General features: G+C 47.5%; 6 protein-coding genes across 17 annotated transcripts; 4 read left to right on the top strand and 2 right to left on the bottom strand.

The window, feature by feature from the left end:
* The first annotated feature begins 38,836 nt into the window (after positions 1–38,836).
* Positions 38,837–40,882, top strand: LOC109763203 (transcription factor UDT1). The gene is made up of 4 exons (XM_020322057.3): positions 38,837–39,169; positions 39,400–39,570; positions 40,006–40,182; positions 40,285–40,882. Exons 1-4 carry the CDS (start codon positions 38,921–38,923, stop codon positions 40,360–40,362), a joined length of 675 nt encoding a protein of 224 aa, XP_020177646.1. The 5' UTR covers positions 38,837–38,920; the 3' UTR covers positions 40,363–40,882.
* A 9,324-nt stretch (positions 40,883–50,206) lies between these two features.
* LOC109763196 (probable V-type proton ATPase subunit H) lies at positions 50,207–57,032 on the top strand. 2 transcript variants are annotated; one of them, XM_045232843.2, is made up of 12 exons: positions 50,207–50,347; positions 50,541–50,610; positions 51,780–51,905; positions 52,482–52,584; positions 52,667–52,739; positions 53,440–53,505; positions 53,583–53,700; positions 53,807–53,968; positions 54,287–54,412; positions 54,507–54,632; positions 55,533–55,712; positions 56,482–57,032. In XM_045232843.2, exons 2-12 carry the CDS (start codon positions 50,581–50,583, stop codon positions 56,728–56,730), a joined length of 1,359 nt encoding a protein of 452 aa, XP_045088778.1. In that variant the 5' UTR covers positions 50,207–50,347; positions 50,541–50,580; the 3' UTR covers positions 56,731–57,032. The 2 variants fall into 2 exon arrangements, with proteins under 2 accessions (XP_045088778.1, XP_045088779.1); XM_045232844.2 differs by having other exon boundaries at positions 50,257–50,377.
* Positions 57,033–58,055: 1,023 nt separating this feature from the next.
* LOC109763210 (organelle RRM domain-containing protein 2, mitochondrial) lies at positions 58,056–62,649 on the top strand. Its single transcript, XM_020322064.4, has 4 exons — positions 58,056–58,345; positions 61,947–62,015; positions 62,089–62,195; positions 62,284–62,649. Exons 1-4 carry the CDS (start codon positions 58,207–58,209, stop codon positions 62,389–62,391), a joined length of 423 nt encoding a protein of 140 aa, XP_020177653.1. The 5' UTR covers positions 58,056–58,206; the 3' UTR covers positions 62,392–62,649.
* Positions 62,650–62,775: 126 nt separating this feature from the next.
* On the bottom strand, positions 62,776–65,061 carry LOC109763208 (mitochondrial metalloendopeptidase OMA1-like). The gene is made up of 3 exons (XM_020322062.4): positions 64,164–65,061; positions 63,970–64,061; positions 62,776–63,674 (listed from the first exon to the last, which is right to left on the bottom strand). The coding sequence occupies exons 1-3, from the start codon at positions 64,473–64,475 to the stop codon at positions 63,386–63,388; spliced, it is 693 nt and encodes a 230-aa protein (XP_020177651.1). The 5' UTR covers positions 64,476–65,061; the 3' UTR covers positions 62,776–63,385.
* A 7,095-nt stretch (positions 65,062–72,156) lies between these two features.
* LOC120974504 (uncharacterized) lies at positions 72,157–75,199 on the top strand. Its single transcript, XM_040400971.3, has 2 exons — positions 72,157–74,423; positions 74,504–75,199. Exons 1-2 carry the CDS (start codon positions 72,699–72,701, stop codon positions 74,861–74,863), a joined length of 2,085 nt encoding a protein of 694 aa, XP_040256905.2. The 5' UTR covers positions 72,157–72,698; the 3' UTR covers positions 74,864–75,199.
* Positions 75,200–78,875: 3,676 nt separating this feature from the next.
* LOC109763206 (receptor-like serine/threonine-protein kinase SD1-8) lies at positions 78,876–105,361 on the bottom strand. 11 transcript variants are annotated; one of them, XR_012202234.1, is made up of 8 exons: positions 98,568–99,363; positions 98,190–98,302; positions 82,063–83,242; positions 81,851–81,928; positions 80,862–81,019; positions 80,595–80,770; positions 80,332–80,445; positions 78,876–79,005 (listed from the first exon to the last, which is right to left on the bottom strand). XR_012202234.1 is itself a non-coding variant. In XM_073508314.1 (8 exons), the coding sequence occupies exons 1-7, from the start codon at positions 105,256–105,258 to the stop codon at positions 99,700–99,702; spliced, it is 2,559 nt and encodes an 852-aa protein (XP_073364415.1). In that variant the 5' UTR covers positions 105,259–105,361; the 3' UTR covers positions 97,506–98,302; positions 98,568–99,699. The 11 variants fall into 11 exon arrangements, 2 of the variants coding, with proteins under 2 accessions (XP_073364415.1, XP_073364414.1); XM_073508314.1 differs by lacking the exons at positions 78,876–79,005; positions 80,332–80,445; positions 80,595–80,770; ... (1 more) ...; positions 81,851–81,928; positions 82,063–83,242 and adding exons at positions 100,100–100,250; positions 100,342–100,579; positions 100,661–100,871; ... (1 more) ...; positions 101,242–101,364; positions 103,944–105,361 and having other exon boundaries at positions 97,506–98,302; positions 98,568–100,011; XR_012202233.1 differs by lacking the exon at positions 78,876–79,005 and having other exon boundaries at positions 80,230–80,445.
* Between the last annotated feature and the right edge of the window lie 38,017 nt (positions 105,362–143,378).

Raw genomic sequence — 143,378 nt, 5'->3', positions numbered from 1 at the left:
GACGGAGGGCTTCTACATCAACACCATAGCCTCTCCGATGATGTGTGAGTAGTTTACCTCAGACCTTCGGGTCCATAGTTATTAGCTAGATGGCTTCTTCTCTCTTTTTGGATCTCAATACAATGTTCTCCCCCTCTCTTGTGGAGATCTATTCGATGTAATCTTGTTTTGCGGTGTGTTTGTTGAGACGGATGAATTGTGGGTTTATGATCAAGTTTATCTATGAATAATATTTGAATCTTCTCTGAATTCTTTTATGTATGATTGGTTATCTTTGCAAGTCTCTTCGAATTATCAGTTTGGTTTGGCCTACTAGATTGATCTTTCTTGCAATGGGAGAAGTGCTTAGCTTTGGGTTCAATCTTGTGGTGTCCTTTCCCAGTGATAGTAGGGGCAGCAAGGCACGTGTTGTATTGTTGCCATCGAGGATAACAAGATGGGGTTTATATCATATTGCATGAGTTTATCCCTCTACGTCATGTCATCTTACTTAAAGCGTTACTTTGTTCTTGTGAACTTAATACTCTAGATGCATGCTGGATAGCGGTCGATGTGTGGAGTAATAGTAGTAGATGCAGGCAGGAGTCGGTCTACTTGTCTCGGACGTGATGCCTATATACATGATCATACCTAGATATTCTCATAACTATGCTCAATTCTGTCAATTGCTCAACAGTAATTTGTTCACCCACCGTAATACTTATGCTCTTGAGAGAAGCCACTAGTGAAACCTATGGCCCCCGGGTCTATTTTCCATCATATTATTCTTCCAACACTTAGCTATTTTTATTGCCTTCTATTTTACTTTGCATTTTTATCGTAAAAATACCAAAAATATTATCTTATCATATCTATCAGATCTCACTCTCGTAAGTGACCGTGAAGGGATTGACAACCCCTTTATTGCATTGGTTGCGAGGATTTATTTGTTTGTGTAGGTGCGAGGGACTCGTGCGTGGCCTCCTACTGGATTGATACCTTGGTTCTAAAAAACTGAGGGAAATACTTACACTACTTTGCTGCATCACCCTTTCCTCTTCAAGGGAAAACCAACGCAGTGCTCAAGAGGTAGCATCTAACACATCATCACACTCCACCCAATCACTCCAAAGTCTGGGAGGAGCAGAAGCTGTCTCAAACGATCCAAATCTGAGAGTGTTCATAGGCACAGTAGTTGATGGAACAACCCCATTCCTGGGCGTCTGTGAGGCGGAACCCAGAACTCTATTCCTAGATAAAGTACGACCGAATCAATATAAAATGATGAGAAAACCTTTTATAAATCAGGTTAAAAAAATGAGCCTCATCTAAATGCCCATTTTTTCATGTTTCCTTCATCGGCATTCTCCCCCAGTTCAACCTGTAGCGGATGTTGTTCTAGGTAAATCTGAACCATTTAATAAATAAGAGGGACATCTGCACTGGCGGAGCTTAGTGTAGTGTTGGGGCTGTGGCCCCGGCTCCACAATTCTATGAAGGAAAAAATAGAGTTCTTAGCTGGGAGGAAAATTAGTATTTTGCCACTTCAAATGATAACATTTTGTGCCCCCCTCCTTCCCCGAAATTTTGGTGTAGCTCCGCCACTGGACATCTGTGACGGCAGCATCTTATATGTCCATGGAGATCAGATGAAGGAGAAGGTGGGCATCCATATGGATTTTCTCGATTACACCCTTCAAGAATTCATGAAGGACTGCCAGGCACCTTGGTTCTGCATCGCTAATGTGTCACTATGCTTGCCAGAGTTCACTCTAGTGCCTCCGAAGCCGAGACCTTGATAGAGCGACATGCTAGAGACGAAAACTCTCATGGATATATCCCCCTCTTCGATGAAATTGTTCTATTGTAGGTGGAAGAGGATTGATAGTATATCTTGTCCTAAAGGCCTTTCTGCATCGTCGGATCCAACCCATGAGGACCCGGACCGGCTACATGGCATAATACACTCCAGGATTAAGGGCTTCCTAGACATCCCAAAGGAAGATCGCCGCTACCTCTACAACCCTGGAGAAGGCTTCCCTGGGTTCAACGCAACTCACCCACCATCGCGGGTAAGCCTCTGACTTAGTAGATTTTCTTTGGTGTTTTTTTCTTCTGTCAGAACTCATTTCTAACTCTGGATCCTACTTTTCTTCTCTAGTCTTTGAAGGTATGCCTTTGATACCCCTCTTTCGGAGGATCAGCTGGAGAACCATTCGCGTTATGCCAAGCTGAGTTATGTCGAGGCTGGGAAGAAACCTTCAAACAAGGTTGCTCCTAGTAACGCGGTTTCGAAGATGAGGGGGTGGGGGACACTGCCAACACAAGGAAGCTGAAGACGAAGAATGGGATCTGCATCGAGGGTCCAATCAATGCCTCACATATCCATCAAGCGCCCCTGTAGAGCTAGTCTGGGCGGTGAGCGGCGGTTCTACAAGATCTGTCAAGGCAGCATAGCCCTCTGCTAAGGCGACAGATGCATCCTCTTCTGCATCAGAGAGGAAGAAGAGAAGCATCAACCCACCGAAGGCGTCATCATAAGTACCTTATCCATTTCTGTGATCTTCATAATGCTTAGTTATTTTCTTAACTTAACACTTTTGTGTGTTTTGTTCTGATAGCCAAGAGGCTATCACAGACCAAACACCTCTTGATGAAATTTGGCATATGAATCTACCTATATACCGTTGGACAGGGGCTACTTGGTAAGTCATTTCTCCCTGGGGAGAAGATTATATTTTCAGTTGTGTTGTCTTTGTCGCTGATTATTGTCTTTGTTTCAGAATATTGCCCTGATGTTGAGGGTGAGGTTGCACGCCTGGCGGACCGTGTGGCGGCGATTCCTCATGCTAAGAAGACCAACAAGAGTTTGGTCATATTGGAGGGCCGACTAGGGCAGACCATTGGCCTGCTCGAGAGACTGAAAACAATCTGACGACTAGGGTAACTCACAACTCGAGTGTGAAATCAATCCTTCGCCCCCTCCCCCTCTCGCGACCACGCCGCCCCCGTGGGCGGGCGGCCGCACCCCGATCTCTCCCCCCTCCAGCCCCCCTCTTCCCCTCCTCCCCGCCGCCGTCGCTGGCGCCCGTGGCCGGCCTGGCCCCGGGGTCGCTGGTGGCGGCGGCCCCGTGCCTTTCCCCTCCCGGTGGCTCTCCGTGTCAGGACCCCGATTCCAAGTCACATCGATCTAGCCGGTAACACCTCATATCACTTTGCGGCCTCACGCACGGTATTCCCACGGGTGTCGCCTTACCATGGCCCGGGACCGTTTGCGCCTTTTGGCTCACGTATATGATAGTGTCGCTAGCATCCATATGACAGAGAACCCGGGCCGACATGACTAGTCGTGAACCCAAAGTGGCACTAACTTACGGGGACAGGCATACATGAATCAACATCGAGCATGTCGGTCAGCAGCGTGCGAATTCGGGTTGTAGCACTGTGCTAGCAGGACTCCGGTGAACCGGGCTGTAGCAGGCTAGGCAGGACTCCGGATGTCACCGCGTGACATTTCCCCGAAGGGACAGACACAGGAACGAAGTGAATCACACGCCGGCCAGTCAAGTGTTCCGGAGCAGTAGTGCTGGGCTAGCAGGACTCCGGTGAACCGGGCTGTAGCGGACTACTATGGCTCATGGAAGCACAAGACTACATTTCCCCATAAGAGATGCTACCAAGGACAAACAACTAGGTTGTCGGATCCCACACATACCAAGCATTTCAATCATACACACAATATGCTCGATATGTGCAAATACAACATGGCATCACAACAAGACTCTATGACTCAGAGTATTTATTCATTAGGCTCCGAGGAGCGAGATATTACAAACATGGGTCTCATGACCCAACATTCAAAGCATACAAGTCAAAGCACATGCAGAAGCTTAACATGTCTGAGTACAGACATCTACAAATGAAAAAGGCTGCGAAGCCTGACTATCTACCAGATCCTGCCGAGGGCACAAGATCGTAGCTGAGGTATCAAGCTAAACGTCGAAGTCCACACAGAACTACTAGCGAGACTGATGTCTCTCTGCAAAACATAAAATAGGCAAACGTGAGTACAATTGTACCCAGCAAGACTTACATCAGAACTATCTACATATGCATCAGTATCAAAAGGGGGTGGTGGAGTTTAACTGCAGCAAGCCAGCTTTGACTCGGTGGCTATCCTAAACTACAACTGCCAGTAACTCTTTTGAGGTGGCGCACACGAGTCCACATATTCACCATATCAATACACCACTATGGATCCGCTCCGTCTCCCTACGAGAACGCCATCCATAGCACTCACGCTTATCTTGCGCATTTTAGAGTATCCACTTTCACTTGTCTATGAACTATACAGGCAACCCAGAAGTCCTTTTCCGCGGACACGGCTATTCGAATAGATGATGTTAACCCTGCAGGGGTGTACTTATTCACACACGCTCTCGCCACTTACCACCATGTACACATCGTGTATCTCGGCAACCTTCAAGCAGAAGCCTGGCTAGGGAGTCGGCCACGACCTGACTAACCACACAAGTCTCTCGTCCAGGTTTATCGCCTATTCGGGTTCCATCCGCAAGGAGATCCAGCCGGGGTGTCGCTCACGGCCCCAAACGATGTGTGCAGGGTTCCCAAGCCCACCATCCGGGTGCCACTTGGTACACCGGGCCACTGTGCCTAGTCTGTCCCAAGCCCACCTGTACCGGGTGCCACTTAGTAGACTACTAGCACTACCTACAAACACCAGAAACTAGTTGCAACTCCTGGACAGAGATCATGTTGATTAATAAGTCGAGAGGGGTCGAGTTACCAGAACCCAATGTGTGGTAGTAACTGTTCATGGATCACAAACACAGAACTCAGTTCCTGAGGACGGCTGCAACGAGACAACCCACCATGTACTCCTACATGGCCTCTCACCGCTACCTTTACCAAATCGTGTTCACACACTTAGCTCTCACACAGTAGGACATGTTCACCACATTCCAATTCATCCCCGATGAATCAGACCTGACTCAACTCTAAGCAGTAGCAGGCATGACAAACAAGCATGAATGAGTAAGCACATCAAGGCTCAAACAATTCCTACTCATGCTAGTGGATTTCATCTATTTACTGTGGCAATGACAGGTCATGCAGAGGAAAGGGGTTCAACTACCGCAGCATGTAATAGTTGAATCGTTGTTGTCCTAATGCAGTAAAAGAGAGCAGGAGCGAGAGAGTGGGATTGTATCAGAATGAACAAGGGGGTTTTGCTTGCCTGACACTTCTGAAGATAGCATTGAGTCTTCATTAGTGTCAACGATCACAACGTCGGAACATCGCCTACCGAGATGGGACAAATACCGGCAACAGAGAAGAAATACAATCAATGCAATGCAGAACATGATGCATGATCATGACATGGCAATATGAATGTGTTTTGGGCTAATGCAAGCTAGAACAGATTGAGATGAGTCCATTTGAACCAAAGATTCAAATGCAAACCCATTTTATAGAGTCATATAAGTGCATTATCTTGTTTCATCTAAACAGCAAGGTTAGGTTGCTCTAACATGCATGAAACCAGTACAGATGGATAGATTGGATTTTTCTGATCATTTTTCATATATAAATGTTTTCATTCTGAGCTATAGATTATTTTCTATGATTTTTAGAAGTTTATAGGATTTTCTGGAATTTCCTATATAAGAATAAATCCAGAAAAAGGTTAACTGCGTCAGCATGACGTCGTGGTGACGTCAGCAGGTTAAAGACGCCAGCCCAGGTCAAACCTGATGGCTGGGACCCACATGTTAGTGTAACAACTAACTAACAGAGTTAGTTAGTGTTACGTTAGCACTAATCTAGGTTAATTAGGGCCTAGGCCCACATGTCAGTGAGTCAAAACTAAGTTAATTTACGCTAACTAAGCTAACACCTAAACTAAACAGGGGCATGGCCCACACGTCAGTGACCCTGGGGGGTCAAATCCCTGGTCAACCGGGGCTAACCCACCGGCGACTCGACGCCAGCGAGGCCAGACGCGGCGGCGAGGTGCGGGATTCCTCCTCCGGTGACCAAATGGCTGGCGGAGGGCATCTACGTGATGCGGACGAACTCGCGCATCGAGTGGTGGTGGCGGTTGGGCTCGGGGTGGCCGGGGTTGTCGCCGGCGTCGTCCTTGGCGGTCGCCGGAGCTCGGGTGAGCTCGGGGTCGACACTACGGTGGCCGGGGAGGCTCGTGCGGGGCATCTACGTGCTCTACGTGGCGCGGGAAGGAAGTTGAGCACAACGGCCGGACCGCTAGGTGGCCGGAGGCTCGTCGGCGGCGGTCACAGGCGGCGGCGCGTGCGGGCGAGCAAGGTGCGGCGGCTACGGCGCACGAGAGCGAGAACGGAGAGGGGGAAACGGTTCGGTGGCTCACGGCGGTTGCAGCAGGCGTCGAAGCGGGCTCGGGGAAGGCCGGACAGCGACGATTCGACGATGGGGATCCGCGGCGGCCGACGATGAAGAAGAGGTCGGGGACGGCGTTTTGAGGCATCTGGCGTCGAGTGGGTCGACGGGGAGGATGAGGGCGTCAAGGCGGAGGCCATGGACACGTCGGCGAGGCGAGGGAGGGCCTGTGGCCGTGGCTACGGCGAGCGGTGGTGACGGCGGCGCTCGGGGGTGTTCGGGAGAGAGCCAGGGAAGGGGATGGGTCGAGGAGGTGAGCGAGGGGGTTCCGGGGGGGCGTGGCGTCTCCAGCCAGCTGCAAGCGGTCGGCGGCAAGCAGGAGGAGGCGTGGCGAGCTCGGCGGTGTCGCGGTGTCCCTCCTCTGCCTACTGGCAGAGGTAGGCGATGACTGGCACCAGGCCAGTGGGTTGGGCCGTGCTGGGCCAGGCCAGGTAAGCGCAAGGTAAGTGCTTTCTCCGCCCTGTCTTCTAGTTTTGTTCTGTTTTCTATTTATGCAATTTTGTTTTAATTTGGTTTTTCAAACCAAATTGCTTTTAAAAATTCTAAAAAATAGTTATGGGCACTAAATGAATTATTCCAGAGCCCCTCAACTAAATCCAAAATTGTTGGAGCATTTAAAATATTTATAGTATTTAAATGCCCGAATTCAAATACAATATGAGTTAATTCAAATAACCGGAATGGCCTAAAAATATGTGCATCATTTTTGGCAGAGGTTTTCACCTTTAGCAAAAATCATGAACTTTTCTAAAGGGCATTCTGGGTTTATTGAAAAGATTTAAACTTGAACCTAGTTGAATTGATTTAGTGCCAGGGCTTGGTCATCCCTAATTCAAATTTCCTTTGAATTTAAACATGATTCATGCTCACTGATGCAACTATTTACAGTCATGAATCTAGGGCTGTGACAACTCACCCCCACTAAACAAGAATCTCGTCCCGAGATTCAAGCGTAGGGTAAGAGGAAGAGGGGACACAAAAGCTAACACAATCTTCTCGATCCAAATTCCCTCATCGAAGATGTTGATTCATTGCTTCAAATTGATCTTGTCGTCTTTGCTTCCGGGATCTTCATCCAACACGATGACGATAGAAGAAACTCTATAGGAACTGATCTTCTTAAAGATCGAGCAACTTACGATCAACTCACGGAATGAGATGTCGAACATCTCTCGAGCTACGACACGAAGCATACATCCAGAGGGATGGAGTGAAACAGAGAACGAGGATCCAAGTTGATAAGCACAATTCCATGCTGAATAAGATGGTGCATGGTTTCAAGATAACGAGGAGTTATCTGCCATGATTCCATAATGGCACCTTAGGGAAGGTGACTTGTAGAAATATTCCCTTAAGTGGCAAAAAGAATTACTTTTGATTCAGAGATCATTGAAACTCTTTATACCAGCCTAAGGCAAATCACAACAATCGTTTGGCGGAGTTCGGAAGAACGACACACTCGGGCTAGAATGGACGATGTGGACTACCTTGTTGAGACGACGAAATGGATGATTTTTGCATATCATTGGAAATGAATGGGACTCATGGTAAGTCCACCTTTGAAGATGGACCTGGACAGCAACTACTGAGAAGGGCAGCCCATGGAAAATTGGCACGATGGGGTGCAAGCTGGGAACAAAATGCAAATGTTGGGAATGTTCCAACCATCATATCTGCCTGAGATTCAGATCTGGTTGGTGTCAGGATATTCCAGACTCATCAAGTCTAGAAAGAAAAATGAAAGTTTGCAACACAAATCGACGAGATGACGTTGCGAGATTCTCGGGGAGTGAACTACGATAGCAAGCTCCAAAACATGAGCTGGTTCTGCTACACACCTGCGAACGCGCTGTCCAAGACAAGCATGACCACGTAGTAGTCTTACAACAAAACGCTACCGAGTTCTGGTAGGGAACCATCATTGAGGATAACAAAATCTTGTGCATGAACTAGTATTAGCACAACAAACTCATTTTCCTTGAACAAATCAATCAGTGGCTTGGTGTGCTAGGGAATACATATGGAGTGGAGGTAATTAATCTACCAAACCATAGAATACATTCGCACATGCATAACTGACTTGGGATGGTACCAGAGGAAACAAAAACAATCTTTCTCGAACTCACGGCGGCAACTTGCACCAATTGCACATGAATTCGAGGAACTCACTTCTTCCATTCAAGCATAAGCTTCATGAACGGAACACGAAGGCATTGCTTACAAAGTTTTCAACACTAGGTTGATGTTCAACATAAATCCTGGGGGAGACAAAATGCTGCTGTTGGGCTCAACAACAACTCATCGGAATTCCCATATCACTGGACTTCCACCATCATGTGAACACAGTGATAACATTGGTCAGACCCAAGGATGTAATGGTGTATGCTCGAGGGATCAGCCACGAGTAGGACAACATTACGAACATCGTTGGTTCTGATTTGACTTGACGATAGCCCACGGTCAAATCAAAGATTGGATAGGACAATAGCGCCAACAATTGATCACGAGGATCAATCGATGAAGATATCATCTTTCTTCAACATACACACCCAGGGATAACCCTTTGGAATGAACTAAGTTAGACAAGCTTTTATCTTCCAACTCTCCAAGTTGTTGTTTAGCTTAACCAACTAGCTCAGGGATATCCAACACGGATTCTTGGAGAAGGGGTGGTTTACAAGAAACCAACTTGATCACGAACTTAACATAGCGGTCAGGTGACAACCTGGTAGCACTCCCGAGAAGATATTCGGAAAGTCACGAGCCATCGATATGTTATTAAGCTCGGGAGCAATCTTGCTTTCGAGGCAAGATGATGTGATCAATTAAGCAAGGGATAGAATAATCCTAACTCATTGATCGAAGAGTGCACCGGAAATAAGGACTAGGTAGCACGATCAACCCTAGGGTGATGATTCAATAACCAACACGCTAAGAATGATATTAATGTCCATTAACTACCAAGCAAAGGGTTGCTAGGCGTATTGATTTCACACATCACGATTCACTTGTCGGTATTCCAGTTACAATAACACAGAGACCGAGCAATGAACGATGATGGCGAGAAGTATCACTATATCAAGAGTTCATACGAGGTGGTGCAATTCCCATGACAACCCTGACATCAAGGCGGTAATACTTCAGGGAAGAACAGAATCAAAAATTGGATTGGCATTTTGATCTGCGGAATACAACTACTTGACCCAATCCTGGATATGGATGAGGTACTGGAGTTTGTTTCTCCTAGTCATTTCGGAATAGAATGGCTTGACGGACCACAAGAATAATAGGCATCGATAACACGGATGCACAACTAGTCCTGACTATCAATTGATAGACAGAGGTCAGAATACAACTAAAGAGAGACAACTCAAAGGAACATATGGTTTTCTGAGTTGCGGATGCATAAATTTAGTATGTCAAACAAGTTCAACATATTTCTTCCAGATAATCCATGCAGAAAGGTAGGACTGGCATATTCACAATGCAGAATGGAGGACTCATCAAGAGCACTCTTATTGTGATCTTTTGGTTCAAGAACTTTTGCCATAAGCAGTTCATGGTATTTGGAAGAAGGATATACCACAGACCTCGAGGACTATCGCAAAGGTTACTAATATCCTAAAGGTACGAGCAACACTATCAACACGAGGTAAGTAGAGTGAATCTCGGGTCAAGAACCCAGGAGTAGAATACCTACTACTAAATGGCATCACGGGATGCTTTCAAGAATAATGGCCAGAATCATCACACTGGGGACACAAAGCATTGCTAAATTACTGAGTGGCTCCCTAAAACACCTAGGGTCATAATAATAGCTCCAACATATATGTCGAGGCAACAGAGTAACTCAACTCACCGATTAGTGTGCTTAATCCGGCCCAAAAGGACATCAGGTACGGGAGGAAGGGATTTGCAATGCATCAGACTGTTTAGAAACCTGGGATGACTCGAATAGCATAACGACTGTAAAATGCTCAAAAATACTTGAGACATCCTGCAAAATAGTGGCATGACCACTCAACATCACAATATCAAGGTTCTGAGGCCAGCTATGAACATACGGAAGTAGTAGAAACTGAACTGAGACTTGAAACTATCAATTCTATAAGTCTATGGATTAGTAACACGTCATCCTGATAGATAGATGAGAAGGCCTAGTTCTTAATCCCCGTAGGAAAGAAAAGGTTGACTCATATCAGAAGGCATAAGGTAAAGGAGTAAAAAGAGCCTTACGTCCCCTTCCACAATCAATTCCCTTACATAACTAAAGCATTTCTAGACTCAACTTCGACCAGTTTGGCTTGGTAATCCTACAGGCAGTCAGGCTCTGATACCAAAGCTGTCAGGACCCCGATTCCAAGTCACATCGATCTAGCCGGTAACACCTCATATCACTTTGCGGCCTCACGCACGGTATTCCCACGGGTGTCGCCTTACCATGGCCCGGGATCGTTTGCGCCTTTTGGCTCACGTATATGATAGTGTCGCTGGCATCCATATGACAGAGAACCCGGGCCGACATGACTAGTCGTGAACCCAAAATGGCACTAACTTACGGGGACAGGCATACATGAATCAACATCGAGCATGTCGGTCAGCAGCATGCGAATCCGGGCTGTAGCACTGGGCTAGCAGGACTCCGATGAACCGGGCTGTAGCAGGCTAGGCAGGACTCAGGATGTCACCGCGTGACATTTCCCCGAAGGGACAGACACAGGAACGAAGTGAATCACATGCCGGCCAGTCAAGTGTTCCGGAGCAGTAGTGCTGGGCTAGCAGGACTCCGGTGAACCGGGCTGTAGCGGACTACTATGGCTCATGGAAGCACAAGACTACACTCTGGCGCGGGGCGGAGCTGCGCTGGGGGGTACTCCTCGGCGGCGACGGTGTTGCTGGCGGCGGGGTGCCTCGTCGCAGGGCAAGCGAGCGGCTGGACGGCGGCGGCGTCGTTGGTAGCGGGGTGGCGCTGCGGCACGTCCTGGCGGCGGAGCTCGGCCCAGATCTAGGCCCTACGGGGCCCATCTGGTCTTGGCCAGGCCGGTGGCGGGGCGGGTCGGCGACGTGATTCCCGGGAGGTGGGGGAGCGGCGTTGCGCGACGGGGGCTGGCGGTGCCGACGCCAGCCTGGTGCAGCACGACTGGCGGGGCTTAGCGGGCCCGTTTCAGGCATGGCCGGGCCAGGGGTGGCTTGGTATGCCCCACTGCCGTTTCCGGTCGGCTACCGCGACGGTGCCGGAGGCAAGGGCTTCTCGCACAACGGCGGTGGAGGTGGTTCCCTCCCGCTCGGTCTTGGTGCTGCTGCTCTTGTCGTGTGGCGCTTCTCTTCGGTCTTCTCGGCCTTGTGTTGGTGCTCGTAGTGAGACGGCGTGGGTGGCGGCGCAACCGCGATGGCGCATTGGGTGGTGGTTTGGTTAGTAGGCTCCGGATGGGCGGTGGTGTTTGGCGTGCGGGAGAAATCCTTGCCGGCTCGTCCGGCTCCGATGTGGTGACACCGGCGGGTGCCACCATTCCTTCTTGAAGGGTGTCGGTGGTAGCCATTCTCCACTTCCCTCCGCGTACCGGGGGAAACCCTAGGACTCGTCCGGGCAGCAGCATCGTCGACGTCGCATACCTTCTTGGAGGTGCTGCTTGGTACGCGCCACTCGGAACCTCGGGCTATGGTGTAGTGTCTCTGGAGGGCACAGCAGTGGCGGGCCTTCCGCGCTTAGTCGAGCTGCCGTTGTTGGCATTTGTTTCTTCTTCCTTTCTTCTTTGGGCTTGTTGTGCTGCTCGCCCCAGCATCACGTTTGTACTGTTGGTTGGTGCTTTGGAATACAAAGCGGGGGGAAACCCTTTTTCGGTAAAACAATCTGACAAGGAGTATGCACATCCTTGCGGCTGGATGAACTTGCTCTAGTCGAAGTCCCCGATTTGGTCAGCCGACTGCTGCAACCTCCAGTTCCTATCACCCAATGGAAGGAATCGCCTGCACGGGCCGAAGAAGGAACATCATTGGCTCTAGTGCAAGGTTGTTTTCCTCGCGCCAAGGGCCTCACCTCTGCCAAGAAGGTCATGCCTCTCGATGATGAAGGCGAACATGTTAACCTTGACGAGCACCTCCTGAAGTTCCAGTATGTTGCCAACCGAGCGGCCACATTTACAGAGCTGGACAACTTCGTGGAGGAGACCATCGATGATGCTGAAGTTGAAGAGGAGGAAGACTAGTCCGATGAGTTGTGACCCAAAAAACAATGCCTTAAATTAGCCTCAGAATGTCGAGTGATGGCGTGAGACTTTAAGTTCGACTAGTGGTGGTGCTACTTCAAGTTTTATCACGCTAGGTGCTTTTTCTAAACCCGACTTAATTTTCTTTGCTAATTTTCTAACTCACTCACCTTTGGTTCTTTTGCAGTCAATCATTTAGCCATTCAGTTTTTTCTTTGGCTTTTGCTCTTGCCAACCAGGCAGACGAAATATAGTCAGGTTGAAGATAAGGAGTGGGCCTTAGGGACCCAACCAACTTACTTTTATGTTTTTACTAAGAAAGCAAGGAAAACAAGTCAGTGACATACCGACTGGCAATGCACCCGGAGGGTGGAACTTATGAAGAAAATCACCAAAGGAAAATTAAATGCAATTCCAACTGAGTTATATGGCTCAGAGGCGGTGCAGGCCCCGGGTGTGGTGAAGCCCCTGACTGTGGTGCAACCCCCATGGCACAAACCCCAAGCGTGTTGTAACTCTTAAAGGTAAATCAGTCGAAAGATAAAACAGTAAGTAAAGAACTTGCAAAATTTATTTCATCGTGTAGCACCCGGAATTGAAAGACAATAGTTCAATAATCTTAAACAAAAGTGAAAAAATCATGTGTAGAATCGTCGAAGGAGGTCCGCATTCCATGTTCGCTTTGTCTCCTCATTTTTCTTGAGGTCGTACAGTCGGTTCATGCTATCACTCAGAGCTTGGGAGATAACAAATGATCCTTCGCAATGTAAGGCTAACTTGTGTTGCTTCTTCTTAGTTTGGCGTAGTCGGAGCACCGAATCACCGACTATGAATGCTCGTCCACACACTTGTCAACTATGGTATCTTCACAAGGTCTGTTGGTAGATGACAAAGAGAGGAAGTGCAAGTTAGTGGGCTTCTTCAAGGAGGTCGACTCCATCTTGGCGTGCATCTTCAGCTTCAGCCTATGTGTACGCCAACACTCGAAGAGAGTCATGACGTACATCAGCCGACATGATTGCCTCCACTCCATACATCATAAATAAGGGTGTGAATTGAATGGAGCGATTAGGAGTCATCCGCGGCCCCAGCGGACTGATGGTAGTTCTTCGACCCAAGCTCCGACAGCTCTCTTCAATGGGTCAGTAAGCGTGGTTTTAGTCCCTGGAGGATTAGACTGTTTGGTCACTCAACCTAGACATTGGATTGGGGTGTGCTACGGAAGCAAAATGCAGCTAGGTGCCTTGACTATGTGTAGCCATCCAAGTTTTTTACTAGTTTTGCTTCGATCCATTTTGTGAATTTGTCGACTGCGATAAGAAGATGAGTGAAACCACCCAAAGATATTTTGAATGGGCCAATCATATCCAAACACCAGACCACAAAGGGACATACGAGTGGAATGGTTTTCAGCCCAAAAACTGACAAGTGTGGTTGTCTTGCATACATCTGGCAGCCCAGGCACTTTTCGTCAAGATCAATCGTGTCAGCATGCGCACTTGTTCTGAAAAAACCGGCTTGAGAAGCTTTAGCGATCAATGCCCAGGAGGACGCGTGGTGGCCAATGCTACTTCTTGAGCTTGCATTGTTATTTCCCTTGAAGAGGAAAGGGTGATGCAGCAAAGTAGAGATAAATATTTCCCTCAGTTAAGAACCAAGGTATCAATCCAGTAGGAGGAACAAGCAAGTCTCCAATAGATGCACCTGCACAAACTAACAAACACTTGTGCACAACGCGATAAAGGGGTTGTCAATCCCTTCACGGTCACTTGCAAGAGTGAGGTCTAATAGAGATAGATATAAAAGATAAATAAAAGGCAAAATAAAGTAAAGGTAAATAAATTTCAGCAAGGTATTTTTGGGGTTTTTGGTTTTATAGATCTGAAAATAATATGACGGAAAATAGACCCGGGGGCCATAGGTTTCACTAGAGGCTTCTCTCTTGAAAGAAAACATATGGTGGGTGAATAAATTACTGTTGAGCAACTGATAGAAAAGTGCATAGTTATGATAACATCCAAGGCAATGATCATGAATATAGGCATCACGTCCGTGACAAGTAGACTGAAACGATTCTGCATCTACTACTATTACTCCACACATCGAACGACTCCTGCCTGCATCTAGAGTATTAAGTTCAAAAGAACAGAGTAACACATTAAGCAAGATGCATGATGTAGAGGGATAAACTCAAGCAATATGATATAAACCCCATCTTTTTATCCTTAATGGCAACAATACAATACGTGCCTCGCTACCCCTACTGTCGCTGGGTGAGGACACCGTAAGATTGAACCCATCACAAAGTACCTCTCCCATGGCAAGATAGATCAATCTAGTTGGCCAAACCAAATCAATAGATCAGAGAGAAATACAAAGCTATTTTAATCATGCATAAAAGAGTCCAGAGAAGACCATAATATTCATAGATAATCTGACCATAAACCCACAATTCATCGGATCTCAACAAACACACCGCAAAAGAAGATTACATCGGATAGAACTCCAAGAACATCGAGGAGAACATTGTATTGAAGATCAAAGAGGGAGAAGAAGCCATCTAGCTACTAGCTATGGACCCGTAGGTCTGTGGTAAGCTACTCACACATCATCGGAAGGGCATCAAGGTTGCTGTAGAGGCCCTCCATGATCGAATCCCCCTCTGGCAGGGTGCTAGAAAAGGCCCCAAGATGGGATCTCATGAGAACAGAAGCATGCAGCGGCGGAAAAGTATTTTTGCGGACGCTTCTGATGTAGAGGGAATATTTGGGTATTTATGAAGGAAGAATTAGGGTTAGGGAGTCCCGAGGGGCCCACAAGCCTGGGGTGCGCCCCCCTAGGGCGCGCCCTCAGGGCTTGCGGCCCTCTCATGGCTCCTCTGGCCTCCTCTCCAAGTCTCCTGGGTTTCTTCTGGTCCAAGAAAAATCATCGTAAAGTTTTATTCCGTTTGGACTCCATTTGATATTGATTTTCTGTAGAAGACAAAAACAAGGAAAAACAACAACTGGCACTGGGCACTAGGTTAATGGGTTAGTCCCGTAAAATGATATAAAATAGTACCAAAATGCATATAAAACATCCAAGATGGATAATATAATAGCATGGAACAATAAAAAATTATAGATATGTTGGAGACGTATCAGCCACAAGTGTGTGAGTGAATTTCAGTCCAGATTTTTCCAGCTTATAGATTTTCACCATTTACCGATTGTGGGACCACTGGTGGCTCGACAAAAGAATTCCCCACAACAGTCAGCTCGTCAAGTGCTCAAGAAAAATGCCGGGTGGAATTTTCATCCGAGCGGAACTAAGTTTGGCCAAAGCACCAACAACTTCAATTTAGCTCTCGGGATGTGGACGTCCACTTCCAAATTTTCAAATTTTCGTACTGCGAGTAGTAAGCAATCATTGATTCACTCCTGGTAATCCACTCTTTCGTCACTTGCTAGACGACGAGATATGAGTCGCCACAGACCAGCATGCAGGTAATGCTGAGTGAAATTGCCATTCAGAGCCCATAGAGTAAGGTTGTGACATTGTTAGATGTCATGAAGTTGATCTACAAGAAAGTTAGCATATCACCCTTAGGCGGTATTGGGACTACACCAACCCCCACACCAACCAACATTTTAGAGACATCAAAATACATGGTCCAAATATCCGACTACAACTATGTGAGAGTGTTGGGAAATGTAGTAGAAAACAAAAAAATCACACCTACGCACACCCAAGATCAATATGAAGATGCATTACAGGTTGGGACCACGATCATTACCATCACTGAGTTGTAGTGGAAGAAGAACATGTCGGTGTAGATCGCACTTGGAGTCCCTGATGAACGACCCACGAATGAGCCCTGGGAGCCAGGAATCCTTCATGATCATCTTCAATCTTTATTGAAGCGTCATCGTGACGGCCAATATTTCGTTGTCGTGGCAACCTGATACATCTCTAATGTATCTATAATTTTTTATTGTTCCATGCTATTATAGTATCAATCTTGGATGTTTTATATGCAACTTTATGCAATTATATATCATTTTTTGGGACTAACCTATTTACTTAGTGCCCACTGCCAGTTGCTGTTTTTTGCTTGTTTTTTGGATTTTCATGAAATCAATATCAAACAGGGTCCAAACGGAGAAAAGGCTTTGGATTAATTTTTTATGGACTGGAAAAGACCCTAGAAGGTTCGGGAGAAGACTTGGAGAGTCACGAGGGAGCGACAAGCTCGGGAGGCGCGCCCCCCCAGGCTTGTGGACCCCTCGTGGCACTCTTGACCTAATTCCGCCTCTATAAACTCTCAAATATTCCCCTGACATCAGAGAGCCATCCGAAATACTTTTTCCGCCACCGCAAGTTTCTGTTCTCGTGAGATCCCATCTGGAGGCCTTCTCCGGTACTCTGCCGGAGGGGGAATCGATCACGGAGGGGCTCTATATCAACTTTGCTGCCCTTTCGGTGATGTGTGACTAGTTTACCTTAGACCTACGGGTCCATAGCTAGTAGCTAGACGGCTTCTTCTCTCTCTTTGATCTTCAATACAATGTTCTACTTGATTTTTTTGGAGATCTATTCGATGTAATACATTTTGCGGTGTGTTTGTTGGGATTCGATGAATTGTGAATTTATGATTAGATTATCCATGAATATTATTTGAGTTTTCTCTGAACTCTTTTATGTCTGATTATTATAGCTTCATATTTCTCTCCGATCTATTGATTTGGTTTGGCCAACTAGATTGATTTTTGCAATGGGAGAGGTGCTTTGTAATGGGTCCGATCTTGCGGTGCTCAATCCCAGTGATAGAAAAGGACATGACATGTATTGTATCGTTGCTATTAAGGATAAAAAAGATGGGGTTTATTCATGTGTGAGCAGGGACGGATGAAGAGGGGGCGAGGGGGGCGAGACCCCCCAATGATCGTGCAGTCCCTTGAAAAGATGACATGTTCGCTACGTTTTTTTACCTGTGTGCTTGGCTCCAGCCTGCTTCGCCCCCTATTCCCATAATCCCATCGGCCTTTATATATAGCCCATGTACAACCAGTGCAGCCCATTGAAGATTTATAGGCTAAAAGCACAAGGCTGAGCCGAGTAGGCCATCAGGCCCTGTTAGTTGACTCTTGCTTGACTAGATAGGCACGCACCACGACGCGCCCATGAGGCCATGACTACGCACCCTTCACGCAGCCGATGCACATATCGCCAATCTCTTCGTCTGTTCATTTGATTGTTCGTCTCCAAAAAAATAGTGATCGGATCTCTGACTGCCTCCACGCCGGCGCGCTGCCAACGCCCGTCGAGAATCCAGGATGGGAAGGGGACGCCGCAACGCACGGACATGCGCTGATCCACAGACATGTTGCCGGCAACCCGAAGGCCGGAATCCCAGACACAATGATGGCAGACAACGGGATAAGTGGTACCAATACAAGGGGAAAAGGTAATTTACTTTCAAATGGATTAGTAGTTCATGCCTTAAAAATTGTAGAAGTATAATCATACAAACTATAGGCCTTAATGATTAATCATCAATATAATTTTTTAAATTATTTTGTGCTTGTGTAGGCATGACGAGGAAGAGAGAATCAATTCATAATTTTTTCAAACCCGTTGGTTCAAGCTCTCGGCCATCGAACATGATGCTACTGCAGACAATGTTCAACCTAGTGAACAGAACCAGCCTAATTGTACCGATGGTGATGCTCAAATTGATCATGATGTTTCATGCCAGAAGCTACGGAAGAAGCTAGAATTATAACCACAAGTTATGACCGAGAGCCCGGGCGACGTCTTCAAATTTGGGAACTTCCTCCTGACGAGTATGATGCTGTTAGGCATTTTTATATATCTAAAGGGGCTTATCAACCAATCTTAAAGCCAGATGAGTATGAATTTACTGGGACAGGGGCTGGCCGTAGGCGATTCCAAAGTGATTGGTTCACAAATCATTTCTGGTTGGAGTATTCACCTCTAAAAAATCGTGCCTATTGTTTGCCTTGTTTTCTCTTCTCAAAGAAGCCAATTGGGAAGTGTGGTTCAGACACAATCACAGTCACCGGATTTGATAAGTGGAAGAAAGTTAACAATGGAAAAGAATGTGCTTTTCTTAAACATATGGTCACTACTCCTAGTTCGGCTCGCAATTTTGCAGTTCGGTGTTATGAAAACTTGAGAAACATAATTAATCATGTTGATGAGGTGATGAAAAAGCAAACTAAGAAGCAGGTTCTTGATGCAAGACTAAGGCTAAAGACTTCCATTGATGCCATGAGGTAAGCAAGAATTATTTAATTTCAAACATTTATAATTTCTTAATACTGGACATCTAATAATTAATCTATGTTGATTGCATCAGGTGGCTAATGTTCCAAGCATGCCCCTTTAGAGGAAATGATGAGTCTGAGGATTCCAAGAACCAAGGTAATTTCAAGGAAATGATTAAGCTTTTGGCTTCTTATAACAAGGATGTACATGAAGTTGTACAGAATGCTCCAAAAAATGCAAAGTACACCTCACCAACTATTCAAAAGGAAATTGCTAGCATATTTGCTGAAAAAGTGAAGACCTCAATTAAGAATAACTTGGTAATAGCAAATTTTCTATCTTGGTTGATGAATGTAGAGATGAGTCTAAAAAAGAGCAGATGGCAGTAGTTCTTCGATTTGCAAACATAGAAGGGGTGATAAGATAACATTTTCTTGATCTTGTTCATGTTAGAGACACTAGTGCTAGCTTTGACTCTCAAGAACACAATTATTGCCGTCCTAGTTGATAATGGGTTGAATGTGCAAGATATTAGAGGCCAGGGATATGATGGGGCAAGCAACATGAGGGGGAGTGGAATGGGCTGAAAGCTCTAATTCTCAAAGAGTGCCCTTATGCATACTATATCCATTGTCTTGCACATCAACTCCAATTGGCTCTTATTGCTACTTCAAGGGAGGTACATGAGGTCCATAAAATTTTTTCAGCATGCAAATTTCATTGTTAATACAGTTAGTGCATCTCCCAAACGCAATGATGAGCTATTAGAAAATCAGGCTGCTAAAATTGCTAGAGAGATTGAATTGGGAGAGCTTGACACAAGAAGAGGGTCCAATCAAATAGGATCTTTACAAAGGGTCAGAGACACGAGATGGAGTTCCCACTACAAATCTATCAAAAGTTTGTTAAAGATGTTTGCCACGACTGTTACAGTGCTAAGAAGTGTAGGAGCTGATCATTCACCTACAAGGAACTCAAGTGGTGATGCTGGAGGTGCCCTAAAAATCCTACTCACATTTGATTTTGTGTTCATTCTACACTTAATGGAAATAATCATGAAAATCACGGATGTCTCATGTCTCAAACTTCAACATAAATCTTTGGACATTGCAAATGCATTAGATTGTGTTTATAACACAAAGGTGTTGCTTGATGAACTAAGAGAAGATGGATGGGACATCCTTTTTGAAGATGTGAAATCCTTTTGTGTGAAACATGAGATTGACATCCCGTACATGGATCAAAAGTATGCATCTTTTCCTATCTCTATGATTATTTAAATTGGAATGTAGAGATTTGGCCACTTACATACTTATCTCATCAATGTTTAGATCATGCAACTAATTCATATTATATATATATATATATATTAATTTTAGGTATGTTGATGTGACAAAATCTTGAAATAAGCATGACAACACCATAGTTATCCATCATTACAAAGTAGATGTGTTTAATGTTGCAGTAGATCAACAAGTGACAGAGTTGACCGATCAATTCAGTTCTCAAGTTACTGAGCTTCTAGATCTTTGTTCATCATTGCACCCCGAGGCATGATGCCTTCAACAAGTCAAAGATATGCAGACTAGTGGAGAAATTCTATCTTGCAGATTTTTCTAGTCAAGAAATAGATCGGTTGGAGTGCGCTACCACATTTCCAGCTTGATACATTCAACCATCCAGAGATCAAGAACCGCAAATCACTTGCTGACCTAACAAAAGGAATAGTTAAGACTGGCAAGTCTTCTGACTATCCAATGGTTGATATGTTGTTACGATTGGTGATAACTCTCCCGGTGTCAACTGCAATAGCAGAGCGAGCCTTTTCTGCAATGAAACTAGTCAAGACGCGGGTTCGAAGCAAAATGGGAGATGATTTTCTTTGCCATTGCACGCTAGTTTACATTGAGAAGGAACTTGCAGCCAAGTTTAGCTCTGAAGAAATAATCAATATCTTCGATACTGGTGCTCGTAAAGCATAATTCAAATTGATAGAAATGTAATTTATTCTTAATATTGAATAAAAGACATATACTTACTATCTATATGTCCTAAATCCTATTATTTACTATGGTATCTTTTCATATATCCTATGACTCTTTTGTGGCAAATATATATATCCTATGATTTTGAAGGTTTTGGTTCTTGCCCCCCATCTCAATTTTTTGGCTTCGTCCTTGTGTGTGAGTTTACTTTGTCTACATCATGTCATCTTGCTTAAGGCGTTACTCCATTCTTTATGAACTTAATACTCTAGATGCATGCTGGATAGCGGTCGATGTGTGGAGTAATAGTAGTAGATGCAGGCAGGAGTCGGTCGACTTATCTCGGACGTGATGCATATATACATGATCATCGTCTTGGATATCGTCATGATTATTCACTTTTCTATCAATTGCCCAACAGTAATTTGTTTACCCACCGTATGTTATTTTTAAGAGAGAAACCTCTGGTAAAAACTATGGCCCCGGGGTCTATTTTCATCATATATCAAAAACCAAAAATACCTTGCTGCAATTTTCTTTACTTTATTTTATTTTGTGTTTTATTTATCTATCTACCTATACAAGATTTGATCCTTGCAATTAACCACCGAGGGATTGACAACCCCTTGTTCGCGTTAGGTGCAAGTATTTGTTATTTTGTGTGCAGGTGCTGTTAACGAGGTGTTGCGTGGTTCTCCTACTAGATTGATAACCTTGGTTCTTAACCGAGGGAAATACTTATCTCTACTGTAGTGCATCATCCTCTCCTTCGAGGAAATCCCAACGCAGCTCACAAGTAGCAGGAAGAATTTCTAGCGCCGTTGCCGGGGAGACATCATCAACATCTATCAAGTACCTATGCATAAACTTTCATCTCCTTGCATTTACATTATTTGCCATTTGCCTCTTGTTTTTATCTCCCCCACTTCTAAAACCTTTTTACAAAAATATGAAAACATTTTTTGTTTGCTTTTTTCGTGTTTGCTTCTTTGCTTGCTTGTTATCTTGTTTGCCTAGTCACGATGTCTCAAGAAAATACAAAATTGTGCGATTTTTCCAACACTACTAACAATGATTTTATTAGTACTCCGATTGCTCCTCCCGCCACTAGTGTGGAGTCTTGTGATATTAATGCCGCTTTGCTAAATCTTGTTATGAAAGAACAATTTTCTGGTAGTCCTAATGAAGATGCCGCATCCCATCTTAACACTTTCGTTAAATTGTGTGATATGCAAAAGAAAAAAGATGTGGATAATGATATTGTCAAATTAAAATTATTTCCATTCTCACTACGAGATCGCGCTAAAAATTGGTTTTCGTCTTTGTCACGAAATAGTATTGATTCTTGGGATAGGTGTAAAGATGTTTTTATTGACAAGTATTTTTCTCCCACGAAATTTTTTCCCCTTGGAAATCAAACTATGAATTTTAAGCAACTTGATCATGAATATGTTGCCCAATCTTGGGAGAGGATGAAATTAATGATAAAAATTGCCCAACTCATGGTTTAAGTTTGTGGATGATCATACAATTTTTTTATGCGGGATTGAACTTTGTCTCAAGAAATCTTTTAGATTCCGCCGCGGGAGGTACTTTTATGGAAATCACATTAGGAGAAGCTACTAAATTGCTTGATAATATTATGAAAAATTATTCACAATGGCATACCGAAAGAACTCCTACTAGTAAAAAAAGTGAATTATGTTGAAGAAATTAGTACTTTGAGTCATAAAGTAGATGCGCTTATCAAAATGGTTGCTAGTAAAAGTGCTAATATTGATCCTACTAAAAAAGTGCAGGTGCTGCTAATGAGGTTGTGTGATTTTCCTACTGGATTGATAACCTTGGTTCTTAATTGAGGGAAATACTTATCTCTATTGTACTGCATCTCCTCTCATCTTCGAGGAAATCCCAATGCAGCTCACAAGTAGCACCTCCACTCTTGCGTGATGTTGCACTAGCACCATTGTCGGCGTCGTTCCTCTCAACCTCCTCTCCCGTGTCCTACCACCCTCGCGCATTCGTTGTTTCTCTCCGCATTCTCTCCCATGTCGTGCTACACTAAAGCCATCGCCGGCATCGTTCCTCTCGGCCTCCTCGCTCACATCCTACTACACTGGGGTCTTCGTCATCACCGTTCTCTCCTTCATGTTGTTGCACTAGCGCCACTGCCGGCATCGTTCCTCTCAACCTCCTCTCCCATGTCCTATTACACTTGTGCAGTCTTCGTTTCTCTCGGTCTCCTCTCCCATGTCCTACTACACCGAAGCCATTGTCGGTGTCGTTCCTCTCGGCCTCCTCACTCGTGTCCTACTCAGTGTTCAAAATATCATCCCATTCACTGATTTATCGCTTATCGACGAGTGGCCATTAAATTTATGCCTTATCTTTGCTATTTATCCTTTGGGCCAATGTATTGCTCTGACAAGCGGTTAATTGGGAATCTAGCGATTAATTGGGCCGATTCCCTGTGTGTGAGGGGATGGATAATGTCTCTTGATCTAGCACGACATAGCCATGGATTCGATTACAACTGGATTACAAGCTAGGGTTCATCCAAATTGGGGAACAGAGTAGGTGGAAGAGAGAGCCGGTTTCATGCCGTTCTGATCCTCTGGATACCGAGCCCTTGGTCATAGGAGGGATAAGTAAGGTGCCACTGGGCTGACCTGCTACACCCACTTCGGCTCAGCCACACTGGGATTGTCCATGCGAGCCGCGCCGGTCTTTTGTGCGCTGGCGAGCTGCTGTTGGCTTGGACCCGCATGACAAGCATTTCGGGTGCGTTGACATCCCCCCTTCCATGAGCCGAGGTTTGACCCCAAGCCTTTGCAGCCGGGGAGCAAGCTTGGAGAGCGTTTCGATCTTCCCATGAGTCCGCCATGGCTGTCAGGTTTGACCAACGAACCAGCACTTGCTCCACCATGGCGCCGATGTGTTTGCTCAACGTTGATCGAGGATTTCCATAGGCACTACAGGTATGTCAAAGTGAATAGGTGGTGTGAGACGTGGAAGACCAGATGCACTTGCGACTGCTCTGGGAACTAAAGCTTGTAGGCCACCGCATTGACACGGCTGATGATCTTGTAAGGCCCAAAGAAACGGAACGCCAGCTTGTGACAAACACGGGTCGCCATTGGTGTTTGGATGTAAGGCTGTAGCTTCAAGTAAACGAGGTCGCCAACCTCAGATTCTCGAAAGGATCTTTTTTGTTGGCCTATAGCTTCATGCACTGACGAGCGTGGTTGAGGTGCTACTGCAGCAAATCTTGCACTACGGCCCTTTCATCCAACCAGGAGCGTAGAGCAAGAACAGAGCAAGCATTTGTCGCCGTGATGCCCCACTGGCGAGGCTCATGCCCATACATTTGAAAGGTGACATGCTAATGGACGAGCGGTAAGAGGAGTTGTACCAAAACTGTGCGAGAGGAATCCAGAAGCTCCAACAACGTGGGTAGGACTGAGTGAAGCAGCGAAGGAAAGTTTCTAGGCATTGGTTCACCCGTTCCATCTGTCTGTACATCTGCAGATGGTTGGCTGAACTCATGCGTAGCCCGGTGCCCGCATACTTGAACAGTTCCTGCCAAAAGTGGCTGGTTAAAATTGGATCACGGTCGGACACAATCGAACCTGGGAATCCATGGAGACAGTAGACTTGATTCATGTACACTAGAGCGACCTTAGAGGCCGTGTACGGGTGAGTTAGGGGCAAGAAGTGGGCAAACTTGGTGAACTTGTCGACAATGATGAGGATGCAATTGACCCCTCACGAGTGAGGCAGGCCATCGATGAAATCCATAGTAATCATGTCCACGATTCTTTTGGAACTGGCAGAGGCTCGAGCAAATCTGGATATGCAGCTCGATCGGGGCTTTGCTTGTTGGCAAGTTGGGCAACATTTGACATAGTGTTGAATATGAATCTTCATTTTTTGCCACGCAAAGAGGCGACGCACCCGTCACCATGTGACCGGCAAACCTGAATGTCCGCCGAGAGGGGAGTCATGGAAAGCGGCAATCACTTGTTGCTGCATGGCAGTGGTGCCGCCAAGACAAATACGTCCGCAGAATTGAATAAAGTGGCCTTTAGGATCAACACGGATTGCCAGTTGCTCAAGAAGCTTATGTGCATGAAGATTGGAGTTATAGCTGTCAATGACATCCTCCATCCAACTTGGCTTGCAGGAAGAGATGGTTTGGAGCTGATTCGAGTGTGTGGCGCACGACATAGTGTCGGCATCGCCGTTCTCAGTCCCTTTTCTATACTTGATGATGTACCGGAGCCCAAGCAGCTTGGCAAAGGCCTTCTTCTACCACGTGATTGTGAGTCGCTACTTTTCAAGGTGGATTAGACTATGCTGGTCCGTTTGAACCACAAACTCACTATACTAGAGATAGGATCGCCATTGGTCAATTGCTACCACAACTGCAAGATACTCTTTGTCGTAAGTTGACAAGCCTCTTTGGGCACAACGCCTTGCTCATGTACGCAATTGGGTGTCCTTGTTGCTGCAGAATAGCTCCCACGCCCGCATCGCATACATCTGTCTCTACCATGAAAGGCTTGGAGAAGTCGGGCAGTGCTAACATAGGCGCTGAGATCAACCCTTGCTTCAACAACTGAAAAGCCTCCTTTGTTGACTTAGTCCACACAAAGGGGGCTCCTTTCTTTAATAGGTTAAGCAAGGGTCGGGCCACCATCCCAAAGTGGCGCACGAAGCGACGATAATACCCAGCCAGACCAAGGAAATGGCGCACCTCCTTTGCATCCATTGGTGTGGACCATTGGGCCACAAATTGGATCTTTCTAGGCTCCATAGCAACCCCCTCTGAACTAATGACATGCCCTAAATATGAGAGCCGCCTCTATCCAAAACAACACTTCAATTCCTTAATCTTCCAATGGTCTTTTTGCAGCAGCTGAAAGACTTGGGCCAGGTGAGCTATGTGATCTTGTAATGTACGGCTGAACACGAGGATGTCATCAAAGAACAAGAGGACACACTTGCGTAGAAGAGGATGGAGTGTCTCAGTCATCGCCCCATTGAATGTGGATGGTCCTCCCACCAGACCAAATGACAACACCAAAAACTCGAAGTGCCCGGAGTGCATCTGAAACGCTGTTTTGTACTCATCTCCTTCTGCAATCCTGATTTGATCGTATCCAGCTTGAAGATTGAGCTTAGAGAACCAAACTTCTCCATGGATCTCATCAAACAGCTCCTCAATTACTGGAATTGGGAACTTTGCGACAGACGTCATGTCATTTAGATGGCAGTAATCGATGCAGAGGCGCCATGTTCCATCCTTCTTTTTTACACGGATAAACAAGTGAAGCGAATGGACAGGTGCTTCGTCGGATGATCCCTTGCTTGAGCAGCTCAGCGACTTGCTCCTCGATTCTGTTTTGTGCCCGGGCCTGTGGCGATACGGGCGAATGTTGACTGGCTGAGCACTGGGAATCAGCGGTATGTGGTGATCACAGCTGCGCCGAGGTGGCAACCCTTCAGGCTCACCAAAAACTTCTGGGTACCGCTGAAGGAAATATGCCCTAGAGGCAATAATAAAGTATTATTTATTTCCTTATATCATGATAAATGTTTATTATTCATGCTAGAATTGTATTAACCGGAAACATAATACATGTGTGAATACATAGACAAACAGTGTGTCACTAGTATGCCTCTACTTGACTAGCTCATTAATCAAAGATGGTTATGTTTCCTAGCCATAGACATGAGTTGTCATTTGATTAACGGGATCACCTCATTAGGAGAATGACGTGATTGACTTGACCCATTCCGTTAGCTTAGCACCCGATCGTTTAGTATGTTGCTATTGCTTTCTTCATGACTTATACATGTTCCTATGACTATGAGATTATGCAACTCCCGTTTACCAGAGGAACACTTTGTGTGCTACCAAACGTCACAACGTAAATGGGTGATTATAAAGGTGCTCTACAGGTGTCTCCAAAGGTACTTGTTGGGTTGGCGTATTTCGAGATTAGGATTTGTCACTCCGATTGTCGGAGAGGTATCTCAGGGCCCACTCGGTAATGCACATCACTATAAGCCTTGCAAGCATTGTGACTAATGAGTTAGTTGCGGGATGATGTATTACGGAACGAGTAAAGAGACTTGCCGATAACGAGATTGAACTAGGTATCGAGATACCGACGATCGAATCTCGGGCAAGTAACATACCGATGACAAAGGGAACAACGTATGTTGTTATGCGGTTTGACCGATAAAGATCTTCGTAGAATATGTAGGAACCAATATGAGCATCCAGGTTCCGCTATTGGTTATTGACCGGAGAGGTGTCTCGGTCATGTCTACATAGTTCTCGAACCCATAGGGTCCGCACGCTTAACGTTACGATGACAGTTACATTATGAGTTTATATGTTTTGATGTACCGAAGGTTGTTCGGAGTCCCGGATGTGATCACGGACATGATGAGGAGTCTCGAAATGGTCGAGACATAAAGATTGATATATTGGACGACTATATTCGGACACCAGAAGTGTTCCGGAGAAGTTTCGGATAAAACCGGAGTGCCAGAGGGGTTACCGGAACCCCCCGTGGAAGTATTGGGCCTTAGTGGGCCTTGAGGGGAGAGAGAGGGCAGCAGCCAGGAGGTGGCGCGCCCCCTCCCATGAGGAGTCCTAATAGGACTAGGAGAGGGGGGGCGCAGCCCCTCTTTCCCTCTCCCTCTCCCTCTCTTTCCTTCCCCCCCTCTCTTCCTAGTTGGACTAGGAAAGGGGAGTCCTACTCCTACTAGGAGGAGGACTCCCCCCCTCTCCTTGGCGCGCCCAAGACAGCCAGCCTCCCCCTTGCTCCTTTATATACGGGGGCAGGGGCACCTCTACACACAAGTTGATATACGATATTTTAGCCGTGTGCGGTGCCCCCCTCCACCATATTACACCTCGATAATATCGTTGCGGAGCTTAGGCGAAGCCCTGCGTCGGTAGAACATCATCATCATCACCACGCCGTCGTGCTGACGAAACTCTCCCTCAACACTCGGCTGGATCGGAGTTCGAGGGACGTCATCGAGCTGAACGTGTGCTGAACTCGGAGGTGCCGTGCGTTCGGTACTTGATCGGTCGGATCGTGAAGACGTACGACTACATCAACCGCGTTGTGATAACGCTTCCGCTGTCGGTCTACGAGGGTACGTGGACAACACTCTCCCCTCTCGTTGCTATGCATCACCATGATCTTGCGTGTGCGTAGGAATTTTTTTGAAATTACTACGTTCCCCTACAGTGGCATCCGAGCCTGGTTTTATGCGTTGATGCTATGCACGAGTAGAACACAAGTGAGTTGTGGGCGATATAAGTCATACTGCTTACCAGCATGTCATACTTTGGTTCAGCGGTATTGTGAGATGAAGCGGCCCGGACCGACATTACGCGTACGCTTACGCGAGACTGGTTTCACCGTTGCGAGCACTCGTTGCTTAAAGGTGACTGGCGGGTGTCTATCTCTCTCACTTTAGTTGAACCGAGTGTGGCTGCGCCCGGTCCTTGCGAAGGTTAAAACAGCACCAACTTGACAAACTATCGTTGTGGTTTTGATGCGTAGGTAAGAACGGTTCTTGCTAAAGCCCGTAGCAGCCACGTAAAACTTGCAACAACAAAGTAGAGGACGTCTAACTTGTTTTTGCAGGGCATGATGTGATGTGATATGGTCAAGACATGATCCTATATTTTATTGTATGAGATGATCATGTTTTGTAACCGAGTTATCGGCAACTGGCAGGAGCCATATGGTTGTCGCTTTATTGTATGAAATGCAATCGCCATGTAATTGTTTTACTTTATCACTAAGCGGTAGCGATAGTCGTAAAAGCAATAGTTGGCGAGACGACAACGATGCTACGATGGAGATCAAGGTGTCGCGCTGGTGACGATGGTGATCATGACGGTGCTTCGGAGATGGAGATCACGAGCACGGTGCTTCGGAGATGGAGATCACAAGCACAAGATGATGATGGCCATATCATATCACTTATATTGATTGCATGTGATGTTAATCCTTTATGCATCTTATCTTGCTTTGATTGACTGTAGCATTATAAGATGATCTCTCACTAAAATTTCAAGATAAAAGTGTTCTCCCTGAGTATGCACCGTTGCGAAAGTTCTTCGTGCTGAGACACCACGTGATGATCGGGTGTGATAGGCTCTACGTTCAAATACAACGGGTGCAAAACAGTTGCACACGCGGAATACTCAGGTTAAACTTGACGAGCCTAGCATATGCAGATATGGCCTCGGAACACGGAGACCGAAAGGTCGAGCGTGAATCATATAGTAGATATGATCAACATAGTGATGTTCACCATTGAAACTACTCCATCTCACGTGATGATCGGACATGGTTTTGTTGATTTGGATCACGTCATCACTTAGATGATTAGAGGGATATCTATCTAAGTGGGAGTTCTTAAGTAATATGATTAATTGAACTTAAATTTATCATGAACTTAGTACCTGATAGTATCTTGCTTGTCTATGTTAATTGTAGATAAATGGCCCGTGTTGTTGTTCCGTTGAATTTTAATGCGTTCCTTGAGAAAGCTAAGTTGAAAGATGATGGTAGCAATTACACGGACTGGGTCCGTAACTTGAGGATTATCCTCATTGCTGCATAGAAGAATTACGTCCAAGAAGCACCGCTAGGTGCCAGGCCTCCTGCAAGGGCAACGCCAGAAGTTATGAACGTCTGGCAGAGCAAAGCTGATGACTACTCAATAGTTCAGTGTGCGATGCTTTACGGCTTAGAACCGGGTCTTCAACGACGTTTTGAACGTCATGGAGCATATGAGATGTTCCAGGAGTTGAAGTTAATATTTCAAGCAAATGCACGGATTGAGAGATATGAAGTCTCCAATAAGTTCTACAGCTGCAAGATGGAAGAGAATAGTTCTGTCAGTGAGCATATACTCAAAATGCCTGGGTATAATAATCATTTGATTCAACTGGGAGTTAATCTTCTGAATGATAGCGTCATTGACAGAATTCTTCAATCACTGCCACCAAGCTACAAGAGCTTCGTGATGAACTATAACATGCAAGGGATGAATAAGACAATTCCCGAGCTCTTCGCAATGCTAAAGGCAGCGGAGGTAGAAATCAAAAAGGAGCATCAAGTGTTGATGGTCAGTAAAACCACTAGTTTCAAGAAAAAGGGCAAAGGGAAGAAGAAGGGGAACTTCAAGAAGAACAGTAAGCAAGTTGTTGTTCAGGAGAAGAAACCCAAGTCTGGACCTAAGCCTGAAACTGAGTGCTTCTACTGCAAGCAGACTGGTCACTGGAAGCGGAACTGCCCCAAGTATTTGGCGGATAAGAAGGATGGCAAGGTTAACAAAGGTATATGTGATATACATGTTATTGATGTGTACCTTACTAATACTCGCAGTAGCACTTGGGTATTTGATACTGGTTCTGTTGCTAATATTTGCAACTCAAAACAGGGGCTACGGATTAAGCGCAGATTGGCTAACGACGAGGTGACGATGCGCGTGGGAAATGGTTCCAAAGTCGATGTAATCGCCGTCGGCACGCTACCTCTACATCTACCTTCGGGATTAGTATTAGACCTAAATAATTGTTATTTGGTGCCAACGTTGAGCATGAACATTATATCTGGATCTTGTTTGATGCGAGACGGTTATTCATTTAAATCAGAGAATAATGGTTGTTCTACTTACATGAATAATATCTTTTATGGTCATGCACCCTTGAAGAGTGGTCTATTTTTAATGAATCTCGATAGTAGTGATACACATATTCATAATGTCGAAGCCAAAAGATGCAGAGTTGATAATGACAGTGCAACTTATTTGTGGCACTGCGGTTTAGGTCATATCGGTGTAAAGCGCATGAAGAAACTCCATACTGATGGACTTTTGGAATCACTTGATTATGAATCACTTGGTACTTGCGAACCGTGCCTCATGGGCAAGATGACTAAAACACCGTTCTCCGGAACTATGGAGAGAGCAACAGAATTATTGGAAATCATACATACAGATGTATGTGGTCCGATGAATATTGAGGCTCGTGGCGGATATCGTTATTTTCTCACCTTCACAGATGATTTGAGCAGATATGGGTATATCTACTTAATGAAACATAAGTCTGAAACATTTGAAAGGTTCAAAGAATTTCAGAGTGAAGTTGAAAATCATCGTAACAAGAAAATAAAATTCCTACGATCTGATCGTGGAGGAGAATATTTGAGTTACGAGTTTGGCCTACATTTGAAACAATGCGGAATAGTTTCGCAACTCACGCCACCCGGAACACCATAGCGTAATGGACTGTCCGAACGTCGTAATCATACTTTATTAGATATGGTGCGATCTATGATGTCTCTTACTGATTTACCGCTATCGTTTTGGGGTTACGCTTTAGAGACGGCTGCATTCACTCTAAATAGGACACCATCGAAATCCGTTGAGACAACGCCTTATGAACTATGGTTTGGCAAGAAACCAAAGTTGTCGTATCTTAAAGTTTGGGGTTGTGATGCTTATGTGAAGAAACTTCAACCTGATAAGCTCGAACCTAAATCGGAGAAATGTGTCTTCATAGGATACCCAAAGGAGACTGTTGGGTACACCTTCTATCACAGATCCGAAGGCAAGATATTCGTTGCTAAGAATGGATCCTTTCTAGAGAAGGAGTTTCTCTCAAAAGAAGTGAGTGGGAGGAAAGTAGAACTTGATGAGGTAACTGTACCTGCTCCCTTATTGGAAAGTAGATCATCACAGAAATCAGTTTCTGCGACACCTACACCAATTAGTGAGGAAGTTAATGATAATGATCATGAAACTTCAGATCAAGTTATTACTTAACCTCGTAGTTCAACTAGATCAAGATCCGCACCAGAGTGGTACGGTAATCCTGTTCTAGAGGTTATGTTACTAGACCATGACGAACCTACGAACTATGAAGAAGCGATGGTGAGCCCAGATTCCGCAAAATGGCTTGAAGCCATGAAATCCGAGATGGGATCCATGTATGAGAACAAAGTATGGACTTTGGTTGACTTGCCCGATGGTCGGCAAGCCATCGAAAATAAATGGATTTTCATGAAGAAGACTGACGCTGATGGTAATGTTACTGTCTATAAACCTCGACTTCTTGCGAAAGGTTTTCGACAAGTTCAAGGGATTGACTACGATGAGACCTTCTCACCCGTAGCGATGCTTAAGTCTGTCCAAATCATGTTAGCAATTGCCGCATTTTATGATTATGAAATTTGGCAAATGGATGTCAAAACTGCATTCCTGAGTGGATTTCTGGAAGAAGAGTTGTATATGATGCAATCGGAAGGTTTTTTCGATCCAAAAGGAGCTAACAAAGTGTGCAAGCTCCAGCGATCCATTTATGGACTGGTGCAAGCCTCTCAGAGTTGGAATAAACGCTTTGATAGTGTGATCAAAGCATTTGGTTTTATACAGACTTTTGGAAAAGCCTGTATTTACAAGAAAGTGAGTGGGAGCTCAGTAGCATTTCTGATATTATATGTGGATGACATATTGCTGATTGGAAATGATATAGAATTTCTGGATAGCATAAAGGGATACTTGAATAGAGTTTTTCAATGAAAGACCTCGGTGAAGCTGCATATATATTAGGCATTTAAATCTATAGAGATAGATCAAGACGCTTAATAGGACTTTCACAAAGCACATACCTTGACAAAGTTTTGAAGAAGTTCAAAATGGATCAAGCAAAGAAAGGGTTCTTGCCTGTACTACAAGGTGTGAGATTGAGTAAGACTCAATGCCCGACCACTGCAGAAGATAGAGAGAAAATGAAAGATGTTCCCTATGCTTTAGCCATAGGCTCTATCATGTATGCAATGCTGTGTACCAGACCTGATGTGTGCCTTGCTATAAGTTTAGCAGGGAGGTACCAAAGTAATCCAGGAGTGGATCATTGGACAGCGGTCAAGAACATCCTGAAATACCTGAAAAGGACTAAGGATATGTTTCTCGTTTATGGAGGTGACAAAGAGCTCATCGTAATTGGTTACGTTGATGCAGGCTTTGACACTGATCCGGACGATTCTAAATCGCAAACCGAATACGTATTTACATTGAACGGTGGAGCTGTCAGTTGGTGCAGTTCTAAGCAAAGTGTCGTGGCGGGATCTACGTGTGAAGCGGAGTACATAGCTGCTTCGGAAGCAGCAAATGAAGGAGTCTGGATGAAGGAGTTCATATCCGATCTAGGTGTCATACCTAGTGCATCGGGACCAATGAAAATCTTTTGTGACAATACTGGTGCAATTGCCTTAGCAAAGGAATCCAGATTTCAGAAGAGAACCAAGCACATCAAAAGACGCTTCAATTCCATCTCGGAGTTAGTCCAGGTGGGAGACATAGAAATTTGCAAGATACATACGGATCTGAATGTTGCAGACCCGTTGACTAAGCCTCTTCCACGAGCAAAACATGATCAGCACCAAGACTCCATGGGTGTAAGAATCATTACTGTGTAATCTAGATTATTGACTCTAGTGCAAGTGGGAGACTGAAGGAAATATGCCCTAGAGGCAATAATAAAGTATTATTTATTTCCTTATATCATGATAAATGTTTATTATTCATGCTAGAATTGTATTAACCGGAAACATAATACATGTGTGAATACATAGACAAACAGTGTGTCACTAGTATGCCTCTACTTGACTAGCTCGTTAATCAAAGATGGTTATGTTTCCTAGCCATAGACATGAGTTGTCATTTGATTAACGGGATCACCTCATTAGGAGAATGACGTGATTGACTTGACCCATTCCGTTAGCTTAGCACCCGATCGTTTAGTATGTTGCTATTGCTTTCTTCATGACTTATACATGTTCCTATGACTATGAGATTATGCAACTCCCGTTTACCAGAGGAACACTTTGTGTGCTACCAAACGTCACAACGTAAATGGGTGATTATAAAGGTGCTCTACAGGTGTCTCCAAAGGTACTTGTTGGGTTGGCGTATTTCGAGATTAGGATTTGTCACTCCGATTGTCGGAGAGGTATCTCAGGGCCCACTCGGTAATGCACATCACTATAAGCCTTGCAAGCATTGTGACTAATGAGTTAGTTGCGGGATGATGTATTACGGAACGAGTAAAGAGACTTGCCGATAACGAGATTGAACTAGGTATCGAGATACCGACGATCGAATCTCGGGCAAGTAACATACCGATGACAAAGGGAACAACGTATGTTGTTATGCGGTTTGACCGATAAAGATCTTCGTAGAATATGTAGGAACCAATATGAGCATCCAGGTTCCGCTATTGGTTATTGACCGGAGAGGTGTCTCGGTCATGTCTACATAGTTCTCGAACCCGTAGGGTCCGCATGCTTAACGTTACGATGACAGTTACATTATGAGTTTATATGTTTTGATGTACAGAAGGTTGTTCGGATTCCCGGATGTGATCACGGACATGACGAGGAGTCTCGAAATGGTCGAGACATAAAGATTGATATATTGGACGACTATATTCGGACACCGGAAGTGTTCCGGAGAAGTTTCGGATAAAACCGGAGTGCCGGAGGGGTTACCGGAACCCCCCGGGGAAGTATTGGGCCTTAGTGGGCCTTGAGGGGAGAGAGAGGGCAGCAGCCAGGAGGTGGTGCGCCCCCTCCCATGAGGATTCCTAATAGGACTAGGAGAGGGGGGCGCAGCCCCTCTTTCCCTCTCCCTCTCCCTCTCTTTCCTTCCCCCCCTCTCTTCCTAGTTGGACTAGGAAAGGGGAGTCCTACTCCTACTAGGAGGAGGACTCCCCCCCTCTCCTTGGCGCGCCCAAGGCAGCCGGCCTCCCCCTTGCTCCTTTATATACGGGGGCAGGGGGGCACCTCTACACACAAGTTGATATACGATATTTTAGCCGTGTGCGGTGCCCCCCTCCACCATATTACACCTCGATAATATCGTTGCGGAGCTTAGGCGAAGCCCTGCGTCGGTAGAACATCATCATCGTCACCACGCCTTCGTGCTGACGAAACTCTCCCTCAACACTCGGCTGGATCGGAGTTCGAGGGACGTCATCGAGCTGAACGTGTGCTGAACTCGGAGGTGTCGTGCGTTCGGTACTTGATCGGTCGGATCGTGAAGACGTACGACTACATCAACCGCGTTGTGATAACGCTTCCGCTGTCGGTCTACGAGGGTACGTGGACAACACTCTCCCCTCTCGTTGTTATGCATCACCATGATCTTGCGTGTGCGTAGGAATTTTTTTGAAATTACTACGTTCCCCAACAACCGCTCCACTATAGCACGCACACATTCAGGGGTGACCTCTTGCGCCTCTCTCGTACCCAAAGTGACTTGATACAGCTGCACTATATGTGAGACAGCGCCCTGGCGACACAAGCTACTGAGCTGCATACTGTTGATTACCTCACAAGAAGTTGTCGACGGCTGCCCGTGTAAGTGTATTGTTCCTCGAGCATCTGGAATGGTGATGTGCTTGCCTTTCCAATCCAGTGTCATGGGGCTATGCTCCTCAAGCCAATCCATACCGAGAATCACATCATAAATTCCCAGAGAGAGAACCTTCATGTCTGTGGTGAAATAGTGCCCTTGCGACGATCATTTGCACCTGGGAATTAACGCCAAGCACTACAACTCCCCGCCACCCGCGACCTTGACATGACCAGCGCGAGCCAATGGGGTAACACCCACCAATTTGGTGGCGAGCTGCATGTCGGCGAAAGACTAGAGTTGTCGGAGTCCACCAGCATGAGAATCTCGTAACCTTGGAGCCACGCATGGAGCTAAAATGCCTTGGGAAATTTGTTGCCCGTGAGAGCGTGCTTAGAGATGGCCATCACAGTCTCTGTTTGAATAGACTGGTTATCGTTAAACATGGCATCGGTGCCGAAGAGCTCCAGTAGTTCCTCCACCACATGGAGTTGCACAGTGGTGGGACACGTGTGATCGTGGCCCCAACATTCGCCACGCTTGAAGCAGAGTCCATGAGCACGGTACTCGTTGAGAGCCTTGACCTTGGAGCTGTCAGCGCGAGCACCATTGAGCCCGCGCTGATCTGCTGTTGTTGGTGCAAACGCCAGAATGACAGACCATGGTGGGGGCGGTGGTTGTGGGAACGCTCCACCTGAGCACCCCCAGCATCCTGGGCGCGTGGCGACGACAGCTGGTGTGACCGCGGAGCAGCACAGCCCGCTACGTCCTCCTGGAGCCGCGCCAGCGAACATGTCGTGTCGAGATCCGGTGGTCTCTATACAAGCACCACCGCGCGGATGTCGGCTCGAAGTCCCTCCACAAAATGAGCGAGGTAGTAGTAAGGATGAATCGCATCAGAATAATAAGCTAAGTGATTAATAATGAGCTGGAATTGTTCTGTGTAATCCGCCACTGATGTAGTTTGTTTGATAGTGTAAAATTGACGAATTGGTAACTGATGGCGATCTCTACCAAATTGAGTACACAACAAGGTAGAGAACGACTCCCAATCAAATCCAATGAGTTTTTTCTGAATTGATCGCAGCCAAATAGCTGCTGAACTCGAGAAGTTCAGAGAGGCCATCGGCACCCAGAAGGAAGTATGTATTTCAAACATGGAGAAATACTACTCACACAAGGTTTTCCAGAGTTTAGGATTCTCCCCAGTGAATTTGGGAAAGGAAATGGAGGGATGGGTCGGTCCCAATCCCGCGAGCAGCTGATTGACATGTGAAAGCGGGGAGGAAATGGGAATCGCCGAGGGGGATGAAGGTAACTGACCTATACCCTGGAGAGGCACCGGCGTCGCCACCGACCCCTGCTCCCAGTGGAGGAATGCGCCGCCGTGGTCCTCAGACCCGTGGGGCAGCTCCTGCAAGCTGGTGCCGGTGCCGAGGAGGCTGCCGGCCGCTGCGAGGAGTGGATCAGGGGCCGTGGGCCCGATCACTGCCGCACTAGGCGCCGTCATCGTAGATGCGCGCCCATGTTGCAGATCGGCCACCGTCGTGCCTAGATCCGCCACGCGACGCTCCATGTCTGGCCGCCACACGAGCAGGTCGTCGAGCCTGACGGTGCTGGCGCGCACCACCGCGGTGTTGTTGCGCAACTCGGGGTGGAATTCGTCTATGGATGATGTGATCTTCTCCATGTACTCCTTCATGGTAGAATCCATGGCCTCAATTTGAACTCGAGCGTGGCGAAGACGGTGTGTTTCGATGAACTACGCTAGAGCGAGGGCATGGAAGAGGTGGTTGGTCTCTGATACCAGGTGTGAGGGGATGAATAATGTCTCTCGATCTAGAATGGCGTAGCCATGGATTTGATTACAACTGGATTACAAGCTGGTTATAGGCTAGGGTTCATACAAATTGGGGAACAGAGTAGGTGGAAGAGAGAGCCGGTGCCGTTCTGATCCTCTGGATACCGAGCCCTTGGTCGTAGGAGGGATAAGTAGGGTGCCACTAGGCTGACCCGCTACACCCACTCCCGCCCAGCCACTCTGGGGTTGGCCTTGCAAGCCCGCACCGGTCTTGTGCGCGCTGGCGAGCTGCTGTTGGCTGGGGCCCGCATGCCACGCGTGTCAGGTGCGTCGACACTGTGGTTATAAACACCAAAAGAAGGGCCTCCGTAGACTTCCACACATCACACTTTATCCCCCCTTCGATAGACCATGTGTTGTAGTGTTGTCCTATTTTATTTTTCATTGACACATTGTTTGACATGCAATATGTAATTATGTATTGATATAGTGTTCCTATTTAAATGCCGACAACACACTTATGATCGTTGCTATGTTTACCTTATTAGTGCTTGAAACCTGGAAATTACAGGCAAAAACTGGCTGATTAATAGTCGACCTATAAAATCATTGCCGATTTCGATTAATCTCTAATCCTCAGTCGATCAAAACATTAACGATAAGCAATATCCTTAACATTGGTCCTACTACACTAGCGCCGTCGCCATCGTCATTCTTTTTTGTTTTTTTCGGCCTCCTCCTCCACGTCCTACTACTTTGACGCTGCCATGGCGCGTACTGTGCAATTTTTTCTCCATCATCCTCTAACGATAAGCATCAGCTCAGAGTGTCCGGCGTACTCGTTGAGGTTGAGATGCAATGCAGCTAGTGTGCCAGAAAGAAATCGGGACGAGATGGAAGATATAAAGTTTCAGAGATCTCGCCGTATCATTCGTGTAGTACACGAGATATATCTGCACGTACCTCTCTTCCTTTTGAGAATTCCCATGATCCTGCACAAATGTACACACACTGGTCCATGCACATCCATCCATCGATGCAGCGACATCTCCAGCGTACGTTGCATTACGTCTTTTCTGTTACCAGATTGCCCAAAAGCTGCAGAGAGAGACTGAAGAACCCCCTCCGATCAAATAACGCACTGCTCGATCTTGCGCCGCAGCATCTTGTACCGGAAAGAAAGAAATCATAGGATGTGCTTCAGAGATCTCGCTGTACCATCGTCTGCTGCACCTGTACCGCCCATTTTCGAAATCATAATGCCGATGAGCGCCATGACCATATGGCTATGGCCTATGGCTGGACGCAAAATGACCCAATCACACCTGAAACTTTACCACCTTTTCCATTGGTAACCGTGAAGAGGGGATGACAGTCAACAGCGCAACCAACCGCATCAGATCAGGTGCCGCCGCAACTAACTCGGCTCTCTCACCACCCCGGACACGAGGAGGGAGGGAGGGAGTCTCATCTCACTTGCGTTTGCGTTGGAGCCCTTCCTTGGCGGTTGCTTTCCCCGCGAGATTCCTCTCCTCAGCCCCGTCCCGTCCTTATAAGCTACCACCACCCGAGGCGCAAGATACCCACAAGGCACCGCACCGCCACCGGCACCAGCACCAACACCAGAGGGAGGGAGGGAGGGAGGGTGAGTGAGAGTGAGTGACACTGCACTGCACTGCACGGCGCTGCCCTCTCCTCTCGTTGGGTGGGTGGGCGACCGGGAGGCACGCAGCCAGCCAGATTGATCTTTTTCCTCGATCGACCCTCCTAGCGGCCAGCGAGCAATGCCGCGCCGCCCGAGGGCTTCCCGCGGCGGCAGCGGCGGCGAGGAGGTGAAGATGGAGGACTTCGTTGAGTCGATGCTGAACCTGGGCGGCGGCGGCGAGGGCGAGGAGAGCGAGGAGGGGGAGCAGCTGCCGGCGGCGGACGCCACGCAGTACAAGTCCAAGAACCTGGACGCCGAGCGCCGGAGGAGGGGCAGGCTCAACACCAACATCCTCAAGCTCAGGGCCGTCGTGCCCAACATCACAAAGGTGCTTCCTTCCTTCATCCTCTCTTCCAGCAGCGATTAACTGCACTGATCACACACCCACCCCACCCAACAATTGGGCGGGACAGAGCAAGTTGCCTGTTGCCTCTGCTTCTCCGGACATATCTGATAATAATAATAGTCTTGAAAAACAACTGCTTCTTCCTGGGAGAAAAATGAAAACTCGGTTGACATTCCTGACACTCATCGACCTTGTTGTTGTGTTGTTTTCAGATGAGCAAGGAGTCCACCCTGGCGGACGCCATCGGTCACATCAAGAAGCTCCAGAACCAGGTCCTCGAGCTGCAGAGCCAGCTCGCCGACTCGCCCGGCGAGGCCTGGGAGAAGCAAGGCAGCGCCTCCTGCTCCGAATCCTTCGCCCCCAACGACAACATCCATTATCAGGTACGTACGTAATAACCCCTGCTATGAGGCATGAATACCTATATATACCAGAGTAAAAAGACATAACCAAACGAGAACCAGAAATTCAGATCAACCAATGCCACAATCTGCAGAACACGATCGCTCAACCTCACCACACTGGCCAAATACTTCTCACCAATTGATGGCCGCCTTTTTGGTTGCAATATAACCACTTCTAAACACAGCCAAAGCAAGGCGAGAAATTCACACTTTTATTTGCTCTAGTATAAAGTAGTCATGCATTTTTCCCCCTAATAAAAACCCGAGTATTTCTAGGAGGCCAAGTTTTACAAAAGAGAACAGATTTTTGTACAAGGTACAAAGCTATAACGTATTGTTGCTTCATCGCTTCCAAAGTTAGTTGTGATATCGAGCCGATTTCTCGCACGCTAACCGAGCTGTTCATGTTCACAGGGTCAGGTGGAGCTGATACCTCTAGGGAGTTGTAAGTACAACCTCAAGATCTTCTGGACCAAAAGGGCAGGCCTCTTCACCAAGGTGCTGGAGGCACTCTGCAACTACAATGTGCAAGTGCTTAGCCTCAACACCATCACCTACTATGGCTATGCAGAGAGTTTCTTCTGCATCGAGGTAAATCCCCCTCACAATTTTGGGCTGCAGCAGAATTTGGTAGATTATACTGCTTAACTTCTGATAAGGCAGCCGGCTTCTTCTGCATGTCTCCATTTGCAGGTTAAGGGTGAGCAGGATGTTGTGATGGTGGAGCTAAGGGACCTCCTGTCCAGTATTGTGGAGGTTCCAAGCATTTGACCATTCGAGGCCCTTGCAAACAATAATAACTCACAGAATTCATACGAAAGAAACCATATATGATTCTGTGGAAATGCATCCTCTTTTTTAGAAAGAAAGAACTCTAGCGTGGCGTGGTCTGTGTAGGGACTAGGGAGAGCATACAGAGATACAATGTTGAACTGACAAAACTGACGGGAAGAAGTCTGAATTTTGTGTTGAACTTGGGAATCATTTCATAATTCACCTTTGTATTTTCTACTAATGGTGTGGGTGGTAATAAATCATGCATACAGCAGTCCAGCTCAAACTTTAACGGATGGGATTGCCTCAAGCCATTTAGTTACCAGTGACAGTGTGCCTCCCGAAATTGCAATGCGTGCAAGGACTAGATGCAAAACATCTTTCAACCGGATGTATTTGGTGTTTACTAGCTGAATGTTTCTTTCAAGAGACACCAAGGGTGTCTGATATTTATTAAGGAAAATCATAGTCAATAAAATGGAAAAACAACTGGATGCTGACCAGACAGTAAATAAAATTACATTGCAAAACATACTAGCTTTTTTCTCCCTTCGATTGTAAGCTGTCGGCTGAAGATTGAAAATTGCACTGAACCAACAGAAAAAAAGAAAGGGATACCTGCAAATGTCTTCGCCATACCAGGCTTTAAAGACCGCAATAACCACTTGCCGCTTGAGACGAGATTTAGAAATCGCTGAAAAATCATCGGTTGGAGCATTGCCCTGTAAAACATAGGGTTTGGGAAACTGGCTCGACACCCTAAAACGGGGTGTGGCTATCTCATTATATAGACATACCAAGAGGTGACGTACCAAGAGGCCGGGGTGATCCCCCTTTTCGAAAAAAAAGAGGTACAATACAAGGCCTATACAAGACTACGTATATACAGTCTAACACCCTCCCTCAATCTTAACTATAGCCTGAAGTACAAAGTAAGTTAAGATTGCGCCTACAGCCTACACACTGTGGTTGTGGAAGAGGCTTCGTGAAGATGTCAGCAAGTTGATCCTTTGAGGAGATGAACTTGATACAAAGTAGTCTCTGTGCAACACGTTCCCGAACAAAGTGATAGTCAACCTCAATGTGTTTCGTCCTAGCATGAAACACCGGATTAGATGAAAGGTATGTAACACCGATGTTGTCACACCACAGAACTGGAGGATGACCTGGAGAGATTCTCAACTCCCGCAATAAGGACTGTACCCATATGATCTCAGCGGTGGCATCAGCAACTGCTTTATACTCAGCTTCAGTACTGCTACGAGACACGGTGGCTTGCTTGCGAGCATTCCAGACGATCAAGTTAGGACCAAAGAACACTGCATATCCCCCCGTGGATCGCCGATCATCAGGACTTCCAGCCCAATCCGCATCAGAGAAAGCCGAAAGTTCACAAGACGATGCAGACTGAAGGAGCAGACCATACGAGGCAGTGGAAGAGACATGCCGCAGAATGCGCTTAACTGCCGAGAAATGAGTGGTACGAGGTGCATGAAGGTACTGGCACACACGGTTGACTGCATAAGAGACATCAGGCCTGGTGATAGTGAGATATTGCAGACCGCCAACAAGACTGCGATACTCAGTGGCGTCATCAGTAGAAAGAAGATCTCCATCAAGAGCAGACAACCGATCAGTCGCATACATGGGAGTGATAGCATGTTTGCATTTGAGCATCCCAGCACGACGCAACAAATCCAAAGAATACTTCTTCTGAGTCAGAGTCAACCCAGCAGAAGACCGTGACACCTCCAAACCAAGGAAGTAATGCAGGGCACCCAAATCCTTGACAGCAAACTCCTCACTCAATGCAGACACAAGGCGATCAGCAGCAGCATCAGAGGAACTGACAAGGATGATATCATCAACATAAACCAATAGATACATCGTCACCTCAGGACGCTGAAGGAGGAACAGTGATGTGTCAGCAGTGGAGGGAATAAACCCAAGAGTCCGGAGAACAGAACCAAGGCGCGCATGCCACGCACGAGGCGCCTGTTTAAGTCCATACAACGCCTTGACCAGACGACAGAGATGATGCGGACGTGTAGGATCAACAAAGCCTGGTGGTTGACGCATATAAACCTCTTCCTCAAGAACTCCATGGAGGAAGGCGTTCTGCACGTCAAGCTGACGAAGAGACCAACCACGAGTAACAGCAAGAGGCAACAGTATACGAATAGTAGTAGGCTTGATAACTGGACGGAACATGTCTTCATAATCAAGACCATACCTCTGCTTGAAACCCTTGGCAACCAGCCGTGCCTTGTAGCGCTCAATAGAACCATCTGCATGTCGTTTTACCTTAAACACCCATTTGGAGTCAATGATGTTGCTGCCAGAGACCGGAGGAACAAATTGCCAAGTGCCATTTTTCAGCAAAGCCTGAAATTCCTGTTCCATCGCAGCACGCCAGTGAGGAATACCCAATGCGGCCTGAAAATGACGCGGCTCAGCCATCGGATCCGTAGCAGCATGAGCCACACATGCGGCAAGCCACGCCACAGTGCCGTCTGTGCGTTCCTTGGGCCGAAAAACACCAGACCGGCTGCGTGTGTGTGGACGATGAGCGACCACAGCAGGCGGCGCCGGCAACACGGGGCTTGCCACAGGAGACGAAGGCGAGACCGATCCTGAGCTGGAGGAGCCAGGTTCATCAGGCTCAGCACCGGACGACGGGGCCGAGACGGGGTTGCCGAGCCCAGCCGACGACAAGGCCGGCTCGCGAGGAGCCGAGGGGGCCGAGGCGGGGCTGGCCGGTGCAGCTGACGTGGCCGCTGGGCCAGTGGCTGCTGGGCCAGACAAGGGCGACGCTGGCGGCGTTGACTCGTTAGCAGGCCCAGGTGACGCGGCCAGGCAAGCCGGGCGAGCCGGGCGCAGCTGCGGGCGCTGCCGACGCCCGCGGGGCGGCTGTGGATGCATCGGGCTGGCGGGCACGACCCGCCATGCATGGGCCATGCACCGGACCGACGTGACCATCGTGAGTGTTGTCCATAGCCTCATCATCCAGGAGTTCAAGACGGGCACCACATCCAATACCTGCAACATGGTTAGGAAGCAACACAGGAGCACTTGCAACATCCACAAATTGATCAGGCGAAGGTGTAGCTGAGTGCACAGGTGGTAAACTAATGGTAGAGTGGTTCGAAAGAGCACGAAACGGGAACACATTCTCATCAAACATGACGTCACGGGAAATGTAGACACGATTGGTGGGAACATGAAGACACTTGTACCCTTTGTGGAGAGAACTGTACCCAAGAAAGACACACTTCTTAGACCGAAACTCTAACTTACGCTTGTTGTACGGCCGCAAGTGCGGCCAACATGCACACCCAAATACTTTGAGAAACGTGTAGTCTGGGATATCATTGAGCAAGAGTTCAAGAGGGGTTTTCATTTTCAGTAGTCGCGAGGGAAGCCTATTTATCAAGAAACAGGCGGTGGAGAAAGCATCACTCCAGAACCGAAGCGGGACGGAGGCATGAGCTAGTAAAGTAAGTCCAGTCTCTACAAGATGACGATGCTTACGTTCAGCGGTGCCGTTTTGCTGATGTGTATGAGGACAAGATACGCGATGCGAGATCCCAAGCTTGTTAAAAAACGAGTTGAGGTTGTGATATTCACCCCCCCCCCCAGTCGGATTGAACATGAATAATTTTGTGCTTAAGGAGACGCTCAACGTGTGCTTGGAACTGAACAAAAACATCAAACACATCAGATTTACGCTTGATAAGATATAGCCAAGTAAACCGACTGTAAGCATCAATGAAACTGACATAATAGTTGTGACCACTAACAGACGTTTGGGCATGACCCCATACATCAGAAAACACAAGCTCAAGAGGATGTTTCACAACACGACTAGACTCTGAAAAAGGTAGTTGGTGACTCTTGCCCTGCTGACAGGCATTACAGATAGTTTCAGCACTTTTATTTGACACAACTGGTAGTTCATGGCGATGCAGCACATGACTAACTATAGGAGCAGCAGGATGACCAAGGCGCGCATTCCAGTGCGTAGGCGACACATGAACACCACTGAACACCTGAGGAGAAGACGGCGTAGGAGATGCAGGCGGTGCGTCAAGTGCATACAAGCCATGGCGAAGACGACCACTAAGCAGAATGGCCTTCGTGTCCCGATCCTTGATAAAGAAACGAAAAGGGTGAAACTCAGCAAGGACATTATTATCACGAGTAAGTTGAGGAATAGACAACAAACTACGTGTAGCAGAGGGAACTCGAAGGACACTAGAAAGATGCAGTTTGCGAAAATTGTGTGCAAGAAGTGATGCCTGACCAACATGGGAGATGCGCATACCTGCTCCGTTGGCGGTGTGCACCTGATCATGTCCACGATATGGTTCCTGAGTGGAGAGCTTGCCCGTCTCACTAGTGAGATGATTCGTCGCTCCTGTATCCATATACCACGCCGGATCAAGAGAGTAGGACTGGGTGCGTCCGTGCTCGTGCCCCGTCACAGCAGCTGCTGCCTGCTTATCATTGTTGGAAATATGCCCTAGAGGCAATAATAAATGGTTATTATTATATTTCTTTGTTCATGGTATTGTCTATTGTTCATGCTATAATTGTGTTATCCGGAAATCGTAATACATGTGTGAATACATAGACCACAACGTGTCCCTAGTAAGCCTCTAGTTGACTAGCTCGTTGATCAACAGATAGTCATGGTTTCCTGACTATGGACATTGGATGTCATTGATAACGGGATCACATCATTAGGAGAATGATGTGATGGACAAGACCCAATCCTAAGCATAGCTCAAAGATCGTGTAGTTCGTTTGCTAGAGCTTTTCCAATGTCAAGTATCTTCTCCTTAGACCATGAGATCGTGCAACTCCCGGATACCGTAGGAGTACTTTGGGTGTGCCAAACGTCACAACGTAACTGGGTGACTATAAAGGTACACTGCGGGTATCTCCGAAAGTGTCTGTTGGGTTGGCACGGATCGAGACTGGGATTTGTCACTCCGTATGACGGAGAGGTATCTCTGGGCCCACTCGGTAATGCATCATCATAATGAGCTCAATGTGACTAAGGCGTTAGTCACGGGATCATGCATTGCGGTACGAGTAAAGAGACTTGCCGGTAACGAGATTGAACAAGGTATTGGGATACCGACGATCGAATCTCGGGCAAGTAACATACCGATTGACAAAGGGAATTGTATACGGGATTGATTGAATCCTCGACATCGTAGTTCATCCGATGAGATCATCGTGGAACATGTGGGAGCCAACATGGGTATCCAGATCCCGCTGTTGGTTATTGACCGAGAGGCGTCTCGGTCATGTCTGCATGTCTCCCGAACCCGTAGGGTCTACACACTTAAGGTTCGGTGACGCTAGGGTTGTAGAGATATGAGTATGCGAAAACCCGAAAGTTGTTCGGAGTCCCGGATGAGATCCCGGACGTCACGAGGAGGTCCGGAATGGTCCGGAGGTGAAGAATTATATATAGGAAGTCCAGTTTCGGCCACCGGGAAAGTTTCGAGGGTTATCGGTATTGTACCGGGACCACCGGAAGGGTCCCGGGGGTCCACCGGGTGGGGCCACCTATCCCGGAGGGCCCCATGGGCTGAAGTAGGAAGGGAACCAGCCCTTAGTGGGCTGGGGCGCCCCCCATGGGCCTCCCCCTGCGCCTAGGGTTGGAAACCCTAGGGTGGGGGGGCGCCCCACTTGACTTGGGGGGTAAGTTACCCCCCTTGGCCGCCGCCCCCCTATCTAGATGGGTCTTGGCCGGCGCCCCCTCCCAGGGGGGCCTATATAAAGGGGGGGGAGGGCAGTAGTATTACAGCCTTGGGCGCCTCCCTCCTCCCCTGCAACACCTCTCCCTCTCGCAGAAGCTCGGCGAAGCCCTGCCGAGATCCCGCTACATCCACCACCACGCCGTCGTGCTGCTGGATCTCCATCAACCTCTCCTTCCCCCTTGATGGATCAAGAAGGAGGAGACGTCGTTGCACCGTACGTGTGTTGAACGCGGAGGTGCCGTCCGTTCGGCACTCGGTCATCAGTGATTTGGATCACGGCGAGTACGACTCCATCAACCACGTTCATTGGAACGCTTTCGCTCGCGGTCTACAAGGGTATGTAGATGCACTCCTTTCCCCTCGTTGCTAGTATACTCCATAGATGGATCTTGGTGAGCGTAGGAAAATTTTAAAATTCTGCTACGATCCCCAACAATCATTCCCTTTTCCATTGTTACCAAGGCCAAGGAAGTCTTGCTTGTAGCGTCTGTGGCAGGGAGAGGCGAGGTGACGATCTATGCCACAAAGCTGACAAGCCTGAGGAGCACCGCAACTAGAACAGCAAGCAACTGGGCGACTCCCGCCAGTGATGGTCGGCGCGTTGCCCCGCGCGGCCTGCGACGAGGAAGCTGGTGGTTTGCCACCTGATGGGGCTGGCTTCTGAGGTTTGCCGCGTGTGGCGGCGTTGGCGGAGACGAAGCTGGGGGAAACACGGCGCGCCTTGATGCGCTGCTCACGCCCAAGGAGGCGCGCATAGAGCTCATGACGCGGGAGCGTATCCTCTCGACCATGGACGTTCTCAATTAGATTGTCATAATCATCATCGAGCCCGTTAAGCACAAAGGTGGTGAAGTCCTCGTCCTGAAGCGGCTGACCAACAGAGGCCAAGGTGTCGGCGAGGCTCGTCATCTTGTTGAAGTACTCCGTGATGCTGAGATCTCCAAGCTTGGTCTCACCCAGCTCGGTGCGTATAGAGTATGCACGCGCCTGAGACTGAGAGGCGAAACTAGTGTGGAGGGCCGCCCAGGCCTCCCTGGACGTAGCGGCGAAGATGACCATCGACAAAATACTCGGCGTGAGCGAAGACTGGATGGCGGAGAGAATGGCCTGATCCTGCGCCACCCATGTGTGATATGCCGGCTGGTGAGGGGGTGGGCACGGGATGGACCTGTCGACATAGCCCTCCAAGTAGCGGCTGCGGAGTAGAGGCAAGACCTGAGCACGCCATGACAGGTAGTTGTCCGGCGCGAGCTTCACCGGCAGCAGGTGCGAGAAATAAAACGGCGGAGGCGCCGCGGTTTGAGCAGTGTACGCCTGCACCAGTGGTGCATAGGGATCCATGGACAGGGCCATCTCTGGACGAGGGACCATCGCGTAGGCGCCAGGCGGGGAGTAGGATCCGGGAGAGGCGCCTGCCAAAGCGCCGTGGCCGGGCGCTGCAGGAGGACCGTAGGTGCCGGGCGCGGCGTAGGGGCCAGCACCCGCAGCAGCCGAAGCACCTTGGCCGGGCGCTGCAGGGGCGCCATACGGCGAGGTGGCCGCGCCCCCATAGGACGGCTGCGGCGGCGCCAGGTAGTAGTGGTGCGGTGGCGGCGGATGCAGCACCACCGTGTAGGGTTGCGGCGGCGGCGCAGCATAGGCCGACCCCGGCCATAAGGACGACGGCGGAGGGGGCGCACCATAGGATGGCGCGGGGGCGCCGTACCATGGCACCCCAGCACCAGGGTGCGAACTCGGCGGAGGAGGGCCGCCATGGGCCGGCAGCGCCGCGGGCTCGGGCGGGGCGATCAGATCGTCCGGAGCCCCCAAGGCCTGCGGGGAAGCGGGCGGCGGCGGCAAGGCACCGTACGTCGCCGCGAGGGGCCGGGAGGCCAGGAAGGGCGACATCGGGGCGAGGGCCGGCACGGCGGCGGCGGTCGAGATCGGCGCGGCGGCGGCGGGAGGTGGTGCAGCGGAAGACATCGTAACCTAAACTGATACCATGTAAAACATAGGGTTTGGGAAACTGTCTCGACACCCTAAAACGGGGTGTGGCTATCTCATTATATAGACGTACCAAGAGGTACAATACAAGGCCTATACAAGACTACGTATATACAGTCTAACATGCCCCATGCCAAACAGGCTTGCAATCTATATCTACTGGTCCAGAGGGTTGGAGAAACCGGACCATGCTGCAAAACAACGCAGAAGAAGATGTTGAAGTCGTCGCACCAATGGTCAGCCAAATGCTTTCCTTGAAAGACACACCAACTAACAAGATTTGAAGAGAGCCAACAGTTCCGGGGCACAAACTCTCATAGGCCCTTTGTCGACGCCAAATCTAACGTCATCGAGGTAGAGGGAGAGATCGAGACCTTATTCCAACACACTATAGCCGCCACTACCAGCTGGTCGATAGCGCCGGGAAGACAAAATCTATAAGGAGAAAAAAAGGGACCGGATAGACGGGTCCCCACTCCTCTTGCTGTCGGCGAGGCCGCCTGACGAGGAAGAGGATCGATGCGATGTCTAGGGTTTCGAGACTTCAACGAGAGAGACGCTTAGCCGAATGATTTCTAGGGTCCTTTGTATCCCCAAGGAAGCAACGGAATGTTAGCGCATACAAACGGTAAATAACCATTACAAGATTTTGTTAACCTCTTGTTTACGCAAATATGGTTGCTATTTCTCGATCGATTGAGAAATAGTTATAGCTCAACTGATGCTATAGCCGTCGAATTTTACACGAAGAATCATGTTGATTTTTTTAATTATTGATTGTTATTTTATTGTCTTTCATAGAAGACAATCAAGAAATAGTTTTTCTAGGCTCTCCTAGGCAGAAGTAGGCAGGAGATCCTACCTTGGAAAACCCATAGATGATCTTGTCTCGGCCTACCTTGGAAAACCTAAAGAGGATCTTGTCTCAACCATCGCAACACTAGGACACCCAGGAAAAAAAATCCACTTTAGTTCATGAGTATTTAGTTGAATACCCATTATTTTTTTACAAAAAAGCCATATATAGAGAAAGTTACAAAGTAACAGGCTACTCAAGCATTCGACCCATGAGGAGTAATTCAACTTGCGACTCTTCCTCCGCATACTCCATCTTGGTTTAGTACCCTAGTATTCACTCTCCAAGCTCCAATTGTCAAATTCCATGATAACATCATCACACACACAAAGACCACGAGTTAGTTCTGAAATCCCCGACGACCACGGGCAGCGCACGAGAGCACACACCACGAAGGAAGTGGCATTGCGCGCAGGCATCCCACAGTCTCTGCGTGACTTCATCCATCCCTCAGTTTTGCCCCTCTACACTCCAGCTTGGCGGCATGCCGTGCTTGGAGGCGTCCGCAACCATAGATTGCAACAACATACGAGCAACATCGTAGTCACTGAACATCTCGTAACATGAAGGGTTGACAAATTATGCCATGAGATGCAAGCTTTCTTGTCATTCAATATTCTTGATTCTCTATATATTTTAGATATCGTCACTTTGATATCTTGAAGAAGTAGTACTTCTAGCCTCGCAAAAAAAGTTAGCACTTCTATATGTTGGACAACTTCAAATTATGATCTGTTTTATCGGGTGGTGCTGCTCCAGGAGGAGAGGAAGTTACTCGTAAACAAAGAAAAAGGAGGAGAGGAAGTTTTTTTTTCCTGAGTGACATGGCGAGAAGTTCTTTTTATAGATGGCAGGGCGACAGAGTTTCAGGTGATTTCGAGTCTTATATGTTACCATGATACGGGCTCTAGCAGTTGGATCTTCGATCCAATGCATCTGAGGAGCTTCTGTACATGCGCACAATTTTGAGACTCTTGAGTGTTTTTTGACAAAATGTTCAAGAGCTCCTAGGAGCTGTTGGATCTGAGATCCAACGGTTCTCGAAAGCCCATAGCATGGTATCATCAAAGCCTCTGAAGCACCTGATATTTCCCCAAGTTTTTTTAGGGGTGATATTTCCCCAAGTTACTAAACCACCGTTGAGCGCTTGGAGATTCGCGCCAAGGGATGCAGGTGAAGCCGACCACGACACCTCCTCCACGTGGCCAAGTATGCAACGTGGGTCCCACCTCCTTAAGGACTCGGCCACTCGTCTCCCTCCCTAATCTTCTCTCCCTCCCTCCTGTCTCTCTCAGATCTCTTCCCCCCATCGTCCCCAACCTACCTCCTCCCCGTCCTGATCCCTCCTCCGCTCGCCCATCGGCGCCAGGTGAGCCAGAAATCCGCGATCCCGCCCTAGGTTATTTTGCTCCGTCCGCCCGAATCGCCTGCCCTCGCCGGTTGATCCGCGCGGGGCCTTTTGTCTTCGTAGCTGCGGTGGTGGTTCCGTCGCTTCGATCGGATCCTGTGCCGCGGGGGCGATTCCGATCTGATCCGTGACTCGGATGTTTCTGATTTTGCAGGCGTGGGCGCTCTCAGGTGGGTGGAGCTTGACCTGCCGGGATGGATCGCGCCGAGCTCACCACCGAGCAGGTCAGTTGATGCATTGGGATATGACTGCCCTCCTGATTTAGTTTTGCCGGTCCGGAGTGTGCATTGAAACTTGTGCTGCTAGCTTTGGGGTATCGAGATTTTAAGATGTGCTGCTGGCGCACATTACCTAGGTGCGACGTCTCAAGGAAATAGGATTCAACAGTGTTCAAGCGAAAATAGATGTTTTTGTAATGTTGTTTGGAAGTGAGCAATGTTTCATGGGCCTTCTTCATTTTTGGAATTGTGCGGAGCAAGCGGTTAGAGAATTTAAATAGAACTAGATTCTGCGGTTTGCTGCTCTGAAGTAGTTAAAGGCAGATTCTGTTGTATTGGTAGTTCGTAGTAGTGTAGATTTTTCATCTCCATGCAAGATTTTTGTGTTGCAACGATGGTTGGCATTTGTGTGGTCATTTCATTGTGCTACTCTAGGATGCAGTCACTTGACCTGGTACTGTCCAGACTGCAGCTATCACGGAGGGTTTCTTGTTAGTTAGGCCTCCTTTGGTTCATAGGATAGACATTTTATAGGAATAGAAAAATCATAGGAAGTGAGATGACATGCATCTCAATTCCTGTAGAGGAAGAGATGTCATTTGGTGCATAGGATAGGAATTTTTCCATTGAGTCTAGGCTAATGTTTTTTCCCCTCCAAAATGTGAAGGATTGATTCCTATCCTACATAGGAATAGGAATCCATTCCTACAAACCAAAGGGCTTCAAAGGAATTTTTCCTTTGCAAATCCTATCCTATAGAATTCCTATAAAATTCCTACAAACCAAAGGAGGCCTTAGAAGATGCCCTGTTTCTGTGTGATAATTTAAGGTATAATCATCTATTGTTCTCTCAAAAGCATGGAAAACTGATTGTATGAGGGGCACAATTTCCGGGCAGACCCATAATACTTGCCATCTGCTCCTTGTTAACTAGGATTTTTTTTTCATGAATTATCTGCAAGCGTTAGTGTTCTTTGAGTTGGATCACGTCTGTTAAGTGTATGTGAGGATGGTACCTGAATGCATGACGATGTCACCCTCTGTAAGTGTAGATACCTAGAAATAGGAGTGTAGTGCGCAAATAGAATGCATGATTTGCTTCTGTCTGAACTTGACAACATCAAGGGGAGATTTTTAAGCTGCATTATTTATCTGATTCTTGTTTGTATTTCAAGGTTCTCAAGCGGGACATTCCATGGGAGACATATATGTCAACTAAGCTGATCACTTCGACATGCCTTCAGCTTTTAAGGCGTTATGATCACAAACCAGAAAGTCAGAGAGGTCCGTTGCTTGATGAGGTTAGTAGTAGCATTATCATCTTAAATTATTTTTTCCTGTGGGTAAATAGCTTATGAAAACACAATTGCATAACTGTATTTTGTTTGCCATCTTAGGGCCTCTTTGAGTCGCAGTATTTCTAAAATGCAAGAATAGGAAAAATGTAGGATTGGAATGTCATGCCATCTTGAGTACTACAGGATTTGATAGTTATTTGATTGTGTATAGGAAAAACAATTGGATTCTTTCCAAGAGGTTGGAATGGATGCAAATTTTCTTATGAAACCTGGTACAAATGAATCATATCATATGGAAAAATTTCTATGGTTTAAAATTCTATGAATCAGACAACCTATATAGGAAGATTTCCTCATTGTAGGATTTAGTCTGCTAAGTGAGGTAGGTTCACTTTTAAACAGACTTGTATTTTTTTTCTCCTTCAAGAGAATCCCGAGCCATAACTGTCTACAAATACATCCTATTTGTCTTTGCACTGATCCTTGCCAACTTTTCACTTCTATTTGACTAAATCCATATAATTTATTTTTTTATTAATTTTCTAATAAAGGTTTTCGGGAAATTTCTATGTTTTATAGGATGGGCCATCGTATGTTCGTGTTTTTTTGAATATTTTGCGAAGCATCTCCAAGGAAGAGACTGTGGAATATGTGCTTGCCCTCATTGATGAGATGCTTGCAGGTGCTCAACGACTCATCTACTAGAATAAACCTTTTGTGTTAGTATTATAGACATAGTGTTAAACCATTGCCTTTGTTTTCAGCGAATCCTAAACGAGCAGCACTGTTCTACGACAACTCTCTCTCTGGTGAAGACATTTACGATCCTTTCCTAAGGCAAGTATTAATTGATTTGATACTTTTTTAGTCTGTGTGCCTTTTTGTCATCTTAAAATCCGCACATCTCATTCACTGCGCAAATAGATCAACATAGGCTGCAATAGGTTGATTGTGCACGAATTCCTGTTCGAAAGCCATTTGGTGGATGGCCAACCCATATGGGGACAGGACACCTTTTGCCTCTCATGGTCTGTGAGTGGAATAGTGTTATAAAAGCCAATTTTTCCTTCCACATCCTACCAATGTCAACCAGTTTTGGAATCAATTGGTCTTAGGATGGTTATAATCCATTCTACTAGGTTGCTTTCCACTCAGGCTGATAAGGGTATTCTGTAAACCAAAGGGGTCTTTAGTTCTCACTGTCATTATCAACATTTGATGTATATACTGGGAGGCTGCAAATATATTTTCATGGATGCCATCCAAAATGGTGTGACTTAATAATTGGTCTTTAAGCCAAACTGTTTTCCCCTTCGAGACTTCATAGCTCTTAACTTCTTATTATTCAGTATCCCACCATCCAATCCCTTCAACTAAACTTGATAATAAGCCAGCCCATGGGCCAGCCACTCTACCTTGCACCATCTCAACTGGGATGAGCTGAGCACATACTACCTTTTGTTGCCAGTTTTTTTCCTTTGTGTTAGTCCCTTCTCTGGCTGTCATATTTAACTCACAAAAAAATACCATTTTCCAGGTTGCTCTTGAAAGGTAACTGGTTCGTACAGGAGAAGAGCTGTAAGATATTGACTCACTTAATAAGGTACATTCTCTTTAATTTCAAATGATTGTATTGTGGTTCTCCTTGTTCTGGACAATCTAACTTCACTATGATTGTAGTGCGAGACCTAAGCTTCAGAACGGCATGGTTCCAAATGGAGAGGCTTCAAATTCAAAGAGCAAGCTTACATCAATTCATGATGTGTTAAAGGGCTTAGTTGATTGGCTCTGTTCTCAGGTTAGAACTTGTGAAATGGCCTTTTAGTTTATTATTGCTTTGTATCTATTGTGCTGTGAAGCTAGTGTTCAGGAGCTCTAAACTTTGAGAATGGTGTTCTTTGCAGCTCAGGAGCCCCACCCATCCGAACTGTTCTATTCCTACTGCTACCCATTGTCTTGCCACTTTGCTGAGGGAGACATATGTTCGAACCTTATTTGTTCAGGCAGATGGTGTAAAACTGCTCATTCCTTTGATATCTCCAGCCTCAACACAACAGTCAATTCAGGTATTGCCGAGTCCCTTAATTATATAGAAGATTAAAAATATGCAAATTGTTCTATTTAAAGAACATAATTTCAACTTTCTGTACTCAAATTGCTTATGCGGTTCCCTTTAGATTTATTGGATGCATGCATGTCACTGTTCCACGTTTTAACATCAATTGACTAATTTACTTAACGTGGCAATCATCATTAGGATGAGATGAGCATTTATCAATTTACTCTAAGCAGCTCAGTTTTATGTAATTATAACCTTTTCATCTTCTCTAAATTGTGAACTAATTTGCTAATCTACTCTTCGCCCCTTGTTGCATCTTATGCAGCTCCTCTACGAAACTTGCCTTTGTATCTGGCTTTTATCCTTCTATGATGCAGCCGTTGATTATTTGTCCACTACAAGGGTTATGCCAAGACTTGTAGATGTTGTCAAAGGCTCTACTAAAGAGAAGGTGAGCTTTGAACTTTTCATGTTTTAATATGCTATAAATTTCTTTCATATCAGAAATACTAACATAATGTTATTTTATTTTCTGTTTTTTCAAGGTTGTCAGAGTTGTTGTCATGTCCTTCCGCAATTTGTTGGCAAAGGGTGCATTTGCGGCCCAAATGATTGATCTTGGGTTGCCGCATATAGTACAGAATTTGAAAGCTCAAGCATGGAGTGATGAGGTGAGGATACTAAAAAACCTTTACATTTTCAAGCATTCACTAGAAGATTGAAAGGCTGAAACCTCGTTTAAAGCATTTTTTTTCTGTTGCTGGTATATAAGTTCGTAAGAATGAATGATCTAAGATAGATTCCCTTCTAAAAGTCCAGTGAAGTAAATGATATATCTCTTTTTGGTTCCCTAAATGTTTTCAGGAGCAGCCTTGTACTCCCTCCGTCCCAAAATGTAAGACGCTTTTTTGTGTAGTGCCAAAAAGCGTCTTACATTTTGGGACGGAGGGAGTATTTATTACTGTTTACTCGAAATAAACACTGTCATTCTAGAAGAAGAGCACTATCTTTAGTTTATTTATTTTTGTTCAGTTAAAATTTCTGTGTTCTTGTCCAAACTCCTCATGACAACTATGTTAATTTGATGTATTCATTTGCCCTTTAGCTCACATTGACAATTCCAAGTTCAAACACATCCATTTACGGGGCATGAAAATAATAATTCAGCAATGAATAGCGACGAACAGTGATTCATTGCTGGATTTGTTTTCTTCATACCTCCTAACGAATTTGTGTCTGAACTTGGAATTTCACATGCTAATAGAACATCACCCTTAACATACTGTATTGTTTTGAGAATTTTTGAAAACTGTCAAACATGGTTTCCTTGTAACTTGGTTTCCACTGAATATTCTCTCTGCCTGTAGTATAGACATACCCTAATACTCCCTCCATCCCATATTAGTTGTCGCTCAAACGGACGTATAGTATGATATGGTGCGATGTACCATGATTGTAGGATCAGAGTTTTGTTCTATCTGCAAAAATGGTGTGGAATTCTTTAGTTGTGTATTCAGTTGAGTCTGTGTTATTACCTCTTTGAACTGACATTTTCCTACCTGTGCAACCAGGATTTGTTAGATGCATTGAATCAACTGGAAGTGGGTCTCAAAGAGAACCTAAAGAGGTTGAGCTCATTTGATAAGTACAAACAGCAAGTGCTTCTTGGCCATCTTGATTGGTCTCCAATGCACAAAGACCCAAATTTCTGGCGAGAAAATATCACCAACTTTGAGGAAAATGATTTCCAGGTATGTCATGTCCTTTTTTGAATGAAAATATAAAGAAGAATATCTCGTGGAACCACATGCAAAACTGCCGCCCCCCCCCCCCCCCCCCCCCCGATTGCATTTCAGGAGCTAATTGCTTGTATAATCCTTTTTTGTGAGTGGAAAATGTTCGTATAATCCAAAGTGGCCTATTTTAAATTTGGTCCGGTTCTCCTACACTGAGGCTAATTTTGCAGTTGCTCAACTGTGCGGCGCTGAATTTATCTGTTGTGGAAAAATAGGCTCAAAAGCAGCAAACAGTTGGTTAGCCAAATGAAAAAGGAGGCCTGCTGAAAAACCTGGAATATATCATAATCCACCTTAATGCCGCAGCCTGAGTCTCTTGGATTGCTTTTATCAGTTCCAGTGCAGCATGTTAAGATACTAGTGCATGAAACACTCTAGGTCGTGTCTACACACCTGGTTGCACCCATTGTGTTCTAGTACCCTTCCATGTGGTTAATTAGTTCTATTAACTTTTTGTCAGGCAAAATACCTTAGAACGATTGTTCAACGGTTCCAGGGTCAAAAAACTTTTTGTCGGGCATGCATATTGCAAAGATAATTAAGTATAAATATGCTAGATTAGTATCTAGATCCAACCCAGCTGTGTTAATGACATCCAATATGACTCTATTTTTTATGTTTGAGTTAGTGCCGATCAGGCGATCAAGATTTGCCTAATATATTATTCAAAGTGAAATGTTATTTTTCTGTACCTTTTTGTGGAGTGACACCTTCAATGTTGCAGATCCTACGTGTCCTTATGACAGTCATCGACACATCAACCGACACCACTGCTCTTGCGGTTGCCTGCTATGACCTCTCACAGTTCCTTCAGTACCACCCTTCTGGCCGCTTAGTGGTGGCAGACCTCAAGGCGAAGGACCGAGTCATGAAACTCATGAACCACGACAATGCCGAAGTTAGGAAGAACTCCCTGCTCTGCGTGCAGAGGCTCTTCCTTGGTGCCAAGTATGCTAGCTTCCTGCAGGTTTAAGACCAAGAAGTTTTGTATTTATATGAAGTGTTAGATCCACCGAACCCCATGCCATTTTTTCAGAATGGCGAAACAGTGATTGAGAATGTAAGACCTCTGAAATTTCCTGTCCGGTATATCTTGCTGTTATTTGATTTAATTAATGGACTGGTGTATAATAAATAATCTCAGCTATGGCTTGCTCGATGTAATAAAATGTCCATGGGCAGTATTTCTCTCCTCTGAACAGTGTTGTCCGAGGAAAGAAAGTAAACACGATTTATGTAAATGTATACGTTTTTTATGGGGACTGATTGGCAGCTTGTCTTTGGTCTTTCTTGTGATTTTCCTGTTATCCTTCATGAGAAGAAGTGAATTCGTGATCATGCAATGTAAGAACTTGACCTCCAATATTCAGCATGGAACTGTCAGTACGTAATATTACTACGTAGTAAAACTTGCACAAAGTAGTCCTCGTGTCAAAGAGGTAAATTTTATGTCATTAACTTTTGAGTGAACATAGATGATTTGCCACTTACTCTGACTCTTATGTTTCACAAATTACCCTAACAGCATCTCCAATAGCAGACCTAAATTTTGGCTACCCAAATCCACTATAGGTAGAGGAGACAGAAAATTTGGGTAGACACATTTCCCCCCTCCTTACAACGAGTCCTTCCAAAGGTACTACTCCACTCAGACGTGATGGAAGGCTCAGCTGACTCAGTCATCGTGCTCAATAGTGTGGTGCGTGTTGCACTGTTCTGGAATGCAACATGGAACTTCCTTGGGAGTTCAGTCTTGGTGATTAGGGGAATAACAGATGTGGTGACGTTGGAAGCTATCACATGTAGAGAGGGCTTGGCATTGGGGGAGGATCTTGGGCTACAAAATGTTGTCATTGCCTCTGATTCGAAGCAAGTTATAAATGATATCGACAAAGGTAGTAGGGGAGGCTATGGAGCTGTCGTCAGTGAGATCAAACTGAGAGCATTATCCTTTAATTGTAATTTTCTTTTTGAAGGTAGAGCGTCGAATATCGACGCAGATAGACTAGCCAAGTTTTCACATTCCTTGGACATTTTTTTTTTGAGACAATCACATTCCTTGGACATGGGGAGGCATGTTTGGATGTCGGTACCCCATGATCTGTTTTGTATCCCACAAACTGTGGAATTTGAGTACTAAAGCTTGGTTAAACCCCTCATTTTTTTTTGAGGAATCCCCTCATTTTTTTTAACAAACTGTTTTGAGAAAAGATCTAATGTTATTTGGGCCGGCCCGCGCTGGACCGGCCCAGGGGCAGCAGTCGGCGGCGAAGAACATGGCTTTGCTGGGCCAGGATTCCGCCTAATTCGGTCCACCCACCAGATTGGCCTTGCACTCTTCGGCAATCGGCACAAGCGGAAACCCTTCCGCCGCAAGCACGCGAAGCCTCCATTCGCCTCCGCCCCTTCGCAGCGCCGCTTTCGCCACCGACTCATCGAGACATCATACATGGCGGCGGTCGCAGCAGCTCGCGCAGGTGCAGCACGGGCCGGGTTCCGGCGGATGTTCTCCGTCTCCGCCTTCGCTCCCCCGCCTCCCCCCACCGCTCGCCCCGCGGCGGAGCCCTGCAACAACCTCTTCGTCTCAGGCAACTCCTCTTCCCGCGCCTCTTCACTCCCCCTATATTTTTCTGCTGTAAAATCCACTGTATTGTTGCTTCTTCTGTGTCCTGGATTCGAGGCTCGTGCCAAAGTTAGCTACCTGTGGTACGATGCGTGGGAAGCTATTATTACCTGTTGGGTTAAGAGCCGATTGTCACTGTATTTTTGCTACAGTGCCGTGTGGATGTACCCACAACTTTCCCTTTTGCTAATGTTTAGATTTAGAGACTTCGGGTAAACTAAATTATATTGCAGGAAATTCCATCTTATGTTTTACTACGAGATAATAAAATCTACTTATCATGTATGGAAACATCAGCGTACAACAGAGAACATACATTAAGGATATAGCAGACAGATAACACACCACAAGGTTACCCAAATGATAAGCGCCACACGCCTGGCACGAAGCACTCCGGCCCTGATGTTTTTACAACTAAAGTTGCCATCCGAAAAGAAAAAAAAAACAAACTAATAAAAACTGAAACTTGTCATCTGAAAAGAAAGTTGCCATGCTTGACAACTAAAGTTGCCATCCTTGCGTCATTAACTTGCCATAAAAAATGTTCGGTCTTGCCATGTGTTCGTGCCACACGTGTGACACTTATCATGGTCCCAAGCCTGAAGGACATAGACACGGTAGTCAACATTATAAACTGTAGCAGATTGGCTGGGTTAAGTATCAGATTTGCCGAGTCTAGTGCACAGCTAGGGGCATGTTCTCATGTACTCAGTTCATATCATCGTCGCATGTTCTTCTGTATCTGTTGGATTGAATATTTTCCATCTTATTTTGCATGTTTTGAGTTCCTGTTAATGTAATGTGCTGTCTGGAATAAAAATTTAAATTTTGTTTTTGGTTAAATCTACAAGTCAAAACAGACAGTTAGCCCATGAAAGTATGATTTTTAGATAATGTGCAAACATGCGCTTGCATATTTTTGCATTATTAAGAAGTAAAGCATGATAGGCACAAGAGTTTGGCAGATAGTGCTAAAGATCAAGGTCAATACTAGACTGCAGATGAGGCAACTTTTACATCACAGGAAGGCAACATGCACACACTAGGTACTCCTCATGATGGTTTACACAACCGAAAGTTGAATTCCACCTTGATGTTGTATACCACAGCCAGAAGATTCGTCTTGTGCTTCAGAGTACTTCTATGCATAGACAACCTTAGCTGTCAAGGGGATTGCATCGCCATGGCCTGCGCGTCAAGGATAAGATCCAGTAGCTGCTGCCTCTACCACGGGCAGCAGATGAAAAGATGCTCTGCTGACTTCGTCTCTTGCAGCACATGGGGCAGTTTCATGGCTAGGGAGGCCATGTCGCTCCTGCAATGCTAGCCAAAGGAAACATTGGCGCTTCAGGGGTGCACGGCCTTTTAGAGATTGGCAGGGGAAGGTGGTACGGCCAACCGGCCAAGGAAGAACACTTTATGAGCTGATTGCGCCAAGTATTGCAAATCTGAGGACTGACGCCAAAGGACCACACTCTCTTGGCAAGCAATGAGGGTGGTGCCAGAACCACTGCTCCACAGGGAGTGACTAAACTAGGCTAGATCAGTGACCGTGAGCACGCCAGTGATATTGTGGACTTGGTCTAATCCATCCATTGCCTGACCGACCTTCCTCGATTCTTAAATCTCGACAGTCGTGGATCAAAGGGCCCGGTGATGGATTTGACTGATTCTCCATCAATCCAGAACAGCGTGACCTGGCTGTCCCCAAACACAAACTCTGCTGTCGCGCGGAATATCTGCTGGACCTTGTGCTGCATAGTGAGACCGGCCCAGGTGCGCGCGGCGGTGGTGCGGTGCAGGCACATCCACCTAACATGGAGTGTGTAACCAAGAAGTTTAAGATAGGAGACAGCACTCCAAGCGACAAGACAGTGCCTGCCTGCCACATCTTTGGTGCCCTTCCAGAGGAGGGCACAATGGCAATGCTCAATTGCCTTAAGCTGCCAGACTGGCAATGGAAACCACATCATGTGATACACTGAGAGAGCGGAGAAGCATTGCCGTGATGAGCACCAACTGGTTGCCCCTGGTCACCATGCTTGTCTTACAGGTTTGGAGCTTAGCTAGTACTCCTTCTGTAAATTAATATAAGAGTGTTTAGATCACTGATCTAAACGCTCTTATATTTCTTTACAGAGGGAGTACTTTATTTATTGAGTTTCTGGAGCCGGGAGGTCCTGCTTTCGCCACTTCGTAATTGACAAAGGCTGGAGGGCTAGCTGGTTATTCTCCTCAGACCACTCTATGGATTTGATGGTGCCCTTGCTCAGATTAGTTCTGAGGCCGGAAGCAGCAGCATCAAGGTCTAGTGGGTGTGATGGCGCACTTGCTCCAGCAATGCATTCACCGCATCAAGGCCTGACTCGATGGGTGTGAAGAAAACCACCACATCATCAGCATACACCGACACCTGATGACGGATGCCCATATGACCCAAAAGATTGGAACATGTTGGATGGTCCAGCTGTCTGGGAGAAGGCACTTGGGACTTCCATAGCCAGGTAAAGGGTACAGATGGGTCCCCTTTCTGCAGAACCCGACCTGTCTTACTCCCAGGAATCCATTGAGGATGTGGGAGCTTTGAACTGGCAAGAAGGATGGCTACCCAGTTCCTCCAATGCCGCCCAGAACTGAGGCGTGGCAGCACGTTGAACACAAAGATAGGAGGCGAGTTTTTAGCAGGAAAAGCTTTGGCAGCAAGGTGTAGCCATGCACTTCTGAGTCGCACCACAATTCCTTAGGCATTTGTTGCATTGCCACATGAGAAATGTTTGGGAGAACAGGGGGAATGGGGCTCCACCCGTAATACCCGAAATAGACTCAAACTTCAGTTGCCAAACTTTGCCACACTTGTGGTCATTTTGTTTGCCACAGTTTTTGTAGCAGCCACATTTTACCTTGGGTTACTCAACCAAGCATGCCCTTTTTTGAGTAGTTAATATAGTGCAGAACACGAATTGTATGTATTTGGTCCAGGCATATACTATTTTAACGGGAACTAAGTTAATAGTTTAACTGATGAGACTTGGTACTGTCCAAAAGGCATGATTGTCCTTTTTCAATGCTGTTCGAGTGTTCGGAAATACTCTTTTGGGGATATATGGGAAATATTATGGTCAAAAGCCTTTAACTGATGAGCTGCCAGGTCTTCTGGTTGCCCCTTTTCACTATTACTCTTTCTATAAGAAAGCTAAACCAGAAAGAAACATATATTATCTCAGACATATTCACTGTCTTATTGATTATAACTAAGGATAAGATCTTTTAAAACGGTAAGCTTAGCTAAAGTTTTGCACTGTGTTTGGTTCTCTTCACTACAGTTTCCTTTCATGTGTACAGAGTAACTACTGAACTTTTGCTGTGGAAAAGCTAAACTTGGTATATTTTCTTAAGGGTTCTTTGATTTTCTGTAGTCCCAACTTTTGGGATGCCAGTAGTTCATGTGGTTTGAATGCCAATAGTTCATTTCGTTTATAGAAGAAAATGGTAATGACAACGATACACAAATTCCCTCTGGAGTTTCACTTGTGTTTGTTTTTAAATTTGTTCTTGTACCTATGCAGGTTTGAATAAGCGCACGACATCTGACGGACTGAGGGAAGCCTTCTCGAAATTTGGCCAGGTTACTGACGGTAAGTGGTTCTCAGCTCTGTAATTAATTCCTATCTGTACCACTACTAAATCCATTTGTCACTGTATTTGCAGCAAGAGTCATCACTGATAGAATATCTGGATACTCTAGAGGGTTTGGCTTTGTGAGATATGCAACCGTGGAAGAAGCTGGTGAGGGCATAAAAGGCATGGATGGAAAGGTGAGTCGTTATATTGATCAGATAATGCACTACCTGGATGGTTCATGGACTTAATCTACTCTGATACTAGCCCCTTTTTTTGGTGTAGTTCCTGGATGGTTGGGTGATATTCGCGGAGTACGCCAAGCAGAGAGAAGCCCAGCAGCCGCCACAATCAGCCGGGACACAGTCATCTGGCTACCAATACCCTAGCTAGTTAGTTCTCTCGATCAGAAATGGCTTGTTCTCAATTTATATGCTACCAATTGGAAGTCGATTTCCAATAAATTGTTGGGGAAGGGATAAAATCTAGTGTTGGTCGCTTGAACTATTCCCAGTACGGTTATGGACTTGATTATAGTTTCACTTGTGTGCTTGGCTGTTGCCTGCTGGCTAATGCTACTTTGTGTACGTGTGTGTGTGTAACTGTAACATACGCCAGCAGCTATAATTTAGAACTTCGTTACATATACAATCAGTGTGTACTAGCAGTCAGGCTCTGTACAGAAAGCCTTGCGTGTGTTTGTGTCTATGCAGTCTTCTGCTGCCTGCATTGGTGTACCATACCAGCCGGAAGATCAGCTGCATTGCAACAGCAAACTGCCAACGGTAAAACTGATGATATATGCAGGTATGCATGATGTTTATCTATACTAATACTAAAAAAATAGATTGGTGTTAATAAAAATGCATCCAGAATGTAGATGATATACATCTAACTATCAGCTATTCAGGGAGAAATAAAACTAGTAACTTTATACTCCCCTCCGTCCGAAAAAGCTTCCTCAAATGGATGTATCTAGCACTTAGGAACAAACTTGGGACAAATTTTTTCGGACGGAGGGAGTATATATATAAATATATAAAAATATTGTTTTAAGTCAGCAGTAGAGAATGAGTATCCAACACAAAAGCTTGAAAACCAAACTTAGAGGAACCTTGTGGAGCCTCAGATCCAGCAAGTCAAGATGGGAGAAATAGTACTACCTCCGTCTAGGTGAATAAGTCATTCGCGTAGTTCTAGGTCATCGATTTGATGAATTAAATATGTGTTATATATCATGAAAAGTATATCACTAGATTTGTACACGGATGTAGTTTTTAAATATATATATTTTATCACATATAATACATATTTAGATAGTTAAATCATCAACCTAGAACTACGCGAATGACTTATTCACCGAGACGGAGGTAGTACACAAAGTGGTTCACTCCCCAAGCAAAAATCTACCAAACTCAGGACTGGCCGCCATGGATCTGAGCGTCAAGCAAAGCGAGTAGTTGGCTTTAACCTCTCTATAAAGTTCGAGTGCCTCCTCCATGACCTTGTGTTGCGACAAGAGCTGCAATCTTGTCTCAGTGGAAGGATGAGTGGCGCATGCTTTCCTTGATCCTAGCTTTTCCTTGACTGTTTCAATGGTTGCCGGGGCTATGCGCGGATCGTAACCAGCAGCGCCTAGTAGTAGGATTCCAATGTGATCTGCCTCTAGCTCCTGCCTATATGAACATCATTAGGAAGGCCTCTAGACATATATTATGCTTGCATATACTCCCTCCGTTCCTAAATATAAGTCTTTTTAGACATTCCAACAAGTGACTACATACGAAACAAAATGAGTGAATATATATTCTAAAATATGTCTACATACATCCGTATGTTGTAGTCCATTTGAAATGTCTAAAAAGACTTATATTTAGAAATGGAGGGAGTACAAGAGACAGTAAATTTGTGAATGCATCACATAATGCGAGATGACCATGGAATGCGAGGTATTGAATTCCATATATATACCTCTGTAGCAAGTAGTGCCTAAGGCAGGACGGAAACCAGCTCCTCCTGTAAAGGTTCCGCTCCACTGAATGCCTCGCAACAATGTGCCCAATCTATAAATATACAGAAAAATAAAGGTTCAGAAGTACCATTACTAGATTGGATCCTCCCAAAATTAAGCACAAATGAGGACATTATAGGTTAACTGACTTAACCTCGTGTGCAATAATAGAGGCTATCTCCTCATCGGTCTTGAGAAGGTCGAAGCACCCGGTGTGCAGGATAATCTTGCCACTAGGCGTGCTGCGAGCTCTGAACTCCTTATCTCGGACAAGGATGACGTCCCAGTCGAGGCCGTCGAGATGCGCCGTGTGCCGACGTGCCGCCTCTGGATCATCCCCTTGCTTGAGGCTCTTGATGGCGAGGCCTCGGTGGACGGCCCGGACGAGCTCGGAGGTGATGAGGTAGACCCGGACGCTCTCGGGGTGGAGCCGGTCGACGATGTTGGAGGCGCCGTACCCTGACATAGCGGAACAAGAGGTCACCCAGCCGGCGCTCGTACTCGATAGAGCGGACGATCAGGTGCTTGCGGTCGGTGTAGGGCACGGTCTCGAGGTATAAGCTGCAGACCGCGGTCGCCGCCGCCGCGCTGCTAGAGACGAGAGTCGCGGCCGCGGCCGCCGCGGCCACCTTCCACCACCGGGAGTGCCTTCCTGCGATGTGGGTCGCCGGTCTCTGCGAAGAAGTGCCGCACTTGTGCCGACGGAGCGGCAGCGCAATCTGCTTGAGTAAGGCTTGCCCATTAGAGCCCACGACTTGTGGTCGCCTCACGGCGGCGTGGTAGAGCTGGTGCGAGGGCGGGGGACGGAAGGAGCGGAGGAGACGGGAGACGGCGGAGCTCATCATGTTCGAGCCGGGGGAGCGTTTGACGTGTGTCGGTGTTATTGGCGCAGGCCGATAGTGGCTCCGCGCGTACACGCGATACGTACCTGTGGCAATCCGTCCCGGAGAAAAAATCAGCCTGCCACGGCGTGTGCTAGCTGTGTTGCTGAGTTCGGTACGAACCTGTTTTGTTCAACTTGGAGAGTAATAATCAATGTGCGGAGGTAATAAGGGCATCTCCAACATGTATACTATCACCAAACGGACACCATCGAAGTCCACCGGATGTGTCCATGGATGCGCAGGTAATAAGGGCATCTCCAATGCATGCACTTTTGTCAGCGAGCAGGAGAAGCGCGAAGATGAATTTCAAGCCGTGGGCCGGACAGCCTCGCTTACCCGCTCGGCTGGCTGGGCCGGAGTGGGCCAAGTAGAGTGTGGTACTTATTTTGTGGGTGTTAGGCGAGAGAGATAGGAAGGCAAAAACGGCTAGGTGTGAGGTGTATGTTGCGTGTGTGCTTCTCTTCCTGAGGAAGACGGCTCTCTCCTCCTTTGTAATCCTCCCTTGTAGCTTGAGATTTGAAATCAATGGCAGAATTCGAACCCTAGCCCTCACAATCTGGTATCAGAGCCCCAAATCCTGGAGTTCCCAACCCACTTTCGCCATACTCGCCTAGCAGTTCGTCGACGGGCGGAAGCCATGGACAAAATTCCGACGGAAACTCGCGCGATCTATGAGCTCCTTCGCGCGGATTTCGATGCCGCCCTCGCCAAATCCTCGTCAGATCGCAACGAGGAGTTAGTCACCGCCTTCACCAAGTTGGACCAGCTGTCGGGGCGCATCGACGACGTCAAGCTCGCCATCGGCGTCGACCTCGACGAGCTTCGCGGTGAGATTGGAGCCAATTCGTCTTCTCCTTCGGCTCCGGTGTCTCCGAGAGAGCCGTAACCAGGGCCCCATCCAGCAACGACCGGCGGGGGTTCGAACGGGATGGAAGGATTTCGATCAGATCTGGAGTAGAGGAATTCGGGCTCGGGGTATGTTCCACCCCCAGCCAGAGGTGTACAATCAGAGGCAGTTCAATCGAGTCAATTGATTCCAGCCCCTGAAAATTTGCGTTCCCTGTTGCCTGATGCTCTGAATTTTGGCCCTCGTATGGAGTTATCACGTTTTGATGGCTCTAATCCGAAGCTATGGCGGTCACGCTGTGAAGATTACTTTAAGTTGTGGGGTATTCCATCGAGTCAATGGATATCGTTTGCTTCCGCCCAATTTGAAGGTCCTGTAGCACATTGGCTTGAATCTGTACAGCGTCGTGCCCCCAATGTCAATTGGTCTGAGTTTTGCTCATTACTGCAGTCCCGTTTTGGACGGAACAAGCATCAGAATCTGGTTTGTCAGATGTTCCACATTCGTCAGACCAGCTCTGTCGAAGATTATGTCGAGCGTTTCTCTGAACTGTATGATCAACTGACATCATATGGACCGAATCCTAGTATTGTTCATTATGTTACAAGGTTTATGGAAGGGTTGGTACCATCAGTTCGCTTATTGGTTGGGATTCAACAACCCACTGACTTGGACTCAGCATATGCCCTTGCACTTTTGTCTGAAGAATTGGGTGACTCCTCTCTGATTCAGAATACTGTTTCTGCTAGTACCAAACATTCTGCGGCACCGAATTTTTCTCGTGTGTCTAATACCAGTTCTGGTTCCAAAACACCTGATGATAGGAAGAGTAATGATGTGATTCGGACAATTGTTCCTACTGATGATCGCTAGGCAGCATTGCCTGCTTACAGGAAATCCAAAGGGCTTTGTTTCATCTGTGCTGAACGCTGGGCTAGGGAACATAAGTGCAAACAGGAAGTGCAGCTGCATGTAGTCCAAGAGATGTTGGATTATGTTTAGAACATGCCATCCGAGTTCAGTGATACTGAAGAGGAAATAATTGGTGAAGCTAATGATATCTGTTTGTCAGCTGCAGCAATGGGAGACACATCAGTTCCAGCAGTCTCTACAATGAAATTGAAAGTTAAGATGCAGGGTCTTTCTTTGGTCTTCTTAGTTGACTCTGGCAGTACTCACTCTTTTGTAGATTGTGTTGTTGCTTCTAAACTCCAAGGAATCTCTCAAATCCCAATTCGCATGGTTAAGGTGGCTAATGGAGGTTTAATTCCTTATACACAACAATTACAGAAGGGCTGCTCGAGTTATGCTGAGCATACTTTTATGACCAGCTTCAAAGTCTTTCCCCTAGGATCTTATGATGGCATTTTAGGGCTTGATTGGTTGGCTGCTCACAGCCCTATGCAGGTTGATTGGGCAAAACATTGGCTATATATCTTTCCAGTTGAATGATACTATTGTCACTTTGTTGGGACAAGATGCTGCTCCTCAACTTTGTGCTGTGATAGAGGTTTCTGCATTATCAGTATCTGAAGTTTCAGAACAGCCTGACCTTCCTGATGAGATTAGAGAAATATTGACTCAGTTTGCTCCTGTGTTTGAAGCTCCAAAAGGTCTGCCCCCAAGAAGGAAATATGATCGTACTATCCCTCTCATTCCTGGTGCACAACCAATGTCTATTCGACCATACAGACTTGCCCCAGCTTTGAAGGATGAAATGGAGAAGCAAGTAACTGAAATGTTGCAATCTGGTATCATCAGACACAACAACAGTGCCTTTTCTTCTCCCATGCTTTTAGTCCAGAAGAAAGATAAAACATGGAGACCAGTGTTTGATTACAGGCACTTGAATGCAATTACTGTCAAAAGCAAGTTTCCTATCCCAGTTATTGATGAGCTCTTGGATGAACTTGCAGGCTCTTGTTGGTTTTCCAAACTTGACCTGAGGTCTGGATATCATCAAATCAGGTTAGCTCCCGGAGAAGAACATAAAACTGCATTTCAGACTCATTTTGGACATTTTGAGTTTTTGGTCCTCTCACAAGGATTAACTGTTGGACCTAACACCTTCCAGTTTGCTATGAATGACACCTTGTCACCCTGTTTGAGGAAAAATGCAGTTGTTTTCTTTGATGACATATTGGTCTTTAGTGCTTCCTATGCTTTGCATCTACAACACTTGGCAGAAGTATTGAAGTTGTTGATGCAACATCAGTGGCAAGTTAAATTGTCTAAATGCTCTTTTGCTCAGACGCAAATTTCTTATTTGGGGCACATCATTAATGGACAGGGTGTCTCTACTGACCCAGCAAAAATTTCTGCTATTCAGGATTGGCCTGCTCCTGAATCTGCTAAAGAAGTTAGGTTTTTTTGGGTCTGGCTGGCTATTACAGGAAGTTTATTCGTCATTATGGCATTGTGAGCAAACCCTTGACCAATTTATTGAAAAAAGGGGTGCCATTTCACTGGACAGCAAATGAACAACAAGCTTTTGCATTGCTTAAACAGGCTTTAGTGACAGCTCCTGTTTTGGCTCTTCCTGATTTCTCTTCCACCTTTGTGATAAAGACAGATGCTTGTGATGTGGGTATTGGGGCAGTACTCATGCAAAATGGGCATCCACTGGCTTATGTTAGCAAGGCTTTGGACCCCAGGAATCAGACTCTTTCTGTGTATGAAAAGGAATACTTAGCAATACTGTTGGCTGTTGACCACTGGAGGCAGTATTTGCAGGTTTCAGAATTTGTAGTCCGAACTGACCAATGAAGCTTGGCTGGTTTATCTGAACAACGGTTGCACACTAAATGGCAACAGAAAGCTCTCACAAAGTTGTTGGGCCTTCAGTACAGCATTTGTTACAAAAAGGGGTTGAAAACAGTGCTGCTGACTCTCTGTCCAGGAAACCACACAAATCTTCTGATATGCTACCTGAAATACACCTTGTCTCTTCAGCTCAACCTGCTTGGCTTGAAGATATTATGCAGAGCTATGTGGGTGATAAATTCTGCACTGAGTTACTCCAGAAATTGGCCACCAGTCCCTCTGCTGATAGTAATTTTAATTTGACAGCTGGCATTCTCCGTACTGATAATTGTGTTTGGGTGGGTGATACTCCTGAGTTGCACAAGAAGATTGTATCTGCTTTCCATGATAGTCCCATTGGAGGACACTCGGGCTTTCCGGTTACTTATCGTTGTATCAGGCGGCTGTTTCGTTGGAAACACATGAGGGGGTTTATCAAACACTATGTGTAGCATTGTCTCATTTGTCAGCAAGCAAAACCAGAACGTGTGCCCTATCCTGGTCTGCTGCAACCACTACCTGTTCCTAAACTCCCTTGGGACATGGTGACAATGGATTTTGTCGAAGGGTTGCCATCATCTGGTCAGTACAACTGCCTGTTTGTGGTCATTGATAAATTTTCTAAATATGGTCACTTTGTCCCCATGCACCATCCATTCACTGCAGAAATAGTTGCTGAAACCTTCCTCAACTCGGTGTATCGTTTGCATGGGATGCCTTAGTCTATTGTTTCGGATAGAGAACGTATCTTCACCAATGTTTTTTGGCAAGAACTGTTCTCTAAGTCCGGTACTATGCTTCGAATAGGCCCTGCTCGACATCCACAGTCTGATGGGCAGACTGAACGAGTTAATCAACAAGTGGAGTGCTTCTTGCGATGTTTTGTCAGTGCTCATCCTACTAAGTGGGCTAAGTGGGTTCCCCTCTGTGAGTTTTGGTACAATACCAACTGGCATTCTGCCACAGGTACTACTCCCTTTGAGATCATATATGGGCATGCGCCCCGTCACTTTGGTATCTCTCCTGATGCAGTGATTCAGTCAGTGGATGCAACAATGGCTAGATGATCGCAAGGTGGTGTTTGCCTCTGTTCGACATCATTTATTGAGGGCTCAACAACGCATGAAAACCGAGGCTGATAAACACCGTACTGTATGTGTGTTTAATGTGGGCGATGTAGTTTTTCTGAAACTTCAACCATACCTACAGTCTTCAGTAGCGCCGCGTGCCAACCACAAGCTTGCTTTCAAATTTTATGGCCCCTTTGAAGTGGTGGAACGTGTGGGTGAAGTGGCTTACAGACTAGCTCTTCCTCCTACCAGCCGTGTGCATCTAGTCTTCCATGTTTCACTATTGCGTAAGGTCCTCGCTCCGGGATGTCAAGTGCTTCCTTTACTTCCTGCTCCTGATGATCAGTTTCAGTATCCAGAGCAAATTCTTCAGCAACGAGTTGTTCGCCAGGGTGCTGATTCATTGATCCAAGTCCTGGTCAAATGGAGTGATGCGCCTGGAGAAATGGCCACTTGGGAAGATAAAGTGACATTACGCCAGAAGTTCCCATGTGCGTCGGCTTGGGGTCAAGCCGCTTCTAAGGCGGGAGGGATTGTCAGTGAGCAGGAGAAGCGCGAAGATGAATTTCAAGTTGTGGGCTGGCTCAAGCGACATCCTCGCTTACCCGCTCGGCTGGCTGGGCCGGAGTGGGCAAGTAGAGTGTGGTACTTATATGTGTGGCTGTTAGGTGAGAGAGGTAGGAAGGCAGAAACGGCTAGGTGTGGGGTGTATGTTGCGTGTGTGCTTCTCTTCCTGAGGAAGACGACTCTCTCCTCCCTTGTAGCTCGAGATTTGAAATCAATGGCAGAATTCGAACCCTAGCCCTCACAACTTTCCACGGATGCGAGCACTGCTCTGTTGACATCGACGACGTCCGAGTCCACTTGAACGATGGCCGTGACGGTAGCGTCAGAGGCATGGTCGACCTCCAGCTACGTCTCCACCGCGAGTTGCTCTTTCAGGAGTGCCAAGTAGTTGACAGGTTGTATATCTGCTCCACCTGCATCAGAGTAAACTGGACGTGGTGTCGACGACCATCTCCTCTTCTGTGAGCGCCTCCTTCTCCTCCTCCTCTGCCATGGCCATCCAACTTTTCTCCTTCTCCATCTCCTCCCCAAGCTTCGACGAGCTCGGAGGATAGCCCGCCTCAATGTGGGCCTGGTGTCGGGCGTCCGTGCCGATTTCATCGCGGCGCTCGTGGGGTCCTGCGAGACGACGACAACAGAAGTTGCCTAGCACCGCGCCAATGTTTGTGTCAAGATCTTGGACTAAATTGCCAAAAACCACCACAACTGAGACAACCAGTGCCGAAAACCACCAAAACCACCTCGGCGCCGGGAATCCGCCGCTGACCTCGACTCTTTTTCATGGCACCAGCCGAGCAGTCCCGGCCGCTGCCATCGCCATCGCTGTGCGTCGCCATGAGCGGGAGAGCGGGAAGACAAAAAGGGGAGAGCACGGGATAACCGGTCGGTTAGATCCGACCGATCACTAGGTATACGATGCGCCGTCTAACGGCCATTTGCACGGTGCCGTCCACCCACGCCACATGGGCACTGACAGTGGGACCGGCTTGTCGGGTATCCCGTCGAAACGTGGTCAATCGCCCATTTAGTGTTTTCTGCAAACTTTTAACGAAAAACAATGGTTCTTGCAAACTTTTAGTGTTTTGGTAGTTTTCAACATTTTTTTGGCTCAATTGTGATGGTTTTTGGCAATTTAGTCCAAGACCTTGCCTCACAGGATGTTTTGGTTCTCTATTTGTGATGGTGGATGTGGTGTGGCCCAGACGAGGTGCAGGGCTGTTTCGGCGGAACATTGCCCTTCGGCACGATCTGCGGCTATCTGTGTCGTGACGTGGCTAGGCAGTAGGAAGCCCTTCGACGGCGGTTGCGAGTCTCCTAGTTCTTCAAGGTGCAGAGGAGTAAATTGCATAAAACCACCACTTTGAGGGCTAGGTTTGCGAAAAACACTAGGTTACAGAATCGTTGCAGAAAGCACCACGTCTATCGTAATTGTTTTGCAAAAACCACTGATCGGCAGATCGGGCCGTGTTAAGTGAGTTTATGACAGGTCGGGCCCGTTTTTCGCCTACATGGCACTCCAGGCCGTCCCGACAGCCGGCAGTCGGCGTTAGACGGCGCCGTTAGGGCTCGTCTTTAGTCATCCACTCCCGCATCCGTCTCTTTCCCCCTCCTCGCTCCCGCCGCCGTCGCCGTCCCCCATTCTTCTCCCCCCTCCTCCTCGCTCTCGCCGCCGTCGCCCTCCCCCATTCTTCTTCCCCCTCCTCCTCGCTCCCGCTGCCGTCGCCCTCCCCCATTGGTGCCGTCGCCATTCCATAGAAACACAGAGATGTGCAGTCTGGCGAAAGGTGGAGATGCTGGTGGCGGCTCTCCGCCCGGCGGCGCCGCACGCATCATACGTAGTGGAGGAGGACCCGCAGTGGATCTAGGCGAGCTGTGCGCGAGCTCGAACCCTAGCAAGCCATCGGAGGAAGAGGAGGAGGAGGACCCGCAGTATTCGATGGAATACAGGGCGGCCAGAGCATTCGCCGAGGCGGTGAAGGCCAATCCGACGGGAAGCCAGCACATCACGTCATCCTTCGGTGGCGTATAGTGAGATCCACTTTTCTTTGCTCTTCCCTTCCCGTTCTCCATTCAATTGCGTTGCCAGGGTACTCCTAGGGTTAGTGTTCATATTGTTCTATCCTATCAGATGCAGTACAAGTGTCAAATGTTGTGATTTTGTTGTCATGTGCCCTAGGACATTATTTAGATTAGTTCAGATTATGTGCTTTGTTTGTCCTGTGCCTAGGGTTGACATTTTTAGATTAGTTCTGATGTTGTGCTTTGTTTGTCCTGTGCCCTAGGGTTTACATTTGGTTATTAGTTTTATTAGTGTTTCATTAGTGCTTTATATTATTTGCAGTCTGGATGATGAGGTTTGGGAATTGAGGATGCATTTCCATGACAGAGACAACATTGAGAGATCTATGATGGTGTCAGACATAACATTTTACAACCTAGTAGCACTGATAGAAACAGAAGGTTATGGATTTAAAGATTACATGTACTATGTCAGGGATCCTGGGCTAGGGATATAAGGAATGGAAGAAATAGATGATGATGACAAGCTTGAGGAAATTCTAGACAACATAGCATTGCAAAATCAGAAGATATTGAATGTGACAGTTGTTAGGGCCAGTTCTCCCAATGCTGCAAGTATAAACACCAGCTCCAATGTTATTGAGCAGCAAATCCCTCTAGAAGAAATTGGAGAGCCCAAACTATATCAGATAGATGAAGAAGGAGTGCTGTTCAGTGCACCAGATGTGCATGTAGCAGCAGCAAGTTCAGAAGCAGCAGAAGTGGAGCCAATGCCCATACAGTTTCAAACACAGCATAGCACCAATTTGGAGGAGCAACTTGCTTTAGGTTATGTACAAGTGGAAGAAAATCATGTATACAATTCAGAGGAGCAAATGGAAATTGAAAAGGTTATGGAGAAGACAAGGAGGAAGGAAATTGAAATGTTTAGAAAGAATACGAAAAATAAAGAGAAGGTCACTTCTGTGAAGAGAAAAGCTGCAGTGATGGATAATCAGGAGGACAGTGATGATGATGATTTGGAAGAATATGGTGATATCCTTGCTAGGCTTGAGGAGATGAAAAGACAGAGGGAAGATCCACTCCTTCATTTTGAAGGGGACACAGATGTTGAGGAAATGTATGAGATAGAGGAGGAGGATGCACTATATGAGCCTGAAAGTGAAGAAGAGGAGGAAGAGGATGAAGAGAGTACTCTGGAGGAAGAGAGTAATCTGGAGCAAGAGCAAGATGGACAGAAGAAGAAAAAGGAGAAGAAACACAGAAAAGGCCCAACAAGCAGATCACATGCAAGTGTAGAGGAGTTGTTTGAGGAGGACTGGATACCATCTTCTGATGAAGACAAGAAACCAATGGACTTGGGTGTGGAAGATGATGATGGTGCAGAGGCATTGGCATATGTTTTGGCCAATGGCAGGAAAAGCAGAGCTAAGAAGATGAAGAAAAGGTTATGGTATGATGAGAAGAGAGCTCACCTAGGTGAGCAATTTGTGAAGCATCTTTGCTTCATTGATGTGTACCAGTTCAGGAATGCACTTCAAACAATGCACATTGCACAGAACAGGAACCATGAGTACCATAGAAATTGCAGTGACAGGGTTATAGCACAATGCATAGATGAGACATGCCCTTTTTATATAGCAGCTTCTCAGATTGCAAATGAGAAGACTTTTACCATAAGGAAGCAGTATGTGGTGCACACTTGTCCTTCTGTGTCAGAGAACACAAAAGTTACTGCTAAGTGGGTTGCAAAGTTTTGTGAGGAAGCAATCAGAAATGACCCATGCACAACAATCACTACTATAATTAACACTGCAAAGAGCAAGTATGGAGTGGAAATATCAACCCACATGGCATACAGGGCTAAGAAGGCAGCAAAGAATGTTGTGTTAGGAGATCAGAAGGCCCAGTACACCAGGATTAGGGATTATTTGCAGCAAAGAATGTTGTCTTTGGCAGCTTACAGTCCTATAATATATCCTGTACCTGGCCCTGACATGTGGCCAAGGACAGATAGTTTGGACATTGAGGCTCCTGTTTTCAAAGAACACAAGGGCAGAGCACAGACTAAGAGGAGAAAGGGCCAATTTGAGAAGCCAGCTCCCAAAGACACTTCAAGAATGGCCTCAATTACCTGCTCCAACTGTAAAAAGGTGGGCCATAGGTACACCAATTGCCATGATGCTCTAAAGCCTGCACTTGCTATGAGAAAGAACAAACATCAGGTAACCACTCTGCTATGAGAAAGACTAAATTTGTTGTTACTTTGTTGCTTACTAATATTAAACTACTTGTTTCATTGCAGCCAAGCACCAGCTCTTACCCACCTGATAGTAGAAGCACACCAGCTCCAGCAAGGACTGTAGCCTCTGCTGCTGCCACTGCTGGTGGATCATCAAGGAGGGCAACATCTGCTGCTAGTCCAGCTCCAGCAAGGACTGCAGCCTCTGCTGCTGCCACTGCTGGTGGATCATCAAGGAGGGCAACATCTGCTGATAGTCCAGCTCCAGCAAGGAGGGCAACATCTGCTGCTAGTCCAGCTCCAGCAAGGAGGGCAACATCTGCTGCTGCTCCAGCTAGGAGGCAGCCAGCTGCTCCAGCTGCTCCCAAGGGTAAGGCAGCAGCCAGTAAATCTTCATCATATGCTCCCAAGAGTAAGGAATAGTTGCTCCCAAGGGTAAGGCACCAGCAACCAGATCTTCATCAGCTGCTGCAAAGGGACCAAGGTTAGCTTTCATGCCTCCAAGACCAAGTGATGGTTCCCAGAGAGCCAGGAAGCCCAGCAACAGAATGAAGGATTACTTGACTGCCTCTAGTGCAAAATGGTGATGATGGTGATTTGGTTGTGTTGATGTTGTATCAAACTATGGCATTTTGGTTGTGTTGTGAAACTATGTTGTGTTGTTCTGCTACTCCAGTTATGCTACTCTGGAATTCTATTAGTCCTGTGATGATCAACTGTTATGATCAATTTGTGTCAAACTATGGCATTCTAGTAGTACTGGTGATGCTGTGATACTCTTGATGCTGTGATAGTCATGATGCTGTGATATTCTTGATGCCTCGGCGTCGACAAAAAGCCAAAAACCCTAACTTGGCCTACTTGATGCCTCAAAATCGACAAAAAGCCAAAAACAACCCTAATTGACCCTACTTGATGCCTCGACATCGACAAAAAGCCAAAAACCCATCACTTGACCCTACTTGATGCCTCAGTGTCGATAAAAAGCCAAAAACCCTAACTTCGCCTACTTGATGCCTCGACATCGATAAAAAGCCAAAAACCCATCACTTGACCCTACTTGATGCCTCGGCATCGATAAGCCAAAAACCCTAACTTGGCCTACTTGATGCCTCGGAGTCGATAAAAAGCCAAAAACCCTAACTTGGCCTACTTGATGCCTCGATGTCGATAAAAAGCCAAAAACCCTAACTTGGCCTACTTGATGCCTCGACATCCACAAAAAGCCAAAAACAACCCTAATTGACCCTACTTGAAGCCTCGGTGTCGATAAAAAGCCAAAAACCCTAACTTGGCCTACTTGATGCCTCGGCGTCGACAAAAAGCCAAAAACCCTTACTTGGCCTACTTGATGCCCCGGCGTCGATAAAAAGCCAAAAACAACCCTAATTGACCCTACTTAACTCAGAATCATCAGTTGAACAGGAACATACTAAAGCAAAAATCATCAATTGCAAACAGATTACTTAAGATAACATTAACCAGCTCTAAATACCACCAAATTCAGCACTAGTTCAACTCCATACATCATCATAGTTTGACATTCAGCACTAGTTCAAATAGCACCACATTCAGCACTAGTTCAAATGCAAACATCTTACTTAAGATTACATATCCATAGTTCAGGAGTACTCATAGTTAATAGAATTTAAACTACTATCATTACAACAAATGCCAAACCACACCCTGCAAAAGGTCAGCAAATGCCAAATGATATTGCCCATTCTTCTCTTGCACTGCTTATCCATTTATGATGGCCTTGATCCCCTCCAGCTTCACATTGCTCTCTTCAACTGTCTTCTTGAGCTCATCAATGTGGATCTGCAAATTCTTCTTCTCTTTAGCTAGCTTCAACTTCATGTTCCTAATGACAGTACCTTGAGCAGCTGCTATGTTCTTCAACGTGTCATACTTCTCCTGCAACTTGGTTGTTTCAGCATCTTTCCTTTCTATCACCGCCCTCTGCTCCTGGGCATCCATAAGTGCATTGACATCTTCAACCAACTTCTCATAGCTGGCCTGGAGTTTCTTCTTCTCTTGTGTCAGGTCATGAACAGTAAATGAATGCATCAGACATTCCTCATTCCTGTCCATCTTACTCTGTTCATACATAGACCACAACTTGGACAGTGCATTCTCAAGGGTAGTGGGCCAAGATGGATCAATCCATTCTACTAGTCCACAGTTTTTACCTTCCTGAAAAAAGAGTATTAACAAAATGAATTACATAACAGTGACTTGCTTACAATGATAGGCTAGATTACTTTATACTAAAATTCAGATCATGCTCTAAAGTAAATAACTACTAAGTAAACAATGCTGGGGTGCTAACCCATGAATATTCTGTCCTAAAATAAGCTAACATGGCAGAGTTAAAAAATGACCTAACTAAACAATATTGCCAGATCCAAACTAAACAATGCCGGTCTGCCAACCCATGCATTTTCGCTCTTAAAATATGCTAACCTGACAGAGTTAACAAAATGACCTAACTAAACAATGTTGCCAGAACCAGACTAAACAATGCTGGCAGAGTAAACAATTAATGAATCCACTGTCCGAACTTCACATTATAATACAATGCCTGCTGGAGTGCCACATTACATGCCCATGGCAAACAAATGACAGATCTGTGAAGTTAATCAACAACTTCCAATTAGTTAAGTTGGAACCATACCTTCTCTGCACAACAAAGAAACCTCCTGCCAGTGTGAATCCCTTCGAAAGCAACACGCCTTTCTGCTGCCTTCCCGTGTCCACGGCACAAAACATACATATCTGTCTCAGGGCCCTCGAAATCTGAGTCTTCGGTGCTAGCAGGAACCTGGAGTGCGAAGGAATGACAGAGATTTGGTCCAATGTTTGAAAAGAAGCTCATTCCAAAAATCCCCAAATATCAAACCCTAACCCTAACTTTGAGAACTGACCTTAATGGTGCCGTCGTCGGAATCTGAGCTCATGTACTGCCTGGTGTGCTCGCTGCTATCCGACCCATCACTCCACGACACCATGGCGTTGCGGCGGCGACGGGTGCGGTGACCAAGAACAGAGCGAGAGCGAGAGCAAGAAGAGAGCGAGCGAGCAGAGTGGAGAAGGAGTAACGGTTCGCGCTTTTAACTGCTAGGACCGAACGGCGCCGTCTAACGGCTGTCGGGACGGCCTGGAGTGCCATGTACGCGAAAAACGGGCCCCACATGTCATAAACTCACTTAACTCAGCCCGATCCGCCGATCAGTGGTTTTTGCAAAACAATTACGCAAGACGTGGTGCTTTCTGCAGAGAATCTGTATCCTAGTGTTTTTCGCAAACCTAGCCCTCAAAGTGGTGGGTTTTATGCAATTTACTCAGGCGCAGAGTGATCGCAAGGCAGCAGGGGACTTCTTCTCTACGTCTTCTCGGTGTTGGTTCTCCTTTCAACTGATCCAACAATGCTAGTTTCCCGCTCTTCTCGGTCTGCCTAGTGGTGCTGGGTGCTAAGTTCTCGGTGTTGGCTACTTGTCATAGCTTGTTTCTGGCTCTTCTTGTTGTCCCTTGTTCCTTCTTGTGCCTGTCGGGTGCTACTTGTGGTAGCCGTTGTGTTGTATTTCAGCCTCACTTATTTGATAATGAAAATGGTTCAGACCGGCGTAAGCCCGCCATAGCACCGTAAAAAAAAACCTTGCCAGCACCACTCCCTTGCCCGCAGGGAAGCTTCAAACACGCACGGCGAAGCGGCTTCCTCCTCCTGTGGCTATCCATCTGCCCTCAGTCTTCGTCGAGAACGGGGTTTAGTTAGGGGATAGGCGACTTCTATGGCGGCCACCGTCAAGGAGGAGGAGGAGCCACCTGCAACCCGAGTTCTGGACGAGGACTGAGGCTGCTCCCGCGGCATCGTGTTTAACGAACGCCAAGAGGGACTGAGGGAGTGCGCCATCTTGGAACCCCTGAAGTCTGAGTTTGCACGTAAGCACGGTAGCCTCCAAACAATTTTGAAATGCAACCCAAGATGATTTTGGAGGTTGCTGATTGGAGGAATCTGCTATAGTTGCTCTCAGTTATCAAATGTAGAAACAAAAGTAAAATATTATCACCTAGTTAAGTTTGGTCAATATGGTATACTAGTAGACTGCCCGTGCGTTGCCACGGGCTTTGTAAAATTTGTACATAGATTGAAAAGATAGCCAATAATAATAAAATAATAATTAAACTTCACTTCACTTGCAATATATTTTGACGAAAAATAGAAACATTGAACTCTTTATTTTGCACTTCATTACAAATGATAATAACACTTGAACGACTTTATTATTTATGCTTAAGATTCGATCATCTCACATGTGTAGGTTATTATCCATTAGAGAGAGGGAGAGGGAGAGAGAGAGAGGGGGGGGGGGGGAGAGGTTCTGATAGCACATCAGCCCACTTTCAACTCTCATCGTGAGGCAATATAAAATGTCCGGGAATAATATAGCTCTCTGAAATACTGCAAGGCAGCCCCAAGATATTGAGGTTCTAAATTGCTAAGATTTGAGCCAGTCCAGCTAACGTGGACTACTTCATTAATACCTACCATCATTCCAGATAACCTGCAAAACAAGAGGCAAAAGACAGTAAATACTGTACATGTAAAAATTTCAGTTGAATTGAAAGGCTCGGATTAAAAACCAACACATATATGCAGGGTTATTTCATACTGCTATTTTATTCAACACCAATAACCTCCTTGTCACCATCATAATATATCATCCAAAATCATATTACCAATTTTGGGGCAACTTTATACTACTTACAAATATAAAGAATAATATTAGTTAAAAAAACCTTGGATTGTAATAGATGTGAAAAATACTTCTATGTTTCAAGGAATCATATGGTGTGAGTATCGTCTGAAAGCTTTTAGGAGAAATAAGGATAGAGAGTTGTTTTGTTCAAGGAAACAGAATGGCTCTCCTTACATCATCTTTCATCATTGTTACATGTATAAATCGGGATAACACACAATTAATAAGAGGAATAAGGATAGAAAGTTGTTAACTTCAACACTGTTCATTTGCTTATACTTGAAGAAATAAGACAACATTGCTTATACTTGAAGAAATAAGACAACATCCCCTGTGACAAATTTACTTTTATTGACAAACGAATTCCCTCCATTTGTTAAAAATATGCCTATTTGGTTCACTTGGAAGGCAAAGGAGAATTTCATAACATGTATATGGTACCTTGCTAGAAGGAAAAAGATAACTGGTATACTTGCCTCAAAATCAGAATGTATGATAGAATTACATAGAGCTATTTGTCCGTTTCAAAGATACAACTTTTGTAAGGAACTGTGTCAACGAATTCCCACGGAAAATATAGCATCTGATTCCAAGAAATGTAATAGCACACTAAATCATATTTATGAATGCGTAGGAATCTGGACTCTTTAGAAGAAATGGATAGAGCAAATGATCATGGTCCAATGCAGGTTCTGCAGGTTCTATTGTACACATTTTTATATAGAAAATTTATCGGAAACACAGGAACAAAATATGTTTGAGTAGGTAACAAAATTTGTTTTACTCCCTCCGTTCCTAAATATATTTCTTTTTAGAGATTTCAAATGGACTACCACATACAGATGTGTATAGACATATTTTAGAGTGTAGATCCACTCATTTTGCTCCGTGTGTAGTCACTTGTTAAAATCTCTAAAAAGACAAATATTTAGGAACGGAGGGAGTAGAAGATAATGACTTCCTAATATTGAAGCACATAACTGAACTCTACTGATTAGTGGGATATGAATCGGAGGTACAAGACAAGAATGAAGTAATAGGTTTTATTTCTGTTACTCACAAACTACATGTACAACATTGAGAAGCTCCTTGTGAATCAAGCTTACAACAGTGAGCATTAAAAAAACATACTCTCTTCTTGCTAGCCGGTGTTGAGAACACCTTGGCGGCAATTAGTATTGAAATGGTCTCCTTGATAGGTTCATGAAGAATGCCAGAAATGAGAATCTCATCCAGTATTTAGACCTGAAAATTTCACCATTGGTACTCATGGGAATTTCTCAGTACTAAAAAGAAGGGTATAGCTCTCGCAAGAAATTTCATATAACTCGATTGCTGGTTCATCAATGTCAAAATTTCAGCATATATGTGAATATTAAATCGACCTCACATACCTAAAGAAATTAGGGAAAACACTAAGGCTGCAGTGTGGCTCCCGTGTCCTTGACAGTTTCGGCGCGCCCACCGCGTCCACGCCGGTTGTGGCGCGACCCCCACATCCTTGGTGGCGGCCATGGTGCCCACATCCACCTGCATCCACGTTTGGGCTGTACTGGAGTATGCGGCGGCACTGGAGCAGCCACACACTTGTAGCCGTCACTACTGCATGTCATTGCAGATTAGAGATATACAGTTTAGGATCCAGAGACAGAAGAAGATACCTGGACCGCCGGCACTGATCCAAAAATACCTAGGAGCAAACCCCAGTAGCAGGCCCTCTCATCCTCTTCAAGGCTGTCTACCGCCTCGCGCTACTCCTTTTCTCACTTATCTCCACCGGCACTCGCCTCCCGCTGGTGCCATCGGTCATGCCCTTCGTCTGACAACAAAAATAATTTGTTGTCAATATATATTGCCAATTAGGCATGAACAATCATTAGAAACTCAAAATTCAATTACTCTAAAAGAACGAGCTCGATATCAGATTACTTGATCTTTCGTAGAGAAAAAAAAATACTAAACCAAGCTTCATTATAAGGTTCAGATTTATTTTAGGGTAGAGAGACTTTAGATGGTTTCTATTTCCCTAAATTCTAAGCCCAATGTGCCTCTATGTCCCTGTTTCTTACCTCCTCACTCACTGACCAGATCAAGAAGAAGCACCCAGATCATGTTTCAAGTATTTTAAATTTAAAGGGCAAAAAAAGTTAACATCAAAATAATCTCGAATAACAATGTCACCGCCAATACCAAAATTGAGAAGTACGCTAGATGGTCTATCCGAATTTGTGAGATTTTGATATATCTATAAGTTATTCAGAGATAGTTTTGTAATTAACAGAATAAGATAAATTATGCTACAACACATTGCATGCGGAACTTAAGCAGTACCTCTTAAAATTATCTTAAAGAAAAATCGACTCTGGTGAGTATAGATACTCGGCATATACTGCTCCGAAATCTAAATGGACTATTTTTTTGTAATGAAGAGATATATTTTACTGCAACACAAGGATGAATGATATTTTCTGACCTTCAGGCCATGTTTCGTGGACAACATTTTCTACATTAGACAAGCACAAACTGAAAATCTAGAGCTAAGATGTACATGTAATAGTTAGTTTACACTCTTTCATACCAAAGTATGTGATTTGATCACTTCCAAGTTCGAACATTACCTTGTCTAGTTCATCAGATAGAAAAATATTACCTTGTCTAAGACCTCACTTCTGATAACGTTTAGGTGCAGACCTTTGCTCATATACACTTTCTGAAGTAGGATTTGGATCTAGAAGGTTATCACATAGAAATTCAATTCAATTAGAAAATATTGATAATACCACAAGGAATAGGCAGGAACCATTAAAAAATATGTGACTGCATCCTAGCTCGTGCTTCTCCAAATTAAACCATGTCACTCACCTGAAAAACTTCTAGATTGCGACCAATGCCACAATTTATGTCGTCATCTACTAAAAACTCTGTGCAAGCTCCTGTCCTTCTCCATGATTAAAGTTTATTAGTTTACCCATGCTAAATGATGTATAAAAACCAAGGTAAGAACTTTTCAAAGGTAAAGAAGTATAGAACAACATGCAGCCTGATCTTCTCAAAACACGCACTGAGTAAAATAGCAATAATAGGGGTGGAGGTAGGAAGGCCATGGAAATAAAAGGTAGATTGGATCGAACCTGCTCTGAACAGGTTATCAGAGTCAGTCCTGCTGCGTGAGGCGGCGAAGCTCGACAGTAGATGGCCATCTTGACCCTGAAGGTGCACAGCGCCTCCACAGGACACACACGCCCAACTCACTACATACAGCACTCAGTACGATACAATCAATGGAGGTAACTACAAAATACACAACAAACCTTGTGTACAGACCTTTTCACTACAAAATAATTCAAAACTAATTATATTCTGCAAGCAAAACAACATCTTTTTAGGAACATCGTGTTGTTTAGCTTTTGAAATGCTGGAATTCTGATATTCTGAGATTTTCAAGCAAAACTTCTAGGACTGTAAAGTGACAACTGACAACATGGCAATCAACACAATGGTTCAGATGCCCTATGGTCAAGAGACACTCGCACCATAAAATTGCAGTACCAGTGAGCTGTGAAAATTAATTCGCTCGGCTTGGTCAAGAGCCCTATGGTCACGCAAGCCACACGATGATGTCCCTTCTTGAACCGCCATTCCAAGAAACTGAGACTGGGGAACAATCAGCACCCACAGCAACTGCAAGCACCACCCTCTGTTATTAAGTTGGTAAAACTCTACTCGCCTCAAACACAAACTTCTCCATTCAAACCACAGAATACACATGGCTAATGTGGAAAATCAACAAAACCCCAATCTGCTACTATTAATTGTTGCCGAGGTGTAGAAACATAGTTACAATGAGATTGTTGATGATTACGGTGGAGAACAACTTCGTCATGACCTTGTGGGAGGGGCAGTGGCAATGTAGACGAAGCTGCGGCCGCTAGTGCGCACGAACTCGGAGCCGGTGACGCGGCCGATGGAGCCGAACACGACCTCCAGATCGACCGCGGACATGCTCTCCGCCAGCCCGACGATGTCCAATGACATGGACTATCTGCAAAAGAATTGAAATGCAACAGTCATATGCAAATATATTAGATAAAAGACGACTGAGTTCCCAATTAACATTTGCACCACATCATATGAAGCATTGTGGTATGATCTAGCACCAAATTTTGGATTTCGAAAAAAGTTCATGAAGAAGAACCTCAAGGACCAAAAGATCGGCATGGGCCCTCCACTGATATGTGCACTCTGTCAGGCGGTGTGTGCAGAGAATGTGTAACCTTAGAGCTGCTGAGGCGGGAGGCACCGCAGTCCATCCGCGTCCACAATATCGGCCTTACTTCTACTCCAGCGCGAGCTCCAGTACGCAAGTGTGAGCATGCCAAAGTAGGCTGAAATTCCCAATCGGAGAGGGCGAGGCCATGGTCGCACTCTAGCGATCCCTCACCACTCTTCCTGCCCCCTCTCTTCTTCTCGTTGCCTCTTCCTCCTCGTTTCCTTCTCCCAATCCTCCTGCACTCTATTGTAGGTGTAGTACTCTCTACTCTATTTCTCGCCTCCTCCCCGTCGTTCTCTACCCTGTTCCCAATCCTCCCGTGCTCTGTTGTAGGTGCAGTACTCTCTACTCTGTTTCTCACCTCCTCCTACCCGTCGTGCTCTACCTGAAGGAAATATGCCCTAGAGGCAATAATAAAGTTATTATTTATTTCCTTATATCATGATAAATGTTTATTATTCATGCTAGAATTGTATTAACCGGAAAACATAATACATGTGTGAATACATAGACAAACAGAGTGTCACTAGTATGCCTCTACTTGACTAGCTCGTTGATCAAAGATGGTTATGTTTGCTAGCCATAGCCATGAGTTGTCATTTGATTAACGAGATCACATCATTAGAAGAATGATGTGATTGACTTGACCCATTCCGTTAGCTTAGCACTCGATCGTTTAGTATGTTGCTATTGCTTTCTTCATGACTTATACATGTTCCTATGACTATGAGATTATGCAACTCCCGTTTACCGGAGGAACGCTTTGTGTGCTACCAAACGTCACAACGTAACTGGGTGATTATAAATGTGCTCTACACGTGTCTCCAAAGGTACTTGTTGGGTTGGCGTATTTCGAGATAAGGATTTGTCACTCCGATTGTCGGAGAGGTATCTCTGGGCCCACTCAGTAATACACATCACATATAAGCCTTGCAAGCATTGTGACTAATGAGTTAGTTGTGGGATGATGTATTACGGAACGAGTAAAGAGACTTGCCGGTAACGAGATTGAACTAGGTATCGAGATACCGACGATCGAATCTCGGGCAAGTAACATACCGATGACAAAGGGAACAACGTATGTTGTTATGCGGTCTGACCGATAAAGATCTTTGTAGAATATGTGGGAACCAATATGAGCATCCAGGTTCCGCTATTGGTTATTGACCGGAGAGGTGTCTCGGTCATGTCTACATAGTTCTCGAACCCATAGGGTCCGCACGCTTAACGTTACGATGACAGTTATATTATGAGTTTATATGTTTTGATGTACCGAAGGTTGTTCGGAGTCCCGGATGTGATCACGGACATGACGAGGAGTCTCGAAATGGTCGAGACATAAAGATTGATATATTGGAAGCCTATGTTTGGACATCGGAAGTGTTCCGGGTGAAATCGGGATTTTTCCGGAGTACCGGGAGGTTACCGGAACCCCCCGGTAACTTAATGGGCCTTAGTGGGCCTAGGTGGAAGAGAGGAGAGGAGGCCAGGGCAGGGCCGCGCGCCCCTCCCCCCCAGTCCGAATAGGACAAGGAGAGGGGGGCGGCGCCCCCCTTCCTTCCTCCCCTCCACCTTTTCCCCCTTCCTCTCCTAGTCCAACATGGAAAGGGGGGGAGTCCTACTCCCGGTAGGAGTAGGACTCCTCCTGGCGCGCCTCTCCCTTAGGCCGGCCGAACCCCCCCTTGCACCTTTATATACGGGGGCAGGGGGGCACCTCTAGACAGACAATTGATTATTGATCTCTTAGCCGTGTGCGGTGCCCCCCTCCACCATATTACACCTCGATAATGCGTCGGTAGAATATCAACATTGTCACCACGCCGTCGTGCTGACGAAACTCTCCCTCAACACTCGGCTGGATCGGAGTTCGAGGGACGTCATCGAGCTGAACGTGTGCTGAACTCGGAGGTGTCGTGCGTTCGGTACTTGATCGGTCGGATCGTGAAGACGTACGACTACATCAACCGCGTTGTGTTAAACGCTTCCGCTATCGGTCTACGAGGGTACGTGGACAACACTCTCCCCTCTCGTTGCTATGCATCACCATGATCTTGCGTGTGCGTAGGAATTTTTTTGAAATTACTACGTTCCCCAACAGTGGCATCCGAGCCTGGTTTTATGCGTTGATGTTATGCACGAGTAGAACACAAGTGAGTTGTGGGCGATATAAGTCATACTGCTCACCAGCATGTCATACTTTGGTTCGGCGGTATTGTGAGATGAAGCGGCCTGGACCGACATTACGCGTACGCTTACGCGAGACTGGTTTCACCGTTGCGAGCACTCGTTGCTTAAAGGTGACTGGCGGGTGTCTGTCTCTCTCACTTTAGTTGAACCGAGTGTGGCTACGCCCGGTCCTTGCGAATGTTAAAACAGCACCAACTTGACAAACTATCGTTGTGGTTTTGATGCGTAGGTAAGAACGGTTCTTGCTAAGCCCGTAGCAGCCACGTAAAACTTGCAACAACAAAGTAGAGGACGTCTAACTTGTTTTTGCAGGGCATGTTGTGATGTGATATGGTCAAGACGTGATGCTATATTTTATTGTATGAGATGATCATGTTTTGTAACCGAGTTATCGACAATTGGCAGGAGCCATATGGTTGTCGCTTTATTGTATGCAATGCAATCGCCATGTAATTGTTTTACTTTATCACTAAGCGGTAGCGATAGTCGTAAAAGCAATAGTTGGCGAGACGACAACGATGCTACGATGGAGATCAAGGTGTCGCGCCGGTGACGATGGTGATCATGACGGTGCTTCGGAGATGGAGATCACAAGCACAAGATGATGATGGCCATATCATATCACTTATATTGATTGCATGTGATGTTTATCTTTTATGCATCTTATCTTGCTTTGATTGACGGTAGCATTATAAGATGATCTCTCACTAAAATTTCAAGATAAAAGTGTTCTCCCTGAGTATGCACCGTTGCGAAAGTTCTTCGTGCTGAGACACCACGTGATGATCGGGTGTGATAGGCTCTACGTTCAAATACAACGGGTGCAAAACAGTTGCACACGCGGAATACTCAGGTTAAACTTGACGAGCCTAGCATATGCAGATATGGCCTCGGAACACTGAGACCGAAAGGTCGAGCGTGAATCATATAGTAGATATGATCAACATAGTGATGTTCACCATTGAAAACTACTCCATTTCACGTGATGATCGGTTATGGTTTAGTTGATTTGGATCACGTAATCACTTAGATGATTAGAGAGATGTCTATCTAAGTGGGAGTTCTTAAGTAATATGATTAATAGAACTTAAATTTATCATGAACTTAGTACCTGATAGTATCTTGCTTGTCTATGTTAATTGTAGATAGATGGCCCGTACTGTTGTTCCGTTGAATTTTAATGCGTTCCTTGAGAAAGCAAAGTTGAAAGATGATGGTAGCAATTACACGGACTGGGTCCATAACTTGAGGATTATCGTCATTGCTGCACAGAAGAATTACGTCCTGGAAGCACCGCTGGGTGCCAGGCCTGCTGCAAGAGCAACACCAGAAGTTATGAACGTCTGGCAGAGCAAAGCTGATGACTACTCGATAGTTCAGTGTGCCATGCTTTACGGCTTAGAACCGGGTCTTCAACGACGTTTTGAACGTCATGGAGCATATGAGATGTTCCAGGAGTTGAAGTTAATATTTCAAGCAAATGCCCGTATTGAGAGATATGAAGTCTCCAATAAGTTCTACAGCTGCAAGATGGAAGAGAATAGTTCTGTCAGTGAGCATATACTCAAAATGTCAGGGTATAATAATCACTTGATTCAACTGGGAGTTAATCTTCCGGATGATAGCGTCATTGACAGAATTCTTCAATCACTGCCACCAAGCTACAAGAGCTTCGTGATGAACTATAACATGCAAGGGATGAATAAGACAATTCCCGAGCTCTTCGCAATGCTAAAGGCAGCGGAGGTAGAAATCAAAAAGGAGCATCAAGTGTTGATGGTCAATAAGACCACTAGTTTCAAGAAAAAGGGCAAAGGGAAGAAGAAGGGGAACTTCAAGAAGAACAGCAAGCAAGTTGTTGTTCAGGAGAAGAAACCCAAGTCTGGACCTAAGCCTGAGACTGAGTGCTTCTACTGCAAGCAGACTGGTCACTGGAAGCGGAACTGCCCCAAGTATTTGGCGGATAAGAAGGATGGCAAGGTGAACAAAGGTATATGTGATATACATGTTATTGATGTGTACCTTACTAATCCTCGTAGTAGCACCTGGGTATTTGATACTGGTTCTGTTGCTAATATTTGCAACTCGAAACAGGGGCTATGGATTAAGCGAAGATTGGTTAAGGACGAGGTGACGATGCGCGTGGGAAATGGTTCCAAAGTCGATGTGATCGCCGTCGGCACGCTACCTCTACATCTACCTTCGGGATTAGTATTAGACCTAAATAATTGTTATTTGGTGCCAGCGTTGAGCATGAACATTATATCTGGATCTTGTTTGATGCGAGACGGTTATTCATTTAAATCAGAGAATAATGGTTGTTTTATTTATATGAGTAATATCTTTTATGGTCATGCACCCTTGAAGAGTGGTCTATTTTTAATGAATCTCGGTAGTAGTGACACACATATTCATAATGTCGAAGCCAAAAGATGCAGAGTTGATAATGATAGTGCAACTTATTTGTGGCACTGCCGTTTAGGTCATATCGCTGTAAAGCGCATGAAGAAACTCCATAATGATGGACTTTTGGAATCACTTGATTATGAATCACTTGGTACTTGCGAACCGTGTCTCATGGGAAAGATGACTAAAACACCGTTCTCCGGAACTATGGAGAGAGCAACTAATTTGTTGGAAATCATACATACAGATGTATGTGGTCCGATGAATATTGAGGCTCGTGGCGGATATCGTTATTTTCTCACCTTCATAGATGATTTGAGCAGATATGGGTATATCTACTTAATGAAACATAAGTCTGAAACATTTGAAAAGTTCAAAGAATTTCAGAGCGAAGTTGAAAATCATCGTAACAAGAAAATAAAGTTTCTGCGATCAGATCGTGGAGGAGAATATTTGAGTTACGAGTTTGGCCTACATTTGAAACAATGCGGAATAGTTTCGCAACTCATGCCACCCGGAACACCACAACGTAATGGTGTGTCCGAACGTCGTAATCGTACTTTACTAGATATGGTGCGATCTATGATGTCTCTTACTGATTTACCGCTATCGTTTTGGGGTTATGCTTCAGAGGCGGCTGCATTCACTCTAAATAGGGCACCATCAAAATCCGTTGAAACGACACCTTATGAACTATGGTTTGGCAAGAAACCAAAGTTGTCGTATCTTAAAGTTTGGGGTTGCGATGCTTATGTGAAGAAACTTCAACCTGATAAGCTCGAACCTAAATCGGAGAAATGTGTCTTCATAGGATACCCAAAGGAGACTGTTGGGTACACCTTCTACCACCGATCCGAAGGCAAGACATTCGTTGCTAAGAATGGATCATTTCTAGAGAAGGAGTTTCTCTCGAAAGAAGTGAGTGGGAGGAAAGTAGAACTTGATGAGGTAACTGTACCTGCTCCCTTATTGGAAAGTAGATCATCACAGAAATCAGTTTCTGCGACACCTACACCAATTAGTGAGGAAGTTAATGATAATGATCATGAAACTTCAGATCAAGTTATTACTGAACCTCGTAGGTCAACCAAATTAAGATCCGCACCAGAGTGGTACGGTAATCCTGTTCTGGAGGTTATGTTACTAGACCATGACGAACCTACGAACTATGAAGAAGCGATGGTGAGCCCAGATTCCGCAAAATGGCTTGAGGCCATGAAATCCGAGATGGGATCCATGTATGAGAACAAAGTATGGACTTTGGTTGACTTGCCCGATGATCGGCAAGCCATTGAAAATAAATGGATCTTCAAGAAGACTGACGCTGACGGTAATGTTACTGTCTATAAAGCTCGACTTGTTGCGAAAGGTTTTCGACAAGTTCAAGGGATTGACTACGATGAGACCTTCTCACCCGTAGCGATGCTTAAGTCTGTCCGAATCATGTTAGCAATTGCCGCATTTTATGATTATGAAATTTGGCAAATGGATGTCAAAACTGCATTCCTGAATGGATTTCTGGAAGAAGAGTTGTATATGATGCAACCGGAAGGTTTTGTCGATCCAAAGGGAGCTAACAAAGTGTGCAAGCTCCAGCGATCCATTTATGGACTGGTGCAAGCCTCTCGGAGTTGGAATAAGCGCTTTGATAGTGTGATCAAAGCATTTGGTTTTATACAGACTTTTGGAAAAGCCTGTATTTACAAGAAAGTGAGTGGGAGCTCAGTAGCATTTCTGATATTATATGTGGATGACATATTGCTGATTGGAAATGATATAGAATTTCTGGATAGCATAAAGGGATACTTGAATAAGAGTTTTTCAATGAAATACCTCGGTGAAGCTGCATATACATTAGGCATCAAGATCTATAGAGATAGATCAAGACGCTTAATTGGACTTTCACAAAACACATACCTTGACAAAGTTTTGAAGAAGTTCAAAATGGATCAGGCAAAGAAAGGGTTCTTGCCTGTACTACAAGGTGTGAGATTGAGTAAGACTCAATGCCCGACCACTGCAGAAGATAGAGAGAAGATGAAAGATGTTCCCTATGCTTCAGCCATAGGCTCTATCATGTATGCAATGTTGTGTACCAGACCTGATGTGTGCCTTGCTATAAGTTTAGCAGGGAGGTACCAAAGTAATCCATGAGTGGATCACTGGACAGCGGTCAAGAACATCCTGAAATACCTGAAAAGGACTAAGGATATATTTCTCGTTTATGGAGGTGACAAAGAGCTCATCGTAAATGGTTACGTTGATGCAAGCTTTGACACTGATCCGGACGATTCTAAATCGCAAACCGGATACGTGTTTACATTGAACGGTGGAGCTGTTAGTTGGTGCAGTTCTAAGCAAAGTGTCGTGGCGGGATCTACGTGTGAAGCAGAGTACATAGCTGCTTCAGAAGCAGCGAATGAAGGAGTCTGGATGAAGGAGTTCATATCCGATCTAGGTGTCATACCTAGTGCATCGGGTCCAATGAAAATCTTTTGTGACAATACTGGTGCAATTGCCTTAGCAAAGGAATCCAGATTTCACAAGAGAACCAAGCACATCAAAAGACACTTCAATTCTATCCGGGATTTAGTCCAGGTGGGAGACATAGAAATTTGCAAGATACATACAGATCTGAATGTTGCAGACCCGTTGACTAAGCCTCTTCCACGAGCAAAACATGATCAGCACCAAGACTCCATGGGTGTAAGAATCATTACTGTGTAATCTAGATTATTGACTCTAGTGCAAGTGGGAGACTGAAGGAAATATGCCCTAGAGGCAATAATAAAGTTATTATTTATTTCCTTATATCATGATAAATGTTTATTATTCATGCTAGAATTGTATTAACCGGAAAACATAATACATGTGTGAATACATAGACAAACAGAGTGTCACTAGTATGCCTCTACTTGACTAGCTCGTTGATCAAAGATGGTTATGTTTGCTAGCCATAGCCATGAGTTGTCATTTGATTAACGGGATCACATCATTAGGAGAATGATGTGATTGACTTGACCCATTCCGTTAGCTTAGCACTTGATCGTTTAGTATGTTGCTATTGCTTTCTTCATGACTTATACATGTTCATATGACTATGAGATTATGCAACACCCGTTTACCGGAGGAACGCTTTGTGTGCTACCAAACGTCACAACGTAACTGGGTGATTATAAAGGTGCTCTACACGTGTCTCCAAAGGTACTTGTTGGGTTGGCGTATTTCGAGATTAGAATTTGTCACTCCGATTGTCGGAGAGGTATCTCTGGGCCCACTCAGTAATACACATCACATATAAGCCTTGCAAGCATTGTGACTAATGAGTTAGTTGCGGGATGATGTATTACGCAACGAGTAAAGAGACTTGCCGGTAACGAGATTGAACTAGGTATCGAGATACCGACGATCGAATCTCGGGCAAGTAACATACCGATGACAAAGGGAACAACGTATGTTGTTATGTGGTCTGACCGATAAAGATCTTCGTAGAATATGTGGGAACCAATATGAGCATCCAGGTTCCGCTATTGGTTATTGACCGGAGAGGTGTCTCGGTCATGTCTACACAGTTCTCGAACCCGTAGGGTCCGCACGCTTAACGTTACGATGACAGTTATATTATGAGTTTATATGTTTTGATGTACCGAAGGTTGTTCGGAGTCCCGGATGTGATCACGGACATGACGAGGAGTCTCGAAATGGTCGAGACATAAAGATTGATATATTGGAAGCCTATGTTTGGACATCGGAAGTGTTCCAGGTGAAATCGGGATTTTTCCGGAGTACCGGGAGGTTACCGGAACCCCCCGGTAACTTAATGGGCCTTAGTGGGCCTAGGTGGAAGAGAGGAGAGGAGGCCAGGGCAGGGCCGCGCGCCCCTCCCCCCCAGTCCGAATAGGACAAGGAGAGGGGGGCGGCGCCCCCCCTTCCTTCCTCCCCTCCACCTTTTCCCCCTTCCTCTCCTAGTCCAACATGGAAAGGGGGGGAGTCCTACTCCCGGTAGGAGTAGGACTCCTCCTGGCGCGCCCTTAGGCCGGCCGAACCCCCCCTTGCACCTTTATATACGGGGGCAGGGGGGCACCTCTAGACAGACAATTGATCATTGATCTCTTAGCCGTGTGCGGTGCCCCCCTCCACCATATTACACCTCGATAATATCGTAGCGGTGCTTAGGCGAAGCCCTGCGTCGGTAGAACATCAACATTGTCACCACGCCGTTGTGACGCCCCCGATTTGACCGTACACTAATCATGCACGCAAATGTGTACGACCAAGATCAGGGACTCACGGGAAGATATCACAACACAACTCTAAAACATAAATAAGTCATACAAGCATCATAATACAAGCCAGGGGCCTCGAGGGCTCGAATACAAGTGCTCGATCACAGACGAGTCAGCGGAAGCATCAATATCTGAGTACAGACATAAGTTAAACAAGTTTGCCTTAAGAAGGCTAGCACAAACTGGGATACAGATCGAACGAGGCGCAGGCCTCCTGCCTGGGATCCTCCTAACTACTCCTGATCGTCGTCAGCGGGCTGCACGTAGTAGTAGGCACCTCCAGTGCCGTAGGTGTCGTCGTCGACGGTGGCGTCTGGCTCCTGGACTCCAGCATCTGGTTGTGACAACCAGATAGAAGGGAAAGGGGGAAAAGAGGGAGAGAAGCAATCGTGAGTACTCATCCAAAGTACTCGCAAGCAAGGAGCTACACTACATATGCATGGGTATATGTGTAAAGGGGCATATCAGTGGACTGAACTGCAGAATGTCAGAATAAAAGGGGGATAGCTAGTCCTGTCGAAGACTACGCTTCTGGCCATCTCCATCTTGCAGCATGTAGAAGAGAGTAGATTGAAGTCCTCCAAGTAGCATCGCATAGCATAATCCTACCCGGCGATCCCCTCCTCGTCGCCCTGTTAGAGAGCGATCACCGGGTTGTATCTGGCACTTGGAAGGGTGTATTTTATTCAGTATCCAGTTCTAGTTGTCATAAGGTCAAGGTACAACTCCGGGTCGTCCTTTTACCGAGGGACACGGCTATTCGAATAGATAAACTTCCCTGCAGGGGTGCACCACATAACCCAACACGCTCGATCCCATTTGGCCGGACACACTTTTCTGGGTCATGCCCGGCCTCGTAAGATCAACACGTCGAAGCCCCACCTAGGCTCAACAGAGAGGTCAGCACGTCGGTCTAACCCTATGCGCGCAGGGGTCTGGGCCCATCGCCCTATGCACACCTGCACGTTGCGTACGCGGCCGGAAGCAGACCTAGCCTAGTGGCGTTCCAGTCCAATCCGGCGCGCGCCACTCAATTGCTGACGTCAAAAGAGCTTCGGCTGATACCACGACGTCGGGATACCCATAACTACTCCCACGTAGATGGTTAGTGCGTATAGACCAAATGGCCAGACTCAGATCAAATACCAAGATCTCGTTAAGCGTGTTAAGTAACCGCGAACGCCGACCAGGGCCAGGCCCACCTCTCACCTAGGCAGTCTCAACCTGCCCTGTCGCTCCGCCACAAAGATCCACTCGCGGGTACTCCTACGAGCCGACCCGACTTTAGTCATCTCATGTGTCATGTATATAGTATATAAGTATATACCCGTGATCACAGCCCAGGTGATCACGGCCCGATAGTATAGCACAGCAGACGAACAAGAATGTAGGGCCACTGATGGAAAACTAGCATCCTATACTAAGCATGTAGGATTGCAGGTATCAGGATAGGATATCGAAAAGCAGTAACATGCTACACTACTCTAATGCAAGCAGTATAGAGAAGCATAGGCGATATCTGGTGATCAAGGGGGGGGGCTTGCCTGGTTGCTCTGGCAAGTAGGAGGGGTCGTCAACTCCGTAGTCGAACTGGTCAGCAGCAGTGTCGGTCTCGTAGTCTACCGAAGAGAAGAGGGGGGTGAAACAGTAAATACAATGCAAACATAAGCATGACGATGCGTGACATGACAATGAGCGGTGCTAGGTGCGCCCTAACGCGACAGTAGGTGGTACCGGCGAAAGGGGGGAACATCCGGGAGGTATTCCCGATGTTCCGCGTTTTCGGACAGACGGACCGGAGGGGGAAAGTTGCTAGTTCGATAGGTTAGGGGGTTGTGGTGGACGAACGGACTGAGTATTCGGATTCGTCTCGTTGTTCTGAGCAACTTTCATATAGAAAACATTTTCATCCGAGTTACGGTTTAAAAGATATGAATTTACAAAGTTTATTTGAATTTCTGGAATTATTTAAATTAAGCAAAAATGAATTATGACATCAGCATGAGGCAATGCTGACGTCAGCAGGTCAACAGGTCGGCTGACCAGTCAAACCAGACAGGTGGGTCCAGTGGGACCCACATGTCAGCCTCTATTAGTTAAATATTAATTTAAACTAAACTAACAGTCTAATTAGAGGGGTGGGCCCCATATGTCAGTGAGTGATTAGTTAATCTAATTATTTTTATTTATAAAACATTTTTCTTTTTCTCTTTTTTTTAATTTTGCGGCGGGGCCCGCATGTCAGTGGCTGGGCCTGCCCAGTCAGCAGTTGACTGGGTCAACCCAGTCAACCAGGACCCACGGGGCCCACTGGCAGTGGCCCTGGGGTGGCCCCAGGCCGGCCACGTCGGCGGCCGGCGCCGGAGCAACTCCGGCGACCAAAACAGCGGCGGCCCCTCGCCGGAGTTGGCCGGAATCGCGCTACGGGGCTCGGGGAGGAGCGGGGCTAGGCCCATTCGAAAGGGCTCGCAGCGCCGCATCCAAGGGTGGCCGGGGCTTCGCCGGACTTGGCCGGAATCGGCGCCGGCGAGCGGCGGAGGCGGCGGCGCGCACGGGTGCCCGACGGAAACGAGGCTACGGCGGGCTATCGAGCAAGCGGAGGGGCTGGGGGGCATCTACGCGAGGTGGGGAGTGCAACGGGCTTGAGCCCGTGACCAACAGGTCACCGGAGCCTCGCCGGCGGCGAGCTCCGCGGCGCGGCGTTCGGGCGCGCGTGGGGAAGCAGCTAGGGGGCGCGCGAGAGAGAAAAGACAGGGGAGGAGGGGGGAGAGGCTCACCGCGTGGCACACGGAGGCCGGTGAGAGGCTTAGGAGCAGCAGGTCGACGCCGGGGAAGAAGGGGGGTCGCCGGCGTCCGAAGTTGAAGACGAGCTCGGTGTGCTCGTTGTAGGGGCTCCGGTCTCCAACGGGCTGCACCAGACGAAGCAGCGGGCGACGGCGGTCCTTGGAGACAACGTGGGGCGGCGAGGTGGGCACGGTGGCCGTGTGAACGACGGGAACGGCGGCGACCGCGTCGGGCGTGGGGAAGGAGAGAGCGGCGCGGATCTGGGGGGGGGGGGGGGAAAGAGAGAGGCGCAGGGGCCGAGAGGTGAGCGGGGGGCGAGTGGGAGAGAGGCCCGAGGAGGCGGGGGGAGCTGGCGTCCTTATCCTCCCCGTCGCCGGCGAGGGGGTGCGGCGGGGACTGCCCCTGTTCCGACCCCGGTCGGGGGAACAGGGAAGGGGGCGAGTGGGAGAGGTGGGCTGGGCCGGGGGTCGGCCCAGTCGGGCCAGGGGTCCGGGGGGTGAGGGTCTCCTCTTTTTTTTTTTTTTTCTTTGTCTGTTCTGTTTTCTGTTGTATTTTCTTTTTATTTATTTATTTTCTTTTCTGTTTTATTTCATTTAAAAGTATTTAGGTATTTTATAAAAAATGTGTTTTCTCCACCATAATTATCAGTGCAATTTCTGGCATGGCCCGAACATTTTTGTTTAAATTTTTGAAAACTTTTATTTTCCACTTTAAATTTAATTGAAGTTTGAATTAGGAGTTTGAAAAGAAACGTGTTCCAAATGTGATCAAGCCCTGTTTAGCAACATGATTAGCTTAATCACAGAGGGTTACTGTAGCATGATCCTCAAGGTGTTACAGCCGTCGTGCTGACGAAACTCTCCCTCAACACTCGGCTGGATCGGAGTTCGAGGGACGTCATCGAGCTGAACATGTGCTGAACTCGGAGGTGCCGTGCGTTCGGTACATGATCGGTCGGATCGTGAAGACGTACGACTACATGAACCGCGTTGTGTTAAACGCTTCCGCTATCGGTCTACGAGGGTACGTGGACAACACTCTCCCCTCTCATTGCTATACATCACCATGATCTTGCGGGTGCGTAGGATTTTTTTTGAAATTACTACGTTCCCCAACACTACCCTGTCGCTAGTACAGCGTTTTGTTTCTCTTCTCAACAAATCTTCTCTGCTCTTTAATGAACATACATGAACCAACTGGTTAAACGTGGTCAATCATGTATTGTCTTAAAAAATAATTGTAGGATCAGAAAATAACACACATGGCTTTGCAGATTTGCGCTCGGCAAGGTTCCAAAGCAGTATACAATAGTCAAGATTGCAATGATTTATCGCTCCAGCACATGAACCCTCGAATATAAACTACATATGGTTCAAATGAAGTGCATGGTGGAAGATTCGTTATGGGGCTGTGTCAGTATGGCTCCAGTGCCCAGAAATCGTATGCACTAAGCTTCAGAAACCAAAGTAGCAAGTTTGCTACAGAGTTGTGTCATACGTATCAAGACTTGGTTCACATCTCATTCATTATGGGGTTGTGTCAGTAACTCAATATGACTTCAGTACCCAGCTTATCTTGGTATTTGTTATTAATAAGGACATGGTGTTGTTGCTCTTGAGTTAATCAATTCATTCTTTTTTGAGAACCGAGTTAATCAATTCAGATTGGCAAATACTTGCATCTCTTATTGTGCACAAAATATATTATTTTCAGCTCTTAATTTCAGTTTCACATCAGACGTGTGCACCTAAACACCTAAACACTTAGCAAGTCAGATATAAAGAAACAGTTGGGTGGTTCAATCACTGAATAATCCTCTATCCTTCGATAACTACCAGAAATTCAGAGCAGTCCGTTGGTAGCTATACATTGATATGCATATGACAAATCGCGTTCCCAATCTCTCTCCCGTAGACATCATCAGCAACAATCAGGAGCAGTACCATCTCCTCTCTCTCAAATTTTGTCATCCCAAAAAGTTCCAATCATCTTCTCCCCGCCCCCGGTCGATGGCCACTACACTTATTACTTCCCCATGATTGTCAGCCCGCACCTCCAGGCAAGATGATAGGTCTGCAGGGGCAAGACGGCACCTCCATGATGGAAGTACCATACATTTCATGAAGAGATACCCTTTGTTCATTGTCCCCGGACAACTATATTGGGGACCATCTATTTCTTTTCTTTTTTTGCATCTTCAATGTATAGCAAAGATTAATAAGTGATGCAGAATTTACCCTCATGGTAGCATAAAGCTTGTACTTGCCATGGTTCCTCGATTGGCACTTGAAACAAAAGCAAAAACTAATCAAAAAGCCACTCTGGTGAACAAACTTGAATCTTGGGACTATCCCTTTTCATTGTACAAGCACTACTGAAAACCATGGTTTTATTATTGATCGAAAATTCTTGTAATACAGTCTTCACTGAATGCAGTTATCATGGCTCTACTTTTGGCAGATTACTGGTTCCTTCTACAAGATAGCTATACAACTTCATAGGTCACCAAATAATACCAATCAGGCTAATTATTGTAGAAAACTACATCAAATTTTCTGAAGAGAACTGGACCCAAGTACACCATATAGGAAATCAAAGGTAAACTCTATATGACCAGCAACAACCGATGGAACAACTGCCATCTAATTCAGCCACACACCACTTGGCAAAGACCTCGAATAAAGGCATGCTAGAAACCTACACATAACTGAAAGTGAAATGCAAATGATTGAAACTATACGTACCAAATTTTATGTACATTTATTATCTAGACATATCTTTCTAGCTTCTACAAGAAATAATAAGTTAGCCTAAGAATACTGCACCATGACCGAATATTCTCGGAATCATTTTTATTTCAAACTATTAAGTTACTTTCCTCTTGCATGGATGAACACAAATATTACCTAGCATGCATAGGCACACGCATGGCCCGCGGCCACAGAGTATCCCTATAGGCGACACGCATCACAACTAACCCAACACAACAAGACAAATCCTGCAATGAGCCGACAATCTAATGGAGAATCAGAGAATATAATACCCCAAGATCTTACCTGACATATTAGAGGCCACTACCGAACCAGCATGATCCAAGGCAACATGAAAACCATCATCCTCAGCGCTCCTTTATTTTGCAGGACAGAATTTGATACATCACCAGGCGTCTCTGAAAACAAAACAAGACCAGATCAATAAATCACAGCACATGCCTGCAAAATTCCGAACAAGCAAATCTAATTCAAACAGAAAAGAATGAGGGCCCACTTATTCTAACAACTCTGAAACAACTCGTCATTTGAAAATAGGCAAACATCTTATTCTTATGGTGCATCATGTCCCATTGATTTTGATCTGAGAATAAACAGGATCATAAAAAAAATTGTGAGGGCAAAGGAGAGAGCTAGGGGGGGATGGGGGAGCTCATCACTGACCATAGCCGAGAGCAGGGGTAAGGTCCCGCTGCTGCATCTAGTACCGTCCATGATGCTGACTGGAGGATGATGGCTCATACGCCCGTCAGAATCGTCTCCCATTCTCGCGACCGTGTGCTCAAACGGCGGCGGCTGGTGGAGGCATGGAATCGAGCGGTGGCGGTGGCCAGGGGAGGCGTGAGATCAAGCGGATGCCCCGACCATGGTCAAGGCCTCCTCCACCACGGAATCAAACCGCCGGCTGCCACACCAGTCCTCGGACACCCAACACCGGTGTCCGCCCCCTCGATCTACCTCTCCCGGTGCGACCCATCTCAACAAGATGTGGCTGTGGCGGATCTGGCCGCCGGCCTGCTGACTTGCTCGACTCAATCTGGGGCCTCCCCGCTTTAAGGAAAGAAGGTGAGTGGAGGGCGAAGCCGGCGGGGGAGAGGGCGGAGCTGATTGGAGGACGTCTCCTCTTCGGATCGAGAAACACCGCCACGGCCGGGAACGCCATGGCCGCCTCCTGCCCCGCGTTGGCCAGTGAACCACATCGTCCCGCTTCGATTCCTTCCGGTGGGCGGTCGGCGACATCTAGGTGGAGCCACCTCCGTCGCCAATTCCTCCTCCCAAGTACCGCAGCACTGGGTTGTCCTCTTCATCTCTGGCAAGCCGACGCCGTCGGACTTCCGTCACCTCCACTACGGCTCGAATCACCATAGGGGTAGTGATATGGGCGCTGAGAAGGGAGGAGGTGGGGAGGGCTCCGGGGGATCCGTCGGTGCGCGAATAGAGGGAGGAGCCGCCGCCGCCGCCGCCGAGATCTAGATCGAGCGGGGTGGCGTTGCATGTCGTGTAGTATCTCTATTGAAAAAAGACCGGTGCTGCGGGGGAAAAGAACCGGACGAAAAAAGAACGACGAAAAAAAACCAAGCGAAGGTGGGAGGTGGGACGAAAATAAACCCGAAACGGAGACTACCAACTGAGACATTAGGAGTAGAGATACATCGGCTCAAAAAAATATGGTATAATCATCCTAAATATTTGCTAGTAGTATATAGCACAGTGGAACCAAATATTTGCTAATTACCGAAGTATCAAAACCGTACTTACGGAACCAGTTTTTAAGCTAACCGAATGCACCGTGGTGTCACCGGCCCTCGACGACGGTGAGGGTGATTTCATTAGCGGTGCAGCTCAACGAGCAGTCGCCGTCGGTGGAGGTTGATCCCCGGTCGCTGCAGTAGCCCGGGTGCCTCGGCTGTGGCATCACCGCGCTCAGGTTGGCCAGCATCAGGAACACCGTGGCCATGTGCGGCCGGTCCTCCGCCCGTTCCTGCACGCACAGCAGCCCGACCTGCACGCACCGCAGCACCTCCTCCGACTCCCGGTCGCCGCCGCCGCTGGCCACCACCTCGTCTAGCAGCGCCAGCGCGTTGCCCTCCCTCCACAGCTTCCATGCCTGCCCATGCACAGCACACTCACGTAGTCACGTTACCACCATCCCCTTGTCATTCAACAGAGGGACCGATTAGTTCTGAATGACTCACGTGGCTGAGCAGGCTCGTCTGCTCGCCGCTGCCGCACATTCCCCGGTTCTTCCTGCCGCTGACGACCTCCAGCACCAGCACGCCGAAGCTGAACACGTCGGACTTGACCGAGAAGACGCCGTCCATGGCGTACTCGGGGGACATGTACCCGCTGCATGCACGCACACGAGCGCATCGGTCAGCTCGCCGTTGTATCCAAAACATAAAAACGCACGGCACCGAATGCGACGACCTTCACTTACTATGTCCCGACGACCCTTCGGGTGTGTGAGTCGGCGTCGTCGCCACCGAAGATCCTGGCTACGCCGAAGTCGGAGATCTTGGGGTTCATGTCGCCGTCGAGGAGGACGTTGCCGGCCTTGAGGTCCCGGTGGATGACCTTGAACCTCGAGTCCTGGTGCAGGTACAGGAGCCCCCGTGCGACGCCCAGTACGATGTGAAACCGCTTCGGCCAGTCCAGTTGCGCCGATCGAGCCTTATCTGCTCAAACACATTATTCCATCTGTAAACTCACCGCAATATGTAGCAACATGGCTACAAACTTATACAAGCACAACGTACCGAAGAGCAGCGTGTCCAGGCTCTTGTTCTCCATGTACTCGTACACCAGGATCCTCTCCTCTCCATGGACGCAGCAACCCAAGAGCCTGACGAGGTTCACGTGCTGGAGCTTGGCGATGAGCACCACCTCGTTCTTGAACTCGTCCAGGCCCTGCGTCGAGTACTTGGACAGCCGTTTCACCGCCACCTTCTGCCCTCCCCCAAGCTCACCCTGCATCCATCCATGATCCAACCGTTTGTTTTCACTTTCTTAACTCATATTGATCGATCAATGCCGTGAAATGTTGCAGTGTCTACCTTGTAGACCGCGCCGAAACCGCCTTCGCCGAGCTTGGCCGACGCCGCGAAGTTGTCGGTGGAAGAGGCAATCGCGGCCATGTCAAAGAGAGTGACATCATGTAGTCCTTTGCTCTGGCTCGACTCGTCTTCCATGCTCCTATCTTGGACTGGAGCGAGAGGGTTGCTCGAGTCGAATGAGGTGAGCCGTCGTGTGCTCTGGTACCTCCCTGCAGGTTTGCAGATGGTAAAATTTCCCTTTCTTGTGTATGAAATATTAGAGACTAATTCGGATTTAGGCGCACCTTTTCTTCTGAAGAACTTGGTCCACATAAAGAATACGCCGAGGCCGAAAAGAAGAAGACCGGATAAGCTGAGGCCAATAGCAAGTGCTGTGTTTCTCCTGCTGGGATTGTCTCCATTGGAAGCTGTCAAGGTCACCTCGGAAAGGTTAGCAAGTCACTAAGTGGTATTCTGCATTTCAGTTTGCTGGATTGAATTTGTGCATCAACGACTAGAGGACCGAACGATGTTGCTCTGAAAGCAAGAAACCCCCCTCAAGTTCTCAGTCTCGGTATTGATCAATGATCATGACCGACTGGAAACAGTATTTTGAGAACTGAGGACTTGCAGTACGTTACTCTGTTCGGATGTAAAATATGAATTGCAAAACTTATAGGTATTGCTGTAACTTTTGATTTATATTTTTGGTATTTCTCTTATATTGCCTAACCTGAGAAGCAATAAAAATGCAGGAGCAGGGGGATACATCCTAATTACTCGCCACTTTGTCAGTGAAAGCAACAACTGACAACCAGTGTTTCATTTGCCAGAGCGCTAGTCACTTCAGTTTCATCAGTCTAATAAAGAACCATTGCAGTCTTGCTGATGGGCACATAGCAGCCATGGGTTAGCAGGGACTGGGATCAAGTGACTTGCCCACTGGCAGTCACGCCGTAACATGCGGCCACCAATCCAGCGTTGGTTTTACATTCAATGGAGGGGATTGATCTAAAGTGAAAGCAAGCCAGCACTTGGCAGTTTTTAGCATTGAGACGCCCATACTTGTAGTTTTATGTACATGCAACAAGCTATGCGCTAAGTGATCTTCACATTGCAAATACATTTAGAATAATTACTAGTAGTAAGTTAAATAAATTTTAATAGCAAAGCTAGACTGAATGTATGAATGCCCTATTTTTAACAAGTTCTATACATTATATTGCAAAGTTCTTTATATTACATTCAAATAGGGGCGATTTTTAACCGGTCCGACATTGCACGTTGCACCGGTCTCCCTGCGCTTGCTCCGCTACCACCCCGTCGACCGCCGCGCTGCGCGACTCGGAGTCGCCGCCGTCACTGCCGAGGTAGTGGAGAAGGCGCTCGTGCGCGTGCTGCACAGCAAGGAGGGCGGCTATTTTTTACAAGTTCTATATGTGACATTCAAATCAGATGATTTTTAAGAAGTTCAACTATTTTTTTTTAAATAAACAAAAAATAAGCAAGGTACCAGATGGATCTCCAACTTTCGTCGCGCAAATTCAAATGAGAAGTACAAAAATATGGGTCTCCAACGACTGTCGCGCATTCATGCCAATCTTCCCGCTCCAGAGCGGATGCCCCTTGACGACATGGATACCAGTCAGACCGACCTGACCGAGAACCCTACTTTGGGTGTTGCGTTGCAGTGAAGCGGTGTTGGTCCGCTTGCCCCTGCTATTTAAGGCATGTGACCGAGAACCCTACTCCGGCCGCCGTCGCCACCTCTCCATCGCGTCAAGCGGGAGTCACTGTTGTTGCCTCTCAACTATGTCAAGCAGGAGTTGGCGTCACCACCGAGCTACTGCGTTGTCAGAATTGGTCGCGTCGAGGAGGTGAAGGCGGAGCCACCTTCCCGGTCGTTCAACATGAACATGAGTGCCAGACCACGTTTGGCACGGCGTCAGACATCGTGCCAGACTGGGTGGTGTCGGACCTGACCTCGCGAGACTGGGTGGTGTCGGACCTGACCTCGCGCTAGCCTGGGCGAGGGCCGGTCCCGGACCACCGCGGAGACATTCGCGCAGTGCCGACGCCGCCCTCCGACAGCGACGGCGACGGCACGAACAACGACCAATGTGCTACCAACTAGGGCGTTTATGTGAACAAGGTCACCGTCCGGTGCCTCGCTTAGTTTTAGTTTAGTTTTTTTAATAATTAAACTTGTTAAAAATCATCTGGTTTAAATGTAATATAAAAAACTTACAATATACTTTCTATGTTCCTAAATATTTGTCTTTCTAGAGATTTCAATAAATGACTACATACGAAGCAAAATGAGTGAATCTACACTCTAAAATATGTCTATATACATCCGTATGTGGTAGTCTTATTGAAGTCTCTAAAAAGACAAATATTTAGGAACGGAGGGAGTAATATATAGAACTTGTTAATCATAGGCATGCGTACGTTCAGTCTAGTTGTTGCTATTAAAATTTATTCTTAATTACTACTAGTAATTATTCTAAATGTATTTGTATTGTGGAGAGCACTTAGTGTATAGCTTGTTGCATGTACACGTAAAACTACAAGTGTGGGCGCCCTAAAAACTGCCAAGTGTTGACTGGTTTTTCATGGATCAATCCCCTTCATTGGATGTTGAATGGACGCTGGATTGATGGCCGCATGTTACGGCGTGACTGCCAGTGGGCAAGTCACCCGATCCCAGTCCGGTTAGCAGACACTATGACTGATCCTTTTCTACAACAAGTCTAAAAGGGCCCTGGACAATCCAAGTAGTTGATTCCTTTTTCAAAAGAATCCAAGCAGCTAACTCTTGAAAGTTTCAATCACGACTAAATGGTCAAAATGTGTGTGTCCTCTAGAAGAGTGCACATTTTTTTTACTTGTGAGATCAAATGGAATGTGCGCTGATCCGATCGATGAACATCCTTTGAATCACAAGAAAATTAACTGCATGATATTATTATCAACAGATTAAAAGGAGAGGAGAGGAGATCCATACGTAAATCGGATGCCGCGAGACGAACAAACAGATTCTGCCCGCCGGATTCAAACTGCCGGACGTCGATCAGCGACGAGCTCCACATGATGCAGCCGCTCTCGCCACCCTTGATGCTCGACGCAGAGTACGCCAGGCAAGAACAGTTCGCCAGGCACCGCTGCCGGCACTGATCGAGGCTGACGCTGGCGTCCGCCGTCGCGTTGGTGGCGTCGGGCAGCTTGACGCCCCGCAGCGGCAGGAAGCCGTCCCCGGTGCAGTTGAGCCGCGTCCTGCGCGCGCACCCGGCCGAGCCGTCCCTCAGCGCCCACTCCCGCGGCGAGGCCGGCGCGAACCCGGCGGGGCAGCCGCACATCGGCGAGGCGCTGGCGTCGCAGACGCCGTAGGCGCCGCACTGCGCGTAGCGGTCGCACTGGTCCCGGGGCAGCGACCAGTAGAGGCTCCACGCCTGCTGCTGCTGCAGCCACACGTAGCGCTGCAGGCTCGACTGGTTCAGCACGAACCTCGAGACCACGTCCCCGCCGCCGCCGCCGTCTACCAGGAACGTGTAGTAAACGTTGGTGCCGTTGGCCACGAACTCGAACCGGAAGTTGCCGTTGTCCGGCGCCATCTCCGGCTCGCCGCTGAACCGCAGGCCGTTCCATGGCCCGTTCCGGTACACCGGCGCCGTGCCGTTGTACCTGATGAACCCCTCCGGCACGCCGCGGATGTCGATCGCGAACGTGTAGCCGCCAAGCGACGGGTCGCCGGGGCTCGCCCAAGTCGTCAGGTACCGGTCGAGCCCCGTGGTGAGGTGCCACCCGAGCTTCATGCCCGGGAGCAGAGTGTCGGACGGGTAGTCGAAGCTCTGCCACAGAACCGGCCCCGTGCCGTTGGAGTCCTGAAGCAAGAAGTTGCCGCTGTCCAGGAGCTGGGCCACCGGGGTGCTGCTGGTTACGTTTGACGGCGCCGACGACCAGAACGCGAGCCCTGACCGGTCGGCAAGAACCAGGCTGCCGGTGCCGTTGATGGCCAAGCTCGCGGTGGTGCCGGTGATGGGAGCTTCCCGGTTGGCCACCCAGACAACAGTAAGAGGAGCGATACCCTTGTACCAGATGCCCAAGAACCTCGCCGTCGAGGCCGGCGGGGTGAAGAACCCAAGCTCGAAGACCCCACCGGGAGAAACGAGCGTCTGGCCATCGGCGACGGGAGAGGTTGCGCTGATACTATCAGCTGCGGGCGCAGGGGAGAAGAGGAGGAACAGGGGGAGAAGAGCTAGTGCTTGCACACGGGTGGCCATGGCCGTTGTTGTGATTGCCCAGCACCAGATGGCACTCATTAGTCACCACGACACCCCGACTGACTATCATGTGCAAGTTTACTCGGCTCGCGCTGCTCGCCTGCTCCCTTTGAATGTTCTTGCGTTCCGTTTGCATGCGTGTAAGAAGAGAGAATACAAGCTTGACCGTAACACTAGTTCACTGTACAGTGAGACAGTGACTACGCAGTCCACGGATGTGTTCGCATGTACGTCCACTCGTCAAAGATGGTTTTTCTGCAAGGGCATGGAAATCCGGAGATGCATGCATGCTTCTTTGTTTTCTCTCACGCTGTGGCGACCCGACCTCCTTCGAGGCTGCTGGCGAGACCTGTCAGTGTTTTTTTAGCACAATACAACCACACTTGCTCACATACACGCACACATAAACTCACTTCTATGAACGCACGACACACACACCTTATTCCTGTATAAGTACATTCGAGATACTCAGCTGGATTAACAAAGTCACTACATACGTCTCGTAGCCGAAACGAACATCAATGAAAAGTATAAAATTAATTCAGAAAAATGCGAGCACAACTAAATTTAGGACTTTAACTCTGATGGGCTGGTTACACCACGAGGAATCTAACTATTAGAGTGACGCTCAGTTCGCTTGACCCAATAAAAATTTGAGGCCTCTTTCATTCATACGGTTCTAAACACACAAGAATAGGAAACATGATTATAATGTTCCCTTTTGAATCCTACGTGACTTTATTTTGCTTGATGGCTTTCGTAGGAGAAATAAAAAATTATTTTCAAAATGTTTGGGTGAATTCTAAAATCCTAAGAAATATAGTACAAAAAAATCCTAAGGGAAAATCTCTATAAGATCCAATCCTACAATCAAACTACCAACATAGAAAAAATTCCTGAGGATTCCAATCCATCAAAATTCGTGTGAAAATCCTTTGAATCAAAGAGGCCCTGAGCGGAGAGTTAATAATTTTTTCTCTACTCCTAATATAGTAAGGGGGAAATCCTAAAAGATATCTTGATCAAATAGACCTCTGGTGAAAAGATGGAGACGCGCTCCTGCGACCCCGATGGCAACGCGCCGCCCGCCGCCTCGGCGCTGCCGCTCGCGCCTCTGACCGGCCTCTCCCTGGCCGCCGGCGCGGCTGCGCTGCCCTCCGCCGCCCCTGCTCCTCTGGTCGGGTCCCCGCGACCTCCGCTTCCCCAGGCCGCCGCCGCCCCCGCCGTGGTTGTGGCGCCGCCGCGCTCGGCCGATTCGGCTGAGGATGATGACGCTGCTACCGGCCGGCCCATAGTCCGGCGAGACCCGCCGAGTCGCAGAGCGGCGCCTCGGCCGGGGATGGTGGCCTCGCCGCGGCACGGTGGTCCTTCCTCCCCTTCGGCTCGCCGCCCCCTCCCTCTTCCCCTTTGCCAACCCCGCGAAAAAGGGACACCCTTGGGTCCAGGACCGCTCGCCGCCGCCGCGCTCCGGTGTGGGGCGTCGCGGGGCAGTCCGACCTGGATCGTGCCCAGCGCTCTTGGCGCCCCGCCGCGGTCGTCGTCCGGCCCGCCGCTCCCTCGCCGTCGGCGGTCTCGTCGGTGGTCGGCCGTCGATCCCCCTTCCGCCCGTTCATCGCAGCGTTTGACTCTTCGTCGCTCCGGTTCTCCCCAGCCAGTCCCTCCGCCGTCCTTGGCTCGCCGTTGCCCCTGCGCTGACGCCGGCGCCAGCCGCGGCGGTGGCCGCAGCTTCGGGGGAAACCCTAGGTGCTGCCGCCCCGCCCCGCTGGCTGGGCCGCGAGGTGCCTGGGCTTGGCGCTGGGCCGCCACCTGGTGCGACTGCGCCTACGGGCCAGCCCACTTTGGCGCGATCATGGGCTGGGCCGGATTGCCCGGCCATTCGGCCTATTTGGGCGCCGGCTGGCTTCCCCCGGCACCCCATCTCGCCCCTCCCGTCTCTGCTCTAACCCTAACCCGCGCCCCCTCCCCTCCCGCCGCCGGCGCCGTCCCCATCCCCCCCCCCCTCCCCGCTTGGACGACCGGCACGACTGGCACGACGAGGCCCCGCGCCCCAAGCGCTGCGCTGATGAGCGCAGGCCCGACGCCCCCCGCTTGGACGCCCGGCACGACTCCTCCCGTCCCTCCCCCGACGCTCTCCGGCACAAGGCCGACCTCCGCCGGCATCTGTCAGGCCGCAGAGATCGCCAGTCACCTCCCCGCGAGGCTCGCCGGTCCCCCTCTCGCCGCTCGCCCGGCCGGTCGGACCTCCGCGGACGGTCCCGGTCGCCTCCTCCGGCCTCTGAGTGGCGCGACCAACGCCGTCGTTCCCCATCCCCGGTTCGCAGGCGGGAGCCCAGCCGTTCTCCGGCGCGCAACGGTCGTCCTCGGTCCTCTGACCGCACCCTGGCCGCCGCCCAGCAAGGCCCTCCGCCCCCCGCTGGCCAGTCTCGCCGTTACCAGCCCCCCGCTGGCCAGTCTCGCCGTTACCAGCCCCCGCGTGGGGAACCGAGCTTCCCTCCCGCGGGCAATGGCGCTGGCCGGGGCCGGCCGGGCGGCAAGCGCAAGAAGAAGCGGGGCTTGGGGCATTCCAATGCCGCGGCCCCGGCCATTGGCTCCACTCATGACCCGGCGACATCCACCACGACCGCGCTTCTCCCTGATGACCGCATCTCCGACCTCGTCAAGTGCTTCAACTGCGGCCTCTCCGGCCACTCCCAGGTGGCAGTACTCGTCCCCAGGGCTGCTACCTCTGCTCGGATCCTGACCACCCGACGATCCTTTGCCCCGACCGCCCGGTGCCGGAGGAGTTGGTGATGTACGGGCATGGGATTGAGAGCCTCGGCTTCTTCCACGTCGACGTGCCTGACATCCCCTCCCCCTCACCATCGCTCCTGGCGATTGTCACCGTGAAGGATGGGGTCGCTTCGCCGGAGATGTTAGAGGCCGAGCTCAACCATCTCTACCACTGCTCCTGGGATTGGCAGGTCACCATGCTGCCTGGAGGCCAGTTCTCGGTCGTGTTCCGCGACGCTGTCAGCCATGGCTACGGCACCCGCAGCGGAGACATCACTCTAGCTCTCCACAACCTAGTGGTGGACATCTCTGTGTCGGTGCGGGACCCCCTGGCAGTGGCTGTTTTGGACACGGCTTGGATCCTCATCGGTGGCCTGCCCGACATCGCTCGATCAGAGCGGGTTATTCGGAGCATGTCCCACATCCTCGGCAAGGTGGTGGTGGTGGACGAGTTGTCCCTCTGCAAGGAGGAGGAGGTCCGCGTCAAGGTCAAATGCCTCGACTCATCCATGCTTCGCGCCACGATCCGGGTGTTCTTCAACGATCAGGGTTTTGATCTCCGCATCTCCCCCGAGCCGCCCAACCACGTTGGCCGCCCCCGCATCCCCGATGACAGCTTCTTGGGGGGGAGGGCCAGACGGGGATGGTGCGGGGGATCGCCGCAGCGACCGCGACCCCCGTCACGGACGGCGCTTCGGTTCGGAGGACGACGACGATGACTCCGAGGACAGTCCTCCTCACGACCAGCCCCCCGCTCCGGCTCCTAGGAGTGGCGGTGGGATCGGACGCGCCCACTCCTCGGCCGCTCCGCCGCCCTCCGACGATGGTCTCGACGCTTCGGACGCCAGCCTTCAGGTCTTCCCCGCTTCATCGCCCCGCTCCCCCGTCAGTCCGCTTCTTGATGTCTTCACCCCCTCTCCGCCGGGGCCGTCCCAGAACCGCCCAGCTCGGCCGCGCCCATGCCTCCCGCTCCCGTGGTGGAGTCCCCGGGGGTGGTCGTGGCCACCCTGGACCCGCCCCCCTCGGACCCTGCAGATGGTGATACCGCGCTGGAGATGGCGCTGCTCTCCCCCCGCTGCCTGCGGCAACCAGGCCGCAGACGGGGGCGGAGGTCCAGCTGCCCGACGCCGACCTGACTCCAGATCCTCCGGCTCCCCCGGCCCCCGAGGGGCCTCTCTGCCCGACGCACCCTGGTCCGCTTCTGGCGCTCCTGGACTCCGCCGCCGTGGGGCTACAGGTGGTGGTGACCACCCCGGTGGCCGCCCCCCTCCACCCCCCGGTTCGCGGCCTACTCCAGGCGGGCCAGGTCGACCTCGTCTCTGTTGACCTCCTCCTGCCGCAGTGCTCGGATCGAGGCGGCCAGGCCGGTGGGTAGCCCTGCTCTGCCTATCCCCGAGCAGGCAGAGCTCAGGGTCGCTGCCCGGAACCTCGAACCAGGTACACCGCTCATTCCTGCCTCTACAGCTACTCGTTCCTTTTCGGCCTTGGAGTCGGCTCCGCTTGGCCACCTCGCGAAGGTGGCAGCGGACTCGACAATTGTGTTTCGGGGAAAGGTAGCTCCCCCGCTAGTTCAGATTGAGGCTATCCATGCACGGGAAATCCTAGATGGTCGCCTCGCCGAGGTCCGTGCATGCGCCTCCTCTTCTTTGGGCGTCCCTTTGTGGACGGCCCCGAACCCTCCGCCTCGCCTGACGGCCGCCCCAGTTGAGATCCGCGGCCGCCCCAGTTGAGATCCGCGGCCGCACTTGCTCTCGCACCGCTGCCCTCCGCGCCCAGAGCGGCTCTCGTGTCTTGGGGTCAAGTAGCACCCCGATGGATGAGTGACGCGGACCCTCTTCTGGAACATCCGTGGTTTCGGTCAAGATGGCCGACGCCGCCAACTAATCGAATACATGCGAACTGAGCGAATCAACATTGTGGCCATTCAAGAAACCATCCGTACGGAATTTTCCTTGTTGGAGCTCGAGCACTTGAGCTCCGAGCTATTTGCTTGGCACTGGCTCCCTTCTAGTGGGAGTGCGGGCCACTCGGGTGGCATCCTCCTAGGGGTGAAGGATGCCACCTTTGAGGTAGGCAGCATGGATCGGGGCGAGTTCTACGTGAGCATGGAGATCTTCGAGCGAGCACTGAACTTCAAATGGGAAATTATTGCGGTCTATGGGCCGGCCGACCACCGCCGTTCGGCGACTTTCCTCGGTGAGCTCAGGAGGAAGGTAGCAGTGGCTCAGCTCCCGGTAGTGGTGGGAGGTGATTTCAACCTCATTAGGTTGGAAGAAGACAAGAGCAATAACTTGGTGAATTTCCCGCGAATGCAGATGTTGAATGACTGCATTGCGGACATGGAGCTTCATGAGCTCGATCGTGTCGGAGCCAGGTTCACTTGGACAAACCGACTCGCTCCGTTCTCGATAGGGTTTTCGCTTCCCCTGAGTGGGACATTCGTTGCCCCCTAGCTTCGCTCTGGGCGATTACGCGGATTGGCTCAGATCACGTCCCCCTTCTCCTCTCTTCGGAAAATGAGCGTCCTCCCCTTCCGCCCCGATTTCGTTTCGAGACCTTCTGGTTGCGCCAGCCTGGGTTCTCTGCCGCGGTGGGCGCGCGATGGCGCGAGGCGCGCGAGGCCCCCCATCGATCCCTTTCGGCCGTGGACAACTGGGACTTCTGCGCCAAGCGGTCACGACAATTCATGAAGGGTTGGGGCGCAAACGTAGGCCGCGACATCCGGGAGCGTAAAAAAGCTCTCCTTCATGACATCCAGGCGCTAGACCTTCGGGCTGACGCCGCTGGCCTCTCGGCTGACGAGTGGATGCTTAGATATGATCTGGAAGATCAGCTCACGGTCATCTACTCAGATGAGGAGGCCTACTGGCGTCTGAGAGGTACTCAGAATTGGGTCCTTAAAGGGGACGCCAATACCGCCTACTTCCAGGCCATTGCGAACGGCCGCCGTCGCCGGAACTCCATCCCCCTTCTTTGGGACGGGGAGCACCTCCTACAGAGCCCCGAGGACATCTGGGCTCATGTTGACGGCTTTTACAGAGACCTATTCTCTGCTTCCCCTCGGGGAGGTCTTGCCCTGGCGCAAGATATTTGGCCTGCCCAAAGTTGCGTTTCGCCTGCGGACAACGAGGCCCTCACGGCGCTGTTTTCCGAGGCGGAAGTCTGGGCGGCTATTAAGAGCATGAACCCATCCTCGGCTCCGGGTCCTGATGGGCTACCTGTGAAGTTCTTCCAGAACTTCTGGGAGGTGATCAAACCTGAGGTGATGGCACTATTTGACGAGTTCTTCGTCGGGTCCATCGACCTCGCCCGGCTCAACTTTGGTGTAATCACCCTCATCCCCAAAGTGGCCGGGGCCTCGGAGATCCGCCAATTCCGCCCGATTACGGTGATTAACGTCATCTTCCGCATCCTCGCAAAGGGGTACGCCATTAGGGTGGCCCCTATTGCCGACCGGATCACTCACCCGGATCAGTCAGCCTTCATCCAGGGTCGTTATATCCTTGACAGAGTCCCGGTGTTTCACGAAGCACTCCATGAGGTTCACTCCAAACACCTCAAGGCTGTCTTCCTGAAACTAGACTTCCACAAGGCATATGACACGGTTAGTTGGTCTTTCCTTCGGGAATGTCTTCTCCGAAAGGGCTTCGATGATCGGTGGGTGACTAGGGTGATGCAGATGGTTTCCTCAGGCCGGACCGTGGTGAACATTAATGGGGAGATTGGCTCCTTCTTCCCCACCTTCTGTGGGGTGCGCCAGGGCGACCCCTTCTCCCCGTTCCTGTTCAACATGGTGGTCGACGCCCTAGCCGCCATCTTGGATAAGGCCAAGGCGGCTGGCCACATTAAGGGGATAGTTCCGCATCTTGTTGGGGAGCACGGGATCTCCCTTCTCCAGTATGCGGATGACACCATCATCATGGTGGAGGGCTCGGAGAGTGATATTTCAAACCTCAAGTTCCTTCTGCTGTGCTTCCAACAGATGTCTGGCCTCAAGGTCAACTTCGACAAGAGCGAGGTGATGGTCTTGGGATACTCCCAAGATGAACGCCAGAGTATAGCGGATCGGCTTAATTGCCAGCTTGGGAGCTTCCCCACGTCTTATTTGGGGATACCCATTAGTGATTCTAGGCTCACGGTGGCTGAACTGCGCCCCACGATGGGGAAGCTTCAGCACCGTATCGAGCCTTGGCAAGGTCGGTGGCTCTCCAAAGCAGCTCGTACGGTGCTCATCAACTCATCCCTCGCCAGCCTGCTCTTGTTCATCATGAGCTTCTACAGCCTTCCGGAGACGCTTCATCACGAGATCGCCACTGTTCAGGGCCGTTTCTTTTGGGCCGGTGAGGGAGACAAGCAGAAGTACCACATTGTTAGGTGGTCTGAAATCTGCAAGCCTCGCGACCAGGACGGCCTCGGGATCATGTCTTCCAAGCGCATGAACATTGCCCTCCTGACTCGGTGGCTTTGGCGGATTGCCAACGGAGATGGTGACCTGTGGCTTCGCATCATTCAGCAGAAATACCTCCGAGGCCAGCCTCTCACCTTCTGCCAGCGGTCTGGGGGGTCCCAGTTCTGGCAATCCGTGATCCAGCTCCTTCCTGTCCTCCGGATTGGGACTTCGATTGAGGTTGGATCAGGCACCGTGACCTTGTTCTGGTTTGACAGATGGACTGGCGACTTACCCCTTGCGGCCCACTTTCCCGACCTATTCTCCATTGCGGTGGCCCCTCAGATATCGGTCGCGGCAGCCCTTATTGACTTAGGGCAGCTAGCGTTCCGGAGGCTCTTTGGTCCGGCTGAAACAGCCGATTGGCAGGAGCTGCTTGACTGCATTGCATTACACGCGCCTGATCTTACGACCGAAGATGACAGCTCCAGATGGCGTCTAGAGCCTTCTGGACAATTCTCCACCAAGTCCCTATACCAGGCCATTGCTCCCTCGCCTGGCCATGAGGCGCTCACCCTCATCTAGGAGATTCGCCTTCCTATGAAGATTAGGATTTTCCTGTGGCAATGGATCCGCGGCCGCCTCCCGTCTGGCGTCGAGGTCCTGAAGCGCAATGGTCCGGGTGATGGGCGATGCCCGCTCTGCGGGCCGGAAGAGAATTCGAATCATATCTTCTTCACCTGCGTGTCCGCGCAGTTCCTATGGAGTTGTTTCCACGAGATAGTGGGTGGAAGCTGGGACCACAACAACTTCCCCGCTCTCTTCGCCGAACTCCAGGCAATCCCACCCGCAGTACGCCACATTAGGTGGCTGGCCGTTGGGGTGCTGGCCTGGACGTTATGGACTGTTAGGAATAAACTTGTGATTCAGCGCATCCCTCTTCGTCGTGCTACTGACGCTTTGTTCAAATGGTCCGGTTACTTGCAGCTTTGGCGGCCGCTTAGCCGCCCCAGGGAGAGAGACGCCATCACCTCCATCATCACCCAGTTTCGTGCGATGGCTCTCCGGATGGCTCCGCCGCTTCCCCCACCACCCCCGGAACCAGATTAGATCGTCGCCGCCATCGCCATCGCCATCGCCACCGCCTTGCCGTTTTGGTTTTTGTCTTCTCGTGTGCTTGTGCTGGGCTTATTGTGTTGTGCCCACAGCAGAACTTGGGTCTCTTTGTCTGTGTGTTTGTGTTTGGGTTGGACCGTGCCTGCGGTGGCTTTGAGTGAGTGTGTATGGTGTGTTGGTGTGACATTGATAACCTTGTGCTTGGTGTTGCTTTATTTATAAAGCGGGGCGAAAGCCTTTTTCGGTAATAGACCTCTGGTCTAACACAACCTTTCAAATACCTAAATGTTAAAAATCTGATGTGCCATGCGAAATCTGATAAATTTGCCATGCTGTTGTATAAGAATTTGCCATGTTCTAAAGTGAGAACTGCCATGTCGTGTAAAAACTTATGAGAAAAATTGTCATGCTGCAGCGAGTAATTGCCATGTGTTTGATCGAGATCCAACGTATCTAAGGGAGTTAGATTTTTAACGCTAAAAACCTTACGTCAGGTGTATATTGAGATCCTTTAAATGCCGTGATAGAATTTTTTTGGAACATTAGAGGTATGGACTGAAATGATAATACACTGTTTTTGTGTGATCTATTTTCTAAGTTTAAACCAGATTTTATCGGTTTTCAAGAAATTAAGAGGGGGGAGATTTATAATAGTTTTCTATCTATCATTAGTAGCTAGATTGGCATATTTTGCCTACATAGAATACTATTGGTAGTATTAGTAGGTTTCAAAGTTGATTTGTTTGAGGTTATTTGGTGCATTAACAGAACTCATCATGGTATACCTACTATTAGAACAGAGAAGATTGTTTTGTTTTGCAACTTGTGACAGTGTATGGCACTGCTTATGCACATAATGGATTTTGAATTTTTATTTTTTGCTAAATTACATGACGTCCTAAGAGCATCTCCAGCCGTTCGCCCCCAAGGGGCTAGAAAAAAGCGCCGCTTAGGGGCGAACCGGCGATATTTTCGGCGTGGGGGCGATCGGCTTCCCGCCCGCCGCCCCCTGGTCGGCCCCAGATGCCCTTTTTAATTTTTTATAAAAAGATAATTGGGCAAATTTTGGCAAACACGACATACATTCGGCGATATTTAGGCGGTTCACAGTTTTTTTACATATAGAAAGATAATAATAAGTCTACTAAAAAGAAGAAGAAAAAACGGCTGCGCCTACACGCCGAAGAAGTCGCTGAACACGCCGAAGTCGCCGCCGTCGTCCTCCTCCTTCACCCGGCCGTCCCTGCTGGACCCCTGCCCGGGGTCCCCCTGGCGCACTAGTTTGGCCCGCGGCGGCACCTCGTCGTCGCTGTCGTCGAGAACGACGACGCCTCCCTCGTCGCGGCCACGACGTCGAGCGGCGATCTCCTCCAGGGCGCGGCGCTGGCGCTCCAGCTCCGGCCACGCCTAGTCCTCCCGCGCCCACTTCATGATGGCCTCGTCGTCGAAGGCGGCCTCATCGTTGGGCTCGCGCTTCACGGGGTCGCCGAGCCCCGGCTCCATCTTCGGCCTGACGAGGCGGGAGGCTGGACCCAAGGAACCGCCGCCGCCCTCGTTGATGACGACGCCGCGGTTGCGCCGACCGAGCGGCGTTTCCAGGGGCTCGACCTTGACGGTTAAGAGCGTCGGTGACCCAGAGAAGTGGGAGGAGGAGTGGAAGGAGGAGGAGGACCCGCCAACCATCCTCCTCGGTAGCCATGGACCGCAACTTCGGCGGGGGACCGGGGTGGCTGGGTACGTCAGCGGCGGATCGTTGCCGCCCTTGAGGTACTCGAGGACGGCGTGCAGCGTGCGGCCGGGGGCGCCTGCTATTTCTTGAGCTTGTGTTGATTTTTCCCTTGAAGAGGAAAGGGTGATGCAACAAAGTAGAGATAAGTATTTCCCTCAAATTGAGAACCAAGGTATCAATCTAGTAGGAGACAATGCACAAATCACCGAATACCTGCATAAAGAATCAAACAACTTGCACCCAACGCGCTAAAGGGGTTGTCAATCCCTTCATGTTACTTGCAAAAGTGTGATCTGATAGAGATAGATAAACGATAAAGTAAATATTTTTGGTATTTTTGTTGATAGATCGGAAAGTAAAAAATCGCAAAATAGTAGATTGGAAACTTATATGATGGAAAATAGAAACTTATATGATGAAAAATAGACCCGGGGGCCATAGGTTTCACTAGAGGCTTCTCTCAAGATAGGAAATAATACGGTGGGTGAACAAATTACTACCGAGCAATTGATAGGAAAGCGCAAAGTTATGACGATATCTAAGGCAATGATCATGAATATAAGCATCATGTCCGTGTCAAGTAGACCAAAACGATTCTGCATCTACTACTATTACTCCACACATCGACCGCTATCCAGCATGCATCTAGAGTATTAAGTTCATAAAGAATGGAGTAACGCATTAAGTAAGATGACATGATGTAGAGGAATTAACTCAAGCAATATGATGAAAACCCCATCTTTTTATTCTCGATGGCAACAATACAATACGTGGCTTGCTGCCCCTACTGTCACGGGGAAAGGACACCGCAAGATTGAACCCAAGCTAAGCACTTCTCCCATTGCAAGAAAAACCAATCTAGTTGGCCAAACCAAACCGATAGTTCGAAGAAAATTACAAAGATATCAAATCATGCATAAAATAATTCAGAGAAGATTCAAATAATATTCATAGATAAGCTGATCATAAATCCATAATTCATCGGATCTCGGCAAACACATCGCAAAAAGTATTACATCGAATAGATCTCCAGGAACATCGGGGAGAACATGGTATTGAGAATCAAAGAGATAAAAGAAGTCATCTAGCTACTAGCTATGGACCCATAGGTCTGTGGTAAACTACTCACGCTTCATTGGAAGGGCAATAGAGTTGATGCAGAAGCCCTCTGTGATCGAATCCCCCTCCGGCAGGGTGCCGGAAAAGGTCCCTAGATGGGATCTCACGGGTACAGAAGGTTGCAGTGATGGAAAAGTGTTTTCGTGGATGCCTCTGGCGGTTTGGGGATATTTGGGAATATATAGGCGAAAGAATTAGGCCAGGAAGTGCACGGGGGGGCCCACAAGGGTGGGGGGGCGCGCCCTACCCCCTGGGCGCACCATTCGGTCTTGTGTCCGCCTCATGGCTTCTCCGACTTCATTTCCAAGTCTCCTGGTTGTCTTCTGGTCCAAGAAAAATCATCGCGGAAGTTTTATTCTGTTTGGACTCCGTTTGGTATTCCTTTTCTGCGAAACTCAAAAACAGGGAAAAACAGGAACTGGCACTGGGCTCTAGGTTAACTAGAGGATACCCCGCGCGTTGCAGCGGGAACCGGTTGCAATATATTTAGATCATATTTGGTTGACTTGATCCTTACCACTCCATATATGAAGAACCAACCTCACCAATGTGAAAGTTACATGTTATCTACAAAAGTTATATATAAAGGGGAGCTATGTTCTGTAAAACTTGGAACCAATACAATTAAAAATCAGAATTAACTTGGAGTTGCACTGACGACAAAATGACTATCTTTAAGTCGCAACTATATATGGCAGAAAATGTGGAATGTACCTAATAACCACAATTATATAGTCCCTCCGTCCCAAAATAAGTGTCGCTGATTTAATAGTACAACTAACTTTATATTAAATCATTTTGAGACGGAGGGAGTATATCCTATGAAGATATTATGACAAAACTAAGGATAACATTTAAGTAGAACTTATAAAAAACTTGTATCGATTGTGAAATATAAGGTATCCTAAAGCAACAAAAAACCTGCACTATACACTAAATAATCACTCTAAAATAATAATTATCACCTTAGTTATGGGGTCTCACAAACAAATGATGGATGAGAACTTTGTCACATTAGGCATGATAATTATCCATGGCCATCAGTTTAAATTGCATTTGAAGTGTTTGGGAAAATGGGAAGTATTCCCTATGCATGGATAGGGGCTAATCTTAAGTTAGTTGTGGAACCAACATGAGATCAAGAAATTATAAGATGCGAACATTAAACAATATATAGTCCTGACAGAAAACAATCACTAAAATTCAAAGATGACCTCTGCTTCGTCAACCAATTCTTCTTGGATGAGCAACAATGTTAAGCCAGTGTATATATTGGTCTCTTTTGCCACATTCTGCAAGGAGTAAATAAGTATAGGAAAAGTTGCCTAAGGGAGAATAGGATTCATATTGCTAATAAATGAACCAAACGAAGAAAACAAAATCACATAGATAATAATTTATTATACCTTTTCACAATGGGTAGGACGTAACAGGCATGAAAAAATGTATACAAATGCCTAATCAAGATCTCTTAGGACAGCAAAAAAAGCAGATATACTACATGCAATGACTTACTTGGTCTCATCGGTGTGACAAAGAAAATGGCAGGTAAAATCCTAACATATTAAAAATATGTAGATATTGAATTATGGTGCGTCTATTCCCAGTCATAAACTTTGAAAGGCATATCAATTGATGGATTGAAGTTGCATCGCTTACATACTAATAACCTTTTGGGAAGAGCACTTGTATACTATCCCGTTCGATGGAGCAATTTAAAAGCTTGTATGCTGTTAGAAACATCATTGTTCTAAATCAGAGAAAAGGACTCCTGTACACCTGGTGTTCTTTCCGGACCAAAAAAGAAATCCAGGCTATGGCTGAGGCCCTGATGCGGCTCGAAGCTACGTCGGTATTTCCCCAAAGAGGAAGGGATGATGCAGCACAGCAGTGGTAGGTATTTCCCTCAGATATGAAACCAAGGTTATCGAACCGGTAGGAGAACCAAGCAACACAGCGTAAACAACCCCTGCACACAGATAACAAATCCTCGCAACCCGACGTGTTAAAGGGGTTGTCAATCCCTTCCGGGTAATGACGCCTCAAGATAGGCAAACATACGTGAGTAAAATTGTAGTAGATTGATAGATCGAATGCCAAATAAAATAAATAAGAAGAAAACGCAGCAAGGTATTTTTGTATTTTTAGTTTAATAGATCTGAAAATAAAGGCAAAGGAAAAGTAGATCGCGAAGGCAAATATATGAGAAAGAGAACCGGGCCATAGGTTTCACTAGTGGCTTCTCTCGAGAAAAATAGCAAACGGTGGGTGAACTAATTACTGTTGGGCAATTGATAGAACTTCAAATAATCATGACGATATCCAGGCAATGATCATTATATAGGCATCACGTCCAAGATTAGTAGACCAACTCCTGCCTGCATCTACTACTATTACTCCACACATCGACCGCTATCCAGCATGCATCTAGTGTATTAAGTTCATGGAGAAACTGAGTAATGCAATAAAAACGATGACATGATGTAGACAAAATCTATCTATGTAGAGATAGACCCCATCGTTTTATCCTTAGTAGCAATGATACATACGTGTCGGTTCCATTTCTGTCACTGGGATCAAGCACCGTAAAATCGAACCCACTACAAAGCACCTCTTCCCATTGCAAGATAAATAGATCAAGTTGGCCAAACAAAATCCAAACATCGGAGAAGAAATAGGAGGCTATAAGCAATCATGCATAAAAGAGATCAAAGAGACTCAAATACTTTCATGGATATAAAAAGATATAACTGATCATAAACTCAAAGTTCATCAAATCCCAACAAACACACCACAAAAAGAGTTACATCACATGGATCTCCAAGAGACCATTGTATTGAGAATTCAGCGAGAGAGAGGAAGCCATCTAGCTACTAACTACGGACCCGAAGGTCTACAAAGAACTACTCACGCATCATCGGAGAGGCACTAATGGAGGTGGTGAACCCCATCCGTGATGGTGTCTAGATTGGATCTGGTGGTTCTAGACTCTGCGGCGGCTGAAATTGATTTTCGTCGACTCCCCTAGGGTTTCTGGAATATTGGGGTATTTATAGAACAAAGAGGCGGTTCGGAGGGCACCCGAGGTGGGCACAACCCACCAGGGCGCGTCTGGGCCTCCTGGCGCGCCCTGGTGGGTTGTGCTCTCCTCGGAGCACCCCCCAGGCGCAGCCTTGGCTCATTAGGTGTCTTCTGGTCCATAAAAAATCTCCGTGAAGTTTCGTTGCATTTGGACTCCATCTGATATTGATTTCCTGTGATGTAAAAAACATGCAGAAAACAACAACTGGCACTTGGCACTATGTCAATAGGTTAGTACCAAAAATGATATAAAATGACTATAAAATGATTATAAAACATTCAAGATTGATAATATAACAGCATGGAACAATCAAAAATTATAGATACGTTGGAGACGTATCAGCATCCCCAAGCTTAACTCCTACTCGTCCTTCGCAGAGGGAAGTACGATCATATTACCTCCTAGTTGGTGCTTTTATAAGAGAAGATTGAGACTCAAGTTCAAAATAAAAATTGCATAAAGTAAAAGAAAGGCCCTTCGCAGAGGGAAGTGGGGATTTGTAGAGGTGCCAGAGCTCAAAGCGAAAAAACTTAGAGATAAAAACATTTTGGGAGGTGTATCCTTCCCACCAACGAAAACGACTTAGAGTTCCCAAAACCGCCCATGTTAGATATATCATAGGAGGTTCCCAAACAAAAAATAAAGTTCATTCCTTTTTCAACCATACTTTCACTTTCCATGGCTAGCCGTATCCATGGTTGCCCTCCATACCAACACTTTCCAAATAATTTATTATTTGACAACATAAAGTAAATTCATTTTTCATTTCGGGACTGGGCATCCCTAATACCTTTGCCTTACTCCCGTGCAATGACAAGTGAATAAACACTCATCGTGAGAATAACACATCTAGCATAGAAAATATTAGCCACCCCTCACCGCTCCGCGAGCGGAACAAACACACAAAAGAAAAGTTTATTTTGAAAATTAGAGATGGCACATACAAATTTTCTTAGAACGGCAAAAGAATACCACATATAGGTAGATATAGTGGACTCATGTGGCAAAACTGGTTTAAAGGTTTTTGGATGCACAAGTAGAGATCATACTTAGTGCAAAATGAAGGCTAGCAAAAGATTGAGAAGCGACCAACCACGAAACGAATAATCTCATAAGCGAGCATTAAGCATAATTAACACCGTATAATGCACCACAAGTAGGATATAATCTCATTGCATAATTATTGACTTTCGTGCTTGCATAGGGAATCACAAACCTTAACACCAATATTCTTATTAAAGCATAATTACTCATCAACATAACTCACATATCACATCATCATATCTCAAAACTAGTACTAAGAATGAAGTTTATTTTGTCCAATGATCTTCATGAAAGTTTTTATTATATCCTTCTTGGATATCTATCACTTTTGAACTAATTTTTATATGTTGCTTTTCATAAGCTCAAACAAATATAAGTGAAGATCATGAGCATAATTCTTTCTTTCTCTCAAAATAATTTAAGTGAAGAAAGAGAGAATTTCTCAAAACATTTACTAACTCTCAAATAAATCTAAGTTAAGCAAGAGAGTATTTCTTCAAAAATAGCTAAGCACACCGTGCTAAAAAAGATATAAGTGAAGCACTAGAGCAAGTCCATAGCTCATAAAAAATTTAAGTGAAGCATAGAGAGCAATTCTAACAAGTCATGACATAATTTTGGCTCTCTCAAATAGGTGTGTCCAACAAGGAATCAAGACTTAAAACACAAAATAAAACAAGCAAGGAATCTTATCATAAAGACGGTCCAAGCAAAACACATAGTATGTGACGAATGAAAATATAGCTTCTTGTAAAATACCGATGGTCGTTAGAAGAAAGAGGGGATGCCACTCGGGGTCATCCCCAGCTTAGTTGCTTTCTCACTTTTGGATAATAGCTTGGGATGCCGGGGCATCCCCAAGCTTAGGCTCTTCTTACTCCTTGTTCCTTCATCCATCGTAAGATAACCCAAAACTTGAAAACTTCAATCACACAAAACTCAACAAAACCTTCGTGAGATCCGTTAGTATAAGAAAGCAAAACACTACTATAAGTACTGTATCAAAGCAATTAATATTTTATTTTTGCATTATATCTACTGTATTCCAACTTTTCTATGGCAAAAACTCATCAAAGAAAACCATAGAGCCATCAAAACAAGCACACAACGCAAAGAAAACAGAATCTGTCAAAACAGAACAGTCTGTAGAAATCTAACTATTTCGAATACTTCTGTAACTCCAAAAATTCTGAAAAATTAGGAAGACCTGGGAAATTTGTATATTAATCTTCTGCAAAAAGAATTGGCATTTTATCATGCTCTGGTGATTTTTAACAATTGTTTTCGTGAGCTCAAATGTTTCTGTTTTTCAGCAAGATCAAACAACTATCACCCAAGAAGATCCTAAAGGCTTTACTTGCCACAAACACTAATTAAAACACAGAAAACACAATCATAACAGTAGCATAATTGTGCAAACACTCAAGAACAGAAAGCAAAAAGCAAAAATAAATTTTATTCATTGGGTTGCCTCCCAACAAGCGCTATAGTTTTACGCCCTTAGCTAGGCATAAAGCAAGGATCTAAGTTTTGTCTTCCGAAGTTTTGGCAACTTTTGTAAGGGTTTTCTCAAACCCGGGAGGCTCTTTACGCTTCCCTAAATTCTCCGGAAAAGAAACCATTTTTAGATCCAAAATATCCAATCGCTTGTTGCAAAGTGTAATCAGGGTATTCATGCGATTGATACTACCATTGAGGTGTTTGAGGGGATCATTATATTTCTGTATTTTAACCATATGTTTATGCAAATCACCAAGTTTGTCCAACATTTGAAATCCCTCAGGGGTGAAAGAAAACCCCTTCTTTTGAGGTGAAACTCCCAAAATTCCTTCTAAAATTTCATAGGCAACATTAGCATCAAGCTCCATAAAATTCCCTTTAGCAGGAGAGTCTAGGAGTTGTCTATGATGCAAAGCCAATCCTATGTAAAAATTATGAAGCAAGATCTTAGCGTCCCCCTTTAAATTGAAAATATGATAAGATTCCATAAGCCTATACCAAGCATCTTTCAAATTTTCTCCTCTTTTTTGTTTGAAGTAAAGAACTTCAAAATCAGGTGACAAAGGAGGAGTAGGAACGCTAGCCATCAAGACTAGAAAGCAAGAGAACGGCAAACGAAAAGAGGGGCGAATAAAACGGCAAATTTTTGTGAAGTCGGGGAGAGGAAAACGAGAGGCAAATGTCAAATAATGTAAATTGCGAGGAGATGAGATTTGTGATTAGGAACCTGGTATATGTGGAAGATCCTCCCCGGCAACGGTGCCAGAAATTCCTTTTGATGCGGCTCGAAGCTACGTCGGTATTTCCCGAAAGAGAAAGGGATGATGCAGCACAGGAGCGGCAGGTATTTCCCTCAGATATGAAACCAAGGTTATCAAACCAGTAGGAGAACCAAGAAACACAACGTAAACAACCCCTACACACCGATAACAAATCCTCGCAGCCCGACGTGTTAAAGGGGTCGTCAACCCCTTCCGGGTAACGGCGCCTCAAGATAGGCAAACGGTCGTGAGTAAAATTGTAGTAGATTGATAGATCGAACGCCAAATAAAATAAATAAGAATAAAATGCACCAAGGTATTTTTGTATTTTTAGTTTAATAGATCTGAAAATAAAGGCAAAGGAAAAGTAGATCGGGAAGGCAAATATATGAGAAAGAGACCCGGGGGCCATAGGTTTCACTAGTGGCTTCTCTCGAGAAAAATAGCAAACGATGGGTGAACAAATTACTGTTGGGCAATTGATAGAACTTCAAATAATCATGACGATATCTAGGCAATGATCATTATATAGGCATCACGTCCAAGATTAGTAGACCGACTCCTGCCTGCACTACTACTATTACTCCACACATCGACCGCTATCCAGCATGCATCTAGTGTATTAAGTTCATGGAGAAACTGAGTAATGCAATAAGAATGATGAAATGATGTAGACAAAATCTATCTATGTAGAGATATACCCCATCGTTTTATCCTTAGTAGCAATGATACATACGTGTCGGTTCCATTTCTGTCACTGGGATCAAGCACCGTAATATCGAACCCACTACAAAGCACCTCTTCCCGTTGCAAGGTAAATAGATCAAGTTGGCCAAACAAAACCCAAATATTGGAGAAGAAATACGAGGCTATAAGAAATCATGCATAAAAGAGATCAAAGAGACTCAAATACTTTCATGGATATAAAAAGATATAACTGATCACAAACTCAAAGTTCATCAGATCCCAACAAACACACCACAAAAAGAGTTACATCATATGGATCTCCAAGAGACCATTGTATTGAGAATTCAGCGAGAGAGAGGAAGCCATCTAGCTACTAACTACAGACCCGAAGGTCTACAAAGAACTACTCACGCATCATCGGAGAGGCACCAATGTTGGTGGTGAACCCCATCTGTGATGGTGTCTAGATTGGATCTGGTGGTTCTGGACTCTACGGTGGCTGGAATTGATTTTCGTCAACTCCCCTAGGGTTTCTGGTATATTGGGGTATTTATAGAGCAAAGAGGCGGTCCGAGGGGCACCCGAGGTGGGCACAACCCACCAGGGCGTGCCTAGGCCTCCTGGCGCGCCCTGGTGGGTTGTGCTCTCCTCGGAGCACCCCCAGGCGCAACCTTGGCCCATTAGGTGTCTTCTGGTCCATAAAAAATCTCCGTCCGCATTTGGACTCCGTCTGATATTGATTTCCTGCGGTGTAAAAAACATGCAGAAAACATCAACTGACACTTGGCACTATGTCAATAGGTTAGTACCAAAAATGATATAAAATGACTATAAAATGATTATAAAACATCCAAGATTGATAATATAACAACATGGAACAATCAAAAATTATAGATACGTTGGAGACGTATCAGGCCCTGCCATGCGTCGCACTAATCCGTTCCTTCCAAGATGGAAAGGAAACCGATTAAAAATTTGATGACATGTTGACCCAGTGGGCTCCTATACATCAGGCGTTCCTTCAAGGCAGGAAATAAACGTCTACCACATGGTTGAGGCCCTGCAGGGCATCGTCCAATGCATTCCTTTCAGGAGGAAAAGAAGTCTAACTTCAGATTGGATACGCACCAGCAGCCAACCCGATTCTACCAGAACAGGCCGTCACCGACTTCCCCAGGATCAAGGGGCACCAGAGCTACCTCAGCCGGAATGGAACAGGCACAAGGCATGGAAGGGGAGGAACAGGGGACATAAGGCACTGAACCGGCAAGGGGAAGATACAGTGGAGAATCCGGGAGAGCCGCGGAGGCGAGAAGCACCGCCTGTCATGCCGGAGGAGCTACCTGACTCACCGATCTGCTCCTAGCCGCTGCACCCTATTGTAGCGAGGAAAACAAAACTCGTGTTCTTTTTTCAGGGAGAGGAGTCCGTGGGAGTGGAAATGTTGTGCCACCGATCGCTTTGTTGCTTTTTAAGGAGAGAGGAGTCTGTGGAAGTGGAAACGGAGAGACGACATGTGTATAGTCAGCATGTACGTTGGTGACAGAACGCCAATGTAGTCACCGATTTGGTCAGACCTGTGGAGGTGGGCGTGAGTGGGACTGCATGAGGTGTGACCTGGCTGGATGTGTTTGGATGCTGAGGTGTCTATGCTGCATGTTGAGATAAATCAAATAGTGGGGTGAACTTCTTAAGTATATAGGATAAGTTAGTCCTAAAAATAATATAAAATAGCATATTAATGTATATAAAACATCCAAAACAGATAATATAATAGCATGGAACAATAAAAAATTATAGATACATTGGAGACGTATCAAGCATCCCCAAGCTTAATTCCTGCTCGTCCTCGAGTAGGTAAATGATAAAAACAAAAAATTTGATGTGGAATGCTACCTAACATATTTATTCATGTAATTTTCTTTATTGTGGCATAAATGTTCAGATTGATAAGATTCAAAACAAAAGTTTAATATTGACATAAAAACAATAATACTTCAAGCATACTAACAAGGCAATTATGTCTGCTCAAAATAACATGGCCAAAGAAAGCTTATCCCTACAAAATCATATAGTCTGGCTATGCTCCATCTTCATCGCACAAAATATTCAAATCATGCACAATCCCGATGACAAGCCAAGCAATTGTTTCATACTTTGATGTTCTCAAACTTTTTCAACTTTCACGCAATAAGTGAGCGTGAGCCATGGACATAGCACTATAGATGGAATAGAAGGTGGTTGTGGAGAAGAAACAAAGAAGGAGATAGTCTCACATCAGTTAGGCATATCATGGGCTATGGAGATGCCCATCAATAGATATCAATGTGAGTGAGTAGGCATTGCCATGCAACAGATGCACTAGAGCTATAAGTTTATGAAAGCTAAAAAAGAAACTAAGTGGGTGTGCATCCAAGTTGCTTGCTCACGAAGACCTAGGGCAATTTGAGGAAGCCCATCATTGGAATATGAAAGTGAAAACATAGGAGACTCTCTATCATGAAGATCATGGTGCTAGTTTGAAGCACAGGTGTGGTAAAAGGATAGTAACATTGTCCCTTCTCTCTTTTCTCTCACTCTTCTTTTATTTGGGCCTTCTCTCATTTTGAGAGTGCGTATAATCCATGGACTCAACACTAGTCATAAAGAACTCACATACTTATTGCAAAAATCTATTAGTTATCGAAACGAAGTACTACGCGCATGCTCCTAGGGGGATAGATTGGTTGGAAAAGATCATCGCTCGTCCCCGACCGCCACTCATAAGGAAGACAATCAATAAATAAGTCATGCTCCGACTTCATCACATAACAGTTCACCATACGTGCATGCTATGGTAATCACAAACTTTTAACACAAGTATTTCTCAAATTCACAATTACTCACTAGCATGACTCTAATATTACCATCTTTATATCTCAAAACAATCATAAGGAATCAAACTTCTCATAGTATTCAACGCACTTTATATGAATGTTTTTATTATATCCCTCTTGGATGCCTACCATATTAGGACTAAATTTATAACCAAAGAAAATTACCATGATGTTTAAAGACTCTCAAAATAATATAAGTGAAGAATGAGAGTTCATCAATTTCTATAAAATAAAACCACGACCGTGCTCTAAAAAGATATACCGAAAAAGGCTTTCGCCCGCTTTATAGATAAAGCAAACCACCACAGCCAAATGGTACAACAAGGTTCACCCACACACACACACACAAAGTCGCACAACATAGAGTACACAAGGTTCTGCTGAGGGCACAGTTCAACAAGCCCTGAAAAGAGACAAATAAGGCGGGTCAACCGCAGCAGCAGTAGTAATAAAGAGACTAATCCGGCTCGGGTGGTGGAGGAGGGAGCGGCGGTGCCAAGCGAATAGCCATCGAGTGAAGGTCGGCGATGATGGAGGTGATGGCGTCTCGGTCCTGGTGACGGCTAAGCGGCCGCCAGAGCTGCAAGTAACCACACATTTTGAACACAGCATCAGTAGCACGTCGAAGAGGGACCCGTTTAATGACAAGCTTATTTCGCACAGTCCACAGCGTCCACGCGAGCACCCCAATGAGTAGCCACCTAATGTGGCGTCCTGTCAAGGGGGAGGCTTGAACCTCAGGGAGGAGATCGGGGAAGTTAGTGTTACACCAGTTGCCACCGATGGTCTCTCGGAGGCAGCCCCATAGAAACTGTGCGGACACGCACGAGAAGAAGATGTGATTCAAGGTTTCTTCCGTCCCACATAGGGGGCAAATACCATCACCTGGACCCTGGCGCTTTACCACCTCCACGCCAGAGGGGAGACGGCCACGGATCCATTACCACATGAAGATTCTAATTTTGAGGGTCACGTGGATGGACCATATAGATTCGAGGACAGCCGGTCCAGGCGAGGGAGCAATGGCTCGGTAAAGGGACTTCATGGAGAAGCGGCCAGAGGGCTCGAGATGCCAGGACAGACGGTCGTCGTGGGGCTGCGCCAAGTCCGGCTCATGGAGAGCCATGGAATCAAGGAGCTCGCGCCAAGCGGCAACCTCCGGTGGCCCAAATGGCCTCCGGAACGCGAGACGCCCTAAGTCAATAAGGGACGACTCGATGGAGATCCTAGGTTCGACCGCAATGGAGAAGAGGTCAGGGAACCTGTTGTTGGAAATATGCCCTAGAGGCAATAATAAAATGGTTATTATTGTATTTCCTTGTTCATGATAATTGTCTGTTGTTCATACTATAATTGTATTAACTGGAAACCGTAATACATGTGTGAACACATAGACCACAACATGTCCCTAGTAAGCCTCTAGTTGACTAGCTCGTTGATCAATAGATGGTTATGGTTTCCTGACCATGGACATTGGATGTCATTGATAACGGGATCACATCATTAGGAGAATGATGTGATGGACAAGACCCAATCCTAAGCATAGCACAAGATCGTGTAGTTCGTTTGCTAGAGCTTTTCTAATGTCAAGTATCATTTCCTTAGACCATGAGATTGTGCAACTCCCGGATACCGTAGGAATGCTTTGGGTGTACCAAACGTCACAACGTAACTGGGTGGCTATAAAGGTGCACTACGGGTATCTCCGAAAGTGTCTGTTGGGTTGACACGAATCGAGACTGGGATTTGTCACTCCGTATGACGGAGAGGTATCTCTGGGCCCACTCGGTAATGCATAATCATAATGAGCTCAATGTGACCAAGTGTTTGGTCACGGGATCATGCGTTACGGTACGAGTAAAGTGACTTGCCGGTAATGAGATTGAACAAGGTACTGGGATACCGATGATCGAATCTCGGGCAAGTAACGTACCGATTGACAAAGGGAATTGTATACGGGATTGATTGAATCCTCGACATCGTGGTTCATCCGATGAGATCATCGTGGAACATGTGGGAGCCAACATGGGTATCCAGATCCCGCTGTTGGTTATTGACCGGAGAGTCGTCTCGGTCATGTCTGCATGTCTCCCGAACCCGTAGGGTCTACACACTTAAGGTTCGGTGACGCTAGGGTTATAGAGATATTAGTATGCGGAAATCCGAAAGTCGTTCGGAGTCCCAGATGAGATCCCGGATGTCACGAGGAGTTCCGGAATGGTCCGGAGGTGAAGAATTGTATATAGGAAGTCCAGTTTCGGCCACCGGGAAAGTTTCGGGGGTCACCGGTATTGTACCGGGACCACCGGAAGGGTCCCGAGGGTCCACCGGGTGGGGCTACCTATCCCAGAGGGCCCCATGGGCTGAAGTGGGAGGGGAACCAGCCCCTGGTGGGCTGGTGCGCCCCCCTTGGGCCTCCCCCTACGCCTAGGGTTGGAAACCCTAGGGGTGGGGGGCGCCCCACTTGGCTTGGGGGGCAAGCCACCCCCTTGGCTGCCGCCCCCCTTGGAGATTGGATCTCCTAGGGCCGGCGCCCCCCAGGGGCCCTATATAAAGTGGGGGGGGAGGGAGGGCAGCCGCACCCCAAGCCCTGGCGCCTCCCTCCCTCCCGTGACACCTCTTCCTCCCCGCTTGCGCTTGGCGAAGCCCTGCCGGGATCCCGCTACTTCCACCACCACGCCGTCGTGCTGCTGGATCTCCATCAACTTCTCCTCCCCCCTTGCTGGATCAAGAAGGAGGAGACGTCCCCGCTCCGTACGTGTTTTGAACGCGGAGGTGCCGTCCGTTCGGCGCTAGGATCATCGGTGATTTGGATCAGGACGAGTACGACTCCATCAACCCCGTTCTCTTGAACGCTTCCGCTTAGCGATCTTCAAGGGTATGAAGATGCACTCCCTCTCTCTCGTTGCTAGCATCTCCTAGATTGATCTTGGTGACACGTAGGAAAATTTTGAATTATTGCTACGTTCCCCAACACCTGTCAGCGAAGGGGAGATCCCTGAGGGAGTCCTGGATTACGCGGTCCTCGGGCGTCTGGGCTATGCGACATGGGCCAGACTCATGGGCCGTGAAGATACAAGGTGGATGGCTTTCCCCCGTGTCCAGATGGGACTCTCCTTGGCGTGGAAGGCAAGCTTGTATTGATGAGAATCCCACAATAAGGGGACACGATCTCTGCCTTGACAAGACGTGTCAGTGGGAGTCGTATATTGAAACGCAAGGCGGGAGGCCCAAAAAAGGTTCGAGATGATAGCAGAGCCGAACGTGACGCTCCGCCGGAAGAGGCTGTCGATGGATATAATTTAAGTATTATGCTTTTATGGTTGGAAGGTTAACCTATTGTACAGAGCCGGATATAGATCCCTTGTTCGGTGAACTGCTTTGAAGTGTTCGGAGGAGGAACCCGCCGTGCAATGCCGAAGATAGTCTGCGTGCCGGATACATCATCATTGAAGCCAGGTTCAGGGGCTACTGAGGGAGTCCTGGATTATGGGGTCCTCGGGCGTCCGGGCTATGCGACATGGGCCGGACTCATGGGCCGTGAAGATACACGGTGGATGGCTTTCCCCCGTGTCCGGATGGGACTCTCCTTGGCGTGGAAGGCAAGCTTGGTGTGCGGATATGAAGATTCCTTTCTCTGTATTCCGACTCTGTACAACCCTAGCCCCCTCCGGTGTCTATGTAAACCGGGGGGTTTAGTCCATAGGGGCAATTATAATCATACATGATAGACATCTAGGGTTTAGCCATTACGATCTCAAGGTAGATCAACTCTTGTAACCCCTATACTCATCAAAGTCAATCAAGCAGGAAGTAGGGTATTACCTCTATCGGGAGGGCCCGAACCTGGGTAAACATTGTGTCCCCCGCCTCCTGTTACCTTCGATCCTTGGACGCATAGTTCGGGACCCGCTACCCTAGATCTGCCAGTTTTGACACCGACATTGGTGCTTTCATTGAGAGTTCCACTGTGCCGTCGTCAAAAGGCTCGATGGCTCCATCAATCATCTACAACAATGCTGCCGGGAACGAGATTTTTCTCCCCGGTCGAATATTTGTGTTCGGCGGTTTCGCACTACGTGCCAACTCGGTTGGCCACCTGGAGCAGATCGATAGCTACGCTCCCGGTCATCAGATCAATTTTGGAAATCTGAACTATGTTGCTGATATCCGAGGAGACTTGATCTTCCAAGGGTTCGCGGCTCCAACCACCGCTCCGGCCTTAGATCCGGAGTGCGTCACCAGATCCGAAGACGGGAGTCTAGAGCCTGCCAGACTCTCTACGGCTATAGAGCCCAACACTGGGGAACCGGAGAGGATAGCGCCACCGGCGGTCGTCGCAAGGCCGGGCTCTTCTCCGGACACTAGCTCCGAACCCTCGAATTCCGCGTCACACGAGTTCGGCCAGGGAACTTCGGCCCCCACCCAAACCTCGCTCCTAAACGAGGCTCTGGACTTAATGCGGTCCCTCGCCATCATAGAGGAACCGCTTCCGAATTGCGCCCAGCCTGGACTAGGGGCTGGAAACAGGGAACTTTACTTCCCACCCACCACCCACTTTATAGCCACTGTCGAGGATCTAACTGACATGCTCGACTATGCCTCTGAAGACATCGACAATATGGATGACGATGCCGGAGAGGAGCAGGCCCAAAGCCCGCCGTTCACTGGACGTTGGACGGCCACTGCCTCGTACGACGTGTACATGATGGGTACACCAAAAGAAGGCGACGGCGATGAGGAGAAGGACCCAGTCGAGGAGGAACCTCCTGAGATACCTCCGAAGCGTCGACGTCAGCGGCGCCGCTCTAAATCGCGTCGCAGAAAAGACAACAATACCAGCACAGGAGACAATGATACTCCGGAGAACGCCAAAGACCAAGAAGACCCCATCGAACCAACATTCGAACAGGATGATTGGGAGGACGGGAAATGGATCCTGACGAGCAAGCAGGGAACGAAGACTCGGAGGATAGCAACTATCTACCACTCTCCGAGGATGACGTGAGCCTTGGTGACGAAGATTTTATCGTGCCAGAGGAACCCCTCGAACAAGAGCCTTTAAGCACTGGCTAATAGCCACAGCGAGAAGCCTGAAAAAGAAGCAGCAGTAGCTTCAAGCTCACCAAGGTCTGCTCAATGACAGATGGACAAATGTCCTGGCAGCGAAGAATACAGACTCGAATGCCCAACAAAGAGTTATCCAAAGCGTAAGCTGCTACCCCAATTCGACGACGAGGCGCTGGAGCCCATACCACCCGCGCGTAACACGGCTGACGGACCTGACCGGCCACCACGTGGCCGGGACAGAACGACAACTCAAGCCGAACACCAGCCCGCGCCACCTCGCCGAAAAAGCAGAGAAACAACAGCTCGGGGATACACATATGACCTACGACAGGACCTGGAAAATAGAGCAGGTTAGACAAGATCAATCTACGAATCCCGGGGGCGTGCCCCAGCGCGTGAGGATGGCTATCAAGCCTGGCGCGACAAGCACAACCACGCCCGGGCCGAATACTGCATACGGACTTCGTCTGAACTGCACCGTGATGTTGCCCGATACAGAGGCGCCGCACACCCCCTATGCTTCACCGATGAGGTAATGGATCACCAGTTCCTCGAGGGATTTAAACCTGTGAACATTGAATCATACGATGGCACAACAGATCCCGTAGTATGGATTGAAGATTTTCTTCTCCACATTCACATGGCACGCGGTGATGATCTACATGCCATCAAGTACCTCCCCCTAAAACTCAAGGGGCCAGCACGGCACTGGCTGAACAGCCTAATAGAAAACTCTATTGGTAGCTGGGAAGACTTGGAGGACGCATTTAGAGACAACTTCCAACGAACCTATGTTCGGCCCCCAGACGCTGATGGCCTTAGTCACATAATCCAGCAACCCGGGGAATCGGCCCGGCAGCTCTGGACCAGGTTCCTCATCAAGAAGAACCAGATTGTGGATTGTCCGGACGCCGAAGCCCTCGCGGCTTTCAAGCATAGCGTCCGAGATGGTGGCTCGCCCAACACCTCGGCCAAGAAAAGCCGAAATCCATGACAGCCCTCACCGCACTTATGACCCACTTTTGCGCGGGAGAGGATAGTTGGCTTGATCGTAGAAGCAATAGCACCAGCGACCCTAGCACCTCCGAACCCAGGGACGGCAATGGCAAGCCACGAGGCAACAAGCACAAGCGTCGAAACAATAACGAAGAAACCCGGGACACGGCGGTCAACGCCGGATTCAGTGGCTCCAAACCCGGTCAACGGAAGAAGCCATTCAAGGCAAACAGAGATGGCCCATCCATCTTAGATAGAATACTCGATCGGCCTTGCCAGATTTATGGTACCCCCGATAAGCCCGCTGATCACACCAACAGAAATTGTTGGGTCTTTAAACAGGCCGGCAAACTCAATGCCGAACAAAAGGGGAAAGGGTCGCCCAGCGACGACGATGATCAAGACCCTCGTCAACCGAAAACAGGGGGACAGAAGCAATTTCCCCCCGAGGTAAAAACAGTGAATATGATATATGTCACACATATCCCTAAAAGGGAACGCAAGCACACACTACGGGACGTCTACGCCTTAGAGCCGGTCGCCCCAAAATTCAACCCATGGTCGGCTTGTCCAATCACCTTTGATCGAAAGGACCACCCAACCAGTATCCGTCATGGAGGTTCGGCAGCTCTCGTCCTCGATCCAATCATCGACGGATTCCACCTCACGCGAGTCCTCATGGATGGAGGCAGTAGCCTCAATCTACTTTATCAAGACACTGTCCGCAAAATGGGCATCGATCAGTCAAGAATCAAGCCCACTAAAACTACCTTTAAAGGAGTAATACCTGGTGTAGAGGCCCGCTGCACGGGCTCAATCACGCTGGAAGTCGTCTTTGGTTCACCAGACAACTTCCGAAGCGAAGACTTGATCTTCGATATCGTCCCATTCCGAAGTGGCTATCATGCACTGCTCGGACGAACTGCTTTCGCCCGCTTTAACGCAGTCCCGCACTACGCCTATCTAAAGCTTAAGATGCCCGGTTCGCGTGGCGTCATTACAATCAACAGAAACATGGAACGCTCCCTCCATACCGAGGAGCATACCGCGGCCATCGTGGATGAAGTACAAAGCGGCCCTGTCAAGCTGCACACCTCATCGGCTATGAAGCCGCCAGACTTTATTACGCAAGGCTGGACAGTTCAGCATGTGGGCAGCCCGGCAATCCCAGGGTCGGATTAGCAGTTTCGCCTCCGTCAATTGCCACGTACATCAGCAAAATTGGTACCGCGCGTGCACAATTACGCACTCAAAGTACCTTGGGCATCAGCGGAGGCAAAATACGGATAGGCCTATAGTACGGTTTGACCCTATAGGGTCTCCCCCTCGGTTTTACTTATTTCTTCTCTTTTACCACAGGTGAATTAAAATCTTCCCATCCTACAGACTCACAAGGACTCTCCCCGAGCCCGGTTCCGTACAAATAGTTGAAGCCCATTCCTCTTAAGGAATCTTTCTCATTCAGGCGAAAGAGGCGCAGACGTGCGACAGGAAGGTGCAAAGGATTTTGTAGACCATAATCTCACTCAAAGAACCTATATAGAGCTTTTCTCTTTAGCCTCAAGACCCCCGGCATGTAAAATAGCCTTGGTGATTAGGGTACCATCTGTAATACTACGTTTTGACGTATCAATCAGATTCTAGTGAAGCAAATTCTTCCTTGGCATCTTCCTCACTTATAGACTTTATTCCGTCTCTTAAAGTTTTCTCACGCACACACCTCGGCAAAAATTGCCAGGGGCTCTATATGGCAACATATGTGTTGCCAACCAAAAAGTCCGAACAGCTTTATCGCACAATTCGGCGTCCCAAGCTCGGCATTATATGAACCGGGTCCGAATCATGTCTTTGGTCAATAGTTGGGTTGCCCGGCTCCTGTGTTTGCTACCTTACGTTCCGTCTGATCGGCTAGGGTAGTAAAGGGAGAACTACTGCGATTGTGTTTCTGGTTCACCCGGTTAAGCACCTTAGTAGAGAAAGTCGAAAACTGACTGTCATGATGCAGCAAGAGCCGGTCAGCTACTTGGCGACTTATCAAAATCTTTAGCAATTTCTTCCATATTACACGAAGGACCGTTTTCCGGTCACCTATGCAACGCATCCGAATTAGGATAGCCATATACATACCAGGGGCTACTTTGTAGACCATCGTCAAACTCCTACGGCTAAGTGAGAGCAGTAAAACCGCATAGTCTGATTGCCTGGTTCACCGCACTGACACCTCCTTCATGGACCAAGAAGTTGGGTTAAGTGTAGTCATGTGCAATTCCGAACACCCCAGTAGTACCTACAAGGGGGCTGAAGCCGACGACTGGGAACTCTCAGATATAAAACGGCCACACAGGAGGATAAAACTCTTCATGAAAGAAGAAATATATTACAAAAGACTTAGTTCATGATACAAACTCTCGACAGTTCATTCGAACACTACATCCTTAGAGCATTAGCCTTGTATAAGGCGGGCACCCTTGAGAACTTCCTCAAAGTAGCGCTCTGGTGTACGGTGGTCCTTGCTTTCAGGCGGAACCTCGACGGCCACCTTTTCGGCCTTCATCTTCCCCCAGTGCATCTTGACACGGGTGAAGGCCATTCGCGCCCCTTCTATACAAGACCACCTTTTAACAGCGTCAATCCGCGGCAGCGCATCGACGAGGCGCCGCACGAGGCTGAAGTAGCTGTCCGGAATGGCTTAGGCCGGCCACAACCGGACTATGACGTCCTTCATGGCCGCGCTGGACATCTTCTGCAGCTCTGCCCATTGCGCCATCTATTCATTTAGCAGTACGGGACGCTCCTGCCCCGCAAACTGTGACCAGAAGAGCTTTTTCGTCGCGTGCCCCTCCTGGGCCTGGAAGAATTGGGCGGCGTCCGTAGCACTCTTCGGCAGATCCGCATATGCGTCTGGAGAACTCCACAGTCGATTAAGGAAGGCATACTTCCGGTCCCCAAATTTAGCCTGTAAAAGAAAGGGCTTACCAGCCGCTATCTGACCGGCTTAATGGATTTCCTCGCGCGCTGCGCGAGATTCGGACCGCGCCTCCGAAGCTTCTTGAAGGGCCTTGGCGAGTTCGGTCTCCTTTGCCTTATTTTTCTTTTCTAAGGACTCACACTTAGCGGCTGTGTCCTTAAGCTTTTGCTCCATCTTGGTCACCCGTTCCTCAAAACGGTGTCGAGCAGCCTGTTCAGCCGTTAAATCTGTAGCCGGTTTATCAGCAGCCGCCTTGCTTACCCTCGCTTGCTCCTTGGCTTGGGCAAGCTCACTCCTGAGGGTCTCCACCGCGACGGCGCCATCTATACAAATACACACATTTTAGCTCTTGATATAAACAAGCATATAGTAAGATATATCTTATACCTTGCGCCTGGTCAAGCTGCATGTTAACAAGGACTAGGTCCTCATCGGCTCGCTCCAGTTTCCGTTTGAGTTCAGAAACTTCCGCCGATTGGGCAGTCGCCGCTAGCAGAGAAGCATGTGTTACATACATATAAGAGTATGTTACCACCTGACAACTGGTTATTGATCCTCTGCTCGCTTTTTCAAAAAACCGAACAGAGTCTCAGGGGCTACTATCTGTATACAGGCATATTTCTCATAAAAACAAAAAACAAAATTATTACATTGCATACCTCGAAGCCTGCCAGCAGGCTGGAAAAGGCTTCGTTCAGCTCGCCCTTGGCGGATTGAATCTTCTCAGCCACCGTACCCATTAGGATACGGTGCTCATCCGGGATGGATGCACTTTGCAGTACGTCCACCATGGTATTCGGCGCCTCCGGATTAGCAAAGGTCGCCGCACCCCCTCTCCTATGGGGGGTCGCTCATTAGGCTCCGGAGCCTTATTGGTCTCCGGAGTAGTATGCGGCTGGGGGTCGGATTGACCGAGGCCCTCGTCGCCGGTCTTCGTGGGGTCTGTACCCCTCAGTCCTTCAGCAGCTGAGGTATTGCCCTTAGGCGCCATTAAGTCGCCCCCCATGTCTCTTTGAGGCCCGGGGAGGGCCTATGGGATGACACCTCGGGGTCATCCGCCCTAGACGGTGGGGAAGCCGGGGAGGGCGACTGGCTCTCCATCATCTCCGGTGGCAGATCCCCCGAGGATGAGGATAGCTGGGGGATACTATGGGCCAGACTGAAAAGATGGAACTTAAAGCTATCATCACATTTCGTAAAGATTGGGTGAGTATGAAGAATCCTGAGCTACTTATGAGTCGGCTTGGGGCTTGGTCCGGCGACGGTGCTTCGGGATGGCCTCGGCATCTTACCCCGAGTCATCGGGGAGGGTGATTTTGTCCCTCTTGGAGGCTTCGGCCTCCAGGTCCTCCGAGGCCGCCCTCTTCTTGCCCTTGCGGGGAGGATCTTCCTCCTCCTCCTCTGTTGTCGTCCTCGTGAGAGGACTGGGCATCAGCTTCTTCGGACATTGCGTCCAAGGTGCCCTCCTCTTTCTTCTTCTTCTTCTTCTTCTTCTTCTTCTTCTTCTTCTTCTTTTTGTCCTTCTTTACCGGCGCCTGGTATGGCGCCGGGACCAGCATCCTCGTTAGTAGAGGATTGGCTGGGTCTTTGGGGAGTGGAGCCGGACACCGAATCTGCTCTGCCTTCTTGATCCAGACCTGCTTGGGGGATTGATTACTCAAATACTTCTCCCTTGGAGCAACGAACCTACTAATGTTCGGAGGTTTTGGAATTTACCTTAGAGGCCGGATGGTTGCAGTCGAGGCCGGTGTCGTCTGATGACTTTGGCCACGTTTTCTACTTCTTAAAAAGCAGCTTCTAGATCCCCTTATGTGTTGTGTCGTAGAACTGTTGTAGGGTTCACAGCCCTTCCGGATTGAACTCCCACATCTTGAGGGACCGCCGCTGGCAGGGAAGTGCTCGGCGGATCAGCATCACTTGGATTACGTCGGTGAGGGTAATGTCCTTCGCTATCATACTCTAGACACGTTTCTGCAACAGCAGCACCTCCGGGACCGACCCCCAGTCCGGACCCTTGTCGGTCCAGGATGTGATCCTTTGCGGGGGCCCGGATCTGAAGGTTGGAGCAACTACCCACTTGGAGCCGCGGGGTTCTATGCTATAGAACCATTCCTATTGCCATATCTTGATGGTGTCCACAAAGACTCCCTTTGGCCAATTAACTTTGGGGAGCTTGCTCACCATAGCACCACCGCACTCCGCGTGTTGCCCGTCGACCACCTTCGGCTTCACATTAAAAATCTTGAGCCATAAGCCGAAATGTGGAGGGACGCGGAGGAAGGCCTCACACACGACGATGAACGCCGAGATGTGGAGGAATGAATTTGGGGCCAGATCGTGAAAATCCAGCCGGTAGTAGAACATGAGTCCCCTCACGAAGGGGCGAAGGGCGAATCTGTGTCCACGGAGGAAGTGGGGGATGAACACCACCCTTTCGCCGGGCTCTAGAGTAGGGATGACCTGCGCCGGATCGGGAAGCCTGTGCTTGATTTCCGCGGTTAGATACCGCGCTTCCCGCAGCTCCTTGATGTTCTCCTCCGTGACGGATGAGGCCATCCCCTTGCCTTGAGAGCCAGCCATAGCCGGGGGAGTTGCAGAGGGGAGAAAAGCTTGGAACTTGGGCCCTGGAGCTCGAGGATGGAAAGGCAGAGAAAGAATGAGGCGTAAGGTGGAAGAGTTGGATTCTATCCACTTACATGGACTGCGAATATCAAGCGTCCCCTCCCTCAGGCCTTAAAACCCGCCTGTTCCCAAGGGGTTGTGCGAACGGCACGGTTGGGTTACCCAAATCTGTATTGATGAGAATCCCACAATAAGGGGACACGATCTCTGCCTTGACAAGACGTGTCAGTGGGAGTCGTGTATTGAAACGCAAGTCGGGAGGCCCAAAAAACGGTTCGAGATGATAGCAGAGCCGAACGTGACGCTCCGCCGGAAGAGGCTGTCGATGGATATAATTTAAGTATTATGCTTTTATGGTTGGAAGGTTAACCTATTGTACAGAGCCGGATATAGATCCCTTGTTCGGTGAACTGCTTTGAAGTGTTCGGAGGAGGAACCCGCCGTGCAATGCCGAAGATAGTCTGCGTGCCGGATACATCGTCATTGAAGCCAGGTTCAGGGGCTACTGAGGGAGTCCTGGATTACGGGGTCCTCGGGCGTCCGGGCTATGCGACATGGGCCGGACTCATGGGCCGTGAAGATACACGGTGGATGGCTTTCCCCCGTGTCCGGATGGGACTCTCCTTGGCATGGAAGGCTAGCTTGGTGTGCGGATATGAAGATTCCTTTCTCTGTAAACCTACTCTTTACAACCCTAGCTCCCTCCGGTGTCTATATAAACCGGGGGGTTTAGTCCGTAGGGGCAATCATAATCATACAAGATAGACATCTAGGGTTTAGCCATTACGATCTCGAGGTAGATCAACTCTTGTAACCCCTATACTCATCAAAGTCAATCAAGCAGGAAGTAGGGTATTACCTCTATCGAGAGGGCCCGAACCTGGGTAAACATTCTGTCCCCCGCCTCCTGTTACCTTTGATCCTTGGACGCACAGTTCGGGACCCCCTACCCGAGATCTGCCGGTTTTGACACCGACAAAGGTGTCGTCCTGTCTAACCCCACAAGAGGTGGGGAATTAGGGACCGATTTCCCCATTAATGTTCACCGTGGTGTGACCCGACGACACTAACTGCGTGACCCGGGAGACCCAAGGATCATCAAACCCTTTTCTAAGAAACACTTCCTGAAGGAAGGACCAGCTAACCGTGTCGTACGCCTTATGGAAGTAAATCTTCACGAAGACTGCTTTGAGGTTTTTGGACTTGACCTCGTGGAGGACTTCGTGGAAGACCAAGACCCCATCTAAGACATATCGGCCCTGAATGAAGGCGGATTGGTCCGGGTGAGTGATGCGGTCGGCCAAAGGGGCCACCCTATTGGCATACCCCTTTGTGAGAATGCGGAAGATCACATTGATCACCGTAGTGGGGCGGAACTGGCGAATGTCCGAGGCGCCCGGGACCTTGGGGATCAGAGTAATGATCCCGTAGTTAAGGCGGTGGAGGTCAATGGAGCCCACATAAAACTCCTCAAAGAGAGCCATGACCTCCTGCTTTATTGCGGGCCAAAAGGTCTAGAAGAACTTAACCGGGAAGCCATTAGGACCCGGGGCGGACGAAGGATTCATGCCCTTAATCGCGAGCCAGACTTCCTCCTCCGTGAACGAAGCCGAGAGGGCCGCATTCTCCGCGTCCGAAACACACTGCGCGCCCACCCAAAGTGGGGAGCAAGAGCCAAGCCCCCACGAGGGGGGGTGGAGAAAAGGGCTTTATAGAAGCCGTCAACGTGAGAGCGGATCTTGGCTGGGCACTGTAGGAGGGTCTCCCCATCCCACAGGAAGGGAATGGTATTACGGCACCGACGACCATTGGCGATGGCCTGGAAGTAGGCGGTGTTAGCGTCCCCCCTTGAGAACCCACTTTTGGGTTCCCCTAAGATGCCAGTAGGCCTCCTCGTCCGTATAAATGACCATGAGCTGGTCCTCAAGGTCATAACCCTGCATCCACTCATCAGGAGAGAGGCCCACCATGTCAGCCCGGAGGTCCAGGACCTGGATAGAGGCCAGAAGGACCTTCTTGCGGTCCCGGAGATCCCTCCCAAGGTTCGCTCCCCACCCCTTCATGAACTGGCGGGAGCGCTTGGCGCAATAATGCCAATCGTCCACCACAGAGATGGACCAGTGAGGGGCAAGGCGGGCCTCCAGCCACCGTCCGCTGTCGGCCTTCGTGAAACCGTTCTGGTTAAGCCAGAACGTCTCGAAGCGGAATCTAGGGGCGACGGGGGGGGGGGGGGGCACGTCCCGTGAGGAGAGAAGTAGGGGGACGTGGTCCGAGCCAATACGAGTAATGGTGCGGAGGGAGGCAAGGGGGCACCGCAGCTCCCACTCTGGCGAGACCAAGACCCGATCCAAGACGGAGCGGGTCGGGTCGGCCTAGCGATTGGTCCAGGTGAATCTGGCACCAATCCTATCTAATTCCCACAGACCGAGGTCTGATACGTCTCCGTCGTATCTATAATTTTTTATTGTTTCGTGCCAATATTATACCACTTTCACATACTTTTGGCAACTTTTTATATGATTAATTGGACTAACCTATTGATCCAGTGCCAAGTGCCAGTTCCTGTTTTCTGCATGTTTTTTGTATCACAGAGTATCCATATCAAACGAAGTCCAAATGCAATAAAATTTCATGGATAATTATTTTGGAATATATGTGATTTTTGGGAGTTGGAATCACCGCAAATGGCGGCCCGTAGTGGGCACAACCCACCAGGGCGCGCCAGAGGAGCCAGGCATGCCGTGGTGGGTTGTGCCCACTTCGTACGTCGGTTGGAGCTGTACTTCGGGCGCAAGGAAGCTTATATCCAGAAAAATTTGTGTTAAAATCTCAGTGCAATCGGAGTTACGGATCTCCCGGAATATAAGAAACGGTTTTCGGCCAGATCTAGGGAACGCGAAACAGAAGAGAACAGAGAGGGAGATCCAATCTCGGAGGGGCTCCCGCCCCTCCGCCACCATGGAGACCAAGGACCAGAGGGGGAACCCTCCTCCCATCTAGGGGGGAGGCCAAGGAAGAAGAATAAGGAGGGGGGATCTCTCCCCCTCGCTTCCGGTGGCACCGGAGTGCCGTCGAGGCAAGGATCATGACGACGATCTACATCAACAATCTTGCTACCATCAACACCAACTTTCTCCCCCTCTATGAAGCGGTGTAACACCTCTTCCCCCCGCTGTAATCTCTACTTAAACATGGTGCTCAACTCCATATATTATTTCCCAATGATCTATGGTTATCCTATGATGTTTGAGTAGATCCGTTTTGTCATGTGGGTTAATTGTGATCTTGGTTGGTATGATTGTATATTTTATTTATGGTGCTGTCCTACGGCGCCCTCCGTCTCGCGCAAATGTGAGGGGCCCTCGCTGTAGGGTGTTGCAATATGTTCATGGTTCACTTACGGTGGGTTGCGAGAGTGACAGAAACTTAAACCCGAGTAACTGGGGTATGACGTATGGGAGTAAAGAGGACTTGATACTTAATGCTATGGTTGGGTTTCACGACCTTAATGATCTTTAGTAGTTGCGGATGCTTGCTAGGGGTCCAATCATAAGTGCATATGATCCAAGTAGAGAAAGTATGTTAGCTCATGCCTCTCCCTCATATAAAATTACAAGAATGATTACCAATACTTGTTATCGATTGCCTAGGGACAAATAACTTTCTTGTTGACAAAAGCTCTCTACTAAAACTAACTTAGTTGTGTCTTTATCTAAACAGCCCCTAGATTTTATTTATGTGCTCTTTATTATCTTGCAAACCTATCCTATCACACTTACAAAGTACTTCTAGTTTCATACTTGTTCTAGGTAAAGCAAACGTCAAACGTGTGTAGAGTTGTATTGGTGGTCGATTGAACTTGAGGGAATATTTGTTCTACCTTTAGCTCCTCGTTGGGTTCGAAACTCTTACTTATCGAAAGAGTCTACAATTGATCCCCTATACTTGTGGGTTAACAAGACCTTTTTCTGGCGCCGTTGCCGGGGAGCAATAGTGTGGGGTGAATATTCTCGTGTGTGCTTGTTTGCTTTATCACTAAGTAGTTTTTATTTCTTGTTCTAAGTTGTTCTCTATCTTTAGTTATGGATATGGAACACAAACACCAAAAAAATTAGTGGTACTTGCTACTCATGGAGATGGGGAACCTCCTAAAACCCTCGATGCTTGTTATGTTAAAGATATTATGCATTACTTTGATAATCCTGAGAAAACCCCATTCAACTATATAATGGGAGTAACGTTGGATCAACGTCAATACTTTAGGGATTATCGCTTGACTCATAAAGGTAAATTGTTATGGGATCAAATTGAAATGTTGCAATGGTAAGCTTGGAACCTATGCTTGAGATATGATTATACTTGTTGCTCTAAGATTGAGGTTCCACACCTTACCTATTCATGCGAATTTAATGATAATGAAACCTTAGCTTCTTATGCTAGAGGTATATATGATTACTATGATGCGGAACGAATAGAAGAATTTGTTGCTTTTAAGGGTGCTTATGAAATTGAATCTTTGTTTGAAAAATATGAAGCTTTTGATGATGATGTTTATAGACCTGAAATTTTTTCCATCCTTAAATATTGCTATGATAATTATAAATATAACTCCTATATTGATAAATTTATTGAGAAAGTCTCCGCTGTCCAAGAAGAGACTAATATTTTGCAGGAGTCTATGGAAGAAGGAATTGATGAAACTGTGAGCTCATTGGATGAAAACGATGATGAGGAGAGCGAAGAACAAAAGGAGGAAGATCGGATTTGCTACCCGTGCCCACCTTCTAATGAGAGTAACTCTTCAACTCATACATTATTTAATTTCCCTTCGTACTTACCGAAGGATGATTGCCATGATAATTGCTATGACCCCGTTGATTCATTTGAAATATCCCTTTTTGATGAACTTGGTGCTTGCTATGCTTGTGGCCAAGATGCCAATACGAATTATGCTTATGGAGATGAACTTGCTATGGTTCCTTATGTTAAGAATGAAATTGTTGCTATTGCACCCACACATGATAGTCCTATTATCTTTTTGAATTCTCCCAACTACACTATATCGGAGAAGTTTGCTCTTGTTAAGGATTATGTTGATGGGCTGCATTTTGCAACTACACATGATGATTTTGATGAATATAATATGCATGTGCTTTCCGCTCCTACTTGCAATTATTATGAGAGAGGAACTACATCTCCGCCTCTTTATGTTTCCAACACGAAAAAATTGCAAGAAACTGCTTATGCTATGTATTGGCCTTTACTTGATGTGCATGAATTGTTCTTGTATGACATGCCGATGCATAGGAAGAGAGTTAGACTTCGTCATTGCATGATATATGTTTCTTTGTGCTCACTACTAAATGCTAAATCATTGTTGATTCAAATTGGCTTTGATATACCTTGGGATCCGGGTGGATCCATTACATGAAC

Source organism: Aegilops tauschii, chromosome 2 (genome assembly GCF_002575655.3).
Source record: "Aegilops tauschii subsp. strangulata cultivar AL8/78 chromosome 2, Aet v6.0, whole genome shotgun sequence".
NCBI lineage: Eukaryota > Viridiplantae > Streptophyta > Magnoliopsida > Poales > Poaceae > Aegilops > Aegilops tauschii.
This window is presented reverse-complemented; position numbering and strand designations above follow the sequence as displayed.

What these genes read in the sequence shown, in the direction of transcription:
- LOC109763203 (XM_020322057.3), top strand. Translation starts at nt 38,921, where the DNA reads ATGCCGCGCCGCCCGAGGGCTTCCCGCGGCGGCAGCGGCGGCGAGGAG. An exon ending in ACGACAACATCCATTATCAG is followed by an intron (nt 39,571 to 40,005) that starts GTACGTACGTAA and finishes TCATGTTCACAG; the next exon opens with GGTCAGGTGGAGCTGATACC. An exon ending in AGAGTTTCTTCTGCATCGAG is followed by an intron (nt 40,183 to 40,284) that starts GTAAATCCCCCT and finishes CTCCATTTGCAG; the next exon opens with GTTAAGGGTGAGCAGGATGT.
- LOC109763196 (XM_045232843.2), top strand. Translation starts at nt 50,581, where the DNA reads ATGGATCGCGCCGAGCTCACCACCGAGCAG. An exon ending in GAGGTCCGTTGCTTGATGAG is followed by an intron (nt 51,906 to 52,481) that starts GTTAGTAGTAGC and finishes TATGTTTTATAG; the next exon opens with GATGGGCCATCGTATGTTCG. An exon ending in CTCAAGCATGGAGTGATGAG is followed by an intron (nt 54,633 to 55,532) that starts GTGAGGATACTA and finishes CTGTGCAACCAG; the next exon opens with GATTTGTTAGATGCATTGAA.
- LOC109763210 (XM_020322064.4), top strand. Translation starts at nt 58,207, where the DNA reads ATGGCGGCGGTCGCAGCAGCTCGCGCAGGTGCAGCACGGGCCGGGTTC. An exon ending in CAACAACCTCTTCGTCTCAG is followed by an intron (nt 58,346 to 61,946) that starts GCAACTCCTCTT and finishes GTACCTATGCAG; the next exon opens with GTTTGAATAAGCGCACGACA. An exon ending in TAAAAGGCATGGATGGAAAG is followed by an intron (nt 62,196 to 62,283) that starts GTGAGTCGTTAT and finishes TTTTTGGTGTAG; the next exon opens with TTCCTGGATGGTTGGGTGAT.
- LOC109763208 (XM_020322062.4), bottom strand. Translation starts at nt 64,475, where the DNA reads ATGTCAGGGTACGGCGCCTCCAACATCGTCGACCGGCTCCACCCCGAG. An exon ending in CCTCTATTATTGCACACGAG is followed by an intron (nt 64,062 to 64,163) that starts GTTAAGTCAGTT and finishes GTATATTTATAG; the next exon opens with ATTGGGCACATTGTTGCGAG. An exon ending in AGGCACTACTTGCTACAGAG is followed by an intron (nt 63,675 to 63,969) that starts GTATATATATGG and finishes ATGTTCATATAG; the next exon opens with GCAGGAGCTAGAGGCAGATC.
- LOC120974504 (XM_040400971.3), top strand. Translation starts at nt 72,699, where the DNA reads ATGGAAGAAATAGATGATGATGACAAGCTTGAGGAAATTCTAGACAAC. An exon ending in TGAGAAAGAACAAACATCAG is followed by an intron (nt 74,424 to 74,503) that starts GTAACCACTCTG and finishes GTTTCATTGCAG; the next exon opens with CCAAGCACCAGCTCTTACCC.
- LOC109763206 (XM_073508313.1), bottom strand. Translation starts at nt 105,258, where the DNA reads ATGAGTGCCATCTGGTGCTGGGCAATCACAACAACGGCCATGGCCACC. An exon ending in TCTCGCGGCATCCGATTTAC is followed by an intron (nt 101,365 to 103,943) that starts GTATGGATCTCC and finishes TGACCTTGACAG; the next exon opens with CTTCCAATGGAGACAATCCC. An exon ending in GTTTCGGCGCGGTCTACAAG is followed by an intron (nt 100,872 to 100,957) that starts GTAGACACTGCA and finishes GGATGGATGCAG; the next exon opens with GGTGAGCTTGGGGGAGGGCA.